The sequence below is a fragment of the Neopsephotus bourkii genome, unplaced genomic scaffold, assembly GCF_033783945.1.
Source record: "Neopsephotus bourkii isolate Nb327-2 ecotype Australia unplaced genomic scaffold, CSIRO-AGI_Nbou_v1 NB_245, whole genome shotgun sequence".
Classification (NCBI taxonomy): domain Eukaryota; kingdom Metazoa; phylum Chordata; class Aves; order Psittaciformes; family Psittacidae; genus Neopsephotus; species Neopsephotus bourkii.
The window spans coordinates 1,976,987-2,090,342 of NW_026900755.1; the positions used below are offsets into that span (position 1 = coordinate 1,976,987).

General features: G+C 40.5%; 4 protein-coding genes across 10 annotated transcripts; 3 read left to right on the plus strand and 1 right to left on the minus strand.

The window, feature by feature from the left end:
* Nucleotides 1-1,128: 1,128 nt before the first annotated feature.
* Nucleotides 1,129-13,947, minus strand: CA7 (carbonic anhydrase 7). 2 transcript variants are annotated; one of them, XM_061345948.1, is made up of 7 exons: nucleotides 13,706-13,944; nucleotides 11,607-11,804; nucleotides 8,988-9,106; nucleotides 7,300-7,395; nucleotides 6,992-7,054; nucleotides 1,747-1,902; nucleotides 1,129-1,453 (listed from the first exon to the last, which is right to left on the minus strand). In XM_061345948.1, the coding sequence occupies exons 1-7, from the start codon at nucleotides 13,743-13,745 to the stop codon at nucleotides 1,331-1,333; spliced, it is 795 nt and encodes a 264-aa protein (XP_061201932.1). In that variant the 5' UTR covers nucleotides 13,746-13,944; the 3' UTR covers nucleotides 1,129-1,330. The 2 variants fall into 2 exon arrangements, with proteins under 2 accessions (XP_061201932.1, XP_061201933.1); XM_061345949.1 differs by lacking the exon at nucleotides 6,992-7,054 and having other exon boundaries at nucleotides 13,706-13,947.
* Nucleotides 13,948-20,082: 6,135 nt separating this feature from the next.
* Nucleotides 20,083-36,169, plus strand: NAE1 (NEDD8 activating enzyme E1 subunit 1). Of its 2 annotated transcripts, XM_061345956.1 has the most exons (20): nucleotides 20,083-20,199; nucleotides 21,230-21,333; nucleotides 21,428-21,488; nucleotides 22,350-22,380; nucleotides 22,824-22,895; nucleotides 23,199-23,278; nucleotides 24,366-24,475; nucleotides 24,841-24,950; nucleotides 25,555-25,617; nucleotides 25,915-25,978; nucleotides 27,078-27,169; nucleotides 27,811-27,870; nucleotides 27,966-28,099; nucleotides 31,312-31,387; nucleotides 31,722-31,761; nucleotides 33,149-33,235; nucleotides 34,246-34,338; nucleotides 34,736-34,850; nucleotides 34,926-34,975; nucleotides 35,996-36,169. In XM_061345956.1, exons 1-20 carry the CDS (start codon nucleotides 20,144-20,146, stop codon nucleotides 36,103-36,105), a joined length of 1,608 nt encoding a protein of 535 aa, XP_061201940.1. In that variant the 5' UTR covers nucleotides 20,083-20,143; the 3' UTR covers nucleotides 36,106-36,169. The 2 variants fall into 2 exon arrangements, with proteins under 2 accessions (XP_061201940.1, XP_061201941.1); XM_061345957.1 differs by lacking the exon at nucleotides 33,149-33,235 and having other exon boundaries at nucleotides 20,110-20,199.
* Nucleotides 36,170-48,727: 12,558 nt separating this feature from the next.
* TERB1 (telomere repeat binding bouquet formation protein 1) lies at nucleotides 48,728-71,621 on the plus strand. Of its 5 annotated transcripts, XM_061345952.1 has the most exons (17): nucleotides 48,728-48,918; nucleotides 49,783-49,893; nucleotides 50,069-50,197; nucleotides 50,630-50,761; nucleotides 51,226-51,286; nucleotides 51,379-51,494; nucleotides 51,655-51,777; nucleotides 52,324-52,476; nucleotides 53,565-53,696; nucleotides 54,948-55,073; nucleotides 56,064-56,221; nucleotides 57,017-57,363; nucleotides 59,760-59,821; nucleotides 63,892-63,975; nucleotides 65,464-65,544; nucleotides 65,788-65,868; nucleotides 71,035-71,443. In XM_061345952.1, exons 1-17 carry the CDS (start codon nucleotides 48,885-48,887, stop codon nucleotides 71,190-71,192), a joined length of 2,088 nt encoding a protein of 695 aa, XP_061201936.1. In that variant the 5' UTR covers nucleotides 48,728-48,884; the 3' UTR covers nucleotides 71,193-71,443. The 5 variants fall into 5 exon arrangements, 4 of the variants coding, with proteins under 4 accessions (XP_061201936.1, XP_061201938.1, XP_061201937.1 ...); XR_009724299.1 differs by lacking the exons at nucleotides 59,760-59,821; nucleotides 71,035-71,443; XM_061345954.1 differs by lacking the exons at nucleotides 59,760-59,821; nucleotides 65,464-65,544; nucleotides 71,035-71,443 and adding an exon at nucleotides 71,542-71,621.
* Nucleotides 71,622-74,976: 3,355 nt separating this feature from the next.
* Nucleotides 74,977-102,153, plus strand: DYNC1LI2 (dynein cytoplasmic 1 light intermediate chain 2). Its single transcript, XM_061345950.1, has 13 exons — nucleotides 74,977-75,196; nucleotides 75,970-76,043; nucleotides 77,177-77,293; nucleotides 83,561-83,791; nucleotides 88,812-88,975; nucleotides 89,295-89,388; nucleotides 89,831-89,966; nucleotides 90,301-90,412; nucleotides 91,932-91,991; nucleotides 92,678-92,719; nucleotides 93,136-93,253; nucleotides 93,805-93,921; nucleotides 99,168-102,153. Exons 1-13 carry the CDS (start codon nucleotides 75,102-75,104, stop codon nucleotides 99,272-99,274), a joined length of 1,467 nt encoding a protein of 488 aa, XP_061201934.1. The 5' UTR covers nucleotides 74,977-75,101; the 3' UTR covers nucleotides 99,275-102,153.
* The last annotated feature ends 11,203 nt before the right edge of the window (nucleotides 102,154-113,356 follow it).

Consider the following 113,356-nt stretch of genomic DNA (forward strand, 5'->3'; position numbering starts at 1 on the left):
ATTTAAGTCAGTGTACCAGAGAAACTGTGTAAGAGTTAGGTCTAGAATTCTAGTTTTCCATTCCTTGTACTGTGCTTCACATCTAGTGTCTTTCTCCCTTTTTTGAGAAAGGGGAACAGCCCACAGTAGCTCTTGCTTTCATCCCTCTCCCTTTCTCCTTGCTTTGCTTTACACTGTACATCTTCAATGATTTCTCCATCTAAGCTGATAAGAATTGATAAATATCATCAATTTCTATCTAAACTATACAAATGAAGTAGAACATTTAAAGCTCAAAATTGAAGTACCTGAAATTAGACTGTGGGTAGTTACAGATAACATCACTGTATTTAGTACACAAGTCTGAATTTGTTACACAGCTGCAGAAGCAGCAACGCTAACACATAGCTTTTCTAAAGCAACTTTCTTTCTAAGAGGTAAAAGGATGTAAACCTCATATCTGCAGGGAGTATCCCTGACAGGACAGGTGGCCGTAGTGAAGGGGGGATTGTGCAGCAATGTACATTCAGTGCAGTCCTTACAGTAAACAAGATTTCAGTGAAGGAGGTCATATTGCAGAGCAAATCATGTAACTGAGGTAGAATATGAAAAACTGAGAACCAAAAAACATATACCTGAATTGCTAGAGATGTTATTTAAAACAAAACTGACAAGGGCATTTAGATATGTGTGCTGCATGGCTAAAAAAAAGTATTTGAGCAACACTGTGCAATAAAGTGGCCTGCTTTTAAACACAGCATTCATATTATTTTAAATTAGTTGTAAATATACGTATACTTAATATATATGTGGTTTTCATACCAGTGGCTACTTGAGGTGAGTAAAAACCATTTTGCCAGTGCTATTCACGTGCACTCTATAGGTTGACAGACACCAGGAACACAGTGAAAGCAATCTTGAAATTAAACAGAGCTCAGAAAATGCTAACAATCAGTAAGGAAAACTTCATTGCAATTTGCCCAAGATTGTTGACTATTTCATCATGTATTAAAGAAGACAATTAGAAGTTGTGACCACTGGTACTACGTCACCACATAATTTCCCATTTTATACAAAGTGGGATTTGAATTTCATCTTAATTTTTAGAGTTTCAGGTCTTGGAGACATGGTGGTTTATTCAACTATTCCTTTTATTAAAAATATGTCATTTCTGAAAAGAATGAGCAATTAGAATAAAATATAAAGTCAGAAGATTATCCCCCTCCAGGTTGAGTGTTCATGGAAATGATTATCTTGTGTGTTCCAGAAGTAATCTGAAGACAAGAGTTCCTGTTTATAGTATCTCAGATGCGGAAGCTCGTGGATATCTCAGTGCCATTATCAGTTTTTTTCAGGCCTTGAAGGAAGCTCGAACTACTCTCCCCTTAAGAGGCTGAGGGGGGCGAAAATTATTGACCATTTGGATCCTCTGGTCTTCCTCACTGGTGAAGAGGAGCATGCGAAATTTCTCCAGCTGTAAATTTGGGCAAAATAATTCACTGCTCAAGAGGGCAATTGATACTAAAGTTTTGTTATGTTTTTAACAACAAAAGGAAAGTATTCAGTACATTTTAATCTATTGATAGAACAGATTCAAGCAAAGATCCTATAGAGTATTAACAAAAATCAAAAGCTCTGGTTATTAAGCAGCCTGATTATTCACAGGTTAATGGTCTTTCAGCTTAGCCCCATTACAAATCTAATCAGTCACTGCCTGTTTATCCAGCCTTGAGTCCTACAAGAGCTAGGAGAGTATCAGAAGTTTACCTGTTTCTCAGAAATGCTGATTGCTTCTTTCAGCACTATCCATGTTACACTCTCATTAAGGGGTGGTGTTGTCAAAGAACCAAGGTATGTCCAATAATCTGGATTCAATGGCAGGAGACATTTAGGGTTGAAGCTACTAAATTGAGCTTTTGTTCCCTGGGGGAGGGGAAGGAACAAAAAAAAAAAAAAAAAAACCACAAACTTGAAATTTATCTTTTTACTCTTAAGTACAAACTAAATTTAATTATTATTTTAAAATAAGAAAGGCTACAGCAACATTAAAAACTAGCAGAAAGGAAAAGTCTACAAAGCTTTGGTTACCTAACAAGTTTTACAAGAGTAACATGGCAAGTCTTATTCCTGCTCCTGGCTTACCGGACTTTGAGTTCTTGCCCCATTGCCCCTACCAAAGTTCAGCTCTTGTCACAAAAGGTCTAAAAATAAGCAGGAAGCTTATTAAACATATAGTGTTCAGTGGGATCTCTAGATAATATCGTAACAGAATTCCTTGTGTCATTACCTGCTATTTTCTGTTCTTTCACATCTATTTTTGTAGAGAATATATACTATGGAAAACTTGGCCTCAAACAGTCATGTCTGCTAGGACAAATATGTGCTTTAAAAATCAAATGTTCAAGTCTAAAATTAGATGCGGGTTGGTGAACCGAAAGACCTGTAGAAATAGGAGGTGTCCCCTGAAGTCGTGATTGCCTTAACTACCATAGTCTAGGGCAAGATTTTTCAGCTTGTAGGAGTATATGAAAGGTACTTAGTTACTCAAAAAGCACTGTCCAATTGTCTGTAAAATCACTTATAAGAAGCAGAATGTGCAGCTTATTCCCAGTGACAAACCTGCAGAACTTCCACCACTACAGCTGAGGGATAACTATTTCTTTCCTACAAATGGAAGAAATAACTTAAACATCAAAATATCATTAGTGTGTCTGGAGCCTACACACTGCTGTGTTCTTGTCCTTCATAAGCATTATATGGAGGAGCAAGAAATAATATGCCCACTCAAGCATTAGATATAATTTTGCATAACACAACACATGCATGTTATAGAATGCATTAGCCTCATGTAAATCCAGAAAGGATAACATTTGTAGTGGTCTAATCAGTCTGATTAGAAAGCTGTCCTGGGTTTAGCAGTAGCAGTCATTTTTCTCTTTCTTGGTAGCTGGTGCAGTGCTGTGTTTTGACTTTCAGCTGGGAACAGAGCTGAAAAACAATGATGTTTTGGTTTGGTCAAGGACTTTGTGAGCCTCATGCTCTGCCAGAGAGGAGGGGAGCCGGGAGGAAGCAGAGACAGGGCACCTGACCCAAACTGACCAAAGAGGTATTCCATACCACAGCACGTCATGCCCAGGAGGTAACTGGGAGTTAGCCGGAAGGGCTGGGTTGACTGCAGGGTTGGAGGAGGTATCGGTCGGTGCTTAATCGGACTGGGGGTCAAGTTATCGGTCGGCTGGTGATGGGGTGTTGTATTCTCTTCCCTTGTTATTTCATTTATCATTACTATTATTGGTGTTAGCATTAGTGATTTGTGTTATACCTTAGGTACTAAACTGTTCTTATCTCAACCCGTGGGAGTTGCATTCTTTCTGATTCTCCTCTCCGTCCCTCCAGGAGTAGGGGGAGGGCAAGAAAGGGGGGGGAGTGGGTAACAAGCTGTCTGGCTGTGGGTTAAACCACGACAGTTCTTTTTGGCGCCCAACGTGGGGCACGAGGGGTTGAGATAACGACAGATCTGACCATCACAATGCTGATTTATTGGATCTCAGAGTTGTTCCTCTTGATCTCACAGTTTCAGAATGTTGTAACTTACTTAGAGCCGGTATTTGCTGTGTTAGTGTTTATCAAGTGTGGGGCTTGGGCTAAGGTTCTTGTCTCACTGTACTTTATGGCAATGACTTGTAATACGGGCGAGCTCCAGCAGCAGGGCGGGACGGACGTGGCCATGGACTGGTCCCTGGCCGTCCGGCTGCTCCTCACCGTCCTGGCCCTCGCCCTCGCCTCCGTCTGCGTGAGGCTCTGGGGAGCCGATCGGGGGCGGCCCCGGGAGCCGGCGGCTGCTGAAGCGGCCCGGGAGAGCGGCCCCGGGGACCAAGCGGGAGCGGGACCGGAGGCCGCGAGGGGACGGCTGCCGGTGGAGGAGGTCGGGGCGGTCGAGGAGCGGGAGAAGGCGGCGCAGGAGCCGAGCCCCGCAGAGGAGCCGAGCCCCGCGGCCGAGCCCAGCCCCGCAACGGCCGAGAGCATTCCCCGGAAGCCGCCCGCCGATCCCCAGGAGGACGCAGGAGACCCCGCAGCATTTCCCAGCAAGGCAGAGGAGGAAGAGCTGGACTCAGGAAAAGAGAAGCTGGTGGTGGGAGAGCCGGCAAGCACAGCAGCTACACCAGCCCCAGGGACAAGTACAGCAGCATCGTTTGAGAGTTCTGAAGGTTTTGAATGGCCTTTGGGTACCCTTGGGACCTGCCTGCTGATTGTGATGGTGTTCACTATGTTGGCACATACGCAGAGTGTGTTTTGCCCACCACCATTGCGTCTGATCCCAAAATTCAAGCAGAGTCGGGTTTGGGTCTTGTCTGGGGTTAGACAACAATATGGGAGGACCAAGAGGTTTTCCCCAAGGCTGGACAGCCATGAGTGGCAGGGCGTGTGGGACAGTATGGGCAAGTATCTAGTCCACTGGGCCCCTCCAGTGCTTTGGAAACATTGGAGATGGAAGGACAGTGAATTATTTTAAGCCTGGTGGGCCCATGACCCTTAAGGCCAACAGAGCAGAGATGCAACATCGAGATGGACTCATGATCGAGGGGTGGACTTAGCAATGGACACTATTGCCCAGGTTATTCATATGTGTGAACACTGCACACAGCCTCTCCTGCTCTGAAAGACTGTTACAAGAGATGGAGCCTGGCATCATGGACCAGATGGACTCAGCAGCTTTATAGGGACTGGTCCATGCGCTACGATGAAAGTGCACCTAGATAAGAGTGATGGTATATTGAAAATGTGGGATCTGAGCATGACGTGAATGGTATGGAATAAGGGGTGGATAATGTCCTGGGTTTAGCAGTGGCAGTCATTTTTCTCTTTCTTGGTAGCTGGTGCAGTGCTGTGTTTTGACTTTCAGCTGGGAACAGAGCTGAAAAACAATGATGTTTTGGTTTGGTCAAGGACTTTGTGAGCCTCATGCTCTGCCAGAGAGGAGGGGAGGCCGGGAGGAAGCAGAGACAGGACACCTGACCCAAACTGACCAAAGAGGTATTCCATACCACAGCACGTCATGCCCAGGATGTAACTGGGAGTTAGCCGGAAGGGCAGGTGGACTGCAGGGTTGGAGGAGGTATCGGTCGGTGCTTGGTCGGGCTGGGGGAGCAAGTTATCGGTCGCCTGGTGATGGGGTGTTGTATTCTCTTCCCTTGTTATTTCCTTTATCATTACTATTATTGATGGTAGCAGTAGTGATTTGTGTTATACCTTAGGTACTAAACTGTTCTTATCTCAACCCGTGGGAGTTGCATTCTTTCTGATTCTCCTCTCCGTCCCTCCAGGAGTAGGGGGAGGGCAAGAAAGGGGGGGGAGTGGGTAACAAGCTGTCTGGGTGGGGTAAAACCACGACAAAAGAGCACTTGAGAAAGCGCAGCAGGTATCTATCTTCAAAGCTCTCAGACACATGTGGTTAAAGAGCATATATCATATAGTGATATATCACATATCACTACAAGATTGGACTGCTCAGGACCTCTGTCCTGGGTTCAGCAGCAGCAGCCATTTTTTCTCCTTCTTAGTAGCTGATGCAGTGCTGTGATTTTTACTTTTGGCCTGGGAACAGCGCTGTGTCCTGGGTTTAGCAGTGGCAGTCATTTTTCTCTTTCTTGGTAGCTGGTGCAGTGCTGTGTTTTGACTTTCAGCTGGGAACAGAGCTGAAAAACAATGATGTTTTGGTTTGGCCAAGGACTTTGTGAGCCGCATGCTCTGCCAGGGAGGAGGGAAGCTGGGAGGAAGCAGAGACAGGACACCTGACCCAACCTGACCAAAGAGGTATTCCATACCACAGCACGTCATGCCCAGGAGGTAACTGGGAGTTACCTGGAAGGGATAGGACTGCGGGGTTGAGGAGGTATCGGTCGGTGCTTGGTTGGGCTGGGGGGGGCGAGTTATCAGTCGGCTGGTGGTGAGGTGTTGTATTCTCTTCCCTTGTTATTTCCTTTATCATTACTATTATTGGTGGTAGCAATAGTGATTTGTGTTATACCTTAGTTACTAAACTGTTCTTATCTCAACCCATGGGAGTTGCATTCTTTTTGATTCTCCTCTCCGTCCCTCCGAGAATAGGGAAGGGCAAGAAGGGGGGGTGGGGGGGGGAGTGGACAAGCTGTCTGGCTGGGGTTAAACCACAACATACTGATAACACCAATGCTTTCAGTTGCTGCTCAGTAACGTCTACTCTGACCAAGGACTTTCTGAGTCTCATGCTCTGTCAGGGAGGAGGGGAAGCCAGGAGGAAGCAGAGACAGGACACCTGACACAAACTAACAAAAAAAGGTATATTCCATACCACAGCACTTCATGCCCACTATATAAACTGGGGGCAGTTACCCAGAAGGGTTAGATCACTGCTTGGTCAGGCTGTGTATCGGTCAGCGGTTGTATTCTCTTTTGTTGTTATCTCCCTTATCATTATTATTATTGGTGGTAGCAGTAGTGGTTTGTGTTATACCTTAGTTACTGTACTGCTCTTATCTCAACCCGTGGGAGTTACATTCTTTCGATTCTCCTTCCCATCCCTCCAAGAGCGGGGGCAGCGCATAAGCAGCTGCATGGTTCTGAGTTACTGGCTAGGCTTAAACCCTGACAACCTCATAAAATTGTCCCCCAACAGAGCTTTATAGCAGAAGACAGACAGCCAACTTCAACTTGTTCAAGGTGAGGCTCAATGGAAGAGGATTATTTGGCCAAGTCTAAAAGCTGAGCCTGAAGAGTCATGGAGCTTTTGATTTTTAGACGCTCTGGGAAAGGTACAACCTCTGAATGACCAGTGGGGCCAGCACAGATTTGTGAAGCACTTGAGATTACGCAAGTGAGATGAACTTCGGAGGGGAAAAGGAGAATATAACTACAGTGATATTCTAATGATGGGAGATTTGTGGTGGGTGTTTTTCCATTTTTGTCTCAAACATGTACATGAGCCTGATTTTTAAAGGATATCCCCAAAACAAATAAAGAGCTTAAGACTTACTTTAAATTTTACCATGTAAAAAGCATCAGTGAGTCTGTTCATACTGGCATGTTCTTGCCCAATCTAAAATAATGGAATAGACAAATTAAATAAGAATGACTATAATTATGCTTTCAATAGGTGTTGTTTTCTTATCTGAATCTCAACATTCCTACTAACATAACTTTAACAGCAATTTGCAATGAGTTACTGCCTCCAATAAGTCATCTGTTTTCCTTAAGCACTTCTTAAATATGCAGCTTGGTTCTCAAACACTTGACAGCATAATGCTTTTCATCATCTAAACATGCTATTTTTGCAATTCTTACCTCCAAGAAAACAGCAACTACTGCCAAGCCATCTGGAGCTGCTGCTGCTTCTCCAAATGTTGCGTATTTTCTGGCATTCCAGTGAACTAAGTGGAGCTTTAAAGAAAAATAACAAACAGGAATTAAACAAATTAGTAATAGAAGTTGCTAACATAGTTTGTCTCATGCGAACAGACACTAATAGTCATTTATAACATAATGTAGTTTTTACTCCAAAGGCATCTTTGGAAGGATTAACAAGTTCAGACTTTTGAACCAGTCCATCAACATGGACAGACACTGGACAAAGTTGCTGTGTATCAACCTGTATTGGGCTTGCATGGCACAGTCTTCGTAGCAGGTGGGGTACAGGGGTGTTTTCTGTGAGAAGTTACTGGGAGCTCTGCCTGTGTGCAATAGAGCCAATGCCAGCCAACTCCAAGACAGACTCCACCACTGGCCAAGGCTGAGGCATCAGTGATGGTAGCACCTCTGGGACTACGTATTTAAGGGGAAAAAACAGTGCAGCTTCAGCTGGAAAGAGGAGTGAGAATATGTTAGAGGAACAGCTCTGCAGACACCAAGGTCAGTGCAGAAGGAGGCAAAGAGGCATTCCAGGCACTGGAGCAGAGATTCTCCTGCAGCCCATGGTGAGGCAGGCTATTCCCCTGCAACCCATGGAGGTCCATGGTGGAACAGATATCGACCTGCAGCCCAGAGAGGAACTCACACCAGAGCAGGGGGATGCCCAAAGACAGCTGTGACCCTGTGGGAAGCCCAGGCTGGAGCAGGTTTGCTATCAGGACTGGTGACCCCATGGGGGACCCATGCTGGGGCAGTCTGTTCCTGAAGGACTGCACCCTGTGGAGGGGACCCACGCTGGAGCCGTTCATGAAGAACTGCAGCCTGTGCAAAGGGCTCATGTTGTAGAAGTTCATGGAGGACTGTCTTCCATGGGAGAGACCCCACACTGAAGCAGGGGAAGAGCATGAAGAGTCCTCCCCTGAGGAGGAAGGAGCAGAAGAAAACTTGTAAGGTTGTGACCACAACCCTTATTCCCCATACCACTGTGCCAGGGGTGGAAGGAGGCAGAGGAAATCAGGAGTAAATTTAAACCTGGGAGAAAGGTGTTTATCAAGGATTTGGTTTTATTTCTCATTATCCTACCAATTTGTTTGGTAATAAATTAAACAGATTTTTCTCAAGTCAAGTTCTGTTTTGCCCATGACTAACTGGCGAGTGATCTCTTCCTGTCCTGATCACCTTCTTTCACCTGCCCAGCTGAGGAGGCAACTGATAGATCAGCATGGCTGGACACCAGGTGCCCACCAAGACTCACCCCACCACATAGCTTTAATTGGAACAAATCAGGCATTAACCTGTGACCTATCTTCCCTGGTATAGGCCTTCATCCCATAAAGCACTATGCTCTGCTGCTTACTGGTAAACTCCAGGATGCCATGCTGCCATACTTGGGATAGACTGAGCTGGGAAAGGTCTGTGCCTTGTCCTTGTTTTGCAGAACTTCAATAGCCCCCAAACAAAGACATTTCTAAGCTATGTATAGCACTGGCTCATTAACGTCTGTGCTGACCTAACCATGAGTAAGCAACCAGAATTTTAAAGGACATTCAGTCCCCACTGCAGACAAAGTCATTTGTCAACAGCATTTGCATGAATTAATCCAACTGTAAAACACACATTGTTACCTCACAGGGAAAAGGCTTGCCATCAATTGTGTGCTCCGATCCCTGGCTGGGATTTGTCCCCCAGTGAAAGTGAAACTGCTTTAGCCGAAATGGATTCTCAAGGGGACCACCACCGATGGCTAGGCAAAAAAAAAAACAACAAAGGAAAAAGCTTAAGCATTCTGCCTTTTTAGCTCCCGTTAGTAAAGACTAACTGTTGTTGGCACAATAGTAGAAAAAAAATTAGTAGCATTTCCTAATTGCCAAATTGAAGAGATACATCATCCAGACATTTAGAAGGGTTGCATTCCTTAAATGGAAAGCACCTGAATTCATGTAAAATTTTAAATTAAAAAGATGGAGTGGCTATTTGTACAGAATTTTGTAGCTTTTTTCAAAGGTGATGTATGAAGATGTGGCAGCCATAGTTATGGTTATGCCTTTCTTGTTAAACATAGTAAATACACGTTAAAAATTGGGGAAAAAAAACTGAAACAAAACAAAAAAAAATCAGCCATTTGAAATTTGTGTAGTTAAAGTATTTTTGACAGGGCTACTTGGGAGTTTGTGCAAAACACTGTAGATACCTTCACATCAGGTAAGTAATACAGCTAAGACTTTCCTTTTTAGAGTATCTTTACATCCAGTGGAGGTTATCTATATTCTGTTTCCTTTAAAAACCTGATCCCATAAAAGAGGTAATATAATAGGCTGTACTTCACACGACACCATTCAGAATCTCAAATTGCCTTATAAAAGTGAGGAAATGTTACAGAGAAACTTCATACATCATTTAGAAATAACACTTAAGAACTGATGAATGTTTAAGATGCCATCTATAGAAGATACTTTACCAACAGCATCAGTTATCCTCCTGTAATTTTATATGGCACTAAATCAAATGAATTTTGCTCAACACACATGAAAACCTGATCAAAGTCTTATTTCAACAAAATTAGAAAGACATTTAGTTTCTGTAAAACACTCATCTTTGATGTAGTCAGTAATATTTAATTTAAAATATTAAAGCAGGGGCTTGCACAGAGCTGCCACATGTTAATAGTTCCAGCTGGCCTTTATGCAGGAAACTGGTGTTGCCAAATCAAAGGATTTAGTATTAATTAGGAATCTAAGTCTGTTCTTGTACGTTATTCTGAACTTAGTAATAACATCCATCACCTGTCTTAAATATTATTTTAAGAAATCTAGCTATGATGGCGTACTGTCAAATGCTGTTGTGCCATTTATACAGAGGTGTGAGTCACCAGATCTATTTCAACACAACTAAAACCACTTTAAATCATGTCTTCCACTCCTAGCAGCCTTCTTCTTTAAAAGCATTATTGAAACAAGGCATGTGCTTAGTGCAGCAAGGACAGAGGTCTTGATTTCCATGTGCTCTGAGTCTGTATCGTTTAATCCAGCTTAACACATGTTCTCAAGCTGCATAAAGTTCACTGTTATGTAGATAAAGTTCAGGTTTGAATTGCATTAATGTAGTTAGCAAGCTAAGGTAATACTCCACACATATTTTACAAATTCTCTTTCATAGGGTGTCATTCTTAATGGATCTGTGTAGTAAGATTTTGGGGAAAATCAACATCCAGTCTTCTTTTCAAAGTCAGTGATGATGCTTGAAAACCTGATCATTTGGCTGGGTGGATTCATTCACAAAGAGAAATTTTATACCAGAATGGCTGGAATTTTAACCCCCAGCCCTTATTTCAAAGGGCTACCAGCACAGACAAGTCATGTAAAACATGTTACTTTCTGTTATGTAGGGTATCCTATTTAGTTAGAATCAATAAACATGCCCAAATGAAATCAGCTTATAGGTTTAAAAGTTATCATCCCCACTTGAATGCTCCTCTCCTACCCCACAGATGCAAAACCAAGTTCTACCATGGAAGTAGGATTAACAGAAGCAATCAATCACTTAAGCATTTATAATCTCTGGCAAGAGCTAAGAGACAAGAATAATACACAACTGCAGATAGTCCAACATCCACAAGCTGCTGCCAACTCAGAATTGGCTGAAGGTTTTATAATTTCCGAAGAAATTGAATTGCTATGAGTCAGGAAAGAAAAAAAGAAAAAAACACAAGGTAACAGCGATTGGTCCAGATACAACTTGGTGTAGTGACTATGATTATAATGACCCCATCTCTGCTAATGCTTTTCTCTTCCCCACCCCTGTCAATGGAAACTGGGCAGAGAGCCAGACAGGACTGGCATGTTGGTTAGCATCTTTGATTTGGATGATCATGGAAGGAGGGTAGTGAGGAGCTTAGATATTGCTCTGCATGCTGATGTGGTGTAGGAGCGATGAAGAGACGCATGGATTCCTTGTCTAACAAACTGACAACCCTCATTTAGAAGGTAAGCGCTGCAAACAATCTTCTGATTTCCCGCATGCAAGAGCTTTTCCAGACACAGAGTTCTGATGTGCAATATTGCATTGTAGGCATCTCAAGTGAAGGCAAGAAACACGGGGCTCAAGAAGACAAAATATAAAGGGCTCTGGCCGTATGCCCTGTTCTAAATTAAAATTATGTATCATAAATACACCACATAGAATATACTTACTTGTTTCCCTTCACTAAATCACAAAAGAGTTAGTTGGCTGTGTATTAGTCTCACCTGTCTTGTCATCGGTATCTTCAAACTGAACCATAACTGAATGGCCATTGTTGGAGATGTTAAGAGAGGTACATGATTCATAGGAGAAAATGAGTGGCTTCAGATTAGGGTCATAAACTGCTCTTGCAGAAACTATATCAATAGGTGACTGGCGGTTCCCTTGGGCAATAGGATAAGATCTGTGCCACTCTGAAGGTCCTTCAAAAAGAAAAGAAAGGAGAACCCCATTATTTTCTTCCTACTATACACAAAATAAAGATTACCGATTTTCATGAGGTTTGAAGTAAAGCTTGGTGAGCAGGAGTGACTCAAAAGTGTGGTCTCTGAGGAGTTAATTTGAATTCTAAGCTGCTGTGTTTTTATTAGCACAAACAGGCTGCAGCAAGATGGGGGATTCAACTATCTTGTACAAAACACACTGAGTCAGAACATCCACAGACTGCTGTATCTTCAGTTACTTGTGCCACTCATTCTCTCTGGAGTTTCTAATTACATTGCTGATGTATCTGAAGACCATCCAAGGCAGTGCAGGTGTAAACTCACTTGCATGCACACATGCACTCCTCAAAGAAACAGCATTTAATTCTTCCTGGGAAAGATAGTGTAAAAGCTCCGGTGATTCAAATTAGATGCAGATGACTCAATCTCTTAGCTACTGACTATGCAGTTATTTTTAAAGTAATTTTATGACTGCAGTAAATCTTTGAGGCAGCTTCATTCTTTACTCATGCCCATTATGGTATCTCTCTACCCTGAGTGAAGGGTACAGTGTGATAATTAACATTTTTGGACTTCCTGACCTCAATAGAGTTGTGAGAAAGACCAATTTAATAACAGCTCTCTGCCACCAGAGCTGGAACATTCTTAACTGTTTGAGATAATAAAAACCTTATCTGCATCAAAGAATTAGTTACGACTTTTTCTACTTCAGTATGGTAATGCAAGAAGCAGTTGAGATCTTCCATTGCTTATGTTCATAAAGTATTAAGAGTAAGAACTTAACTGTAAAACTCCCACATACCTTCATGAGCAGAAACTTTTTTAAGTCAAGCACATGTATTTACCCTCCTTGAGTTTACATAACAAAACAAGTAATCTATTATGATTTTATTTGTCTTTGGCATTTTCTGAAAAGCTAAGCTGATAAAATAGTATCTTTTCTCAGCCTGACTATGCAGCAGATTCAGATTTAAATGCTGTTACACAATCTTAGGCAATATAATTTGTCTCTTATAAGCTTTGTAAGACTGGCTTTGTTATTATAACCTATATGCCCAAACACATAACACTGTCTAATAGCACTAACCAGCTTCGCTTAGTATTCAAACTTGCTTTTGGACCCACAGAAACTAAAATAATGGCTGTTAAGAGAGACTGGTTCCTGAACATTACGCAAAAGACTGCCTTACTGGACATCAGCCAGTCATCCATCCTTCTCTCTAAAGGACACAGGTGCTATAAAACACTGCTGTAGGAATCGCTCAGTAGCTTCATGTATCCTCTCACTGTGACATACGTTCTTGGAGGTGGGAAGCAAAGGAGGATGACTAAATTAAAAGCTGTCAAATCAGAAAGTATAAACTGTTCTGTAGCGATCTCTGAAACTCATCTGTTCAATTTACTCATGTTCTAGAAATATAACATATACCTTACTTTGTCCACATCTGTGCTAGCATAGATACCACATTGCAACTGCTGTACTTGATCAGCAGATCTATTACTGCTCTACTAAATCTTCTTTACTTAAAAGAGTTGCTTTTAGAGACACAGACACAGTTAATCCTTTCCCTAACAGCTTTTTGGAAAGGGACCCATCTGTAATAACTGCAGCCTGAAAAAAGCCCACTCAGCACTGCTTCCCTCAGGTTAGGGACATTGATTCCAACAACGAAAGGCAGCAGTCACACATTTGTGCCTCTTTCGGGGCCACTTTCTGGATGCTATTTATTATCAAGAAAGTAATTAATTACCTGCTGTACATACTTGGTGCTTGCAGACATCAAAATGCAGAGGAGCTCTGCAGGGCTTAGGCAACAGCTCTAGAAAGAAAACGAGTGGGGGAAGAGAGAGAGATGCAGCACGGAAATGCTAAGACCTACCGTCATCCTTCCCATATCCCCAGATGCGGTGGCCAGTCATTATAGGTGAGCTGCGCCCCGCTCTGCTGCCAGCTCTCTGCTCGGGGCACCGCTTCTCTACCTGCCCTTATAACAGCTCACCGCGGGATAGGGTCAGCCCCTTAAAGGTACAGAGCACCAAAGCATCTCCTGCCCGACAGGGGAAGTACCTGCGCTCCTCCTGCTCACTGTGGTAACTCAGCACAGGAGGAGGACAATGTAAAAGTGAGATAACTGAAGTCCCAGGACGCAGAGAAGAACGAGACTGTCCGGCTGGCATTTAGGGAAAAATGGTAGTATTTTCCCATTCTGCACCAGGTGGGAGCAAGAGCCATAACCTGCTCTGAGCATGAGGGCACAGTAATGTGCTTTCATGTTCTGCAAGGAGAAACATCGTTGCCTCTCTTTTCTTCAACACTCCTTCCAGCTGCAAGAAAACCAACGATGTTTGCACCTGATTTGTAATTAAAACTTCAGAATCGGTGCTTAGGTGAAAAGAACATTCTCATATCAGAAAGATTACTAGTGCTACTTTTAAATAAGGTAGATCAAACCTGCATTTTTTTTCTTTTTCTTTGTAACTAAAGAAGCTTTTAAAAAAGACAAAAATAAAACCGGTTACATTAGAGAACAGAACTCTAGGCTAGAGAGCAGACTCTAGGCTAAGTAGCTGACCTGTGAAACCTCAGTTATCTGTATGACCCAGTAGCTGCCTGCGTCCTGCTAAACCAGTGAAGAGGCTACAATACAATACTCAATCTGTAGCTGTAAAATGTCTTAAGACATCTTTGTGGCAAGAAAACACCTCCTTGGTAGGGATTTTGTTAGATCTGAGGAAAAGCTGTCAGTTAAGGCTACATTTTATAAACATATTGATTTTCACAAAAACAGCAGCACACAGAAATAGGGATCCTTCCATTACACAATCAATGAAATAGAAGGAAAAAAAAATCAATGAAAGCATTTTATGCAACTTTTACATTGTGGTAGTGCATTGTAAGAATTAACTTCCTTTTCCATAGGAGCTTTCCATAGGAGTCAGCTATAAAACTTTTGAGATTTACTAAAGTAAGCTAAATCACTCAGGGATGTAAACTGCTGTAAAAGTGTCCACAGGATAATTTTACAGTCACTCACTGAGGTCAACTTCTTCATTTACTGCTGTTTAACTCCTGTGATCGACTCAGGTCCCTGTGGGCCTGGCACATGAACCAGGTGCTGACACTGCAGGTATGTTTGTAGCCAAATAGTCTGCACACACCTCAGGGAGACTCAGGAATAGGAAGGAGTACAGCAGTACTGCCATCAGGTTACCTTGTTGCTCAGCAGGACAAATCACAGAATCATAGAATCATAGAATAGTTAGGGTTGGAAAGGACCTTAAGATCATCAAGTTCCCACCCCCTGCCATGGGCAGGGACACCTCGCTCTAAACCATATTACCCAAGGCCTCGTCCAACCTGGCCTTGAACACTGCCAGGGATGAAGCATTCACAACCTCCCTGGGCAACCTATTCCAGTGCCTCACCACCCTAACAGGAAAGAATTTCCTCCTTATATCCAATCTAAACATCCCCTGTTCAAGTTTTAACCCATTACCCCTTGTCCTACCACTACAGTCCCTAATGAAGAGTCCACCCCCAGCATCCCTATAGGCCCCCTTCAGATACTGGAAGGCTGCTATGAGGTCTCCACGCAGCCTTCTCTTCTCCAGGCTGAACAGCCCCAACTTTCTCAGCCTGTCTTCATACGGGAGGTGCTCCAGTCCCCTGATCATCCTCGTGGCCCTCCTCTGGACTTGTTCCAACAGTTCCATGTCCTTTTTATGTTGAGGACACCAGAACTGCACACAATACTCCAAGTGAGGTCTCATGAGAGCAGAATAAAGGGGCAGGATCACCTCCTTCGACCTGCTGGTCACGCTCCTTTTGATGCAGCCCAGGATACGGTTGGCTTTCTGGGCTGCAAGCGCACACTGAAGCCGGCTCATGTTCATTTTCTCATCAACCAGCACCCCCAAGTCCTTCTCCTCAGGGCTGCTCTGAATCTCTTCTCTGCCCAACCTGCAGCTGTGCCTGGGATTGCTCCGACCCAGGTGTAGGACCTTGCACTTGGCATGGTTAAACTTCATGAGGTTGGCATCAGCCCACCTCACAAGCGTGTCAAGGTCCCTCTGGATGGCATTCCTCCCCTCCAGCGTATCAACTGAACCACACAGCTTGGTGTCATCAGCAAACTTGCTGAGGGCGCACTCAATCCCACTGTCCATGTCAGCGACAAAGATGTTGAACAAGACCGGTCCCAACACTGATCCCTGAGGGACACCACTCGTTACTGGTCTCCAGGTAGACATTGAGCCATTGACCACAACTCTTTGTGTGCGGCCATCCAGCCAGTTCTTTATCCACCGAGTGGTCCATTCATGAAATTGTTGTCTCTCCAATTTAGAGACAAGGATGTCGTGTGGGACAGTGTCGAACGCTTTACACAAATCCAGGTAGATGACATCAACTGCTCTACCGCTGTCCATCAGTTCTGTAGCCCCATCATAGAAGGCCATCAAATTGGTCAGGCAGGATTTCCCCTTAGTGAAGCCATGCTGGCTGTCACCAAGCACCTTGTTGTTTTTCATGTGCCTTAGCATGCCTTCCAGGAGAATCTGCTCCAAGATTTTGCCAGGCACAGAGGTGAGACTGACTGGTCTGTAATTGCCTGGGTCATCCATTTTCCCCTTCTTGAAAATGGGGGTTATATTTCCCTTTTTCCAGTTGCCGGGAACTTCACCTGACTGCCATGATTTTTCAAATATGATGGCCAGCGTCTTAGCAACTTCATTCGCCAGCTCAGAGAAGTTGTGATGCTTCAGTTCTTATTCTTGTGTGGCTCTGTGATTGTAGACAGGGAAGCAAGATGTAGACAGAGCCTGTCAGATGCATATAGTCAAGAAAGCTGTTCTAGATCATGGGAAATGATCAACTTGCCAGTGAAAAGATGAAATGGAAGAGGAATTTTGTAAGGAAAAAACCCCAAAGTATACTTTGGAAAAAAAAACCTATGCAAGATAGAGAATACTGAGCAACTGTTTTCAAGACAAACTTGAAAACTGAGGCTCAGCTCTGGCTCACAGGACACAGTTCCACTGAAGTGGCCCTACATGCATTTGATACCATTCCCCACTTCAGCTAAATGTTCAAAACCACACAGCTGTCTACATGTGACATACTATATGCTAAGGCAGGGCATAGGAAGAACTCTAAGACAAGGGAAAACATGCTGAATATATGGCAGGAAGTAGACTCCACAAAATGGATATATGATTGGTTTGATTTAGAAAAGTGAAAAGGGGGGAATGGCAATACTGGAGAGTGAAAAAATAGCTTAAATAGAATTTTATCTAAGAATGATAGTCAGTGTGTACATGATAGTTTAATGTACTCCCCCACCCATTTACTCTTCTTTGTTTTTAAGGAAAATATGAAGTTTTCCTTAAAGTGAGAGTAAAATGGCTGCTTATACAAGTATCTCATTATTCTGTAACCCTGATGCCTCTTGATAGTGACTTCCTCTAAGAAAGGATTTTTTCTGATTCTGTCCTCAAACTATCATTTATCACTACAAAGGTTGTGGTAGCAATCGAATTCTGATTTCAATTTTACTACCTTGAATCAAGGATAATTACATCACATTCATGTTCTTCTGGAATTGAGAAGAACAGAGTGTAAGTGCTTAAAGGCAAGATTTCTCCAGTGCTGAGCTAAAAGTGAAGTACTTCCAACATCCACAGATTTCTCACAGGCTTTGACTACACCTCAAAAGTGTCTGCTTGATGGTGAATGACAGGAAGATGTAATTCCACCCATTACAGTGTATCATTTCAATCCATCTTAAAGAATAATTCTGTCTTCCCCCGTCTTCATAATTACAGTTTAATTCCTCTTTGACAGTAATAATGAGTGGAGAGAACAGCAGCCTAGGACAAATACCTAGGTTCTTCTGGACCTGTCACAGTGTTATGATATGAACTAACAACAAATGCTCCAGTTCTCCCATCCCTATATATGGAATACTTTTATGATTTAATTTGGGCCCTCTTTATTAAAAATGTTGTATAGAAGTGAGTATTATAGTGACACAGCTCCAAGTAAGATTGGAATGCAGAATAGAAGTTAAACTTCGCAGGTTTCAGGAAATTGGATTTTTGAATTTTTAAGGCAAGTTATCTCTATAATGCATATCTGGAGTCATTGGGAGGTATTCACACAAAGACGTGATGTGTCTTGAGGACAATGCTGTTGGTATGTAATTGCATCACTATAGAGGGGCAGAGCATTTTAGGAGATGCAAAATGAAGGAGTAGTTGTTTGGTTTTGAGGTGAATGGCTAAATGGCGTTCAGTGTATTTGCTTAGGTAACTTGGCAATTATCTTTGATGAGCATTTGTATGTAACAGCAACATACATTTGAAAGAGGTGTCATGTGCCTTCTTTAATGCATATGAGTGTGTCTGATCTGTCATTGCCTATTAACAAAAATATGGCAGAAATACCACCAGTCCCATCAGGCTGCTCACTCTGGAGCCTTTGAAGTACAGTAAGTAGGAGCAGATTAAATGTTAAAACAGTCATCACTCCAGAGCTTGCCTACACCTCGGGTTCTTGAAAGAGTATCTTGTTTATCGAGGCAGCTCGTCTCTCTCCTTACATCGCTGTTATGAGTGCTGGCAGTTTCCAACTGGGAGTTGCAGTAAGGTGACATCTGTTCTTTATGTTCGCATTAAAGTAACATCTAACGAACCCACAAATGGCACAAAAAAATACTGCACAAGGTAAATACAAACAGGAGGGTGAACTGCCAATGTGGAACAGTAAAAAGCCGTATTGTTCCAGGTTTTTCTTATAACTTTTTTAGTATTTAAAAAGTGACTGCATACACTTGGTGATTGATGATAGAAATTTCCATATTATATTCTTGTTTTTCTTTGCAAACACAAACCCACCAGAAAAGGGGACTTATATTTTGGAACTAAGTCTGAAATACTAATTCTTACAATTATAGTATATCAATTTGAACTGTAATTGCAGCAGATAGTGAGAATCGAATGAGACAACTTTTGACTTAGGTAAGCAGAACATTCCCACAAATACTGCACCAGGGGTTGAGATTTCAAAAGAAGGAAGGATTTACTATGAGAAAAAGGAACTTTGGAGAAGATACCGTGTATGGGAAAGCAGAAGAGGAAGTGCTCTTTTGTATTACAATGTCATCTGCAAATTAGATTGCAATTCAGTGCAATCTGCACTGAATGGCACTGTTTTGTAAAGTTGGGGCTGCTCAGCCTGGAGAAGAGAAGGCTGCGTGGAGACCTCATAGCAGCCTTCCAGTATCTGAAGGGGGCCTATAGGGATGCTGGGGAGGGACTCTTCGTTAGGGACTGTAGTGATAGGACAAGGGGTAATGGGTTAAAACTTAAACAGAGGAAGTTTAAATTGGAGGAAATTCTTTCCTGTTAGGGTGGTGAGGCACTGGAATAGGTTGCCCAGGGAGGTTGTGAATGCTGCATCCCTGGCAGTGTTCAAGGCCAGGTTGGGCAGAGCTTTGGGTGACATAGTTTAGTGTGAGGTATCTGTGCCCATGGAAGAGGGCTTGGAACTTGATGATCTTAAGGTCCTTTCCAACCCTAACTATTCTATGATTCTATATATAACAAATCAAATTCATGCTAAAGAGAAGCAGATTACAAGGATGATTGAACATTGTCTCCCAGGCTGGAACCATGCACGTATTTCTCTTTTGCTGTTGCAACTTTGTGCCAGAGACACTCGTTGTGATTTTTAACGATATGGTTTCTTCTTTTTTTTTTTTTTTTTTTTTTTTGGTACACTTTCACAGGACAATCTGCATTGATCCTGTATGGGAAGCACACACCACCTGCAACACGCATCTAAGCCGATGTATTTTAGCACAGGTATCTGAAGGACTTCTGTGAAACGGTTCAAAACTCCGTACCAGCGATGTGAAGCGTACACGGACGTGAAGCGAACGCCACCCGAACACGAACTCTCGGAGCGGCACCACGCTTCAGAATCACTCTCCTGAAGGACACGGCATCCCGCACCCGTGCACGCCGTGAGCTCCACAGCCGCCGGGGGCCGCCTGCTCAGCACAGGGACTTTCTGCCACCTTCCCAGCCGCCGACCCACGTTCCAGCAGCACGATGGCGACACCTCCCGCCCCGTCCCGACCGGTGCAGGTGCCAGCTTACTGCCACCATGACGCTCCACACCCCGGGAACTAAGCCCCGCCCCTCCGTGAGCACAGCGCCCGGACCCGCCAGGACACCGTACACCAGCAATAAAATGCCCCGCGCATGCGTTGTCCCTCTCACGCTAGAGCAGTGCGTACGGTGAAGAGCGTGCGGCAATGGCGGAGCCGGGCAAGGCCACCATGAAGGAGCAGCGATACGACCGGCAGCTGAGGTAGTAGCATGGGCCGCGAGCTGCTGGGGATTGCCCTGGCTTTGCGGGGCTGCCGCAGTTGCGGCCGGGCGGCCAGCGGGCTGCTGTGGTAGGGGGTCTGCGTCTTGCCGCAGGCCGGGCCGCTACTGCCGGCTCTGGGTGCTGATTCTAGCACGGGCCTCCCCTGGGCCCGGTTGCGGGGAGAGGAGCCGCGCCGCTCTGTGCGGGCAGGGCCGCTTGGCGCCGCCCGCCGAGTCTCCGCGACGGCGGCTATGTCCCAGCCGGGTCGGGCGCTCTCGGGTTCGCCGAGCGGCTCTGTGAATGTCTGTGCTGGCAGGGGGAGAAAGGCAGAAAAGAGGTTAAATGGGAGAAGGGCTGCAGGGGAGAGCCCGGTGTGCCGCGTATGGCATGGGTTAATTCTCATAGGCTTGTATACGTCTGAAAATCTTAGTAGTGGTCATGATTTTCTGCATATTCAGTAATGTGCTTTTTTGCAGCTGAAGAGACTAAAGTTACTGCCCGTGTGAAATTAGTGGGATGTTTGTGGCAGAGTACTGTCAAGTCCGGATTTCAGCCTGAATACTGTTTTATAGGTGTCTTCAACACGTTGCTAAACTCATCGAGACTGATTTCCATTTGTTTGTGCTGTTTAGTGTTTCATAATATATACAAAACCAAAAATTGTTTGCAGTGAAACTTACAAAAAAGAAAGCATTCAGTTTCCATGCCAGAATTTGTTAAGGAATGTTTTGATCCATACTGGTTTTGAAGAAGTTAAAACAAAAAAAAGGTGTGAACGTTCACAGGGTGTAACAGTGGGAAAATGAAATGACAGAAATATTGGGTTGCTCTTTAGAAAGCTTCAGGTTTGTCACAGTGAGTTTTCTTAAGGAAAGCTTATTCTAGTTACTGCTGTTTAGCTTTTCTCATCAGTGAATGGAAAGTAGTATGCTAGCCTCCATTGGTGGCTGTTGACTTTTATTTCTTTATGTTGGCTTTAGAATCTGAAATGAAATAATTTCATACAGTTTTGGTTTCCATCCCAATATAGGCTGTGGGGTGACCATGGACAAGAAGCATTAGAATCTGCCCATGTTTGTGTGATAAATGCAACAGCAACAGGAACTGAAATACTCAAAAACTTGGTGCTACCAGGTAACTAGACAGCTCATCTGTAACTTCTTTCCAGTGCTTCTAGTAGCTTCATCATACCTAAATATTAATGGTAGTTATTTTTTTTCCCCCCAAGGTATTGGCTCTTTCACAATTGTCGATGGGAATCGGGTCTCGGGAGAAGATGTTGGAAATAAGTAGGTTTGTTACTGATTTCTATTACAAATAGAGAAGTAACAGGGTTCATAAGTAATTGCATCTCTATATTTGTTAATCCTGTAAAATGATTTTAAAAGCCTCTGTATTTCTCCAAGTCTTTTGTGGGTTTGGATGTTGGTAACATACAAAGCATGCACAATCACTTTGGTATTATTAGCTTCTGAATCTGACATACGTTTTTAGTTGCTGGTTTGTACTTTACAGGCCTATTTGCTTCACTTAATATAAAAATATTTTTTGAAAATATGCTTGCTGCAGTCTTGAGATGTGACAGTGCAAGATTTGCTTGTTTCAGCATAGCTAAATGTATTTTATTTTGGTGATGAAGATAACTTACTCTTCTTTAGTTTACCATTGTGAAACTGACTGAAAGCCATTTATTGGCTTTCACAGCTTTGAGAGAGTGTGTGCAGCAAGGGAAAGGATGACAAGCTCTTTAGACATCCTATAAAAATAAATTTGTTTACTAAGTCTAGATCACTTTCTCTTATGGCTCAGGTAGATACCTACAAAAGTATCTGCGCTTACAAGGGTTGTATGAGGGGGCAAGAATATTCCATCACATGATGAAATTAGTGCTTACAAGTCTGCAGTATGATTCTGGCTTTCAGAGGAGTTTGGCAGGTCTTATTTGCCCCATTTGTGGCTTGGGTATCAAAAAGTTTTCTTAAGAAGCTTTTCTTAGGAAAATATAACAGTGGTGGGGAGCAGAAAAAAAGATTTAAGGAACAGCTTGGTTTGTTGTGTATGGGTCAACAACATGTTCTGCACTACAAAATGTAGCTTTAATGTTGTTCTGCAGAGTAAAAATTCACATATAACTCTTTTTTCCTTTTCAGTTTCTTTCTACAGAAAAAACATATTGGTAAGGTAAGGAGATAATAAATGTCACTTCAGGTGTATTGAAAGCATGGAAGTATTAAGTAAATACTCAAATGTAGTATTATGAGTAATGCTTAAAAACATGTATGTGTAGGTTAAAGTCTAGTTGTTTTTTGACAAAATTCCGCATGCTTACTTTTTAGTTGCTTATAAGTGAAAAGATAAATTTCATTCTGGCTAGACTGAATGGAAAAAATTAACTGGCTATGGTTAAGAAAATCTTTGTAAGGATAAGGTGGAAGAGCATTGTGGTTTAAAGAGACATAAATGGGGGGGGGGGAATCACAGAAACTGCAGAGTACAAGAAACAGATTTTGGAGCTTTTTTTATTTGTTTTGGTTTTTTTTTAGCATGTAATATACGTATTACTGATGTACTGGATAAATCACATTTGAAGAGGCTAAACATTGTTTTTTGTTCTTGTGAAACAGAATCGTGGCCAGAGTGCCACTGAGCTCTTGCAAGAATTGAATAATGATGTTTCGGGAAACTATGTCGAAGAGGTTTGTTTTCCTAAATTAGTTGTATGTATCATTGTTACACAATGTGATAAAAGTATGAAATAATAGCTGTATGTTGTCTTTGTAACATTGCAATTTAAGTAGCTTCATGATAAAACAGCATTTGAGGAAGAACATCGTAATTTATTTGCAAAAAAGTCAATATATTTATTTTAAACGTTCTTTTGTAACTTCATCATCATTTTGTAACTTTAACATAACACTTCTGTTCACTGTTGAACAGTCTTGCTGTGTATTCAGAAATTCTCACAGTGTTTCCTGGCATACTTTTTCTCTATTTTTTAGAGTCCAGAAGTACTTTTAGACAATAACCCTTCCTTTTTCAATCGTTTTAACTTGGTGGTTGCAACGCAACTCTCAGAAAGGTATGTTTGTTTTCCTTCAGTTGTAAAAGCAGGTTTTAACTGTAGGCATTTTGTTGCAGGAAAACTGATGCAAAACAGAACTGTGCCATTGTGAAGGAATGTTGCAATAAATGATGGCATTTTCCCATGGACTTTTTTCTAGGTTAATATATAGTTTAAAATCCCCTTCAGATCCTGTCTACTAGATGCTGTCTCCAGGTGTATTTTTCTATGTCAAGTACTCCTCTCAAGTGAAAGATATTTCTGTTTTGAAATTACTATAACAAGTAGTATTCATATGTAAAAGCTAATAGATCGTATTTTCTGTGATACCTTTAGATTTTTGCAAATGCATTTTATCATTTGTATAACCCTTTCCAGTTTACCCAAGAATGTAATTATATGTCCTGTATGAACTCTGTCAATTCCAGAAGTTCTTAACTTTTTGTGGTTTTTTTATTTGACTGGCTAACCGTGCTGAGAGGCCTTTTGCATGCTGCTTTCTGGTAGAAAGTGCAAATAGAAAATGACAGCTCTCGGGGGAGAAGAGCATGTATTTGTTTCAGTAGTCCAACTGCCTCCACACAGGCAAGAGGTGCTGGATAAATCAATAGTTAGAACTTGCTCTGTAAGGAAGTGGCTGTTGTTCATACTTTATAAATTTTCTCCTTCCACGTACTTACAGAAGAGTTAAAAAGTACTCTGTATTATAGAAATAAGAGCCAACTTGCCTTTCTGAAGAGGTGATTCCCTAGTGAATAGCATATTTCTTATGTGCTTTTCAGAAGCCTCTGATAAGAGCTGCCTCTGCTGGAACTTACCTTTGGGCAGCACACAGATCTAATTTTTCTCTTCCTTTCACAATTCGTTTAAGGTTTTAGTTAGATATATGAAGCATTTGGGGGATGCAGTGAAATATAAGTAAGCTAATGGATAAACATATCCCTAACCTAGTAAATTTACAAATAAAATTACCTTATATGTGTTTAGAATCATAGTATTAGAGTTCTCTGAGGAGACCTTTCTTAAGTAACCTGTGTAAGAGTTGATTTTATAGGTAATTATTGTCCTGAAAGAAACCCAAATCAAAAAATGTTTTTCTTTACAGTACGTTGCTGCGCTTGGCTGAACTTCTCTGGAATTCTAACATTCCTCTGCTGGTCTGCAGGACTTACGGGCTGGTTGGTTACATGAGAGTCATTATTAAAGAACATACAGGTTAGAGGATCTTCTGGGATAAACTTTTCTAAAAGGTTTAAAGCTTCAATGTGTAATGTCCCTTTGATTGTTTTTTATCTTTTTTTTTTTTTTTTTGGTCTGGTGATGTATTTAGTATTTGTTAAGTTTTATGTAGTTTGCAGTTCATCACCGGGACCATTCTTTGAGAAATGTATAGAAATTACGGACTGCAACAAATAGTAAAATTAGAGCTTATCCTGACATTAAATGTAACTTACACAAAACACTCATATTGAGAATCAAGCAGTTGAACGAGCAGGTAATGCACTGTATTTGATGTATAGCTCTGTTCTGAAGCCGGACATAAAACTGAACAGTGTAGTGTAATTCTTTTTTTTTCACAGTTGTGGAATCTCATCCTGACAATAAGTTAGAAGATCTGAGACTGGACAAACAATTTCCCGAGCTGAGGGAACACATTCAGTCTTATGACTTGGATCGTATGGACAGAAAGGTTGGTATGTGGTTTGCACTATGTTTTTGAAGACAGATGAAGATAGAACAGGGATTCTGTGAAAATGACTCTTGGCAGATGACTTTTTTTGGTGCCTGAACACAGGCAACTGTAGAATCACTTATGAAGTACTATTTTTGGCCTGTGCCTGAAATGTTACAGTCTGCATTTAAATCTTGAGCAAATGGGGGTCTTGGGAAGTAAGGAACGTTCTTGAACAACTTGATTTTTTGTTAAGATTGATTCCCCTTAAGTCCCCTGTCTGTTTTGTTTGTTTCGGTGGTTTGTTTTTTTTTTCTTTTAATTTTTATGATTACCTGCTGCTGCAGAACTTTGCAGTGTAGGTATTTGTGCATAGCAGAAGTTCCACTCCAAAGAAAAATACGGGGGAGCTTGGCTCAGACACCCTTATTTGAAGTAAAGAAATAGTAATTTGATAATTTGTTTTATAGTAGAGAACATTATTTCTGAACTGAATCTGGAACATGTCCTGTGTCTTTAGAGTAGTGGAAGGGACGTTGTTTGCATTTCAAAGAGGTTTTTAATTTGTTTCTTGTTTTTTATATTTTCTCTTGACAAAGATTTCTCTGCTGTTCAATTACAGGACCATAGCCACACTCCATGGATTGTGATTGTAGCCAAGTATCTAACAAAATGGCTCAATGAGGTATATTGCAAAATTGGATAAGTCATCAGTCTTATCTTTATTATTATTACTATTACTTCAGTTATGTCTTTGCTAAACTAGGTTGTTGTTTTTGGTAATGTGTTACAAATACAGAAAATAAGGTGGAATGATTAAAAAACAGTTACAAATTGAAATACAAGTGAATGTATATGAAAAGTGGCAGACTCCTAGAGTTCATCAGTCTGGATGCTCATGAGGCCAGAAGTATAGATATTTTAAAGACAAAATCTGTTTAGTCTGGTTTTCTTTCTTTTTTTTTTTTTTTTTTTAATTTAGGAAAATGAACAGTTTCCTAGGAGTTACAAAGAAAAAGAAGCCTTCAGACAACTGATCCGGCAAGGTAAATATATGTCCTAGAATACACTTACTCATAGTGGCAGAAATGCATAAGGCAGTATGTGGGAAATAATCAGAAATTCTGTCAGGGTTAAGTTATTAAAATTCTGATGGCGTATGCAAAATGACTCATCCACTAAATTATTGTTTTATACAGGTGGGTCTTAAGATTCCAGACTTGCTTATAAATTCAGTTTGGCAGTGTTTCATACTGCTTGCTTTTTAAGATCAAGAGTATGTTTTCATTTGGGTGGGTAGGCATTAAGAGCAAACCTTGTGGAAAATGTTGATGTTTAACATGGAAAATGTGATAGAGAAGAAAGCAGATGGCTTTTGACTGCAAGTAGGTGGTTGGTCTGTTGACCCAACAAGACGTGCTGATCGTTGCATCTCAAAATGACCGGTTCAGAGGGAGAGAAAGATGGTGTAGCTATTGAAATAGGCTGTAATCAGTATGTGAACAGACTTAATTTTTGCAGACGCTTCAATCTAATACCTTTTGTGCATGCTAAAATTATTGAGGCATTTTTAAGATCTAGAAATACATTCTCTTGAAATGACCGTAGAATAAAAACATGAACTGAAATTTTGGTATTTGCTCTCTTAATGCTGGCCTGTGTACAAATTGCCAAGTAATTCATCTCCAGGTTGGACTAGGGAACTCACCCGAACTGTAGTAATTACCTCTGGTTAGATTAGGTTTTTAGTGGAGTCTATTTCTTGGTCTGGCTTGCTGTGTGTTTTCATATGTGTTTGCCAAAATTGAGCAAAAAACCCCAACAAAACACAAGTGGGAATGGGAAAGAAACTTGAATTGTCTCTTTACCATCATCTGTGCTAATTTAGTGATTATTAAGCTTTTTCTCATGCAAACTGGTATTTTTGTGGTAAGTAACTTCTATTTTACATCACAGGAAAATTAATCATATGCAGAATGTACATGTAGGTAGTTTTATCAGTACATCTTATTGGTAATTCAGTTCTTTGCTGATTAGCTGTTATGCCACAAATACATTCAAAGCCAGTCTGCTGTGTTGGTAAGACCTAAAGAAGGTGTTAAAGTCAGGGTATTATGTATTTTTAATTATATCTTTTTCAATAAGGTATCTTAAAGAATGAAAATGGGGTCCCAGAAGATGAGGAAAACTTTGAAGAAGCTATAAAAAATGTGAACACAGCATTAAATACTACAGAGGTAACATATGATAAAATCTTAACTGCTTTGTGTTTTTTCAAGACATACTATGCACGTATAGGGCAGGAATTCCATTTGCAACATTTGTATTTAGGTAAAACAGGATTAGTGCAATTTTTAGAGTTGAAATAATGTAAACCAGCCCTAGACTAGGTGGCACTGTAGTTTATGGAAATTCTTCTGTTTCCTTGCTCATGCAAGGAATCTACGTTTCCTTCCTGAAGGCTTGAATTCAAGTATAGAATGAGTCAATAATCAGAGTCCATTGCTATTGTGTTCCTGTTGTAGACTTTTACAGCTTACTTCTTAAAAGATTGGTGAAGTGCTTGGTACAATTGTGAAGAATTACCAGTCACTGGTGTGGGTGATGTCTGATGTAAATACATGGCTAGGAAAGAGACTCAGAAAGCATTTGTTGAAATTGTGCTATATTGAAGCAGGTTGCTATAGTATTTACCCTGTAGAAATGAAGAGCTTTAAGGGACGTCTGACTCAACAAACTCAGTAGCTTCCTCTTGAAGAAACATGAAATTCCTTCCTAAACTGATCAAGCTTAGAAACATTAAAAGTTAAGTCGTCATTGTTTTTCATTAATCCTGAAGTAGTAACTCATGGTTTCTTTTTTTTTTAATTCTTCATAGATTCCAGAAGGCATTGAAGAGATTTTTAATGATGATCGTTGTATCAAACTCACAGAGCAGGTAATGAGTACCTAAGGGTAAAGGGTAGGACTTAAATATAGACAAAGCATCATAAGTAACATCTCTGTACTTGATTGTCTCTTGCGCATTTGCAGTCACCTTCCTTCTGGATATTGGCTCGAGCTGTAAAGGAATTTGTGGCAAATGAGGGGCAAGGAAGCTTGCCTGTTCGAGGCAGTATTCCTGATATGATAGCAGACTCCAGTAAATTTATTGAATTGCAAAATGTGTAAGTATACCATTTTCTCTTTAATAGTTACTAGTGATTTTAAATGGTGATGACTTCAGACCTCACAAAATGTGTGAATTCCTGTATTTAAAATAAGAATGTGTGTGGGCCTGGGATGAGGAAGGGTCTGGGAAGCATGACAGCCTGAAACTGTGCTCCCTGTATAGATTGTCTGCTGTTTGGAACCAGGACAAAAGCCTTCAGTGTATCCTTATTTCCTAAGATTGTATAGTAAATGACCAGTTCCCTTACTTACAGATCTAGTAAAGACCTTGCTATAGGTGGTAGATACCATAGCCCAGCTACTGCTGTCCAAAGCAAACTGTTGCTTAAACACAGTCTGTTTTTTGTCTTCAGTGTGTATGTTTACTTGGCTGCAGAAATTCTATTTTCCTTGTGTCGTGGTTTAACCCAACCAGACAGCTTGTTACCCACTCCCCCCCCCTTTCTTGCCCTCCCCTTACTCCTGGAGGGACGGAGAGAAGAATCAGAAAGAATGCAACTCCCACGGGTTGAGATAAGAACAGTTTAGTAACTAAGGTATAACACAAATCACTACTGCTACCACCAATAATAGTAATGATAAAGGAAATAACAAGGGAAGAGAATACAACACCCCATCACCAGGCGACCGATAACTTGCCCCCCCCAGCCCGACCAAGCACCGACCGATACCTCCTCCAACCCTGCAGTCCACCTAGCCCTTCCGGCTAACTCCCAGTTACGTCCTGGGCATGACGTGCTGTGGTATGGAATACCTCTTTGGTCAGTTTGGGTCAGGTGTCCTGTCTCTGCTTCCTCCCGGCTCCCCTCCTCCCTGGCAGAGCATGAGGCCCACAAAGTCCTTGGCCAAACCAAAACATCATTGTTTTTCAGCTCTGTTCCCAGCTGAAAGTCAAAACACAGCACTGCACCAGCTACCAAGAAAGACAAAAATGACTGCTACTGCTGAACCCAGGACATTATCCACCCCTTATTCCATACCATTCACGTCATGCTCAGATCCCACATTTTCAATATACCATCACTCTTATCTAAGTGCACTCTCATCGTAGTGCATGGACCAGTCCCTATAAAGCTGCTGAGTCCATCTGGTCCATGATGCCAGGCTCCATCTCTTGTAACAGTCTTTCAGAGCAGGAGAGGCTGTGTGCGGTGTTCACACACATGAATAACCTGGGCAGTAGTGTCCATTGTTAGGTCCACCCCTCGATCATGAGTCCATCTCTATGTTGCATCTCTGCTCTGTTGGCCTTAAGGGTCATGGGCCCACCAGGCTCAAAATAATTCATTGTCCTTCCATCTCCAATGTTTCCAAAGCACTGGAGGGGCCCAGTGGACTAGATACTTGCCCATACTGTCCCTCATGCCCTGCCACTCATGGCTGTCCAGCCTTGGGGAAAACCTCTTGGTCCTCCCATATTGTTGTCTAACCCCAGACAAGACCCAAACCTGACTCTGCTTAAATTTTGGGATCAGACACAATGGTGGTGGGTAAAACACACTCTGCGTATGTGCCAACATAGTGAACACCATCACAATCAGCAGGCAGGTCCCAAGGATACCCAAAGGCCATTCAAAACCTTCAGAACTCTCAAACAATGCTGCTGTACTTGTCACTGGGGCTGGTGCAGCTGCTGTGCTCGCCGGCTCTTCCACCACCAGCTTCCCTTTTCCTGAGTCCAGCTCTTCCTTCTCTGCCTTGCTGGGAAATGCTGCGGGGTCTCCTGCGTGCTCCTGGGGCTCGGCGGGCGGCTTCCGGGGAATGCTCTCGGCCGTCGCGGGGCTGGGCTCGGCCGCGGGGCTCGGCTCCTCTGCGGTGCTCGGCAGCCGCCTCCTCCCACTCCTCGACCGCCCTGACCTCCTGCACCGGCAGCCGTCCCCTTGCGGCCTCCGGTCCCGCTCCCGCTTGGGCCCCGGGGCCGCTCTCCCAGGGCCGCCCCCCCTCGGCTTCCCAGAGCCTCACGCAGACGGAGGTGAGGGCGAGGGCCAGGACGGTGAGGAGCAGCCGGACGGCCAGGTACCAGTCCACGGCCACGTCCGTCCTGCCCTGCTGCTGGAGCCCGCCCGTATTACAAGTTATTGCCATAAAGTACAGTGAGACAAGAACCTTAGCCCAAGCCCCACACTTGATAAACACTAACACAGCAAATACCGGCTCTAAGTAAGTTACAACATTCTGAAGCTCTGAGATCCAATAAATCATCATTGTGATGGTCAGATCTGTCGTTATCTCAACCCCTCGTGCCCCACGTTGGGCGCCAAAAAGAACTGTCGTGGTTTAACCCACAGCCAGACAGCTTGTTACCCACTCCCCCCCTTCTTGCCCTCCCCCTACTCCTGGAGGGACGGAGAGGAGAATCAAAAAGAAATGCAACTCCCACGGGTTGAGATAAGAACAGTTTAGTAACTAAGGTATAACACAAATCACTACTGCTACCACCAATAATAGTAATGATAAAGGAAATAACAAGGGAAGAAAATACAACACCCCATCACCAGGCGACTGATAACTCGCCCACCCCCAGCCCCACCAAGCACCGACCCATACCTCCTCCAACCCTGCAGTCCACTCAGCCCTTCCGGCTAACCCCCAGTTACGTCCTGGGCATGACGTGCTGTGGTATGGAATACCTCTTTGGTCAGTTTGGGTCAGGTGTCCTGTCTCTGCTTCCTCCCGGCTCCCCTCCTCCCTGGCAGAGCATGAGGCCCACAAAGTCCTTGGCCAAACCAAAACATCATTGTTTTTCAGCTCTGTTCCCAGCTGAAAGTCAAAACACAGCACTGCACCAGCTACCAAGAAAGACAAAAATGACTGCTACTGCTGAACCCAGGACACCTTGATACTTAATTCTAAATACTAATGAATGCCCTTTCAAGGGACTGCCAGGTAGATCAGGAAGGGCAAAGACTTCGTGGAGGAACATTAACTACAAATTCTAAACAGCATCAGTGTAGATCAGTATTTTAGGAAGGTCATCTTCGAACACAGGTATCCGCAACATGAATTTAGGATTCCTGTGCATCCTGGACATGATGCAAATAGTTGGGCCCAAAAGTCTTTTTTACAGTATTACCAGATTTTCGTGGCAGCTTTTTTCCTCCTTTCTTTTTTTTAATCTCTAAAATGAAGCAGTATCGTGCAGAAGACTTAAATTTACTGTCTGTGCAGTTGTGCTGTTGAATTATTAAGACTTCTTTATTATTAACAGATACCGTGAAAAAGCAAAGAAGGATATTGCTGCTGTGAGTAACCATGCTGCTAAATTGCTACAGTCCCTAGGCAAGGTAATTACAGATGTGTGGCTGTTCACACAAGATACAAATATTTTTTCCCTGGCATTCTGTAGAGAAATAAGTCACAGGAGACAGAGCTGAGAAGGCTAAATTACAACATTCTCTTTAAAAGGCTTAAGTAAATTGTAATGAGATTTAGTATTTGTGGTCTGTTTTCCCACTTTTGGTTTGGTCATGTAAAAGGCATACAGTGATAGATTATTTACAATGTAAAAAGTACTTTTTTTACAATTTAGTTATTTCACAATAAACATATTAGTAACTTCGAAAATATAAATTCTCTGGTCATTGTATGTACTACAATTAAGGGTATGCTCTCTTTTAGGCACCTGAATCCATTTCAGAGAGAGAATTAAAATTGCTTTGTGAGTATACTTGGATTCTGTTGCTGCATTTATGCAAATGATAAAATAATTAAAAAATTTTGAATGATCCTGTAGTTATTAATCAGTAATTCAATATCTGAATTTTTCAAATAAGTTCTTAGCACTAGCATCCGTCATCTTGAATGGAAGTAGCAAATGTTCAGCACCTGTCAGGGACTTTATGTTGTCGCGATGCGGAGGGAACACAGCACAACCAATATGATTGATCAAAGTGATCTGTTTATTCTGCTTAAGCCTGGGGTTTATATAGAGCTAGGCTGTTATTCACACATATTCTTGGGAAACTTCTGTGGTTTTATTATTTACAGGCACATCCCATTTTCTAACCTCCTTATTCCTCCGTTCAAGATACTCGTTAACTATAAGGTCAGTTTACCCCCCTGCACAGCTGGTGTTTTTTTACCGAGCTGGGTTTCTTACTGACTTTTACAAAACTTGTCCCTGGCCAAGTTCAGCCATGGGAACGTAACCCTTGCCTGCCAACCACGCTTCCACAAGCACCTTTCAGTAGTGAGTCTATAAAGGTTAGCTTTTAATTATAATTTTTCAGGTCTAAGCAACAGGTAGCAGATATCCTCTACTTTCTGTGATTAGTACCTAATCACTTTTGCCTATTCTGTGTTACTGACTTTGGAGTGTGGGCCTTGTAAAGTGGTAGTCTGAAAAGGTAAAACAGTGATGCAGTGAGTATTACTGTTGGTGGCATTTTAGGTTATGTCTGTTCTGAATGTGTGTACATGTCTGAAGTGCAGCCTGGCTAAGTCTACTTGCAACTGGAAAACTTCTCTATAAGCATATAGAGAAGAGCATGTTGCCCCTGTGTTCATAGATCATTTGCTGGGGGTCTGAGAACCTTGCAGTTTGTCTTTTTTGAGTGGTAAGGCAGTAGCTGCGCTTCAGGTTGTTTCATAGCCATGACACTGGAGAAGAGCGTTTTCCCGCTCATAGCTGTGCTGTTAGAATATTGAGAGTATGGGAGGCAGCAGTAGGTATTTCAGGAGATTAAAAGAACCCATATTCAGTTACAGCATGGAAGGGGAAAACGTGAAGTTGCTGGCTGTGGCTTATGAATTGCTGTAGAAGAGCTACGCACTTTGTGAGCTGTTACATTAATGTGGCAGATATGTGTAGATCCTAGACATAAATAAGCACAATGTATTTCACTACCATATCTGTGATCATAGACCTAAATGTAGCTTAATAGATTTTATTATTGCAAGCTGCTGGAAGAAACAGAAAAGTGTTCAATAGAATTATCATGAGTTTGCCTTTCATGTTTAGGACATCAGAGATACAGACTTAAAAAGGTTTAGTAATTGGTGATGCTTTCAAGTGGGTAAAATTCTCCTTTCCGCACTCTACTTAGGCAGCAATGCCGCTTTCCTCCGGGTAGTGCGGTGTAGATCTCTGGCTGAGGAATACAGCTTAAACACTTTTAATAAGGATGAAATCAGTAAGTACGCCTTTTTGGTTCATACTTTTAATTGAATTTTCAAGTTGAAATGCTTTTGTGATCAGAAAGAATTGTATGTTGAACATTCTATTTCATCATGCAGTTTCAGAACTTGGCTTCAACTAGAAGTATGGGGTTTTTAAGTCTAGCGTGTTGAATTCAGTTTGATTTTTAAAGACTTTATTCTTGATAGAATATAAGTAAAACATTGTTTTCTGCAAGCTTTTCTGTACCTCAGTTATTTCTGACAGAGCTGTAAAGGTGCTTTGACCTGACTGAAGATATGAGAATAATTCTCTTGCCCACTCTCAGCTTACCTTTTTCAGTATGTGAACCAGCAAACTAGTTACTTAGTACTACATTTTATTTTTTAACCTTCATAAATTAATAAATGATACTAATAAAGCTGGAAACACTTTTAATCAAAAGTTTAAATTAAGCATATATAAGTTCCCTGAATGTTTTGGACAAAATGCATATGCAGAGTGTATACATTTTGTGCTTACATGCATTTTAGAATGTTTATAATTTAAAGTGAAAGCTCCTTGAATAAGTTGCTAATATGCAATGTGGTTTGAGTAGTAGTTACTGTTCAGAAAGACTTCTGAGCTGTATGTATGTTAAGGGAATTAAGACCTCCTTTATAGTTACAGTCATTACAGTTAAATGTATGAAACATGCGTTTCAAATCCCAAAATTATGACTAAGCATTATCCTGTTTAATCTTACAGCAGCTGTCAGAGTTGAAACATGACTGTCTTCACAGAACAGTATATCAGATACACACAGTATGGTTTGTCCTACGCTATGGAGTCAAAATCATCGTGTATCAGAGTTGACATACTGAAATTCTTAGTTGCAGGGTTTTTTTTGTCGTTGCAACTTCATTTTAGTGTGGATATTACAGTTTAAGTACATGGGAAATACTTGATTTAAAGTAATTAAAATAGTTTTCTTTCTCCCCCTACATTTCGTCTGTACCAGCTAATCCATTCTCTTGCTGTTTTCAGTTTCCCACATGGATAACCCAGACAGTGAAATAGTTCTGTACTTGATGCTGCGAGCTGTAGATAGATTTTATAAGCAGTATGGCAGATACCCAGGTATGTAAATACCAGAGTTACTTAACATCATCAAAAGAAATATAAACATCAGTTACTGTAATACTAGTTATAAACTATATTATTAGCTGAGGGTTTGTTTACATGTTAATGTAACTTTAAGAATGTGAAAATTAAAGTGAGAATTTTGTGTCTTTGGGAATTTAGAGGATGTATCTCAATTGATACTACTGAAATGGGTTGCATGGATTATGAATTGATTCAGCTGTGTAGTGATTTGTCATTATGGGTCACATCAACAGAATATTCAATTATTATTAGTCTCAATATATTAATTGGCTAAAAAACTTTTCAGAAAAATACTATGGTGCCATTTAAATTCATTAACTTTGAATATGGCATTGCAATTGTATGATGAAGCAGTTAACTTATTTTCTAGGTGTCTGCAACGATCGGATAGAAGATGATACTGGAAAGCTGAAATCATGCCTTGCTGGTTTCTTGCAAGAACATGGGCTGTCTGTAGTGGTGAAAGATGACTATTTTCAAGAGTTGTAAGTAGTCTATCTGAAGTGTCACTTTGTTGGTAAAACTGACCCCAAAATACTAACTGTTACTTTGCTATCCAGTTGTCGCTATGGAGCTGCTGAGCCACATGTTATTGCTGCCCTTGTGGGAGGTAAGAATGCCATGATATTTCTAAGGTACATAACAAACAAACCAGTCTGTTGCAGTACATGCTTGAGTCCAAATCTTCACTGTTTTAATTACTTTGTAACTGTTGTAATCATAGACTGTTGTCATGATAGCATTACAACAAAATCCTCCCATTAGGTTCTCAGGATGTGACCTCCTTTGATATACAGAAAAAGTGGAAACGGTGAGGGTTTAAATTCAGCAAAATAAACCAAATAAATAATCTTAGTATATCAATTCTAGTAACTTAAAATTGTCTTTAAAAATAAAATGTTTGAAAAAGCCTTTGAGTTAATACTACTACAATTATTACTTTAAAACAGTACAAATTTTTCTTTTAACATAATACACTTACTTAAGTGTCTGTTAAATGTAAATAGACTTGGTTGCTTACCTGCAGGTATTATCAAAACAAAATGTTTTGAATTCATGCTCAAAATTGATGTATCTTAGCTTCTTTATTTCATCTCATGTGGTGCTGGAGATAATTATATGTTAAATACTCAGTGGATGTAGGTAGGAACATTCTGATGAATTGAACTTGGTATTTGCAGTGCTTTAGAAACATGTAAAGATAACTTCTGAAGAAATGGCAGAGTACTTCATGCTACAGGAGAACACAGATCACAATTTATTTTACAGTTTAACTGTACATGGTTTTTTAATTGAACCTCTTAATTTGATGTAGCAAGGTCACAACTTGCATAGGTCTCACACATTTTTACTCTGTGTGTGTGCACATGGAGAGAAAGTATATACAGCAAAGTATATGTAAAGCTGACTTATGAAGGAAGTTGTCTGAGCCTCTTCTATATTGGAAGTACTGAATGGCATTCCCCCTCCCCCCCTCCCCCCTGGAGTTGTGTCAGGTGCTGCTGAAATAATTCAGTGTAACGAGTTGTAGATAAATAACATTATTTTACTGGCTTTTAAATGTAAAGCACTAACCACCTTTTGTTTTATCTGTTTTTCTTAGTTTTCCTTTCTTTTGCTTCTTTTACAGGAGCTGCTGCACAGGAGGTTATCAAAGTCATTACAGGGCAGTTTGTAATTTTTAATAACACTTACATTTACAGTGGTATGTCACAGACTTCAGCGACTTTCCAGCTGTAAGATAAGGCTCCTTCACTCCTTGCCACGAAGCAATGCTGCTGCAATGTTCTGTAAATACTGTGGTGTACTGTTCCATATTACCCACCAATCAAAGGTCCTTTATTTGTAACAATTTTCCCCATACACCCACCCACAGCCCCTCCTGGTGACAAAAAAAAATCGTACCAAAACCTAATTCAATAATGAGTTTTTTTTAAATCTGAAATTTTCAGATCCTTTGAAAGAAAACAGCAGCAGCTGTTCTGTTATGGTACATGGATTTACAAATTGGCTGACCTGATTTGCAGAGCTGATTTTTACAGGTTAATTTTCTTCTTGTAAAAGCTGTTCTTCAGGTTGAAGGGGGAGGACTCCCAAAAGGTTGAAAAAGGCCACTGTAACCATTATAGAGTGAGGATCCAGCTGTGAGAAGAGCTAGGGAAAGCTGCACTGATGCGCGGATTGACTCCACAACTCGTTAAAGTTGTAAAGTAGGTATGCTTTTTATTCAGCGCTGAGATGCACGGGGATAATTCCTCAAAGTCATGCGTACCTCAGTGTTGTTTCCCTCTACATTTATAAGGTTGCACCATACGCCTATACATATTCATGTCCTATCCCCACTTCGTATTACAGTGAGCTAGAAGGTCCTTTGCACCTGCGCAGTGCTCCCTCTGGTCATGGGCAGGGGTCTCAAGATGAAGTAAATGAGCCTTCCTCCTGTGGGTAGGGGTCTTCAAGATGAAGTAAATGAGTCTTCCTCTTCTTGAACTTTTCATCTTTTATTCTTCACATATGGCCTTAGGGTTTGGTCCCAGCCATCAACCATCTGCTTCTCCCCCTTAACAGTAGATTCAGGGGTCTGCTTTTCCGTATCAATAGGTGCTTATCAGTAGAATCAGGTGTCTGCTTTTCCTTGTCAATAGAACCAGGTGTCTGCTTTTCCTTATCAATAGCTAGTGCTTTTGTTCTGCTTAGTAGGCATGATAGGTACAGACAATACCTTTGCTTAAGGAATCGAATTCCTCCAACCCCCCTGTACAACCCCCCCTGTACATTGGTCAACCCTCTGCATCAATCCCCCCTTTTTCTGTAAAGTGAGTAAATTCTTTTACTCTATTATTTATGACAAAGCTATCCATGTTCCTTCTATCGATTTATGAAGTGATTTCAATACGCATTGTATTATGCAAGGTACAGTCATTAAAATGAGTAATCCTATAGCTAAGATTAGAAGGCCTTGTTTAAGTATTTCCCTGAACCATCCAGTAACTCCTAGGTTATTTAGCCATTCATCCAATCTGTCTCCAACAATTCTAAGCTCTTGCATATCTTCCTGCGATTTTCACAGCTTAGCATGAATTGATTCAGAATGGTCAGATAAATTTACGGAGCACATACCTTCGAAATCCTCACAACCACCCTGTAACAATATCTTTGTTACCTCCCTGGCTTGTGCGCTTCTAGTTGGAAAGGCTTCTGGCCAACCTGAAAAGGTGTCTATTAGTACCAACAAATGTCTATACCCCTTTTTCTGTCGTTTTGAAAATTCTGTTGCAACATGTTATATACTGCTATTACCATCCAGAGTCTTTTTGAAATAGTTTCCTGTTTCTACTTGATATGTACATTTCATTTATTTTTCAATCTTCATAATTTATCATAGATCATTTTATAATTCCAGGAAGAAAATTTTCTTATACCAGAAGTAATCAGTATTAAAACAATTAACATTAATATTCCTGCAACCAGTTGCCTTAACCAGGAGAGATCAGGTAACCATGAAGGTAACTTCTTCAAACCTCAGGAGGTATCATCCTTGGCCATTTTATTAAATATTTTTGTTTGTTTCCATAATCATACATCCAAAGTCTGAATCATCCAGTCACTCCCAGGAACATACGGAGCTTCTTGATGGTTGTTGACAAATGGCTTCTCTTCTAGCAGTTCGAAGTTCTCTCTGGCCTCCTGTTATTTCATATCCTAGGTAGGAAACTCGGGTTTGGATTAGTTGGGTCTTTGTCTGGTTACCCAATAACCATTCAGTCCCAGAAAATTCAATAATCCCACCGTTCACTGAACACATTCTTCCCTTGTTTCAGTAGCAACTGATAGGTCATCCACATATTGTAACAGAGTCCCCGTCTGAGTGGGTGATTTCCATGATTCTAGTTCCAGCGCTGATTTTGAAAGGACTGTTTTAAAACCCTTGAGATAATACTGTCCAAGTTAATTGGGTTTTCCTTACTGTGTCAGGATTTTCCCATTCAAAAGCAAATAAATTCTGGTTTTCTTTGGCCAGTGGTAAGCAAGAGTCCTTAAATCCAAGACGGCAAATCATTTCTGATTCGATTTAGTCAATAAGGAAAATGGATTAGCTATTACTGGATAAATATCCTCTATAAATTTGTTGATTCCTGAGATCTTGAACCAATCTGCAACTTTATTTCTTTACTGACAAGATAGGAGTATTATATTCCAATTCACATTCAATTAATAAATGCGGGTTGTGGTGGTTTTTTTTGTTTGTTGTTTTTTTTTTTTTAATTCCCTTTCCTGCAATTTTAGGGGATATTGTTTTATTCTAATTGGGCAGGTCCCCCTTTTTATTTCTACTTTGACAGGCAAAGCATTTTTCGCCTTACCTGGAACTTCAGATGCACATACTCCCACATATACCTGTTTAAGGATTTCTTCTATTTCAGGGAGGTCCTCCTGTTTGCTTTTTCTGTTGAATTAAAGATATACTCAAAACTGCAATTAATTGATTTTTAACTCTTAATTCCATTTTGCCTTCTTTAAATGTTGCTTCTTGCCCTAATGAAGATTTCGGAGAATTCAGCATGCATAAAAAATTTTATGCATTCCTATTTGTTATCCCAATGTGTACCTTAAGGGTTGCATCGTTTTGCACTTTTTTTTTTTCCTTGGTGGCCAGTAGCTCCCCCATCTGTAACAAATTCTTTTCCCTCTGATTTAACGCCGAATAAGTTGCTCCTGTAGCCACCTAAATTCCACTTTATTTCCTCTAGTCCATAGATTTAATGTAACCAGTGGATCTGCTAGGGTAGATTCCCCAGGTCCCTTGTCAGCCTAGTTCCAATTCAGCCACCGGAGCCACCCCATGGCGCTCCCTACCCCGCAGGGCAGTCTCACTTCCAACGTTCAAAACTCCCCACAGCACACACACACCGATCCGGTTCCACAGGGGAAGAATCCACTTCCCCCACCTTTGCCCGACATTCCTCCTCCATCAGTTTCAAAGCACTTCTGTCCACATTTATTCAACAACCCCTCAGTCCCGTCTGTCAACATGTCTGTTCCCACTTGTTTGTCCGCCCCAGCACCCATCCCGTGCTCAAACACAGGAGCTGCGCGAGCTCCCCTCCTTTCCACTTGGTTTCCCCCCCGTTTTTTTCCTCACAGTTGCTCCCCCTGCTCTGCAGAGGTTTCAGACCCTGCCGCTGCAACAGCACTTCTGGTTTAATGTGAATGCGCTGCTTGTTGCAGGTGACAGCAATCTCCTCCTCATCAATATCTGACAGGACAGATACAGAGGGTGCTCCTCTCGGAGGTGATACATAATTTTCCTGTTTGTAACTTTTAAACATCATTCCCCAATATCACAGGCCGAACAACATCTCTCCAGCTTAGCTTTCAGTTTTTCCTTGTCCTTTTCCAAAGCCAGAATTAGGGATCTGGCAGAGCTATATTAATTTCACATTCTGCCTGCCACTCTGGGTGGTTTCTTAAAGTGAAAAACGTATCTGTATATCGTACTGAATCCCATTTTCCTGGCCACCTCAAAACCAACATTCATTGTAACAATGCATTATAATTCAGAGTTCCATTTTTAGGCCATTTCTCCTGATCTTCCGAAGTATATAAAGGCCACCATTGGTTACAATATTTCATCAATGTTTTCTTGTTTACCGAGCCCCCAGAAGACCCTCCCAGTTCTTTCCAATGTGCCAAAATGTAACCCAATGGGCTTTTCTTCAGAATCCCCTTGTTTTAACCGGCTCCCATTTCAAACAATCTTTTACAAATCTCTATAGCTTCTTTCCCAGTGCTCTGCAAATGCACTTAAAAAATATGAGAGCACCTACACAGGAGTGTTATGATATTCTCAGGGGGTTCAGTAAAATAATATCTCTGGGTTCTGAAGATCAACTCCCCTGTTGTTGGATCATAGTTTCGGTTCCAACAAAATTTACACCGTCCTAGTATCCACGGCAGGTTCCACTGTTCAAAAGTTATTATGCACGCATATGTGAGGCTACAAGCCTCTGGTACTGAGTGTGAAGTCCAAGTCTCAAGAGTAGGACTACAGACATTATATTTCTGTTATACAGCCACCGGGGCGCAGAGGGAACTCTACTTAACACACACACCCCCCCCGCCCCCCAATAGCAGCAGTTTACTTTTGTCTACTGCTCCCCCACCGCTTTAACACTAACGACAGACTAATCTTTAACACTAACGACAGACATATACGCACAAAGCACAAAACAAAGACGTTTCGTCAGTCTCCGGCCGCTCTCCTCACGGAGAACACGGAACCGCAGATCAGGACTCCACACTCGCTTCGTAGCTATGCTAGGTCTCAGTCACACAGAAACACAAACACACACATGGGATCCCACACACCCACACTATAGTTCCTCTTACTCTTCTCCTGCTTCTTAAGGCAGCAGGTCTGTCCTGCTTCCCAAAACTTGGGATGCAGCGAAAACCCAGACTCACCCGACCCACCTCCAGGGTCGCTAGCGGCCGCTTATCGGTCAGCGAGCTCCCTGCTTGCAAGCCCTACCTGCCAAGGGGAACTTCGCTGTGCGCCAGACGTCTCTGCGCGCCTTACCGGCAGCCCCGGGCCACGCGTACGCCTTACAGGCCCCCTAAATTACCTCAATTCCAAGCACACCGTTTCTCCGCAGCCGGCACAGGTTGTTGTCTGTCCCTGCAGTGAGCGGACGAGAAGCGGAGCTCCTCTAGGCAAGCGGCCTGGGGCGCCTAGGACGTCCGCCCCTCAGCCGATCCTGCAGCCGAACAGAGGCCTCCTGCCTGGCTCGCCAAATTGATGCGCGGATTGACTCCACAACTCGTTAAAGTTGTAAAGTAGGTATGCTTTTATTCAGTGCTGAGACGCAAGGGGATAATTCCTCAAAGTCATGCGTGCCTCAGTGTTGTTTCCCTCTACATTTATAAGGTTGCTCCATACGCCTATACATATTCATGTCCTATCCCCGCTTCCTATTACAGTGAGCTAGAAGGTCCTTTGCGCCTGCGCAGTGCCCCCTCTGGTCATGGGCAGGGGTCTCAAGATGAAGTAAATGAGTCTTCCTCCTGTGGGGTAGGGGTCTTCAAGATGAAGTAAATGAGTCTTCCTCTTCTTGAACTTTTCACCTTTTAGTCTTCACTTATGGCCTTAGGGTTTGGTCCCAGCCATCAACCATCTGCTTCTCCCCCTTAACAGTAGATTCAGGGGTCTGCTTTTCCCTATCAATAGGTGCTTATCAGTAGAATCAGGTGTCTGCTTTTCCTTGTCAATAGAACCAAGTGTCTGCTTTTCCTTATCAATAGTTAGTGCCTTTTGTTCTGCTTAGTAGGCATGATAGGTACAGACAATACCTTTGCTTAAGCAAGAATAATTCCTAACCCCCTGTACAACCCCCCTGTACATTGGTCAACCCTCTGCATCAACCCTTTTTCTGTAAAGTGAGTAAATTCTTTTACTCTATTATTTATGACAAAGCTATCCATGTTCCTTCTATCGATTTATGAAGTGATTTCAATACGCATTGTATTATGCAAGGTACAGTCATTAAAATGAGTAATCCTATAGCTAAGATTAGAAGGCCTTGTTTAAGTATTTCCCTGAACCATCCAGTAACTCCTAGGTTATTTAGCCATTCATCCAATCTGTCTCCAACAATTCTAAGCTCTTGCATATCTTCCTGCGATTTTCACAGCTTAGCATGATTGATTCAGAATGGTCAGATAAATTTACGGAGCACATACCTTCGAAATCCTCACAACCACCCTGTAACAATATCTTTGTTACCTCCCTGGCTTGTGCGCTTCTAGTTGGAAAGGCTTCTGGCCAACCTGAAAGATATATAGTACCAACAAATGTCTATACCCCTTTTTCTGTCGTTTTGAAAATTCTGTTGCAACATGTTATATACTGCTATTACCATCCAGAGTCTTTTTGAAATAGTTTCCTGTTTCTACTTGATATGTACATTTCATTTATTTTTCAATCTTCATAATTTATCATAGATCATTTTATAATTCCAGGAAGAAAATTTTCTTATACCAGAAGTAATCAGTATTAAAACAATTAACATTAATATTCCTGCAACCAGTTGCCTTAACCAGGAGAGATCAGGTAACCATGAAGGTAACTTCTTCAAACCTAGGAGGTATCATCCTTGGCCATTTTATTAAATATTTTTGTTTGTTTCCAGTAATAGTACATCCAAAGTCTGAATCATCCAGTCACTCCCAGGAACATACGGAGCTTCTTGAGTTCTGGCAAATGGCTTCTCTTCTAGCAGCTCCAAGTTCTCTCTGGCCTCCTGTTATTTCATATCCTAGATAGGAAACTGAGGTTCGGATTAGTTGGGACTTGTTTGGATACCCGATAACCGTTCAGTCCCAAAAACTGTAATAATTCCATTGTCCACTGGATACATTCTTCCTGTTTCTGTAGCAGTGAACAGGTCATGCACATGTTGTAACAGAGTCCCCGTCTGAGCAGGTGGCTGCCATGATTCTAGTTCTCATGCCAGCTGATTTCCAGAAATTGCTGGACTGTTTTTAAACCCTTTAGGTAATACTGTCCAAGTTAATTGAGTTTCCCTTCCTGTGTCAGGATTTCCCCATTCAAAAGCAAATAACTTTGGCTTTCTTTGGCCAATGGTAAGCAAAAGAAAGTCCTTAAATCCAGGACGGCAAACCGTTTCTGATTCGATTTAGTCAATAAGTCATTGGATTAGCTACTACTGGACGAATATCCTCTGCAATTTTGTTGATTCCTGAGACCATGAACCAATCTGCAACTTTTCATATTTCTTTACTGCGGATAGGAGTATTATATTCCAATTCACATTCAACTAATAATCTATTTTTATTTTTTATCAATGATATTTTTTTATTCCCTTTGATCTCTAATTTTAAGGGATACTGTTTTATTCTATTGGGCAGGCCCCCTTTTTATTTCCACTTTAACAGGCAAAGCATTTTTCGCCTTACCTGGAACTTCAGATGCCCATACTCCCACATATACCTGATTAAGGATTTCTTCTATTTCAGGGAGGTCCTCCTGTTTGCTTTTTCTGTTGAATTAAACATAAACTCAAAACTGCAGTTAATTGATTTTTAACTCTTAATTCCATTTTGCCTTCTTTAAATGTTGCTTCTTGCCCTAATGAAGATTTCGGAGAATTCAGCATGCATAAAAATTTTATGCATTCCTATTTGTTATCCCAATTTGTACTTTAAGGGTTGCGTTGTTTTGCACTTTTTTTTCCTCAGGGTTTTTCCTTGGTGGCCAGTAGCTCCCACATCTGTAACAAATTCTTTTCCCTCTGATTTAATGCCGAATAAGTTGCTCCTGTATCCACTAAAATTCCATTTCCTCTAGTCCTTAGTTTTAATGTAACCAGTGGATCTGCTAGGGTAGATTCCCCAGGTCCCTTGTCAGCCTAGTTCCAATTCAGCCACCGGAGCCACCCCTTGGCCCTCTCTCCCCGCAGGGCAGTCTCACTTCCAACGTTCAAAACTCCCCACAGCACACACACACCGATCCGGTCCCATAGGAGAAGAACCCACTTCCCCCACCTTTGCCCGACATTCCTCCTCCATCAGTTTCAAAGCACTTCTGTCCACATTTATTCAACAACCCCTCAGTCCCGTCTGTCAACATGTCCCACTTGTTTGCCTGCCCCAGCACCCATCCCGTGCTCAAACACAGGCTGCGCGAGCTCCCCTCCTTTTCCACTTGGTTTCCCCCCCCCCCCCCTTTTTTCCTCAGTTGCTCCCCCTGCTCTGCAGAGGTTTCAGATGCCTGCCGCTTGCAACAGCACTTCTGGTTTAATGTGAATGTGCTGCTTGTTGCAGGTGACAGCAATCTCCTCCTCATCAATATCTGATAAGACAGAGATAGAGGATGCTCCTCTCAGAGGTATCTGTGATACATAATTTTCCTATTTATAACTCTTAAACATCATTCCCCAATATCACAGGCCAAACAACATCTCTCCAGCTTAGCTTTCAGTTTTTCCTTGTCCTTTTCCAAAGCCAAAATTAGGGATCTGGCAGAGCTATATTAATTTCACATTCTGCCTGCCACTCTGGGTGGTTTCTTAAAGTGAAAAACGTATCTGTATATCGTACTTAATCCCATTTTCCTGGCCACCTCAAAACCAACATTCATTGTAACAATGTATTATAATTCAGAGTTCCATTTTTAGGCCATTTCTCCTGATATTCCAAAGTATATAAAGGCCACCATTGGTTACAATATTTTATCAATGTTTTCTTGTTTACCGAGCCCCAGAAGACCCTCCCAGTTCTTTCCAATGTGCCAAAATGTAACCCAATGGGCTTTTCTTGAGAATCCCCTTGTTTTAACCGGCTCCCATTTCAAACAATCTTTTACAAATCTCTATAGCTTCTCTTTCCCAGTGCTCTGCAAATGCATTTAAAAAATATGAGATCACCTACACACGAGTGTTATGATATTCTCAGGGGGTTCAGTAAAATAGTATCTCTGGGTTCTGCAGATCAACTCCCCTGTTGTTGGATCATGATTTCGGTTCCATCAAAATTTACACCGTCCTAGTATCCACGGCAGGTTCCACTGTTCGAAAGTTACTATGCACTCATATGTGAGGCTACAAGCCTCTGGTACTGAGTGTAAAGTTCAGGTCTCAAGAGTAGGACTACAGACATATTTCTGTTACACAGCCACTGGGGCGCAGAGGGAACTCTTAACACTCCTCCCCCCCCCCCCCCAATAGCAACAGTTTACTTTTGTCTACTCCTCCCCCACCGCTTAAGCACTGTAATCTTTAACACTAACGACAGACATATACGCACACAAAGCACTTAGACACAACACAAAACAAAGACGCTTCCTCCGTCTCCGGCCGCTCGGAGAACACGGAACTCAGGATCAGGACTCCACACTCGCTTCGTTGCTACGTCTCAGTCACACAGAAACACAAACACACACGGGATCCCACACACCCACACTATAGTTCCGCTTACTCTTCTCCTGCTTCTTCTTAAGGTATCAGGTCTGTCCTGCTTCCCAAACCTTGGGATGGAGCGAAAACCCAGACTCAACCGATACACCCTCAGAGTCGCTAGCGGCCGCTCTATCGGCCGGCGAGCTCCCTACTTGCAAGCCCTACCTGCCAAGGGGAACTTCGCTGTGCGCCAGACGTCTCTGTGCGCCTTACCAGCAGCCCCGGGCCACGCGTACGCCTTACAGGCCCCCTAAATTACCTACATTTCAAGCATAGCGTTTCTCCGCAGCCGGCACAGGTTGTTGTCTGTCCCTGCAGTGAGCAGACGAGAAGCGGAGCTCCTCCAGGCAAGCGGCCTGGGGCGCCTAGGATGTCCACCCCTCAGCCGATCCTGCAGCCGAACAGAGGTCTACTGCCTGGCTCGCCAAATTGATGCGCGGATTGACTCCACAACTCGTTAAAGTTGTAAAGTAGGTATGCTTTTTATTCAGCGCTGAGACGCATGGGGATAATTCCTCAAAGTCATACGGTGCCCCAGTGTTGTTTTCCCTCTACATTTATAAGGTTGCACCATACGCCTATACATATTCATGTCCTATCCCCGCTTCGTATTACAGTGAGCTAGAAGGTCCTTTCCACCTGCGTAGTGCTCCCTCTGGTCATGGGCAGGGGTCTCAAGATGAAGTAAATGAGCCTTCCTCCTGTGGGTAGGGGTCTTCAAGGTGAAGTAAATGAGTCTACCTCTTCTTGAACTTTTCACCTTTTATTCTTCACGTATGGCCTTAGGGTTTGGTCCCAGCCATCAACCATCTGCTTCTCCCCCATAACAGTAGATTCAGGGGTCTGCTTTTCCGTATCAATAGGTGCTTATCAGTAGAATCAGGTGTCTGCTTTTCCTTGTCAACAGAACTAAGTGTCTGCTTTTCCTTGTCAATAGAACCAGGTGTCTGCTTTTCCTTACCAATAGCTAGTGCTTTTGTTCTGCTTAGTAGGCATGATAGGTACAGACAATACCTTTGCTTAAGCAATCGAATTCCTCCAACTCCTCTGTACAACCCCCCTGTACATTGGTCAACCCTCTGCATCAGCACCACCTTTTTAAAGAGTCCAGGGAGGTTGTGGAGAGGGACTGTGTTCCAGAAAGCTTGTTTTGCAGCTCTGCTCACCTACTAAAAGGTTCTTTTTCCTACACCGTTGGTGTCCGGCAAAGTCAGATGTGGCTCACTGCGGTTTGTGGTGTTGCTGTAGTTTCCAAGACTGCACTGAACACTGCACGGAAACTGAGTGATTGTGTCCCGGCCTGGGCCTGAAGCCGCGCTCCGGTTCGGGCGGCGGCGGAGCAGCCTGGAAGCGGCCGCCGTGCCCGAGAGGAGCCGCTCGCCCGTGCCTGAGGGGCCGCGCGCCGCGGCGGGGCGGGAAAGAAGCGCGGGCGGGCAGTCTCCTCAGGGGGGCGGCGGGAACGGCCCGGGGCGCCTTTTTGTGCGAGCAGGGTTACTGCTGTTGCCGGACGGACAGGTAGCGGTGCCCTGTTTCACATCCTCGTGATACTCCCCGCGCTTCCCGAAAGCTGGCGGAAGAATGTTGATTCATCTGTAGACAGTTAGCTCTTTAAAAAAATTTTTTTTTTCCTTTTTGTATTTGAGGTGATCTGGAGTACTTACTAAGACTTCAACGTGGAGCTCTGGTAGTTCAGAATCGTGTGTACGGGGATGGGGGTGGAATCATTGCTAAAATAGCAGTGGAGGACTTCAGAGGTTTGTCGTGCTGAGGCGTGTTTCACCAAAGGTAGCAGTGCAGCCTCAGCTGCTGGCGTACTTTTGGGTTTCAGCAGGACACCAGCTGCCCGGACTTCTCCCACTGCATGGACTTTGACCATAGGATTTTAAAAGGAAAACTCCCCCTGAGACTGGCTGTTCTTAGCCTGGCATGGCTGTGCAGGGGCTTGAATTTATCTGGGCTGCTTTAAGAGTGGGTTTTTTTGAGTTCCGAAGGGATGGCACAGATTATTTTCCATAAGTGATAGGGAAGAGGTAATCTATTTTCTTTTACACACAGCATTTGCCAGAAGTCTGCTGCAGCAAACTGTGTTACCTATCATCTTTGGCCTGTGATGCAACAGCAGAGTTTAGCTATTTGTATTTTAATGCAGACTGGCTTATATTTCATGTACCTTCTGCATGTTGCAAAAGATCCAGCTGAGGTCAAGACATCTTTCTATAGTGTTTAAAAAACCTCTTGTTTTTCTTGTAGTAAAAGCTTTTTAATTGTATGCATGTGTATTTAATTAAACTTTACAGAAATTAAATTAGCTCCAAAGTGAGCTTGTTTTTGCAGCCTTTCTTTTGTTGAGGAGTATTTGGGTAGTTTTTGTTTTAGGCCAGCAAGGTGGTAGCAGTAGGGGCAAAAGAGGTGAGGAAGACTTGCTAGCATTCCACTGTTGTGGCAGGGTTAGATTTGCAAGAAAATGAAATTATGTGTATTAGCACTTCTGAAAGGGCAAAGAAAGATGAACTCTTTAAACATTCCCTCTCAAAACACTTCACCAATGCCATTGTAAGGATGAATGCAGAGTATTTGAACTAATGGAAGCAGGGAAAGAATGGGAACAATCTGACTAAAGCAGACCTGTCTGTCTTCATTAAGATGGCACTGATATTTTCTTAAGGCCTTTGGTCTACTTGGAGAAGGATAACCAATCTGTTACTAAGCTGGATTTGTCACTCATACAAAGTGTCTACCTGGAGCTAGATAATTTTTGAGAGATTGAAATAGATTACTGTGGTGCTTGTATCAATCTTTTGTGTCTGGGGCCTGGGGAATGCTTAAGGGACCATCTTCCTGTTTCCTCAGTTTCACTCTGCTGTTCCAACAGTCTTTCATATGCTGGCATGTTAGGTTTATGTAGAATCCCTGTTGAGTTTTCTGGTTTGCATACTTAATGTAATGTGATTTCTTTGGTGAATTAAATTCTTAGTTTAAGAAATAATAGTTCATGCTTGTTGCCTTTGATTTTGATCAATACTGATGAAACAACACAATTATGGTTTAGTGGCTCACTGAGCAGCAGTAGGAGGCTGCAGGTTCTATAGTGGATATTAAACACAACTGACTGTCTCCATAACATTACTTGGTGATCTTACTGCTAGTTGTTGACTGATGATGAAGTTGGCAACCTATTGCAGGGAAAATTGGATCACACTGTGATAATGACATAGAACTAGGTATATTTTTAATGACAGGGACATATTTGGTGCCCACATGGAATCAGCTTAATCTCTGCGAAGTGCTGACTTTCAAAAGATAGTAACGTGATAGTTACAAATGCAGTGTTACTATAAAATACTGTATTTCCAAAGGAAATCTTTGCCATGCAAAAGCATATTAAACTGTGTGTCAGATGACAGAGTAAAACCATAAAACTGGAAAGAGTCTATTGAAGAAAAAATACTTCATCTGTACTGCATATGGTGTTACAAATGATGCTAATCTGAACAGAAGACACTTTCCTTGCTGTTGTAGAGCAAGAACAGAGATAAACCAAAAATGGAAACTCAAAAGAGGCAGAAAACACAGTGTGGTAAGATGCTCAACATAATTTGTCATTTATTACCTGCATCAATTTTACAAAGTTTTACTAGGCTGTGATAGATTCATCATGGGTGATGAGGTGTTGGGGAAATGTTTTTTTTCCGTATCAAATTTTATGTTGGAAAATCTAATGACAAACTTTCAGCCAGTAGACAATACCACAACAAAGTCACTTCTTGTTTTGCTAGTAGTAACCTACATTTTTACTGTATTTAAACTTCTTTAAGAAACCCCAAGTCTTAAAAATGTTTACAAATCTGTGGTTGCTATTGCAAGTAATTATCAAACAAATTTTTTTATTATATCCATACAACTAAGATTCTGAAACGTGTCTACCTACCTAGGCTTGTGTGTAGGTGCCCAAAAAATGTTTTGTTTTAACTTACTAACTAATATAACAACTCAATTTAAGATTCTAGCTGCTGTGGTAAGGGATGAAGTTTTCTGTAAATAAATACCACATAGTGAGCCTTGCTTTGTTGGATTCCTGCAATTCTATTTTCACTCTGAATATTTTCATGGTTCTATTTTACTCATTCAAATACCCTTAATGCACCTTGCAGTTGCATCTCATTTACTGAGATTGTTACTAGTAATTAAAGGCCAGAAATATGAAAAGGGGGCTGTAACTTTAGCAAAGGACATCATGCTCAAATAACAAACTATGGAAAGGAATATTTTCATATGTAAGTTTGTTATTTGTGGATAGAAAGAAATGGTGTAGGTCCATATTTGCTCACATTTTTTTACTTCAGAAACACATACTACATTTTGGGGCAGGTTGATTGTAATACTAAATAGATCATAAAGTAGAGCTGACAATTTTCATGAAGTTTTTTGTGTTTGCTCACAGATGTGAAAACAGATCTGAACTTATTGCTTGAATGCCTTAAATATCAGATGGACTGCCCTCTATCTCAGAAAGACACTTTGATCACTATTTACTCAATTTGTCAAGAAAACAGTAAGAAGAGTTTTTCCTCAGAAAAAAAATACAGTCATTATGTTAACAATATATGTTAAGAAGTTGTTGTCACTGTAAAAAAAAAAAAAACAACAAAACCTAAAGGATCTTGAAAGATTCTAAAGAGAAATAAAAGCAAAACATTTATTTTTGTTCTTTTTTTTTAATGTTGTAGGTGAAGCAAGTGAATATTTTCGAGAAATTGGTGGTTTGATGTTTGTAAATGATCTTGCAAAGTCAACTATTCATGGCATAGTAAAGGAAGCAGCTTTGTTTACGTTAGGAATTATAATGGAGAGTAATGGTAATAAGTAATATTATTCGTATTTCTGGGTAACTATTACCTCTGTTGTGCTTAGTCTGTGTTACATTTTTGTCTGAGAAAATCTCACAAGCATGTGGGAGTAGGAATGCCACTGTGTCACAGCCTTATCCCCAGATTTGGAGAAATACCTTGCTGAATTGTGTAAGCAGCATGCCTTGATATCAGACAGCTGTACTACTTATCTTCCTCAGCAGCATCAAATGACTTGTAAATTGTTCCAGAGTTTGCCTAGGTTCTGTCTGGTTTAGCACTGACTACAGGAGAAGCCCTCAGCCACTTTGTAGTCCTGGTTTGTCTCCACTTACCACATATGGGATGCAACTGAGACTCTAGTTAATAACGTTACAAATATAATTTAGGTTTATGAATGGCTTGTTTTAGGACTTAATGATTTTTATTTTCTGGTTTCAGTTTATTGTCAACAAACTTTGTGTACTGCTGCATTGTTTGAAGACCTTATTTCATGTTTAATTAATAAGGATTCTGGTGTGAACTTGAAAAGAATGTCTATTTATGTCATCTTAGCACTGGTTTCCAATAATAGTAAGTTCGTTTTATTTTGGGTTTTTTTTTCTGTGTTACACCATTTTTTTTTCTATTTGACAATCTGCAATACAGAAACTTGGAACTTTCAATAGGTAATGTTTAGGTAAAGTTAATTTCTAATGATGAATGATTGCAGGTAACTGAACCTAAATTGTGTAAATTGATCATCACTCACTGGGATTTCCTTAAATAGCAGAAAGTGGTTTAGTACTAAAAATGAAATTATAGTTTAAAAATAATCCAAACCAATAGTTACTGACAATGTATAATAAAAAACAGACATAGAAATTGAACATTTTTGCCAATCTGTTGGTGTTTGTTGCGATTTTGTATTTGTTTTTTTTGGGGGGTGGGATATATGCTTATGAAATGGGAAGAGAATGTATGTAAATTAAACTTGACATTAAGATTTTGTCTCAAGTTGCATATGTCTTAGGAGTCTTGCATGTGTTCTTTTTTAGTAAGTGGGCAAACCTATGTCAGAGATACAGGCTGCATTGGCCTACTGCTACAGTTATTCAGGTGGGCAGTTGCAATTCAAACATAAAATGATAGATTCTTCAACACTTAGGTTTGCTTGACTATTCGGGACTTGTTTGCATTGTTCTTAACAGAACAACTCTTTCCACATCTGAGATCAATCTGTCAGATGAAGATACTAATCAGTGCTATCAGCTGTGGTCCTCAGTCTGCAGTACTCTATGCGCCTGTGTTAACAATCCCCAGAACGGTAAAGTGTTGCTGTTAAAATTGTGACAAAAGTTTAAAGTATTTCTCCAAAGTGGTAACAGCTTAATTTTTGTTAATGATTGTTGGTTTTAGTTCTTTAATGTTCAACTGAAATTTAATAATACATTTTGATTGGGTGTTATTTGTTTTTACTTTTGTAGAATATAATCAAAACATTTGCTCTTCAGTTTTCCCATATGCCAAAGAGCGGCTGGAAAGTTGCACAAAGCCTGAGATAGTTCGTCCTGTTTGTTCATTTGTTGGTCTCACAGTTGCAAATAACTGTAAGTGCAGCTCGAGCTCTAAATAGTTTTTTATTTTTGGAAAAGGAAGTTTGATAGTTAAATGTTTGATTTTTTTTTTTTTTGGTCAATCTACAATTTTGCTGTTCTTCCAGCTTTAACTGAAAACTGTATTCCAGCATCTTAATTTACAGTGTATTCATTGTGCTTAAGTCCACAAATAGCCACAAACTGACTACATTTAGTGAGATTAGTAAAGAAGATTTGGAAGCTGTTTTGATTAAAAGTATTTTACAAATACAAGCCGTTACATATCTGAAAACAGTGACTTTCGTAGAACTCGGGCATAAGGTTTGCCATTTGTATGCAAGCATTAGGGCCATGTGTTCCTTGTAACTATTTTGTATGACAATTACTACATTTCTTGAGAGTAGCATATATTCAACTTCAGTTGCATTGGTGGAAATGTAATGGTTAATACATGCACAGAAAAAATTGTGATGAGCCTAATTGCTAAAATGCTAAAACAGTTTGCAACTCATATTATTTAAGACATTTTCAGTTTGTTTCTCGTTTTTTTTCACTCAGCATGTGTGCAGAAATATTTTGTTTCTGTTGGAGGACTGGATACATTAGCTAGAGTTTTCACCAGGCTTATGCATGATTCCAGTATGAGTCACTCCAGCATAAAACTTGCAATAGAAGTGACAAAGACACTGGATGCCTGCATTGCTAATGACTGTGAGTGAAAAGACCATTACCGTTTTTTATATATGCTAATTTTAAAACGAAATTTTTCAAGTCTGTTTTTCACTGAAAAGTGATAAGAATGGATGCTGGAGGGCATTAAGTCACATACATTGATATTGCAGATTTTTTTAAAATTCAAACAAGTATATGGGGAGCAATTCAATTCACCTGAGGTGGGTTACTTTCGCATTATTGCTAAAATAATGAAATTTAAACAAGACTGAAAATTAAAAATAAGATGCTAGTTTTGTGTAAGTAAAGCTGAGAACTGTGTGTGTGGCAGTCAGCTTGGATCCTGAAGTTAGAGATCTGTTTCTATAGGCCTGTGCCTAAACTAATAAGCTTTGTAAGCTTTGGGAGGCTTTAGTAACTCAGGCTGGAGCTGAACAGATGCGGTATTTTTGCATGACACATCTTCACTTTGATCTACTGTCTGGAGAGTGCTCTCCTAATGAGGTCTTTGTGTATTGCATCAGGTTTTGAGAACCCTGTGAGCCTGATCAATCTGTGCTGTTGGCCATGATTATTAAATTTGACACTTGTGCTCTAAGTGCTTCTGAATGGAAGTTAAAAAAAGTTTAAAAGCATATACCTGCACTAGTTTTGAGCTTAGTTTCAAAGAATTTGATCTGGGCCAGGATTAGGTGTCAGCATGTGTGTACTAGAGGTGGAGTTCCTGGTTTCAGGAAGAGGTTGACCTGTAGCAGAAACATTCTTAGCATTTTTGTGGCAGATAATCCATGTGTCAAACCTTATTCTACTCTTTTGCTCCATTTTGGTGTGGACAAACTGAGCAGAGGTCTACAAAACCTGCACATTGCAAAGGGCTTGTTTGTCAGGTATTTTTCCCCACCTCTATACCACACAACCTGGGAGAAAGTGCAGCATCGGCTATGGGACAGAACTGCTGCTCCAGGAGGGATGTAATGATTTGAAGTGTTAAAATGAAAGAGGACTGTGAAGGCCCAAGGCTTTTAGAGGGCTGCAGATTTACCTTGAAAAACAGCATTTATATTTGGATGATGCCTATATACTTACTATTCTGTTTATTTTTCTTCAAATTACTTTTTACATAATAGCTACCATAGGTGTTGTCTTGACAAAGTACCACACTGTGTCAGAGCTACTAAAGCTGCTGTCCAATGACACTCTGGATACAAGCGAAAAAATTTGTATTATTCTGACCATTGGACACTGTACTGAAGTTTGTGGTAAGATTTTTTTTTTCTTTCTATCATTTTCTATTGAATTGTTATAAACTAACAACTTCAATGGTATCATTTATCAAGACTGGAAAATGAAGGGAAATTCTTTTAAATAATATAATATTAATATTTAGAAAAAGCAGACTATTATGCAGGAATTCAGAGCTGGTCTTAGGTATCACAGGATAAAATTCATCCAGACGTGAAAGCTACTACACAAATAGTACACAAGTCTTTTTGAGCTTTGTTTTAATGGTCCTTGATACATACAGCTTCGGTCCACTGCTTACATAGCTGTTAATTTATTTTAAAAGCTATGTAAAAGTATTGGTGTTGAAGTAATGTAAGCACTAAGTAATCCTGAAGTATTTTTGCGAGGCTCCTCAGGGCTTTCCCAAGGATGGAAACATTTAACATTTCAGTTGGTATTTTATGGCAGTAAAAGCAACAGAATGGAAACTTGTGAAATACTGATCATTATTTATACTACTGGTTTTTCATATGTATTTCAGAGATGCAAGAAAAAAGGATTATGTTCAAAAATCCTCATTGATTATCATCCTTTCTCAACAAGAAGTTCAATAATAAGCTCAGTAGGTCATAAATCACTTTTAAAGATGCTTTCTCATGAAGAATTAATTAACATAGCTTAACGGAAAATGCCTTTCAAATAGAAATATGGTAAAACCAACAGAATGAAAGTTTCTCTTAAAATGTCACCACTGACAAAATAACCATATTTCATTTGTTTTTCTGACTCCCTTGTTTTATTTAGACAACAAAGAATTAGTTTTTAGGAAGTTGGCAGGTATATGAATGTATACAGCAAATGACAACACAGTAAAAAATATAGCTAATTACATAGTTAATGAGGAGGAACAGATTAGCTAGATTGGGGTTAAACTACTAATTTTATTTGAGTTTTTCCAGTTACAAACTTTTTGATGTTTCTGCATCTCAAGATCCACATAAATATAGTATATATACTTTAGGAGTATATACCAGAGGAAAAGAAATACAGAAGCCAGAATTCAGATTTTTAAGGCAACAGTTAAATGAGTTGGTATCTCTATCACAATTCATCTCAGTCCTCCTTCAATTTTCTTACAATAACTTTGAGCTATGGTCAAATCTGTGTGATTGAAAGTGCTTTTGCTGCAACCCAGAGAAGAAGTCATTACAGCACGCTTGGATCCACAATAAAACTGTGTATGAAGCTGAAAACAATCTATTTTCCTTTACAATATCGTGTTTTAGAAGAAAACCAGTGTGAGCTGCTCCAGAATAATGGTCTTCCACTTATGATTCAGTTATTAACGGAGTCTCAGGATGAGGAACTAAACAAAGTGGCTACTTTTGTCCTTCAAAACTGCAAACAAATGAGTAAGCTTACTGTTACTGCTTTAAAAATTACAGAGATTATTTCTGTTTTAAGTTCTGTTGACTTTCTGAGTGATTTTTACTGTGGAAACTTAGTAATTCTCCGTACTCCGAGTGATGTTTATTTTCTGCAGAAAAGTTGCATGTTTACTACCATTGACTCATGACAGACAGCATTTAGGCACAAAAAAAGTAAATATTCCAACAATGTTGCAATGATGCATTTGTGAAATCTGTATATGTAGGGCCAGTTCCTGAATCTATAAATTCTGTGCAAATATTAGCATTGTCCTCTAACACACAGTTGGTACTCTATTCCTTGGTATGTATGCTTCTTTATAAAGGCTAAGCTGATCGATAATCAAGCCCAAAATCACCATGACTACAATTATTTTGCAACACGAAAAAAATACTTTGATTTTTTTTTTAAATAAGGTGTATTTTGAAGTATCCTTTTTAATGTTTTTTGATGCTTTGTTTGTTTTTTAATTAGCTGTAGAATACAGAAAGACATGTCCTTTTATCTCTAAAGCGTGGAAGTATTATGCAGTTGATAATTAGTAAAAAGCATGTATCTACATTTTTGTGCTACAAACTTAACTAGGAGTTTTGTATAAGATTAAGGGGGTGTAGTGATTTTCAGTGCCCATTAATATGGAGTTGTTTCTTAAACAAAAACAGAGACATATACAGGTAAAAGACGTATAGAATGAGGATTAAGTCCATGATAACAGTTTTTTAAAGCAGAGCATTATTGTGTAAAAAGCTTATAGCAACTACAATTGCAAGCTCACCTCTTGTAACTGCACTTTATATTTGGATTTTATTAACATTTACATGTACCTTAAATTATATTAAAATTATTATTCAGAGGTTATATTTTGCATTAAATTATTGGGGCTGTTCCTCAGCATACTAAAATATAATGCTTATCGAAGTGTTCATTTAAAAAAGCTTGTAATATTAATATTTTTTTTTTTATGATTTATAAAGCGAAACAGTTGTTCCTGAAAATAAATTATAATTCATTAAATGTAACCAATACAGAGGAATTGGACATGCAAGTCAGAAAAAGAAGTCTAGAAGACTACTGGAAGGAAGCAAAAGGAATTTTACACGGAATAAACTTGCTTGAAAAGGAGTGTAATGAGGTTGGCCATTTACCGAAGTAGATCAAACTAAGCAATTTTTTCTGCAGTTTAGGGTTAAATAAAATGTGAACCCTTAAGGTTATTTCAGTGTAAGCTAGAAAAGTAGGGAAAACACTGGATGTGTGTGAAAATGCAACCTGCAACTTCTACCATTATATCATACAGATTTAAAAGTATGCAGGACAGTTGGAGAATATAGGCATCTGTGTTTTTATGAAGCATTTTAATTTATTGTAAAACCAGATTTTCTACAAATTTGAAATCATTTAGGTTGGAGAAAAAAGAGTTGGATTTATTTTTAATTGCCAAACATTTGAAGCAATAATGTGAATATTTGCAACTATGACATGCCCATGATTGTACAGCTATGAGACAGGTGATAATAGAAAATGAGGGCGTAAACTAAAATAAAGTTGTTGCATATTTTCCTTGTGCTATATAACTGCATGTTATCTCTGGGTGTGGAACTGCAATTTTTTTAGTTATTCAGCTGGATCTTACTTACATATTTTAATTTCTAGAAGTGCCTCGTATTAGTAGCAAATCCAGTGCTTCAGCCTGGAATTATCACTTAGTAACTACCCTTTCAACACCTTCAGCAGCACTGTCTTGTGGGCTCTTAACTCGGGGATTTCTGAAGCTTCTCTGGAATTTCTGTTACCTCCAGAGTTAGACTTGTATATCCTACTTAATCTTGTTACTAGAATTATTTAATATTTTTATAGAGCTTGTATTGACTACTTGTATTGTACTGACTAGTACTTGTATTGTACTGACTAGTATTTTTCAATACAGGAAAGTGTGAAAGGAGGAGTATTTGTAGAAAGATCCTCAGAAGCCAATACTGAAGCATCCAAATACTATGAGGTGAATCCTGCTGATCGAGAAACTTACATGGCAAGAACACATAAGGAAATACATTGTCCACAGTCAGATGATCAGGTTCTTTCTCCATCTGTAAATTCCTCTGCACTGAGAAATGAAATAGTTAACCCTGTGAATCTAGTAAATGCTTCTGTGAGACAAAGTGAACAGAGGAATAGTTTGTGTTCAGTTAATGAACTGCAAACAGACAGTGTACTACAAAGTCACACTATGAATGAAAGAACTACTTGTGTAAAAGATCAGTCTATTCAAGTAAGGTAGGTGTCTTAAACCTGAGCAGAAATACTAACTTGTTTTTCTTTAGTAATTTTCAAACTGAATGTTAGCCTTTTACATTAGCTTTTACTAAGTAGGGTTTTTTTCCTGCTAGTGGAAAGGCATAGCCTTTTGGTGGCTCACTAGAGAGTACTTTGTCAAAGTGTTTTTGAAGTCACAGATTAAAGACGATAGGCATGGTAGTAATAAAGTACCATCTTTTTCTCTGAATAATAGCTTCTGACATTTTATAGGGAGCCAAGTACAGGCCATGTTCTAATGTCTTCAACATAGTGATGAAAAATCATCCGTTGTTTTTGCCTCAAAATTCTCGCTGATTTAGTAAATCAAAATTTCAACAACTGATTTGAATGAAGCCACAAAGAATTCTGTTATATGCATTTCCTAGGAAAACAGCAGTTACAGATCTGCTCTGCAAAAAAATTGGAGTGCTTACGAACTACAGAAAAAAGCCTCCACTCCCTGCTTTTCTCCCCTCATATTCAATTGCTTCCCTCCATGGGAAGAGAAAGATGGAGCCTTATTTAGTCATTCATTGTTCTCTTGCTTGTTACTCTCACACAAATGTGGCTGGCTGGACCCTGCTCATGTGCAGCTTACTTGCATGCATTATATTGTAACTTTGCAACCACCACAGAAATTACCAAAAGCCTACGATATTTTCCATGATACTTTCAGATAAATTTTGCTTTGCTACTGATTAGCATAATTTGACATAGATTATTTGTTCTTCTGTACTCTGAAGCACAAAACTATTAAGACTTCTTTTGGGAGGAGGGGGGGAGGAGAAAAGCTCTCTCCTTGCATATGTATTCACAGTATCACAGTATGTTAGAGATTGGAAGGGACCTCAAAAGATCATCTAGTCCAATCCCCCTGCCGGAGCAGGAACACCTAGATAAGGTTACACAGGAACGTGTCCAGGCGGGTTTTGAATGTCTCCAAAGAAGGAGATTCCACAACCTCCCTGGGCAGCCTGTTCCAGTGTTCCGTCACCCTCACTGAGAAGAAGTTTCTTCTCAGGTTTAAGTGGAACCTCTTGTGCTCCAATTTGTACCCCTTGTCCTTTCATTGTTTGCCACTGAGAAGAGCCTGGCTCCATCCTCGTGACACTCCCCCTTTATATATTTATATACGCTAATAAGGTCACCCCTTAATCTCCTCTTCTCCAAACTATAGAGACCCAGCTCCCTCAGTCTCTCCTCATAAGGGAGATGCTCCACTCCCTTAATCATCTTAGTTGCCCTGCGCTGGACTCTCTCCAGCAGGTCCCTGTCCTTTTTAAACTGAGGGGCCCAGAACTGGACACAATATTCCAGATGAGGTCTCACCAGGGCAGAGTAGAGGGGAAGGAGGACCTCTCTCGACCTACTAACCACCCCCCTTCTAATACAACCCAGGATGCCATTGGCCTTCTTGGCCACAAGGGCACAGTGTCGGCTCATGGTCACCCTGTCGTCCACCAGGACCCCCAGGTCCCTCTCCCCTACACTGCTCTCTAACAGGTCGTTCCCCAGCCTATACTGGAACCTGGGGTTGTTCCTGCCCAGATGCAGGACTCTACACTTTCCCTTGTTATATTTCATCAAGTTATTCCCTGCCCAGCTCTCCAGCCTGTCCAGGTCCCTCTGGATGGCAGCACAGCCTTCTGGCGTGTCGGCCACCCCTCCCAGCTTAGTGTCATCAGCAAACTTGCTGATAGTACACTCAATTCCCTCATCTAAATCGTTGATGAATATATTAAATAATACTGCTCCCAGTACCGACCCTTGAGGCACTCCACTAGATACAGGCCTCCAACTAGACTCCGCCCCATAGACTACAATGTATTCATGTGACAAAAGGAGTTAACCAAGGATACCATGGATCAGGCTTCCTGCTCCTGCAGCATTTGGAGGTAGTCAATGACATAGAAAAATGTATGATCACCATATCACAGGAGCATATAAGTATCATGGAAGTTACTATAAGAAAAAATATCAATTGCCTTCTAGAGCAATTGCTACATCTATTGAAGGATACAGTATTTGGAAGAGCTTGTGAAAGTTTTATGTGCGCTAGGCAATCTTTATGTTAATCAGGATTGCAAATGAGCCAGCATCCCTTGAAGGCACTGCACTCCCAGTGCTAAACAGCACTGCAAGGAGTGCTTATCACAGGTCTCCGGTAAACTGAATTCCAACACAGTGATTACATGCTGGATACTACAACCCCAGTAGCATGGAATAATTAGGGGTTTTTTTAAGTTTAAACTTTTATATGTTTAATATGTGTTTTGTTTTGCCTTTGGAACGTATGTATTGATTTACAAGTAAATATATGTTTGAAAATGTGGTTTTTATTTTTTTCCCCACTGTTTACATTCTGATCTTCCCAGTGAACACTTATTTAAGAAACCAGCAATGACTGTTAAAAACGTGAAACAGACACGCACATCAGGTACAAATAGATAGGCATACTCCTTTCTTAACTATTCTTGTTCTTAATGAGATTTTATTAGGTTTGTGTGTTTTAATCACTTTTTTAAATCAAAATTTATGTATCATTAGATGATGGAGTACATTGTGTAATGTATCACTTAACTGTTTGCATAGTTTGGGAATTTTATAGTGTGTGCAATTTTACTAGGAGAATATTTATTTTCCTTCTAATACATATTTTAGCTTTCTTTTTTTTAGTTGATTTTACATATTCACATGAATGTATCACAGATAAATGTTTTTATTTTAGTCTGAATGCAGTCTATACTGAACAATGAAAGCCAGTAATAGAAAATGTGGAGCATGTCCAATAAAGAAGTGGAAGAGCAGTTTTGGTAGGAGGCTTGCCAGACTGGTCAAGGAGGCTTTAAACTAGATGTGTTGGGGGGGGGGAGGGCATCATTCCATCCCAACACACCCAGTCAGTTGCCAACACCTGTAATAAATGCTCAGAGCAATGCAGAGATATTCCGGCTGCTCCAGCCAATGAGCTGGCTTCATTTGGAGCTCGGCTGAGATGCCTCTATACAAAAGCCCGTAGGATGGGGAACAAACGAGGAATTAGAGATGTGTGCTCGTCTACGGGGGTATGATATAATAGGCATCACAGAAACATGGTGGGATGGCTCCTATGACTGGAGTGTTGGAATGGAAGGTTACAGGCTCTTTAGAAAAGAGAGGCCTGGCAGGAGGGGAGGGGGAGTTGCTATTTATGTTAGGGATAGGCTGGAGAGTATGGAACTCTGGGGGCTGGTGAGCTGTTAACAGAGAGCTTGTGGGTCAGGGTTAAAGGGAAAACAGCGATGGGAGACATTACTGTGGGGATCAGATATAGCCCGCCTGATTAAGAGGAATCTGTTGATGAAGCACTCTATAGGCAGATAGGAAAAGCCTCACGCTCGCAGGCCCTCATTCTCATGGGTGACTTCAACCGCCCTGACATCTGTTGGAATGACAGTACGGCCTGGCACAAGGAATCCAGGAGGTTCCTCGATTGTGTGGAAGACAGCTTCCTTCTGCAAGTAATAGAGGAGCTGACAAGGAGAGGTGCCATGCTTGACCTTGTGCTCACCAACAGGGAAGGGCTCGTTGGAAATGTGGCACTGCAGGGCAGCCTTGGATGCAGCGATCACGAGATGGTTGAATTTGAGATCCTTAGGACAGTGAGAAGAACCTTCCGCAAGCTCACTGCCCTAGCTTCAAAAGAGCAGACTTTGGCCTCCTCAGGAACCTGCTTAGTAAGGTTCCACGGGATATAGCCCTAGAGGGTAGGGGGACTCAAGACTCTTGGTTCGTCTTCAAGGATCACCTGCTACAAGCTCAGGAGTGTTGCATCCCAACCAGAAGGAAGTGCAGCAGGAGGGCCAGGAGACCTCCTTGGATGGATAAGGAGCTGCTGAGGAAAATTCAAATGAAAAAAGAGTTTTATAGAAAGTGGAAGCAAGGACAGGCGGCCTGGGAAGAGTACAGGGATGTTGTCCGGGAAGCTAGGGACCAGGTTAGGAAAGCTAAGGCCCAGTTAGAATTAAACTTGGCTAGGGATATTAAGGATAACAGGAAGGGATTCTACAGGTACATAGCAAATAAAAAACAGATTAGGGAGAACGTAGGCCCCCTCAGGAAGCTCTCAGGTGAACTAGCTACACAGGATTTGGAGAAGGCTGAGGTTCTGAATGATTTCTTTGCCTCCGTCTTCAGTGCCAAAGGCTGTGACCGCACCACCCAAGTCTTGGAAGCCAGATGCAGGGAGTATGAGAATGAAGACCTTGGGCCCACTGTAGAGAGGAATTGGTTCGAGACCATCTTAAAAATCTGAACGTGCACAAGTCCCTGGGTCCTGATGAAATCCATCCGCAGGTCCTGAAGGAGCTGGCGAATGAAGTTGCTATGCCGCTGGCTATCATATTTGAAAAATCATGGCAGTCAGGTGAAGTGCCTGATGACTGGAAAAAGGGAAATATAACCCCCATTTTCAAGAAGGGGAAAATGGATGACCCAGGCAATTACAGAGCAGTCAGTCTCACCTCTGTGCCTGGCAAAATCTTGCAGCAGATTCTCCTGAAAGGCATGCTAAGGCACATGAAAAACAACAAGGTGCTTGCTGACAGCCAGAATGGCTTCACAAAGGGGAAATCCCACCTGACCAATTTGGTGGCCTTTTATGATGGGGCTACAGAACTGATGGACAGCGGTAGAGCAGTTGATGTCATCTACCTGGATTTGTGTAAAGTGTTCGACACTGTCCCACACGACATCCTTGTCTCTAAATTGGAGAGACATCAATTTGATGGATGGACCACTCAGTGGATAAAGAACTGGCTGGATGGCCGCACACAAAGAGTTGTGGTCAATGGCTCAATGTCCGGCTGGAGACCAGTAACAAGTGGTGTCCCTCAGGGATCGGTGTTGGGACCGGTCTTGTTTAACATCTTTGTCGGTGACATGGACAGTGGGATTGAGTGCGCCCTCAGCAAGTTTGCCGATGACACCAAGCTGTGTGGTTCAGTTGATACGCTGGAGGGAAGGAATGCCATCCAGAGGGACCTTGACACGCTTGTGAGGTGGGCTGATGCCAACCTCATGAAGTTTAACCATGCCAAGTGCAAGGTCCTACACCTGGGTCGGAGCAATCCCAGGCACAGCTGCAGGTTGGGCAGAGAAGAGATTCAGAGCAGCCCTGCGGAGAAGGACTTGGGGGTGCTGGTTGATGAGAAAATGAACATGAGCCGGCTTCAGTGTGCGCTTGCAGCCCAGAAAGCCAACCGTATCCTGGGCTGCATCAAAAGGAGCGTGACCAGCAGGTTGAAGGAGGTGATCCTGCCCCTTTACTCTGCTCTTGTGAGACCTCACTTGGAGTACTGTGTGCAGTTCTGGTGTCCTCAACATAAAAAGGACATGGATCTGTTGGAACAAGTCCAGAGGAGGGCCACGAGAATGATCAGGGGACTGGAGCACCTCCCATATGAAGACAGGCTGAGAAAGTTGGGGCTGTTCAGCCTGGAGAATAGAAGGCTGCGTGGAGACCTCATAGCAGCCTTCCAGTATCTGAAGGGGGCCTATAGGGATGCTGGGGATGGACTCTTCATTAGGGACTGTAGAGATAGGACGAAGGGTAATGGGTTAAAACTTAAACAGGGGTAGTTTAGATTGGATATAAGAAGGAAATTCGTTCCTGTTAGGGTGGGGAGGCACTGGAATAGGTTGTCCAGGGAGGTTGTGAATGCTCCATCCCTGGCAGTGTTCAAGGCCAGGTTGGACGAGGCCTTGGGTGATACAGTTTAGAGCGAGGTGTCCCTGCCCGTGGCAGGGGGGTTGGAACTTGATGATCTTAAGGTCCTTTCCAACCCTAACTATTCTATGATTCTGTGATTCCATCTGTCATTGTAAGACCGGTGATAGAACCTGCCTGTGAGCATGACTTGCCTAAAGCTTTTCCTACATGTTCAAGATGTGTTTAAGGTAAATGTTTTTCAGATTTTCATTGATCTTTTTAGTCTGATACATTTACTTCAGAACTTTGACATGTCCGATTAAATCTTTATTCATAATTTAGCTTCCTGTTAATTTATAAAATTTATAATTATTCATTAGATTAGTATATGCCAGAATGGTAGCTTTTCAGGTGACCAAGCTTATCTCCAGGTTATACCTATTTAAACTGAGAATAAGTATTATTCCAGCACATCACATTTTTCAGCATCTGATTCCATATAGAAATAATGTTTATAGAGCTTTGTTAAGCAATGTAAGTTTACAGGGTTGTTTTGCTCTGTTCAAGCAGAAGCAATATGCTTTGGGAGAATGATGAAAAAGCACTGAATTAAGTGTAATTATTCTGGATTTGCAAAATTATAAATGTGATCCATTTAGCTTGAGGAATTTCATTTGGAGGTTTTGCTGTTATGTAAATTAAACTTTAATAACCTAGAGATAGAAAATACAGTTGAATATAGGTGTGCTGATGCATGATTGCCATGGAAAAAGATCAGTTGCATTTTCTTAGTGTTTTTTTTTTCCTTCCTAATTTAGATCAACACTCGGAGATAACCAAAGGAGAAAAATGTACTTTAGCTACATCTGCATCCCAGAAAATGGCAGAATTCAGGTGTTCAGGTAAATATTATCCTAGGTCTTTCTTTTCTGAGTCCATAAAAACTACTCTGCAGCCCTTCTGTTTTCTCTGCATTACTGCTATTAAGTACACTCAGTCAGTTCTACAGTAATCCATGATTGCAGCCTTCAGTTATCCCATCTTCTAATACCTAAACTCAGTTTATCAGTATGTTCTAAGAATGCTGCTGGCACTCAGGGTTTGTAAGTGTATTTTGTAATTAAGCCCGTGTCTCTTGATTTTAAAAGAAGAAAAAAGGGGGGGAGTATGAAGCACCGTAAGCCACCTTTGAACATGTAGGCATACAGCTGTCAAACTAAATTCAGCTTGATCGTTAGCACTGTTTTATTTTAGGCTAGAATATTATAGTTATGTTCCAGTGATGTTCTTGTAACTCCACACAGTGCAGAATTTCACCTTCAGCTGATGTAACTAACTATGAGAACATCCAAGAATAACTAAACCATACATTACCCTAGGAATGTCCCCCAAAAAAACAGGAAGGCTTACTGTGAGGAAACTCGTAAGATAGACATTGTTTATTCAGGTTAATACAGGTAACTGTTACAACACAGAGAAAGTTTCAAAGAATAGCAAAGACATCTTTTATATTTTGGTTCCTGGATAAATTTACAAAGGGAACTGAGGCACCTTTCTTCCAGTTCCACTAATATTTTCACTTCCCTAGAGGATCCATGCCTCATTTAGTGCTTCTGGAGTTGAAGTGCAGTGTAAAAGAGCAAGTACAAAACAAGAAGGCACACAAAAGTGTAACGTCTTTTGAGATGTGTATATGGAAAATGGAGGTTAAATTGTAGATTGTAGTGTCAAAATAACACACTGGATTTTGTGATGGCTTCTATAGTCTTCATGCTTGCTGTTTCTACAATGTCCTGGTGTTTTTCCAGGTTGTAAGGCGGGAGAACTGTCCTTCAATAGTAAAACCTTTATCAAGGTGTTGCAAAGTTGTCCATACCAGTGTGAGCATCACAAAGTCATTCTGGAAGCTGAAGAAAGACGTAAAAAGAGGCTTTGCAAATTGACTGTTTGTAACAGGAGATACGCAGCTTCTGAGAGTAATTATGATTGTCTTTTTGGTAATTGTAACTATTGTAAATAGTATTTAAAATTCTGAACTTATTTTAGTTTGATTCTGATTGTCCTGCTCCTGTAAATTCACTCATTTAATTTGATTTACCAATGATTTGTACTATGCAAGATGAGAACTAGGCAATTCTGTTTGAGGATCTTGTGTCTTTCTTATATGCTACTGTAATATCTTATATTATATAATCTTACATTGTTACATAATATCTATGTTCTAACAAGGTAATTTCATTCTAATATTACATATTTATGGATGTGAGAGGCTTATAATTCTTAAGGAATAAAATAAAAGTACATCCTGTATTTATTTGGTTTAAAAGAGGAGTTTTGAAAGTTAAAGTTATTAATGGCATTTGTACCGGTGTCCATCTTATATTTTGCAGAAATACTGCTGACCCCTGAGAAGAAACAAAGACTGCATGCAGAAATACCAACTCTTAGGAGAAGACTGGATAGTTCTCAAAGTAAGGGCTTATTCGGGTACTAATAAAGAGAATATATTAAGTTGAAGTAAGTGTGAATGAATGTATGACATTATAACAAGGTGATTTCATTCTAATATTGCATATTCATGGATATGAGAGGCTTATAGTTCTTAATGAATAAAATTAAAGCGTATCCTTTTTTTTTTTTTAAAGGAGCATTTTGAAAATTAAACAGTTATTACTTACTGTCATTTGTACTGGTGTCCATCTTATATTTTGCAGAAATACTGCTGACCCCAAAGAAGAAAGAAAGAGTACATGCAGAAATACCAATTTTGAAGAGTGAAATGGTTGATTTTCAAAGTAAGGGCTTGGTTTAGAAATTAATGCAAAAAGTCTTTACCAAGTAATTCTTTTGCAGGACTTTAACATGAGAGGCTGTGGATAAGGAATTACATTGTGGGCTTTTTCTGTAGATTCTGTGAAAAAAATCTGTATATCAATAGGCCAGAAAAATGCTATTTTGTAATCCTGATATTGTGTTATGCACATTAGTTCAGAATGAATTTGGCACTTCCTTTGAAGATACTTCTTCGAATCCTGCCAGGGCTGCTTCCTTGCCATCTGCTATTCTTCAGTTTTGCGGTGTTAATTTTTAAAATTGAGAGGTATAGTCAGGACCAGAGTACAGTACAGTTCCTGTTTCTGGATTCAGCATCACTCTATTATACATTTATAGCCATGTTATCCTGTCATACCTGTTTCTGTTCCAGCTTGGAGCTCTGATAAGGACTTGGGCCTCTGTGTCCTGAATAGCTAAAAAGGTAAACCTTAACATATACATCAATACTAGAGCAAGTAACTGAAAACAACCTGTCACAAAAATTAAGTACTGGAGATACATTTACCTGTCCTATATTATGAGGTGCTGAATAAGATATTACTAACAAGGTAAAGTTGTGAATATCGTTACTTTATTTAATTTCTGGTAATGGGTTAAAACTTAAACAGGGGAAGTTTAGATTGGATATAAGGAGGAAGTTCTTTACTGTAAGGGCGGTGAGGCACTGGATTGGGTTGCCCAGGGAAGTTGTGAATGCTCTGTCCCTGGTGGTGTTCAAGGCCAGGTTGAACAGAGCCTTGGGTGAGATGGTTTAGTGTGAGGTGTCCCTGTCCATGGCAGTGGGTTTGGATCTAGATGATCTTAAGGTCCTTTCCAACCCTAACTGGTCTGTGATTCTGTGATAGCTATGGAGGTCTCTTTAAGAGAAATAAATAAATTCTAACTGTATTTAATTTCAAGAGCCTACTACGCTAATATGTTATCTTTAGCAAGTAAGTATTTTCTGAAGTAAACTGATTTTTCCAGTCTTTCTTCAAAGACCAGATAGCAGTTTGGCTCAAAAAAAAATCAGTTCTCTCTTAAATTTTAATTCCTACAACATTACCTGTGTTTTGGTTTTTTTTTAAGAAAGATGCATGTCAGGGTTTAAACTCAGTCAGGATGTTGGGATGATGGTTGGAGGGAAGTCAGGGCCAGTTGCTGGTGACCTGAAGACATCTAATTGGTGGGCTATAAAAGTGCTACTTAGCAGGCAACAGCAGGCAATTGAGTTCATTGGCTGTTTTCCCCTAAAATCAAATCCACTTGAGATCCCATCTGGAGAACAAGTCTAGCTAGGTCTTCCATCCCACTTCGTCTTCTCTGTGATCCTGCAGGTAAAACCATAGGGTGGCCTGTGGCGTGTAGGTGGAGGGATGATGGTAGAGCAGTAGATGTAGTTTTTCTTGATTTCAGTAAGGCATTTGATACTGTCTCCCACAGCATTCTCATAGATAAGCTAAGGAAGTGTGGGCTTGATGATCAGGTAGTGAGGTGGATCAAGAACTGGTTGGAAGGAAGAAGGCAGAGAGTTGTGGTCAATGGTGCAGAATCTAGCTGGAGGTCTGTGACTGGTGGAGTCCCGCAGGGGTTGGTGCTGGGACCAGTGCTGTTTAATATTTTCATCAACGACCTGCATGAGGGAAACGAGTGTACTCTCAGCAAGTTCGCTGATGACACTAAACTGGGAGGAATGGCTGACACACCAGAAGGCTGTGTTGCCATTCAGTGAGACCTGGACAGGCTGGAGAGTTGGGTGGGGAGAAATTTGATGAAATTCAACAAGGGCAAGTGTAGAGTCTTGCATCTGGGGAAGAACAACCCCATGTACCAGTACAGGCTGGGGACTGACCTGCTGGAAAGTAGCGAAGGGGAAAGGGACCTGGGGGTCCTGGTGGGTAGGATGAACATGAGCCAGCAATGTGCCCTTGTGGCCAAGAAGGCAAATGGCATCCTGGGGTGCATTAGAAAGGGTGTGGTTAGTAGGTCAAGAGAGGTTCTCCTTCCCCTCTGTTCTGCCCTGGTTAGGCCACATCTGGAATATTGCGTCCAGTTCTGGGCCCCTCAGTTCAAGAAGGACAGGGAACTGCTTGAAAGAGTCCAGTGCAGAGCCACAAAGGTGATTAAGGGAGTGGAACACCTCCTTTATGAGGAGAGGCTGAAGGAGCTGGGTCTCTTCAGCTTGGAGAAGAGGAGACTGAGGGGTGACCTCATCAGTGTTTACAAATATGTAACGGGTGGGTGTCATGATGATGGAGCTAGGCTTTTTTCAGTGATATCCAGTGATAGGACAAGGGGCAATGGGTGTAAACTGGAGCATAGAAGGTTTCACGTTAACATCAGGAAGAACTTCTTTACTGTGAGAGTGACAGAGCACTGGAACAGGTTGCCCAGGGGGGTTGTGGAGTCTCCCACATTGGAGATACTCAAGGCCCGCCTGGACAAGTTCCTGTGTGATGTACTCTAGGTTACCCTGCTCTTGCAGGGGGCTTGGACCAGATGATCTCTTGAGGTCCCTTCCAACCCTTGGGATTCTGTGATTCTGTGATTCTCTCTCAAGCAGCAGGTCGCCTTTTGTTAATAGCTGAGACGTGTGTTGGTACATGTGGGGAGCTGAATAGATCTGATAGATCGTCTCTCAATTGTTTGAACTCGTGAAACAGTTTTTCCACAGCTGAGATGATGAAAGGGGTGAGATTGTCTTTGAACTCTCAGAGTTTATGAATCATTTAATCCACTGTTAGAGGTCATTCCAGTTTACTGTTGCCAATGAATGGGCATATGATGATGGTGTATTCCATGTAAATTTCTGCCACATGTTTCATGTACATTCGACTTCATCTATATCTATGAGTACATCCCCGTTATTTGGCTTGATATGGTAGACCATCTCTACAATGGCTGATCCCTTCAGAGACTGGATGCCTTTCTCTAGAGTAGTCCACTTGGCCAAGCAACTCATAACATCGTCCTTGTACGGAAACCTTTCTTTCACAGCTGCCAAGAGCTGCCTCCAAAGGCTGAGGGACTTTTTCTTTCTTGCAATTGCTTTGTCAATTCCCCCTTCCCTAGAAAGTGATCCCAGCTGCTTGGGTTCCCTACTTTCTAGTTCGCAACTGTAGGCCCCATTGTCCCAGCATCAGAGCAGCCAGGTGATGATGTGCTCCCCTGGTTGATGGGTAAAATCTTTTAGCATATTCTGTAACTCAGTTGAGGTCTGGGGTTGAGACATTGCCTCTTCTTCCTCTGATTCACATACTAATAAATCCTGGTCAGATACTGTCCTGGGTGATGAGTACATTGTTTCTTCATCTTGCTTCGTCTTTCTTGCCTCTTTTTGGCTTTTCCTCTTGTGTACAGGGGCAAATGATGTTGGCACAAATTGATCCTCTGGTGTAGCTTCTGTACTTGGAGTTGGATTAACTGTGCGGTTTGTTGCAGTCAAAGTTTGGGTAGCTACTGTACTTGTTGCTGGGACTGGTGTAGCTGGTGTGCTTGGAGCTGGAGTAACTGCACTGTCTGTTGTGGTCAGGGTTTGAGTAGCTGCTGTAATTGTCACTGGGGCTGGTGTAGCTGCTGTGCTTGGAGCTGGAGTAGCTGCGCTGTCTGTTGCTTTGCCATCAGATCCAGAGACATCTTTTTCCCTTTGAAGGTGCTGGATAGTGTTGAACAGGGCTCCGTAAGCATAGGCCAAGCCCCAGCATGTTGCCATCATTTGTCCCTCTCTAGTATGACCAGAATGACAACACACCTCATTTAAGTGTTTTACTAATTTTTCTGGATTTTGCACTTGTTCAGTGGTGAAATTCCAAAGCACTGGAGGGGCCCACTGGCCTAGATACTTGCCCATACTATCCCACACACCCTGCCACTCATGGCTGTCAGGCCTCAGGGGTAATCTCCAGGTCCTCCTATATTGTTGTCTAACCCTAGACAAGACCCAGACCCGACTCTGCTTAACTCAGATGAAGATCAGATGAACTGGTTGTGGGTAAAACACACTCTGTATGCATGCCAACATGGTGATCCCCATCACAATCAGCAGGCAGGTCTCAAGGGTACCTAAAGGCCATTCAAAACCTTCAGAACTCTCAAGTGATACTGTAAACGGCCGGGGGGGGGGCTGGGAGTGTAAGGGAATGTCTTCTTCAAGGGTTGACCACCTGAGAAGGAATAAAAGATGTGTAATTGTTAAACACTTCTATTATATACCTCCCAAAGTATATAGATGGTGACCACACTGGGAACGCAAGCCAGATCAGTTTCATGCTCAATGAGTCTATTGTATTACAAGTCAGTACCGTAAAATAGAATGAAACAAGAACCTTAGCCCAAGGCCCCCAGCCGATAAACACTAACACAACAAATATCTGCTCTGAGTAAGGTACAACATGCTGAAACTGTGAGATCAAGAGCAACAACTTTGAGAGCCAATAAATCAGCATTGTGATGAGTTACTATTAACCCGAAACAATGAATGCTTATCACACATATGACTAGACACACTCTGGTCAGATCTGTCGTTATCTCAACCCTTCATGCCCCATGTTGGGCACCAAAAAGAACTGTCGTGGTTTAAGCTCACTCAGCCTCGCAGTCTCTCTCTCACTCTCCCCTTTTGTCCCCCCAGCTCCCAGAGGGATAGGGAGGAGAACCGGAAGAATGTAAGTCCCACGGGTTGAGATAAGAACAGTCCAGTAACTAAAGTATAACACAAAACCACTGCTACCACCAATAATAATGTAAGGGAAAAAATGAAGGAAGATAATACAATTGCTCACCACCTGCTGACTGATACTCAGCCTGACCTGAGCAGTGATCTAGCCCTTCCAGGTAACTGCCCTCAGTTTATATACTGGGCATGATGTGCTGTGGTATGGAATACCTTTTTGGTTAGTGTCAGGTGTCCTGTTTCTGCTTCCTCCCAGTTTCCCCTCCTCCCTGGCAGAGCATGAGACTCAGAAAGTCCTTGGTCAGAGTAAACATTATTTAGCAGCAACTAAAAACATTGGTGTGTTATCAGTGTTGTTCCCAGGCTGAAAGTCAAAAACACAGCACTGCACCAGCTACTAAGAAGGAGAAAAAATGACTGTGGCTGCTGAACCCAGGACAATGCATAATGTTTTATTGTTTGGGGTTTTTTTAAGGTATTATTTTGACTCCAAATGGAAAAAAACAATCTAATACTTCGAATAGAGGAGGACATAGTAAAAATGTGAGTTTGGCTGATGACTGTAACTTGGTATCTACATATAAAAATGGTGAGTATTACCAGAAAATTAATTATGTAATAAGTGTAACTTAAAGATCAGACTTTGCATTTAGGCCAGGGTTTGAGAAATGCACCTGTGCTTGCTACTGGAGACGAAATGGCTAATAATTAAAATAGGTATGTTCTGGCACCTTCAGCCATAGTATTATTGATGTTGGAGTTAGTTCCTATAATTTGCTAGTTGCTAATGCACAAACAATCCTCATGTGTTAATGTCAATGATGAGAAAAAGAGCTAAGGAGATATTACTAATAAAACAACATGTACATATTCAAGTTCATTAGAATAAACTTTAGAATAAATATTTGCCACACTGTATTCAGTTTAGCAGTAGGTTTCAGTTTAATGTAACTAAGAGCTGGCCTTGTTCACAATTTCATAGCTTTACAAAAAAGCCAAGATGTTAACTTGAACAGGCAGAGAGTCAAAGAAATGTGCAACCAGGAATGTCTGTGCTTAAAATCATCTGTATTTAGTGGACAGAGATGAAGTTAGCTATGCACAGCCTAATAAAACACATATTTATAAATGTCCAAAGAAAATCTCTGTGAATTGCATAAATTCTTTTTAAGTCACCTTTAACAGGAGTCCCGTAGCAAAGTGGACTCCATTAGAGATATTCCTCTGTTGATTCTACTCCAGTCATATTGATTTACCCCTGAAATGAATTGTTTTCAACTGATAGTCCTTTCTGAATAATAGATATGGAGGTATGCTTTTTCCTGCATTATAATGCATGGAAATAACGGAAATATGCTAAAGATTTAAACTACGTAGGCATGACAGAAATGAAGGTATGAAAAAAATTGAAATGAAATACTGTATTTCAGTAAGTGGGTGACAGTGGAGAAACCTTGAATAACTATTGTTATCTTGGTGAAGTGATAATTTCTTTATAACTACTTCAGATTGTATTGCCAGTAATAATGTGTTATTTCCAAATGCAAAACAGTATGCAAATTTACGTAATTTTTAATTTTACCAAAATAAATATTCACAGAACAATGAAAAATGTTCCCTGCAGACAAACACAAAAGCTTTAAACAACAGAAGAACCTGAAAAGATTTCACAGCTGAAGAAATAAACTGTCTTTTGAGTGGAGTGAAAAAAATAGGTAACCACTGAAATATAATTTTGTTGTTTTATCCATTTCAGAAAGGACGGACAAACGTTGACCTTTCCAAGAAGTACTACAGGTTACAGTTGCAAGTAGTAATTTTTTTTTTTTCCTACTATCATATATGCATGTTGTCAGTTCTGTTTTCAGCTTTTGCCCCTGAACTGACCGGGGAAAAAAAAGAGAGGCTATCAGAATTTGCAGCCCATGGGATTGTGCTTGGTGTTAGTTCAGTGCATGCGCTTGAGCACTGGAACAGTATCCAATGTAATCCAACTGGGGCTGGTGCTTGGAGAGGGAGAACTGAACTAGGGAAATACTAGAGAGCATTTGAACCCTCCAGTGCCACCTGGCAGGATACAAAGGGTAAGATTTTCAGTTAAGGACTCTAAATTAATCCCTGTGCTTATTAGGAAGTTGATCTCTCTGTTCAGTCCCTTTTCTGAAGATGGTTTGTGAAAATCTCTCTGGCAATTTTCACCATCTTTGACATGCACACTCTGTACAGGGAGATGCTGCATACGGGTTGGGTGGGCACCATTTCTGCTGTGATTCAGATGTGTGGGGCAGTCTTCATTGGGATGCCTGTCCGTACTGCAGTATTTTGTGAAATTGTGCAGTGGTTTGTGCCAACATTTGCACTGACATTTTCACAGAATCACAGAATTCCAGGGTGGTTTGAGTTGGAAGATACCTCAAAGACAATCCAGCTCCAACCCCCTGCCACAGGCAGCAACACTTTCCACTAGAGCAGGTGGCTTCAAGCCCCATCCAACCTGACTTTGAACACTGCCAGGGATGGGGCAGCCACAGCTTCTCTGGGCACCCTGTGCCAGTGCTTCACAGGGAAGAATTTCTTCCTAATACCTACTCTAAATCTCCCCTCTGTCAGTTTAAAGTCGTTCCTCGTCCTATCACTACTTGCTCTTATAAAAATTTTATAAAAAATTTCTTTTATCTCCATTTTATGGAGGCAAGGAAAAAACAAAGATCAGTAACACCTTTCAAGAGTATTTTGGATCTTGTTGCAGAATACTGAAGAACGGCATTTTTAACAGTGATGTACTGTTGCAGCAATACAAACCCTTGGAGAATTTAGATTGGCTTGGACTCCTGTTTTCAGTGATAACATTCATTGACAAAGTTGTTGCACTTTGTAAATTGAAATTATATGTAATTGCCCAAGTTTGTTGTTTTGGTGCTTGTGGGGGGTTGTTTGTTTGTTTTTTTTTTTTTTTAATAGTGTTAAAGTAGCTATCAAAATACCAGTAGAATTTATGAGGTTCTCTGAACCATCTTGAACTTTTTATTTATGTAATATTTGAGCTGCCTTTTTGTTTGAAGCTGTCTATAGTTTGCTTTACACCATTTGTAAGAAAAGGCTCTATTGCTAAAATTAATATTTTATGTTAGAAACAGATGTTAAATGTTTTGTCTTAATTTGTTTCCTTTTAATCAGTGAAATGTTTAAAGTAGGTAAAATATTTTTCGTGGGTTTAATGTGCTGTATGTGCAGAAAAATGTATCTGTGACAGAAAACACCACATGTATGTAGTAGCATGTAGCAGGCATTTTTTTGTGTATTACTCAATTAAATAGGCAGAACTGCCATTTCTGCTAATTGCACAGTTTTCAGAGAAAGCTTTATTGAAACCCTTAAGCACGTGATTTTTCAGAGATAGCCTTAGTATTTCATTTGCATATTTTATCTATTCTGATAAAGGGGTGATTAATGAATAATTAATTTGTTACGGAAGAAGTTTAGTTGCCTTATTAGCACTAGGTTTTTACCTTTCAGGGAGCTATAGAGAAGAGATCAACAAGGCCCCCCCTGAGCTGCCTTCTCTCCAGACTAGACATCCCAGGTCCCTCAGCCGTTCCTCGTCATATTTGAGCTCCAGGAGCTTCACCAGCGGTCATTGCCCTTCTCTGGCCCCAGTCCGGCACCTCTGTCTCTCTCTCATAGTGAGGGGCCTAGTGAACAAGGATGCAAGGTGTGGCCCCTCCAGTGCCCACTACAGGGGGATGATCGCTGCCCTGACCCTCCTGGCTACACTACTGCTGATACAGGCCAGGATGCTGTTGGCCTTCTTGGCTTCCTGGGCACAAGCTGCTGATGTTCAGCTCCATCAGGTCCTTTCCAGTTATTCTTCCCCAAGCCTGGAGTCTTTCTTGGGTTTTTTGTGGCCCAGATGCAGGACCAGGCACTTTGCCTTGTTAAATTTCCACAACCGTTTCCAGTGTTTCAGCTTCTCTCGTCATGCAAGTTGCTGAAAACGGCATCATTAAAAAATTACTGTGTAATCAGAAGGGAAGAGTCCAGGATGAAAGTGAGCAGGAACCTGTTGTGTGCATCGGTGCAAGTCAATCTTTTTCTCTCTTTTTGATTGACTGTGCAATCTCGATACTTATTTTCTTTCATGAAGTGCTTTGGAATCCACACATAACGGGAATCATGAAAATACAACTGTATAAGAATAATTAATACCATTTTTAGTTGGCTTTAGCTACCCAGCACAGCAGGCTGCAAGGAGCGGCGGCGAGCACTCCTCCTCGGCGCCAGGGGGCGCTGCGGGACGTGGTCTCCCTCTCCGCCTTGCTAGCCGTGGAAGGCACCGCCCAGGGCGGGGCGCGCTTCAGGGGCTGGCCGCACTCCGCCTGATCGGAAACCAGCGGGGCCGCGGGGGCGGGGAGTGGCGGAGGGCTCGTGTGGGGCGGCGGCGGGTCCGGCAGCGCGGAGCGCCCCCGCGGGCGGGCGGGACAGGGCGGAGCGGGGTCCTCGTGGGCCCGGGTGAGGTCACTCTTTGTGGCTGCAGTTGGCAAGATGGCGCGGGTGGTGGTGGAGAAGAAGCTGCTGGGGCCGGATGGGCCCGGCGGCGCCGAGCTCCCCAGCGAAGAGGAGGAGGGGCAGAACCTCTGGTGAATGCCCTCGGGGGGAGGTATCCGGGGCCGTCGCCACCGCGACGGTGGAACTGAGCGGCTGCTCGGGCGTCACGGCGGGGTCTCTCTGGGCTGCCTCAGCTATCGCCCTGCCCGACAGGGTAGGGAGTCTGTGGGCGCCGGCTGCGGGCCGCGCTTGGGCCCTGCTGACAGGGGCTGCGCGGCAGCTGCCCACGGCGGAGGCCGGCCCAGGCGCCAGGGCCGGTGAGGAATGTTGCCCTTCCCGGTTGTGGAGGGAACCCCCTCCCGCGGGAATAAGACATCATCGCTGTCAGGGTGGGGAGGGCACGCGTGCGGAGTGCCTGAGGTGTGGGTCTGCGGGATAGGCTCCACAAGACTTGCTCTTTCCTATTCCTGTCGTTTGTCTCTGAGTAACACTTTTGAAAACACTAATAATGACAGAAAAAGCTGTGTGCAAAATACAGTAATGAATTGTGGGAGGAGTTAGTTATCAGTTGGAAAGTAATGTTTTGCAGTGATGTGGCCTTTTACAACCAGAGAAAAACGTTGCTGCATGCATTTTAGAAACGTAAAGCTTTCTTTTAAAAAGGTGGCTTACTTTTGTCTTTTAAAATGAACTTAAATCTCTAACTGTAACATCATTTCCAGTTTGTAAATAGTTTGAATGTAACTGGATTGGTCTGTGTGGATCTGATAAGCTCATTAGTGCTGTCAAATGGGCAATTGTGTGAGTTGTGTTTGGTTTTTCATGTGTATGCTTCAGCCTAGCAACAGTGATGCTGTTTTTCTAGGTCCTCAATACTGAGAGAAGTTTCTACTCGGTCAAGATCTAAGTTGCCATCAGGCAAGAATATTCTCGTTTTTGGTAAGTAACACGTGAGCAGGTTGGGTTTTTTGTTTTTTTTTTGTTTGTTTTTGTTTTGTTTTTGTAGAAATAAAGGTGTTTAAAATAGTGATATGAACAAACTGACATCTCAGTTTGTTAAAATTAGGTTATGCAATACGATCTATGCTATTATTGTCTTCAGACTGATAGAACTACTTTCTTTTTGGTTTGCACTGTGACATTTATAACATTCAGTTTGCATTCCATTTGTTTAAATTTATGTAATAATGGCTTTGAATTGACAGAGGGTAGGTTTAGATTAGCTATTAGGAAGAAGCTCTTCACTGTGAGGATGGTGAGGCACTGGCACATGTTGCCTAGAAAAGCTGTGGCTGCCCTATCCCTGACAGTGTTCAAGGCCAGACTGTTACCCTAAAAGTCGGTTGGAGAAACTCTCTTTAGGACTCAGTTTGGTGTTTTAGAAAGCAGCATTCTTTATTGCAGCACTGGGTGCACAGGTGAATAGTTTTGCAAAGGTAAGTGCACCCAATAGTTGATGACAGTGGCTGTACATTTAGCATACTCATGCATATTCATAGCTTTTCCAGAAACTAATTATAGTATTTGCATCCTGATTACACGTGCGCTTTTTTGCTGAGTGGGAGACTTTGGTGGTCCTCAATAATCTTCCTCACTGTGTTTACTGAATGACCTCAGTGCTTGCACATGCTTTCAAGGTGCAATATTGGCAGTTGGTATGTCTTTCCTTCTGTTCTGTTCCAGTCTCGCTCCACGGTGGGCGCCACTGTTATCTTGAAGGCTGGCATCCTTGATCTTTACTGTCTCCTTCCCCTATCTGCCGAGTATTCCTTTCTCTCTACATATCGCTAAGTTATAACAGTTTGGTTTATTCTGTTATGTTAAAGGCACACACGCTATCGTTAGTGTAAGACTTAAGGTTACAAGACCATTCTGTGATTCTGTAATATAAAATAATGGAGTCATGGTATAAGCCATTGGATTCAGCTGCAGTACTTAAAATAACAAGTAAGTATGGTCTGAAAACATACAAGGATACTTCTGGTTACTTAAAGATTTGAAAAATCTTTTCTTTTTAGAAGTTAAAAATTGTTCTGAAAGTGTCTTTTTTCCCTGTAAAAACTTGCTGGCAGGTGATGATGGTTCAGGGAAAACTACACTTATGACCAAAATACAGGGAGCAGAGCATGGCAAGAAAGGAAGAGGGCTGGAGTACTTGTATCTAAATATTCATGATGAAGACAGAGATGGTAAGTTCATTTTATGTGCAATCTCTTTACTGTAATTAAGTGGTTTCATTGGTGTATTTTGGGTTACACCTAAGTAACTTGTTCCAGAATTGCTCTGTATCTTTTAGGAGTTGTATCAGTCTCTTAAAAAGTGAAATGCATTTTACCTTCAGTGTGCATTCTTTTCTTGTCCTTCTTACAGCTTGACCTGTGTATAAGGGAAAAGTACATTTGAGAGGCTCTTGGGATTAATTTACTTTCAGGGTAGATGCATTTGCTGATTTTGACTTACTAGCAGATATATTGTCATTTAGTATGGCATCTTGTTGACTATACAAAGTAAGTGATACATCCATGAGAATTTAATTTTCAGTGTGGATTTCTGGGCAGGGAGCTTTTTTCCTTGTGGGTTTTGTGAGCAGAACTGTAACTGAAGTGTTTTGTATGAATGAATGAATGAGTGAAGAGCACTACTTGAAGTAAAAATTAGAATTTCCCTTTCTCAAATTGAAGCTTGTCTTTTTGTCCCTTGTTTTTCTGTTTGTTGATGATTGCTCTTTACTATATGGGAGGGGGATAAAGACAAGAGACTAAAAGCAGATCTGGTGATCAGAACACCTTTATTGTTAGGAAGGTCAGGGACAGGAAGAGATGGGGAGGGAGTCCTTGGCTCATAAATCTGCCTCTCTGCTGGTCTCATTTTGGGCAAACTGCTGGGACCTATTTTGTGATAGTTTGCGTCTTCAGAAACGGGGAATGACAGTCTTCCTGTTCATGACTTCTGAGTTTTCAGTTCAGAAAAGGGCAGCAATGGTGGCAGTTCATCCATGTTCCCGAAAATGTGTCAAACTATGAAGATCCTCTAATGATATTCTGGAAATGGAAATGTACTGAAGGCTTGCAGGAGTGATTAAGTACCATATGTAACTGGTTGTTATGGAGATTGGTCCTGTGCTCACATAATAGTAAACTGCCTTTGAATACTGACTTAGGCACAATGAAAAGATGAGTACATTGCCTGCGTCTTCAGTGGCCACCTGATCTTGCAGTTCCTAAAAATCTGTTGTGCTGTAACTTCAAGTGCTTGAGCCATTCTTGGCTCCTTGAGGTTCTTGGTCTAAGTGGTTTCTCACCATGTACAAGCTTCTTTAGTACTGCAGACTACTCAGGGGAAGAAACTGCTACGATTAGGAGTGTTAAGACAGCCTGTGACATGAGGCTTCTTGCAACATCAAAGGAGATGATATAAGAAGAAAAATGTTTGATGTGCTATTTTTCCTGGTGCTGTCTATCAGACCTCAAGTATGTCCCTTTGGAAAAAATTTGGGGCTGTTCCTGAGCATCTGGAGGCTATGAGTACTCTAGATGATTAGGAGAAGCCTGTCATAAGAGCTCAGGCAGCACTAGCAGGATAAAAAAGACCTTTTTGACTACCAGACTCAGCTGGCGAATTCAGGTCTTCATGCATCCCTTTAATGGATGTGTTAGGATCTGATAATACGTGCCTTATTCTTTTCTGTCTCATTAGTGTCATCTGCAAGCAAAAAAAAAAAAAGCCTCCCAGCAGGCAAAGATAGCACTCTTCCTTCTCTGGGGCAGGTTAGGGTTTGTTTCTTTAAACTCTTTGCATTCTTAATGTGTGTGTTTGCTTGGATACGTATTTGAGAACAAAACCTTTAGAACTGACCAACAATTCTTGTAAGCCATAAAGAAACTCAGGGTAAGCATTCAGGAGCTTACTGTCACGTGTTCATTTTTTTTAGGGCATCTGCTTCTCATCATACTCCAACCTGTTTAAGACCAGCAAATCACAAGGATTTTCAGGGGTGTCAAATCCATGCTGATAACTGAAACTCTGTAGTGGAGTGAGGTCTTTCCAGATTCTTTCCCAGGTGCTGGAAGACTTCTTTGCTCTCTTTGCCTTTATCTTTCTCATTTCAGAAGGGTTTATTCTGTCCAGGAAAAAGTTTTGGTCATAGGTCTGAAATACTGAGGAAAATCTTCTGTGTTATTTCTTATCCTACCCCTGCTTCCTCCTTAAAGGAGAATTGAATCTGGCTCCTACATTTAAAGTAGAATTAATTATTCTAGATTGCTAAGTGTTTATCTTAGTTTACAGCTACTTTTGTCTTTTTGCCTAAAGTGGTTAAATATTGTTTTGGTTTTGGGGGGTGGTTTTTTCTTTTCTTTCTTTTTCCTTTTCTTTTTCCTTTTTCCTTTTCTTTTTCCTTTTCTTTTTCCTTTTCCTTGTCCTTTTCCTTTTCCTTTTCCTTTTCCTTTTCCTTTTCCTTTTCCTTTTCCTTTTCCTCTCTCCTCTGCTCTCCTCTCTTCTCTTTTTTCTTTCTTTTCCTCTTTCTTCTTTCTTTTCCTCTTTCTTTTCCTCTCTTCCTTTCCTCTCTTCTTTTTTCCCTTTTCCCTTTTTTCTCCCTTCTCCATTCTCCATTATCCTCTGCCCTCCACTCCCCTCTTTTTGTTTCTTTCTTTTTGTTTTGTTTTTTTGGGGGAGGGGTGTGTTTTTGTTTGTTTGTTTGTTTTTAGGAAACTTAAACACATGGAAAGCACCTCTTTTATGAAGGATCCCTGTGGCTAATATAGGTGCCCACTAACATTTTAGTTTTCACTGGCATCTGCTTGTTTCTTGACAGTGGCTGATACGCAATTTAGATGGCAAGGTACACATCACCGCTGTGTTGGTAATTAGTTGGTTTAGTTCTATTAGATATTTGTTCACTGTAATGTGCAGTAGTTCCTTAAGTCTCAGGATAGCTTAAAATAAGTCCACTGCTGAATTTCTACCTGAAAAATCTTCTTTGTAGGATACTATCCCAAATTCTGCCTTGGGTAAGACATTGTTCAAGATGAGGTTTGGGGATGCCTGAGAAGCAATTCTGAGAGAGATGATTCTCCTAGATCATTAGCCCCAGGTACAATATCCTTGGAGCATATTTTTTTTTCTGCTTGCACGACACCATAGTTCATTTAACAGCAGTACCTGTAAGGTTAACTAGGAATGTTAAAAGTGACTGTGCAGCCGAGGTCCAAGAGTCTTCTGTTACTGGAACTTCCCAGGGAGTCTGGCCAGTTTTTAGGTTTTGCCTTTCTTTGTGATGAGCAGATGTTTTGTGTCTGTGCTGGTCAGTCTGCTTTTGGGAGATGAGAATCTTAATTTGTAGGAGGTAGAAGAGAATCTGTGCATAATTTTCTTAAAGGATATGTGTTTCTAGAGTAGCTTTTAGAGTCTCTTGCAGAGTAGTTAAAAATGAGGATGTACAGCAGGACAGTGAGACAGACATTGACTGGTTTTGCAGCAGTACTGTGTGGGGTTAGTTGCCAGTTATGTACACCACAGAGAACTTTGGGTTGAACTGCGTGAGATTACAGAAGCAGTACAGCTGTCCCAAATGTGGCACTGAAGCAGAGCCATTCTGTTGTGTTCTCACTTGTCACAAAGTCAAGTAGTCTTGGTTTTTACCTCAGGTTTGGACTGGCCTCAGTCGTATCATATGCGTATTCCAGTCGAACTGGTTGTTCCAGATTGAGCCAAGTGCTGGTACACTGGTTTCTAATGTGAAAATTATCTTTTTGTCAACATCTTAAAGTAGTTTTCTTGGAAATTATTTTTCCCTGGTTTGCTTCTCTTCACAGCTTACACAAGGGTTGTCTAATTACCACAATACCTTTTGAATAAACACGGAAGTTACAGTTGCAGTTCAGAGAATCAACCATCTACAGTAAAATTCATCAAAGGTGGAAATCTTTCGTGACTAAAGGGATAATGAAATATTGATAGTTTAGAAATGTAGTTTTAGCACCTATTGAAGTAGTCTTTAATAAGTGGCACCTGCCTTTCTGACAGGATCTGATAGTTGTTTGCTGTTTGGCATCTCTGTCATAGCCACTGTGAAAGGTTCAGTTACCGTTCAGATAATATGACTAACTGGGAGCTTAATATGGTGCTGACAAACTTGAGTTTTGACATCAAGTCCTTGCCAAATCCTGAACACCTAGTACTGCATGCGTAAGTGTAGCAAATGTAAATCACAAGCCATGCTACTTTACTGTGGGAAAGGAGCAAAACCTTTGGTTTTCATACAATTCTATATTATTCTTTTAAAGTATACTTAATGTGAGTGCTAGGCTTCCAGTCTTCCTAGCAGATTGTTTTCATTTGAGTGGTAGTTCCAACTGCATTCTAGTTCTACCTCTGTTCTAGCTGCAGTCTGTATTCTAGATGTTAAGCAGAAATGAAATCCTTAAGTAAGACAAACTCTATGATAGTGCTGATGAGAGTTATAAGCATACATAGCCTCTGGGTAGACTTAAGTTAGGTTTTGGAAATTTGCACGTTTGCTTCAAGGAGGCAGTTGTGCGTAGATGTAGTTAATGTCTATTAATAACCTGTAAGTCACAGCAAGCTCGCAGAGTTTCCGTTCGCTGGCACTGGTAGATTTCTGCTTCTGGGAATATACAAAGGATGCTTCTGGAATGTGGAGGATAACAGACTCCTGCAGAAGCGTTTCATTTACTATACAGTAATAATAAATATATGTGTGTTCACATTATGTCCTAGCTTCATTTCTGTTTTTTTTCCAGAGTTTTATCAGACTTCCTTTGCCCTTAGAGGTCTTCTAAAAGCTTTAGATTTGTATATCCAGTGCTGTGAGAATGCTGTGTGATACCAGTGAGACAGTTTCCTGAAGTGGGGTGGAGGGATGAGAAAAACAATTGACAGATATGCAGAGGTACATGTCTTAGATACACAAGCATTATTGTCACTTGTTTACTGCAAATGATAGATTGGAAATGTGCAGCTGGAAGTAAGGAGGTCTTTCAAGGCATAACTGTTGGCCTGTTTGTGTGATGACCGATGGTTGCATGTCTTATGACAACCTAACAGTACTTAAGTAGGAGCATGACAATGCTAAATGAAGACCGCCCATGTATAGCATCTTGATGTAATCTGTCTGTAACTTGGCTGCTCAGTAATTTTATCCAACACCTGATCTGCTACATGTATCTCGGTAGCCTTTCCTCCTTCCAGCTTAGTCAAGTTTTTGCCTTTTTCTAGAGTCAGTGTTTTTGATCTTGCTGGATTCTTTCCTAGAGTAAAGCTATGATAGCCACAGCAATTGGATTTACTTTGTGAAGTTGAAAGGCTCGGAGCACAAGGCAGAGCAATATAGTGAGTCAGAGTAATGACAAAGCTCAGTGGCTGGTTTGAAAATTTGGGCTCTGCAGTGATTGGTTTACTGAATTCACGTATCAGAATTCACGTATCTTGTATTTAATACCTATGGAGACTCATTGTTCTGTCTGGACAGCTGTAGTAGAATAGGGAATGTTTTGGAAGAGGTACTAGGAAAAGTTTAGACGAAAGAAACAAACTAAATTGTTCCTTTTAAGGAGGAAGTTCTGCAATACTGTAATTACTTTATTCATTTGGACAGAACTGGTTGTTCATTGTACCTGATACATCATTTATAGTTGATGCTTCGTTTTCAGTTACTTCTATTCTTGACAAAGTTCAGGTTTGGGGAAAAACTTCTTGCACCAGCTGTCTGTTCCAGCTGATTTTTCTCACCCACCACCTTGCATTTCAGCAAAAAGTGTCCAGTTGCTATCGAAACACGGGGAGGGGGGAGAAACACAGAATTCTAGATGGTTTGTCTGGTACACATTCTGTAAGGAGCCTGCAAGTAGAGGCCAATGTAAATTAAGAGCAGGCAGAACAACTGTAAGGTTTGGTCAGTTGTAAGTTTATCCTGTGTTTGCTCCTCCCACGTCTGTGCTAGAAATGTAAGCTGCTTATGGCTTGTATCTTGTTTGCAGCTTATTTCTGTTGTGAGATGTCTTTAGTATGTTAAACCAGCTTACGTGTCTGAGGGACATCTAGGGCTTCCCTGCTGGACTCGGCTATAACCACCCCTTTGGAACTTTTAGATGTGCACATGTATTCTGGTTTCACCTGTGATACATGTATCTTTCAAGAATACTGTGTAATGTCTAGAAGCTGTTGTGTCAGCTGTCCTTACTGAAAGCCAAAGAACAGAAATTACTGTTTTTTTTAACTCAAAGCTTCTGAATCAAGAAAAAAGTCCTGTTGAACAAAAGCATCTAACGAGTAACGTAGGCATGTACACATGCACCTGTCTTAATAAACAGGTAAGATCTGCTGGTAGCTGGGCTTTGGCCTTCCATTTAACACTAATGTATTTGTCTGTTCACTTGCAGACTAGCAAAGCAAAAAGTTGGCATCTGTTGAATTACAGCTGTACCTTTTTGTTTCAGATCATACTCGCTGTAACGTTTGGATTCTGGATGGAGACTTATATCATAAAGGGCTATTGAAGTTCGCAGTTTCTGCAGAATCCCTGCAAGACACCATTGTAGTCTTTGTTGCAGATATGTCTAGACCTTGGACTATTATGGAGACTTTACAGAAATGGGCCAGTGTCTTGCAAGAACATATTGATAAGATGAAAATTCCTCCAGAAGAGATGAGAGACATGGAACGGAAGTGTAAGTCTTTGTGCACCTATACAGTCTTTTGTAATGGTAAATTACTTCAGATTAGTGTTTTGAGAATGGGTTAGATAAGAATTACTTTGAAGTTGTGATTATAACTCTAATTCTGATAGACTCTGTTAGGCTTTAAAATAACTTTTCCAGTTTCACTGTGCTAACAAAACATCAGGAGAATTAATAGCCTACATCCCATGCAGTAATGAGATCTTGAATTTTTTTCTTTATAAAGGCCAATTTTTTGTAAAGTATGACTCCATACAGAATCACATTTTTAAAAATAGTGGAAAATTTCAGTAGCATAGTGAGTTGTCTGCTTTCCAGTGGTATCTAAGCCAGGTCCCATTCCCATACTGTGTGTGTTTTCCAGTTGATCTCTCTGCTCTTGTTTTTCATGAGGCTTAGACTGTGATCCTGGTACATCTAATTGTCTCTCACTACAGCCTCTCCTGTCCTGTGACTTTAGGAATGCTGTATAAACTAACTTTCTTTCCTGGCATATCTGTGGCAGGAAAGAATCTGGCACTGGCAAGCAAATGTAGCTTCAGTATTACTGTTTCCTACAGCTTCTGTTCTAAAATAGTTTTTAATGTTTCTTGAGAGTTTTTTCTGTTTGTTTTCATATTGAATGACTCCACAGTAAAGTCCTTCAGTGGAAAATACCTTAGCCCCATGGATTCCTCTTCAGTTGAAGTATAGATTCATACTGATTGTTGCTGGTTGCTGGTTTTGTTCAGGGCTGGTGGCTGGCTGTACTGGAGTGTTTTAACCTTGCAAATACTGTCCAGTAGCTTCCTTAGATTCAGTGTAGGGAACAGTTTGGTCTGTGAGCATTCAGATGTATTTGTGTTGCTGATATTCTTTCTGAATGTTAAATACTACTTTCCTGAAAGGCTTGTGCATACAGCATGCTAGCTGGAGTTTAAACTTCATGACCAAAACCACCAGGTTAGATAAAAACACAAAATCTGAAAATTTTAAGAGAAAAAGCACTCTTTTTTTTTTTTTTTTTTTTCCTTTTGTATGAGAGATTTGGGGGGAATGGGAGGTGGAAAGGCAGATCTAGTCTCACAATACAGCAGCTAACCTGATTTGCACTGTTTTGAGTTACACTAGATTTTATGGCAGTCTGAATAAATGTGTTTTCAGCCTTCATTAGGACTGTACTGTGTGAAGGAGCCAGTTACACCTATGGCAAAGCTAAACCACCATGTTTGGAGAACTTAGAAGACATTCCAATAGCGTTGTCTCAAAGATTTCTAAATTAAAATGTTGTGGAAATTGCTAGTTTCTCTTGTGCTTCGATAAAAGATGGGGAAAAGGAAATTTGAGAGCTAGTTCACACGCTTGCAGGACTCTGCTGCCATCCCATGACTGAGCAGTGAACTTTGGTCCAGTAGTAGCATCCAGATGAAACAGGGGCCTTAATGTCTTCACTCCCAAACTTCCATCTCGTTCCTTTTCTCAGTTACTGTGTAGTACACTTGTGTCATCTCAGATATTTGTCTTCTGACTTTTTGCAGACTTTCCCTAAAGCCAGATCTGTACTCAAAACTTCGGTCACCATAGCTTATAATTCTTCTAACAGCAAGCTATGCTAATAGAAGTTCCTATTGTGACTGTGATTGTATTAGTGTAACTGCTTAGATAATATACAGCACACATGCCTGAAGAATGCCTTGTTACCACAGTCCATCAGTAAAGCAACACCAGCAGAGTTTTTCTTACCAAAATCCTGCTTTATACACTGTCTGAGATCAGCTGCCATTTAGAAAATGAAGAATTACTGTGTTGCAATAGCCTGGATGTGAAAAAACAGGCAAAGCAGGCAGTCAAAACAGAGAAGCAGGCTGCAGAGTGGAGAAACGTCCTAAATTCACTCCAGTAAAGCCCGAGTGCAGCATAACATTGCATGGGTGCATGTTCAGCCTGCAGAACCGTGTTCCCTTTATGCTTATTTTTAGATACAAGTTGTGGTGGGTGGACCAAACTGAATGGCTATGGTGATTTCTGGTACCAGTACCCACTAGTTCTTGTTGACACTGAAGAAACATTTTTTGTTCCTTTAGCATCCATTTAAAGTGCTGCTAGCTTGTTCTTTGTTCATTACTGAGATGTTACTAACAGTTTCCAGAAGTCCTTTTGTTAGCTCACCATTCTCAATGGAATTGAACTTTGGAGTGCTTGTCTTTGCTTTCAAGGTTCTCATAGCCTTTCTCCACTTAGCCTTTTGTCTTGTGTTTGCTGTTTGAGATGTTTACTCTTGGCTTTGTTGGGTGGATGATGCTAGGCTCCATCTGATATAGGAGCAGCTTTCCTTTTGTGCTTAAAGAGCTTCCAGAGTGGGAGGCAGGACACACATGTGGAAGCAACAGGCTGCCTTGAAAAGAAACTGAATTATTTAGAGTATGCCAGCAGCATTGTTAATCTGCACTCACTCCTGTTACTGAGCTGCTCTGGAAATTCCTTGCTAAAAGCTTGACCAGTGTGAGTTCAGATAAATAATGTCAGTTTAAATGTTCTAATTTAATTCAGGCTCAACTATGATAAATCATTGTTTAAATAACACATGTTTGAATAACTGTTTCAGGGAAGATCTAAATTTTGCCATCCCATTTATGACAGCAAAGCAGAAGACTGACAAGAATCAAGAAATGCAGAAAAGAAAGTATATGGGTAAAATGGCTGTTATATTAACGTCCTCTGGAGCTCTGGAAGATAGATACATGAAACAGTAGCATATTTTCCTGGAAATTAAGTACTGTCCCATTCAAGCTGACTTAGTTATTAGTTTTGAGTTAGTTTTTCTCGTCTGTCTGACATACAGTTGGAAGAACTCTTAAGCTAAAGCGAAAAGAAACTTACTTGCCCACACATCTGCTGTCTAGGAGTTCTTTTCACAAGACTAAAACTTACGATCAGTACCGATAATGCAGAAAAAATAAAGCCAAAAGCTGCATCAATGTGAAACTAACAGAGTGTAAATATGGAATGATTGTCTCCGGAAAAGGATTCATCATTTTTCTTGCTCTGCTGCTCAGGCCTTTGTGAGCTGTCTAGTTCAGTAAGTTAAGAGTGTTTGCCGTTTCTGTACTGCAGTTATACAGTAATCCAAGACTGAGGATTTTATTGTTGCTAAAACAATTAAACCTAACAGTAATTGTGGATTGATTTCTTAGTGGTGCTTGGAGTCAATTGTTCTTGTGACATGAGTGATTCCTGTTATACTTAGCTTTCAGGAGCTTGTGTAAATAAGCAAGAACATAAGAACAAACCAGTTAATTGGAAATTTCCATTCATTTGCTGTCTTAACTGCAAAACTCTGAATAAAAGGCTTTTTCCTAGATAAGCTGCAAGTCTGGTAGATAAATGAGCACACTCATTCTTATGGCACATCATCGCGTGGTGATAATTTTTCAAGTTTGCTTCCTGCGAAATTATCAGTAAACATATTTAATGAGAACAATTGTATAATGGAATTTTGATTTCCAGTTGCTGAATATGCGACAGTACTAAAGGAAAGCATCTCTCTGCAAGCACTGTTGTTTCCACCAGAAGGCACTGCCTTCCAGAGTTAAAAAGCAGCTGCACTTGATTTTTTTAAATTTATATTTATTTCCTTGGGATATACTGAATTGGTGATCAGGGTCTTATAGTCTGTATTTAATGTAGGTTTTTAAGCTTTTCTCTGACTAAGGCACTTGTTTTCCCCAAGAATCACACAAATCTGTATTTCAAATAAAACTTGTGGATTGTGCAGCTTTGAACAGAAGTGTTTTTCTGCTTTGTTCTTCCTTCTACATGCCCATTCTGTTGCAGAAATGGTTTCCCTTTTGAAAAGGTACAGTGACTTCATTTTGCAAGATTTGTATTATAAACCTTTCAGAGGTTTTGCCACTTCTTATACCTGAGAAAGAACAGGTGACCTGCAGTACAGTTGCAGTTCCTTCCCTGTCGCATGGATAGATGTGCTGAACAACACTGTCTTTGTGACCATACTGGAGACTGGGAGCTTTTTTGGGGAGTTCTCTTTACTGTACATACAGTCAGACTGCTCCCACTGTTTCTAAAATAGATGCTTTCATGGGAGCAAATCATGGAGCTTTGCTTGCCTCTTTCGTTAGAGCTCCTCATGGCTGAACAGGAAGGGAGGGTTCAGGTGGGGTTGTCATGTGAGAGAAAGCCCTGGGACTTCGGGAAGTGCTGAGCTGGGAGCAGACACATTCAATAGGTAGATTGATCTGTGGCTTGCTCTCTGAAAAAAAGATATAAAGACTGTAAGTTGCAGCCCAGTTTTGATAAAGCATGTGTGGGGTCACAGTGCGCTTCCGAAATGGTGTTAATACTATTTCTGAGGCGGTTTAATATCCGATAATATTCAACAGGGGGAATGCTCATTGCCATGAAATTACAAAATTGGAAATGTAGAAAGTATCTAGTTTCCTCTGAACTCCACTGTAGTCTTCTAAAATGTAACTGAGTCCCTTCAGATAATATTTAGAAGTGTTTGAGTCTGTATGCAGTGTAATTTTTATATGCCTAGCATAGGACTCCTGCAACAGAAATGTAGAGTAATAGAAGCTTGAGTTACATATAGTTTATAAGAAAGAGTGGCTGTTTCAGGTTGGTGTTTTCTGGGTCCATTTACGTTTTCACCATGCTTTCTTCCCAAACCAGGTACAAATTGCACTGAGCGTGAACTGTGTTGCTAAACTACTATGTTTTCTGTTTTCAGCTCCCCAGTAATGAAATGCATTGACTTGTGGAATGTACATTTGTGTATACTATAGCTCTTGCAGCTACAAATGCACTTAATTTAGCTTGCTGCAAGTTCTGCTAGAGGAGAGTTGTTTTTGAAGGGGCCACAAGGCTTAAGTTTGTCTTCTGTTGTCATGGAGTGCCTCATTATGAAGGGAAAAAAAAAAATTAAAGTTGAGACTTCTAGTTAGTCATGGGTTAATTATGGTTTGAGAAGAAATAGTTCCTTTGTTGTGCCTTAAGATCTCTTTCTTAATAGTTATAAAGGAGTTTCAAGAGTATGTAGAACCTGAAGAAGGCTACCAAGGATCACCGCAGAGAAGAGGCCCTTCTAGCCAAGAGGATGAACATGTTTCTTTGCCACTGGGAGAAAATGTGCTGACTCACAACCTTGGTATTTCTGTGCTGGTAGTTTGTACAAAAGTGAGTTTCTAGTTCTGTTTGCTAGTACAGAAAATTTTAATTACTTTTCTTTAGAAGACATGCTTTATACAGATACGCAGAATGAATTCTGGATTAATAGTAAAGCAGTTTATTTTAAAAGTAAGTAAATTTTTAATTCTGCAAAAGGGTAGTAACCTTATCAGTTATATGTTAATTACTTTCTCTTTTGAGTTATTGATGGCATTTTAAAACCAAAGGCTCATGGTAAATGTGATATGTGTAATATTCAGGAAGATGTTTTAGGATGTGCTGGAATTAAATTACTGTTTTCTGGTTTTTCTCTCTTCCTTTCTGCTAGTGTGATGCAGTGAGTATACTAGAGAAGGAGCATGATTACAGAGAAGAACACTTTGACTTCATTCAGTCACACATTCGTAGATTCTGCTTACAGTGTATCCTTTCCTGTGCTAAAAAGATTTGCTGTAATCTGGAGGCAAGAAAGTATGTTTTAGTGTTGAATTGCATATAAAGTTAATCTGAGAAGTTGCACTTCAAGATTGCTTGGTATTTAATTATTTACTACGTAGCATTTGTTGTTTTGAAGTTGTTGATAAATGTTTTTAAATTGTGCATGGGATTTGACACTTAATGTTCCTTTACAACAGATTTGTCTTGCACTGTATGAACTTTTTCCTTGGTTTTCCCCTCAAATTGCAATTTCCATGCAAACATGAGATCTCAGCTGTCTCCTAATACTAAATGGCTTTGACTATTGCCTTGAAGTACTTCTCAAAATTAGGTCTGGTCCTTACATCTCCATTAGCTTCTGTTCTGAAATTCTTAGTATAATTTAAAAACCATATGTTATATAATTTTCCTTAAACAAATAATCAGATGGGGCTGCCTTGATTTATACATCAGTTAAGGAGGAGAAGAACCTTGATCTGTTGTATAAGTACATTGTACATAAAACATATGGTTTTCAGTTTGCCACACCTGCCTTAGTGGTAGAAAAGGATGCAGTTTTTATGTAAGTCAATTGTATGAGCAGCATGGTTTCAGATTGTTTTCTGTTAAGCAGTATACTTCATATAGCACATACGTAAAAATAACTTGAATGGTTTGTGTCATTCAAAAGCTCAGTATGTGAGTCTTCTGAAATTTTGAGTTAAGAGAAACAACTTAGTGCATGTTATGTTACTTAGGGTATACCATTCCAACTTTTTAGTGCCTTTGGAATTTAGCTGAGGAGTAGGACTGACCTGTAATAAAATTGCCTTATGGAAGTTGAGGACAGTAAATAAATGGTCTCTATAGAAGTGGGTTTTGTGACTGAAAAGACTAAACTTTCCTTCCTTTTATAGACCTGCTGGCTGGGACAACGAAAAGAAAATTGCCATTTTACATGAAAATTTCACAACAGTGAAACCAGAAGATGCGTATGAGGACTTCATTGTAAAACCTCCTGTAAGAAAGGTAAAAAGGAGTAAAGCTTTGCCTCTGCCCTGACAAATAAGTAAAGTTTGCTTGAGTGGCTGCTAATGCCTGTTAATATTGAAGAACGCTGAATTAAATATTGGGGGTTTTTGTATCCAAATTGGTTGAACATGAGGCTTTCATTTTCCAATTTTTTAAAATAGTGCAAGCACTAAGGAATATCTCTTTCATGTGTGTATGTATGTGTACATACATATATGCGTGTGTATATATATGAGATGAGTGATGGTATATTAAAAAATGTGGGATCTGAGCATGATGCGAATGTTATAGAGTAAGGGGTGGATACTGTCCTAGGTTCAGCAGTAGCAGTCATTCTTTCTCCTCCTTAGTAGCTGGTGCAGTGCTGTGTTTTTGACTTTCAGCCTGGGAACAGTGCTGGTAATGCCGATGTTTTTAGTTGCTGCTCAGTAATGTTTACTCTGACCAAGGATTTTCTGAGTCTCATGCTTTGCCCAGGGAGGAGGGGAAGCCGTGAGGAAGCAGAGACAGGACACGACCCAGACTGACCAAACGGGTATTCTAAACCACAAGTACTGCAAACACAGATATCATTCAGTTTAGTGAATGAAAGGCAGTCCAAAAATAACCATTTCACATGAACCTCTCTGCATGTGTGGGGCAAAATCACCTTTCTGAAAAGGGAGAATACCTTTGTGGGACTTCAGCAATTTACATATACACACATGCATGGCATTGAGGTTACCATGTAAAGGCAAGTTTTGTAAAACAAGATAGTCTGTCACTATTGCATTAATGTACTATTAATAACAGATTTCTTTATGTAAGACAAAAGCAGTAGATGATCCATATAAATTCTATTTATTGCTGATTTTCTGAGTGTAGGCATACAGGAGCAGGATACGTGTAAAATGGATAATATGAAAAATTGTAAATGAAATTTTCTGCTTTATACTGGAAAGCTTCTTTTACAACTTCTGTACACACCTAATGTTTCTAGATCAAGCCCTAGTCTTTGGAAAAGGGAAGAGCCATTTGAAGCTTTCATGGAAGGAAAAGGTTTAATCTTACTTGTAACTCATGGAACCTATAGGAAGTAATCATTACTTAATAGCAGTGTTAGGACTGATAAGAGCTTGTGTAATGCTTTTGGGGCTGAGGGATTGACTGTGAGGTTTTACAGAATCTTGGGTCTTCAAAGAAATACTGATGAGATTAATACTTAAAAAGATGAACAAGGCTACTTACCTCATGTAGATGAGGTAAGTATATAAGTATAAGATGAGAAGTACTCATCTTTCTAGGAGAATACTCACAGGCTGTCATCAATGCTAGCCTACCTATTCACTTAGAAAATTATTTTTTTTAATGACAACTTTAATGTTACTTGTTTTGAATGTGAAAAGTTTGGTTTTCTTGGGTTTTTTAAATGATATTAAATATTTGGCTCTTTTTCTTCCCTTTGAGTACTAAAACGCAAAAACAGTTGCAGTAGTTTCAGTTTTTACTTACAATAACAAGATATGTTGTTCCACAGTTAGTCCATGATAAAGAGCTGGTAGCAGAAGATGAACAAGTATTTCTTATGAAGCAGCAGGTAAGAATGGATGAATAAAATAGGTCCTTACTAAATAAGATTTGACTTTAAGCTCTTCATTGTTATTGCCTTCAGTTCGTCATGCCTCATTTAAACCACTAGAAAGTCACTTTTCAGCTTTGCAAATTCAGATATAATCGTGAAATAAGAAATACGGGTAGAAAATATGGTCATGTGCCCTGGCAAGTTGAAAAGAAAATATGCTGAGAACAGAAATATTTTACATTTTGAAGAAGAGCTAGAAGATAATTGAGATTTTGTAACACAGCTGTATTGATCTGTGGAATATAAATACTTTTAACATCTGAGGGTTGTGAGTTTCTTACAGCCAGACGCTTGAAAAGGTGTCAGATTTGCCTGTTCTGTATTGTGCCATTTTCTTTAATGCTCTGTTGTTTAAAAAAACCTGTTAACACTTTCCTGCACAGTTGATGATAAATGTTGTAGAAGTTACAAAACTTGGGTGTCTTACAGTTCAGGTTTATGGTCTGAAAAGGCTGTGTAAGACAAAGGACTGATTTACTGGTTTTAACTCTGTCCTCTAGTGGTGAAGTCTGGAAGTATATAAATGTCAAAGAGGAAGCCTGTAAATATTAAGTAAAAAATATCAAATAAATATCGCTGTATTTTATTCCTTTGTATTTTTTTAAATATATTTATTATTTTTAATATGGGTTTTTTTGCAGTCATTCCTTGCCAAACAGCCAGCAATGCCTACAAGAACAGCAGTAAGTAAATCTAAGAGAAGAGTAGGAGGTATATTGTTTTCTTCTAGGGAAGAGGGAATGATTCTAACCTGTAGAGGTTCATTTTGTAAACGTATGTGTAAAATACACAATCTGCCTAAAACTGCAGGAAATAAAAACAAAAAATATGTTAATATTTTAAAATGTTGCTTATGAATTTCTTCATTCTAATTCGCTGTAGAAATGTAGAAATATACGATGATTATTGAGCTGAAAACTTTCTGCAGTGGAGGAACAAGCCCAAAATAACTGTTGGGTTTCCGTATTCCCCCATGTGCATACACTACAGTGCTAATATAAAGGCTTAAAAAGTAGGTTTTAGGTAGTGTTACATTTGCATTATGTAATTAATCTATTTAATTTCTTCTCTGATTGTGTGATTTTTGACTTGTTTTAAGGAATCTCCTGCAAGAGGCCCTGCAGGATCCCCAAGAACTCAAGGCAGAGCTGGTCCTGCCAATGTACCCAGTGCCTCACCAATAGCATCAGTTAAGAAACCAGATCCAAATATTAAAAGTATGAATAATCAATGTACTGGTTTTATCATGTGTTATTTATATTAAAAAAAAACCTTTTTTGTAGAAAGATTTTGGAATTTATTCATGAATGGTTTAGTTTAATAACAGGAATGAGTTTATTACATAGCTTCAGTTTTGATTTTTTTTTCTCATTTTTGTCATTCATATGACTTGAAACATAGCAGGTTCAGAATACATAATTTTCTTAAGTTGTCTAAACATACTTAATACTTTGTTTCTTAGCTACTACATTTAGAAAAAACAAAAGCACACAAATAGGTTCAAGTTTTGTGACAGCCACCCATTCCAGAAGAGCACTAATATGCTTTCAGTCATCTTTGACTTTGACAAAGAATACAAAGGACTACTGTCTTTAAATTGAACAAGGAGAGACTCACATATTTGAGGTTTATTTCCTTGATTGGTAAGAGTTAAGTATGCATGTAAAGAGTAAGTTACATCATTTACCAGCAATAACTGGTTTAGTATTTTGTGGTACTATCTATCTATCTATTTATCTATTTACTTTTTTTTTATTTATTTATCCAGATAATGCTGCAAGTGAAGGTGTCTTGGCTAGCTTCTTTAACAGTCTCTTGAGCAAAAAGACTGGCTCTCCTGGAAGTTCTGGTGCGGGCGGAGTGCAAAGTACAGCCAAGAAACCAGGTATTGGACTTGTTATTGCAGGCTGTTTTGCACATTCTCAATAACTTATTAGGTCCACATTGGTCTAACTGCATCTAACCCTTGTCAGTGAAGTGACAGACCTTGACAGATGACAGTGCCAAATCATGCTGTCTTTAAAAAAAGAACTAAACTACTGCAATTTCTAAAATACTGCAACTGACAGCTCCGGGTCTTCTGTCAAGCCTGTTAGAACTTGATTCTTTGAAGAAGTTATACTGCTGGGATATAAATAACATCTGAGTCTTGATCATATTCAGAAAGTGCTCATTTCCCTTTTTACTTTAGAATTCCTTCCTTTCTTGACACTTAACTGTTGCTTGAAGGAAATGCAGTTTATTGGGTTTGGACTGCAGTTTCTAGTCAGACTATTGAGCTCTCTCCCGGGTTCAAGTTAAGTGAATTACTTCTTATCACTGCTTGAGGTTATTCTCTCATTAATTATTATTTTATTGTGATCCAACACAACTGGATTTGTTCTGTGTATGTGCGTATGACTGCACTGTATGAGGTATTTGCTGGTAAATAATTGCACTGGTCTAGGTTAAAATAAAAGAAGCCCATTGGAATACTCAGTACGTTTACAGAACTTTGTGTTGTAAAATATGTGGTTGTTCCATATATATTAGCAATTTAATACTTGGATTATTTAACTGTTTGTTGGTTGTTTTTTTTGTTTTGGCATTCCCATCACACTTAATGTTCAGGAGCTTAAAGAAAGCTCCAGAATTATTTCACTATGAAATTATTGATAGATAGCCTACTTCTGATCCCAGACTTGTGAAACCATGTAAAATGTAACGGTGACGCCAAACACACAGTCTCTGATGCTTAGAGGAGAGTGTAAGGCCCAGGCATTCTGAACTGGAAATGAAAAGTATTTGATGCCAGCTTCAGTGATGACATTGCCAGTAAGAAAAGCAGAGCAGCTGATGGAGTGTGGGAGTTTAAACTGAAACTATTCCTGGAGAGGGGAAGTAAGGATTTTTATTTCTTTTTAGGGGGAAAGGTTTTATATGACATTCTGTGCTTTGAAAGCTCAAAGCCGGCTAGAATTTGACTAATGGCAAGGCAGTGTTTTGTTGTTGGTTTCTTTTTTTGTTAGTTTATCATGATGAATTCTGTCATTTGTCTTTAAAAAAATATTTACTACAAAGATAACAAAGAATTATTTATGTTATTTACATAATACTACTGTATCTATATTATAAAAATACTTAATTCTGTCTTAATCCAGAATGACCTCTTAAGTTAAATACTGAAAGGTGTCCCCTGCTTCATCAAGTGCAACCTTGTGCTATTACTGACCACAGTGTCAAATTATTTATTTCATGCATGCTCTTTATCTAAAGCAGAATCAGTTATGAGTTCCTCGCTAGTGGTTAAAACCAAATGGAAATAAAAGATATCATCTCATCAAGAAGTCTGTTCTAATACTTAATTTCTTATTTTTTTTTCTCTTGTACAGTCAGTATTTCTTAATCCCAGTACTATTTGTCTTGTTCAAGTGGAGACAGAGATGAGTGTAGCCCCTTTGTCTTTGCAGCAGTCTTGCATATTTGAAAGCTGTTACCCTTTTGCCTGTGACTTTTGTCGGGACTATAAAAATATATTTCTGTTGGCCTTTCCTCATAGGACTTGTGTTTATGGCTCTTACAGTTCTTACGGGTTTTCTTTGGAATGTCTACTCACATAAGCTATTTCTTTTGGTACTCAGAAGTGAATGTACTCATCAGAAAAGGCTTTGTCTGCCCTTAATAAGGGTTACTTTATGTTATGCATTGTGCTTCTGTTTAGATGTCTCATTGTGATGCTAGTTTTTATCTGTATGATGTTAAACAGGATTTGTTATAATACAGCTGGTTTATTACAATTTCTGCCTCCTAGAAGGAGGTTTTCTAGTCTGTATCAAATTACCTTAGTATTTCAAAAGGTCGTACAGTTGTTTAATCATTGTTTTACATTCTATTATTATGGCCCATTTTGATAACACATATAAATAACTTTTACCTTTTAACCTGTCTTTCAAAATCCTTTGTATTGCCTTCATGCATGCTTGCCTACCTATCTGATATCTTCTGTAGCTGGACAGGGTAGATTGCTGACTAGTACTATGGATAACTAGTAGGTGATTTTTTGAATTACAATACATTCATTTTTCTGAAATCAAGACTGTTTTGTGTCTAGTTTATTTATACAAAGGTCATGTAAGACGTGATACCAACCACTTCTCCCTTCTCCACAGGACCTGTTATTCTGTCATAGAAATTTGGTTGGCTTGACACAACTTGTTGGTTACTGTGCTGGTAGGCTGTTTGTAAGCACCTAAAACATAATTGCCATTTCTGGAAGAAACACTACAGAAAACCTAACTGGTTTGTAATGGGCTTTACTCTTTCATCTCTGTCTCCTAGAACATCATATGCCTTTCAGGAGTTTTTCAAAGATAACAAATGGCTGTGTGTACTTTTTTTCCTCCTTGTGTCAGCATTAGCTTCTAATTTAAATAGATTGTTTTTCTCCTGAAACATCTAGACACAGCAGTCAATAGATCCTTCCTTAACTTTCTTGTTTTGTTAGACTAAATTAGAAACTTCTCTTTTAGTCTCCTCTTTGAGGTTGAGCTGTTTTCTCTACTAGTTTCTGCTTCATTAGTTCTTATCATTGGCTTATCTTTTCTTGAACATGAGTGATAAAATTGTGTGCAGCACTCCAGATATCTCATTGTAATGTCTGGTACAGCAGTTCTCTTTCTTTGCTGGAAGTACTTCTGAGTGATCTCAAGATTGCAGTTGCTTTTTCTTGGCTGCATCAAGTTGGCAGCTCACATTTATTCCCTGACTTTCAGAACAGAACAACTGTCTTTCACTTACAAGAGAATATGCCTGTTCCTTATCAGCTGATGTGCTCGTGACTTATATTCAGCCAATGTAACATTAAACTTTCCTGAGAAGGTAAGGGCTTCTAACATTAGTTTTTGAAAAGCTCTTGTTGAGATTATAAGGTAGCTGGTTCTGATGATAAGGGGAAAGATTGCTTGCTCTTTTGTGGAAGAGTTGAGGAGGATATCTTGGAGAAAGTCTTATTTATGGCAGCATCCTCTCTGCAAGTAAATGTGCTAAAATGATCTTTGTAGACATTTAAAATGTCTAAACTGTTTAAAGAGCCCTATGTTTTCAGAAGGTTGACACTAAAAATATTTAGCTCTAAAGAGACCATCTGTTTCTCCCACAGCTATGAATATCCTGTGGTTGAAATGTTGAGATTTTGTCACAGGATGAGAGAGACATTGTGGATCTTAACATCCTGGTCAGCCTTATTGATTGATTGGTTTCTGCTGTGTTAATTCTTACTTGAAAAAACTCTCATCTGTGCAGATGCTGCAATGTCATGTCCATTTTTCATGCTGTGTCATTCGTCGCCCATCTTATTTGCCTTTACGTTTCTGGGCTATCTTCCATGTGTAGACCATGATATTTCAAAGAACTTCAATTTGTGGTTTCTGTGAGGGACTGTTTTTCTTCACATAAACTTCTAGACTTGAAAAACTATGAGTTCTCGCAAATTCTAGGATTTGCCTTCACGCATCTATTCCTGTGCAATAGATAAAGAAGGAAGGTTCCTTGCTGTTACTTTGTTCTAGAAAGGAGAATGCATACAGTTGTATAGAACACACCTAGTTGACTAAGGTCATTACTGTCCTTGACAATATTTTGGTAGGAAAATTGAAAGCAAGGATCAATTCATAACAGAGGGAATTTTTTTTTTTTTTTTTTTTTTTTTTTTTAATAGCTCCTTATATTTCTTCTGCTTTGAAAAGCGCTCACCTGTGATGGTGGTAGAGGGCAGTATGTAAACCTACATCCCATTGAGCAGCTTGGCAATGTTTTTCTGTCCACACTGCAGTAGTTGCAGGAGACAGCTGCTTGGTATTATTTTGGAGGCTGAAGGGTCCACTTCATCTAGCATAAAAAAGCTACAGTTTTTCAATTTTTATTTAGATCTACTTTTGTTTGAGCAAGAACTTTGTGTGTTTTTTATCATTTTACAGTTTTTAACTGCAAGATAGGATCAGTCTACATGTGAAGTGTTTTGTATTGCAAGTTATAATATAGTTAACGGCCTAATCTTTTAATTTTGTTTAAATACTCATGCTTTGAATACATGCTATTAAGAGTACTATGGCTTACAACGTACTTAAATCTAAAACCTTTATAGTGATTAAAGGTAACCTTTTAACTTAGTTATGTCTTTGTACTTTGGAAAAAAACACTTAAAAATCTCTTAACAGTCAAATCTTGCCACCTTAATGTTTTCAGCATGTACCCTGGAAAAAATCCACCTAATATTTCACACACATTTGAGCTGGAAAACAGATGCTTGTTAAATTCTTTGGCTATGTAAGGAAGCTGTACATGGTTATATAATCTACTTTCTGTCTAAAAATACAGCTTTCTAATCTTAAATGTTTGTATGGTCTAAGCATTAGAATATATTGTTCCAATTCTAGTGATTAATTTTTCTGTGGGTTTATAATTTTCAGAATAAGAGAATTAAACTGATGGTTCAGTTACAGTATTGGTAAGAAGTTTTGAGTCTAATATAAAAATGTAAGATATCCCTTACCATGAAATACTTCAGTGTGTCTGTTTCCAATTGAAGAAGTCCTTTGAAATGACTGCTCTGAGATACTACATGAATATGTAATCATGTCCTCTTTTTTAAGGGAAACATTGTCTGCAGACATGAAAGAGTTCTTCCTTCTTAGTTGTTTAATATTAAACACAGCAAGTATAAGTGTGACCAAACAAATGTGATTTTTGTAACAGGTGTCCTACATACCTTGCAAAACTTGTGGCTAAAATCTGGGTTTAAATAAAGTCCTTGCTAATCAGTACCAGTAATAGAATGTAGTACTGTATAGATCATATACAGTTTATTTTTGTAGAAAATTCTAAATGTGGTAGTTGCTGTAAAATAGAGATATTTTTATGCTTTATGCTGCTGCATAATTCAGTATTTCATCTCTTTAAAGTTAATCAGACCTTAGTATTTATCAGTCTTTACCTTGCATAGTGTCAGGCCCTGCATTCTTGGGTAGATGGTGAAATAATGAGAAATTAAATAATATACTGCCATATAAAGGTGATTTTATGAATACTTGTGTTCAGTGATTAAACCATTCCATTGAAATAAGATTGCTTTAACCTTGTCCTCTTTCTTTTCAGGGCAAAAACCAGTTTTGACAAATGTTCAAGAGGAATTGGATAGGATGGCTCGCAAGCCAGACTCTATGGTAACAGCAAACTCTCCTCCAGCAGAGAATGAAGCTTGATAATGCATAAAAAATACATATGTAAATGACCAAATAACTATGTATATTGATCTGATAAGACCAGGAATTTTCTGCTATGGCAGATGCTATCAGTTTTCCTGGGGCAGGGGAAATGAGCTTACTACATCATTGCCTTGTCCCAGTAAAAAGTGCACATTCAGGAAGTTTGCATATAAAATCCCTCTGTATAAGATAACTATTTAGAGTTTATATAGGGCAGTTCTTTTGGTTTTGGAGGTAAGAAGGTGCAGCTGACATTTCCTGTCGTGAAGAACACAGAGAAGCAAAATGGAGAATTCTCATTGAAATATAACTACTGACTGCACGCAAGGCAAGAAAGAGAAATGAGATCTTCTTTGGGAGTTTCTGGAATTGGCTACTTGTACGTTTGCAAATGCATTATATTCTTGGAGTGGTGGTGGTGATATAACAGAGCATTAATTATGTGAAAGAAGCCTAGGTAGGGAATGGAGCCCTAAAAGGGGAAGCAGATTTGGGACAGTGAGAAACTAGTATGTTGGATTGGCTGGAGAGGAGCAATGTTGTTAAATCCTGTGTTTCACATAGGGTGAATAATCACTGTTTTATTAAAAGGACTACTTTACATTAGAGAATTCCAGGCCAAACACTAATCATTGTGGAAATTTATTATTGTTATAACTCTTGTTTTAGTTTTAAAAAACTCAAGAGTTGATGCCCTTTCTGGTGTAGCTGACAAAGGGAGAAACTACAACTTGTTTAGATCCAAGTGCCTGGCACAGTGTGTGGTGTGTCTTTAGAAGGTGCTTGAACTTGTGCACTGTAGTACAAACAGTCACTGTTTAGTTTAAAACAGTAGTTTGGCAATTTGTATTTAATTTAAAATCCTGTTTTCTGATAGCTTCTGCCTTGTTTTTTTAATGCCAAGAGGCTAGCCTATGAAGAATGGTGGGTGACGTTACCATTTTCCCATAATGAAATGTGCTACAGAACACTTTCTGTATTCTTTTTTCTTACTTTTTGTAGCTAAATATTAGCTATCAAACTAAAAATGATTCCTGCCTTAACGGCTATGGAGGTTTTTAAACAAAAACTTTCAAGGCCCTAGTTCCAGCCACATGTGCTGCAGGTGCAGCCAGCTCCAATTCTGAAGGTAACCTAAAAAAGCATGAATGTGTACATGATGAACATAGTCAATAACTTGTTTTGTATTTTCTTTAATGTAGCATTTCATTTGGAAACATGGGTTGTGATTGTCCCCGTTGCTCTAACAGAGCTCTGTCCATGGTCACATAAAACCATCATTGTGTAAGAAACAGAACTGCTATGGTTACTGAAATGGCACTTTGATCTTATATACAGTATGCTTGTTTTATATGTGCACACTACCAGAAGTTAAAAATACCAAGCATATTCTGTGCTCTTTAATGCTGAAGGGAAAACCACAATTTGAATTATACAGAGTTTACTTTTTATTGATACGAGCTTGTACTAAATCTGGTGTCTGGATATAACTTCCCTAATATATGCTGTTACTTAAATATACAGAATTAGATTGACCACTAACACAGTACTGGATGTTAATTTCAAATCCTATGTTACATCAAGAGGCTGTTCTTGTAAGTCTGTCTAAACATCTACAAAACTAAGAGTATTTACTTGCCTCTCTGACGAACATTAACATGAGTATGTTATTTGTGCCAGTTGTTGAAAATACTTTTTTTTTTTGTTGTTTTTTTTTTTTTCAATAAATGCTAGGACCTGAAGTTGGACCTACACTGTTGTCTAGATAACAGTTAGACTAAGACTGTGGATGGCTGATGGGAAACGTGGATGTACTTCCTGGTGTAATGGATACCAGAAGAAGTAATTACACACTGTGCTCCTGACACTGAGAATTGAGGTTAGAACCTAAACCATCAAAAACTCGGCAGGAAAATTGAACAAGTGTGTGATCATAATAGGTTATAGTTTGAAAACCTCTATCTGAAACTGCATTTTTTTGTCATCTAATGATAAGCACTTTCTCTAGCAACATGGCAAAAACGTACAATTGAAGTACTCTCCAGATCTATAAAAACGTTAAATATACTATGTTAAATATCAGTTGATCACAACTGATAATGTATGATAATTTACCAGCTTTGCAGAAAGATGCTTCTGACAAAACAGAAACGGATTTCCATTTCTTAATTGCAAGTGAATGCTCCTAGTTTATGGAAAGTAATGTAGCATCCATGGTTGCCAAAGTTTGTCAACTTTGGTGAGCTGCACAGTTATTCTGGTGTCTTTAAGCATAGGAACCAAAGGCCAAATTGCAAACAGCCTTTACATTTTCAAGTGAAACTTCAGTTTATTTGCAGATGCACTTGTATGGTAGACTGTTTAAACTATTATATGACTATATTTATATGCATTACAGTGACTGCATCAACTGTTCATGTTTAAACTAAGAAAACAAAAGATGAAAGCATTCAACTTGAAATAAATACGAACGTTTTAAGATTGGCCCTCCATAAAAATGCTGTGGTTATGCTGCTTGATTTTAAGTTTGCACTTTTTTCATTGGCATTAAAAAATAAAAATAAACCAACAAACTGTTTAAACTGAACAGAATTTCATATTTTATTTAATTTAACTGGGTTGAAAGTGACTGCTCTGTACATCATTAACTTAACAATATACATGCTGTAAATGAACGTTCACTGTCCTGTATACTAAGTTTATTGGGGTTTTTTTCCAACTTACAATTAGGACTGCAAATGTATCAAACAAACCTAAGTCCAGTTGTATGGCTTTAACCAGGTGCAGTATGCAGTCATGTGGAATCTTGCTTTCTAGTGCTGGCAAAATGAGGACGTCTTTACTGGCTTCAATAAACATGAATCCAGACTGCTTTATGCTGTGCTTTTTTCTGGTTTTTAAGATCCCCCTTCAGACCTGTTTCTGTGGGAGCAGAGTATTAGTGAGTTGTCTGAATAGGAGGAGTAAGTTGGCTTGCATAATTGCGTACCTCAGTGAAAACCTCCTTCTTCAGAGTTTTTGTACCGGCCTTTGCTAATGCAACTCATGTCTGGACTTCAGAGCATACACCTTGTATAGGTAAAGGCAAGTTGGTGTAGCAGAGAGAGGTGTTCTCATGATAGCTTACAAATAAACAGTTATGTCAGAAGAACTGCTTTTGATGTAATACATTTCATGAGAATGGGGAAACAGCTGTATGGTTTTCCCAGGCTAAGATACACACTTTCTAATATATTTTGCGGAATGCTGTATCCAAGCAGAGCACTCGTCCCAGATTTGCAGCATTAAATTCCAAGTTATGAGAAGTTCAAGGAGTAAATTGCTTTAGTGGTGCAAATGCGGCTTCTCTGCCAATAGCAGAGCTAAGTTTTCTCCCTTTGTGTGTATAACAAGTTCATCCTAGTAATCATAGAAAGAGTAGCCTGATTTAATCAGGATTCTGCTCATTTAATTCATTGTTACTTTAACTGGATGTGCCTATATCTTCCTATGCACAGACTGAAGTTCTAGTTATTAATGTTTCTTGAGTCCCCCTGCTTTTGAAGTATAAATCAACTAAGCTTTTGGTTTCTAAAATATCTAGTTTCTCTAGAAGTGAATCATTATGAGGCCACAAAACAATTATCATTTTAGAATTGCCGTAATGCTTTATGTAATAAGTTTGTTAATTTAAAGAATTAATTGAAGTCCTTTTAGATGGGATTTAGAAAATATATTTTGAATATATGAAGAGAATTATCTATTATGTTAATCTGGGAGGAAACTAAATGAAGACTTCAGACATACTGAAGTTCAGAGTGTCTTTCTTCAGGAAGACCGTAACAGTGGATGACATGGAAGAACACCCCTGGAACTCTTAGGTTTACTTTGCTGTTGTTCATTTGTAATTTGGGAGGGGGGGGGGGGGCCGTTTAAGCAAAATATCTCCAAATCTAAATTAGAAAAAGTGGGATAATAAAGTTTTGGTGTGGAAAACATCTTGCTGGAAGCTCTAAGCTGCTCTTACAAGATGAATCTTTCACTGCTGTACTGTTCCAGATGGTGATGTTAACCTTTCCGGTGCTTCAGCTATGGCAGTGTTTTGTTAGGGAAGCTTCTCAGATATGAACCTTTGCTTGAATATAATCATTGATTTCTGAGTCTTTGTAGGTCAAACACATACAAGGGAAAGGATATAGATTACTAGGTTGCTATTCATGACCTAAACCTGACTGTTATATGGGTCTGTATGTAGAGCAGCATGGAATATCTGAATTGAGTATATAACACTAAAAGCTTAACTTGTCTGTTACTCAGCCTTTTTAATTAAAAAATAATATATCTGTAGGATAGAGGCAGGTTAATTCCAAAAGCATGCTTTTGCTGGAATTCAGTTTCCCCTTCAAGGAAGCATTGACATAAAATTTCCAGACTCTGGAGAAGATAATATAAACACAAATAATGAAGGGCAATAGCCTGAACTAATGCTTTGGGACACCATGTGGGTCTGGGCTCACAGACATCTGAGGTTTCTGCAGTCAAATATTACTGTAGCTTACAAACAGCTGTTCCATATAATGGGAGTTGCAGTAGCGCAGGTGAGTGCAGAATCTGATCTAGCATGCCGCCTTTTCTCTGGAAAAGTGAAATGAGCCAAGCTCTGACTTGCACATGTACAACATCAATGCCTCTTGAAAGACAAATGCTTTAAAACAGCCAAGGAAATTAATTTTTGTAAATGAAGCACTTTACAAGTGGTAGTATAAATGTGGTGTCACAATGCTTCAAAATCATGCATGTCTTCATAAATCGTAAGTATAGGGCACCTAATTCTGCCTTTAAAAAAAAGTTACTCTTTTGCCAAATACAACAATGTACCCAAGAGCGTGGTGCTGATGCTGTTTAAAAGTTAACGATGCAAAAGCCTTGACTTGTCAGTGTAAGTTGATATGTAGCACTGCTGGCCTCTGAAACAGCAATGTAATCACTTTGTGTGCCAGTTGGAGACTTCAGGTTACTTAAGGGGTCATGCTGAAACCACACTAATAGTCTCATGGAAGAGGTCTGTAAGATAATGTCATACACAAGAGAAGCAATTAATTTTCTCTGCTGCCTTTCTTTGCAGACTTTCAATGTGTCAGAATCAACGTTGTTAGTTATAACTATTTATCTAAAGAAAAAGCACCTTGACTCCCCTTTCCCTGACAAATAATTACGTTTTGGTGAAGGTCTCTGGAGTTCTAATGTTCCAGCTCCAGAAGGTAGCAGGATTGGGATCCATGACTGTAGGTAATGCTGCTTAGCATGCCATTGAAGGTGCTATATGCATTACTTGTGATATTCCCGTAATAATACCATAATTAATTATATTAATTATATAATATTAATAAATATTATTGTTTATTATTTTTATAGGCCAAGTATCTTTTAAAGAGCTAATTGCTGAATTTTTGCCTAGCCAAGAGCAGTTTCATTCAGATGTCAGAATTGTATTAGTATGGGTCAAGTTTTTTTCTTTCCAGTTTTGAGTTGTCTTAATTATGATGTTCCTTCCTTTCGGAACAAAAGCTGGAATAGCAATGTCCAGCCCTGAAAGAACACAGTTGTATTTGTACACAAGAAAGCTGAATTGGGTTGCACAAAGCTACCTTTGTAAAGTGTTTGATTTTCAGTTATGAATATTCACTAATGAAACTGTTGGTACATGTTTGTATAACACTTGGTGTAGCTTTATGATGCATGTAAAATGTCATCCTTGTTCAAGGCTTGCCAAAAGCTTAAAAACAAACAAAAATATCCTTCAAAATGTCCCAGAAAGGTGATTGCAACTAAAAGGTGTTAGGAATAGTCTTGCATGGATATTTGCAAGAATGCGCAGTAAAATACTTTTCTTGAGAAAAGGGAAAATGCAATTGTAAATCTCTGGCACTCAGTTTGCCAGGTAGACAGCGTTCCAAAAAAGAGGGACTTTCCTTTTAGAGAGGGAATGAAATGAAGGCGTTAGATTTGTGTTGACAGAATAGAGTGAATAAGACCCCTGAAAAGATAATGGATGGAGGTGACTACGGAGGCTTGGATGAGGTCAACTCTATGTATAGTTTACTGGACTGACAGCCTGAGGGACTAGAGGACAGAGCACTCTGTGACTTTCATTCATTGGCCCAGGTGACTGGCTACAGTTTTTGTCTTTGCCTTTTGCCTGCTTCTTTCTGTGAAAGAGCCCAGACAAGTTTTTCATCACACACCAGCCTTTTGACTGTCCTACGAGACAGGCTGGGACAGGTATGGTGAATTCCCAGCACGGTCACAGTGCAGACAGGAATGGTGGACACGTGTGGTAGGAGGACCAGTGTATGCTCCAGTCATTAAAGTGAGGCCCAGTCATTAAAGTCTGTATCTGAACACAGACTTAACATGCACTTTGGTTGCAGAGTAAACTTAGATGTTGCACTCAAGTTTAAATGATCATATTGATCATGTATGTCTTAAATGGTACGATGAAGGCGGGAATGAATGTTACTTGCTGTAGTTGGTTAGTAAAAACTGTTTCACATTGACATAAATCATCATGTACTATCAAATTAAAACCTCTCACTTCCAGATGAATCTAATGATTACCCTTGAGGGGCTCACTATACTGACTATGTATTAGAAAGTGAGGATGTTCATCTCTAAATTGGAGAGACGTCAATTTGATAGGTGGACCACTCGATGGATAAAGAACTGGCTGGATGGCCACACAGAAAGAGTTGTGGTCAATGGCTCGATGTCCACCTGGAGACCAGTAACGAGTGGTGTCCCTCAGGGATCGGTGTTGGGACCGGTCTTGTTCCACATCTTTGTCAATGACATGGACAGGGGGATTGAGTGCGCCCTCGGCAACTTTGCCGATGACACCAAGCTGTGTGGTTCAGTTGATACGCTGGAGGGAAGGAATGCCATCCAGAGGGACCTTGACACGCTTGTGAGGTGGGCTGATGCCAACCTCATGAAGTTTAACCATGCCAAGTGCAAGGTCCTACACCTGGGTCGGAGCAATCCCAGACACAGCTACAGGCTGGGCAGAGAAGAGATTCAGAGCAGCCCTGCGGAGAAGGACTTGGGGGTGCTGGTTGATGAGAAAATGAACATGAGCCGACTTCAGTGTGCACTTGCAGCCCAGAAAGCCAACCGTATCCTGGGCTGCATCAAAAGGAGTGTGACCAGCAGGTTGAAGGAGGTGTTCCTGCCCCTTTATTCTGCTCTTGTGAGACCTCACTTGGAGTATTGCGTGCAGTTCTGCTGTCCTCAACACAAAAAGGACATGGAACTGTTGGAACAAGTCCAAAGGAGGGCCACGAGGATGATCAGGGGACTGGAGCACCTCCCGTATGAAGATCGGCTGAGAAAGTTGGGGCTGTTCAGCCCGGAGAAGAGAAGGCTGTGTGGAGACCTCATAGGAGCCTTCTAGTATCTGAAGGGGGCCTATAGGGATGCTGGGGAGGGACTCTTCATTAGGGACTGTAGTGATAGGACAAGGGGTAATGGGTTAAAACTTAAACAGGGGAAGTTTAGATTGGATATAAGGAGGAAGTTCTTTACTGTGAGGGTGGTGAGGCACTGGAATGGGTTTCCCAGGGAAGTTGTAAATGCTCCATCCCTTGCGATGTTCAAGGCGAGGTTGGACAGAGCTTTGGGTGGCATGGTTTAGTGTGAGGTGTCCCTGCCCATGGCAGAGTGGTTGGAACTTGATGATCTTAAGATCCTTTCCAACCGTAACTATTCTACGATTCTATGATTCTATGTTCAGTATTTTCAGATGGTCTGAAAGACTTTAAGTTATTGTGCAAATAAGCAGAGAGGGAGAAGTAGGAAAAAAACTTTATTCAGATCAGTCACTGCACAGAAGATCTCTTAAATCCAGAGGCACAAAGAGATAAGGCTGGGGAGAGCTCTTGGCACCTCCAGCCAAATCCAGAGCTGGATTTATCTAGTTTAGGTGTGGAGCCTGGTGAGGAGAGTGAGAAAAGACTTTTATAATCTGTGCAGTAATCTCACTGCATGACCCAGCTTACAAATACTCAACAGCTGTCAGCTGGCAATATCTGGTGGTAATAATTGTTAGTTCCTGTTGTAATGGGCTGGTTTTGAAACAAGTGGTATATTATTAGCCTTTGGTGTATGTTAGCGATTGGGGTTACTGAATTAATACTGAGATATGTGTTTGTTATAGACCTGGATTGTTACACACAGGTTTATTTTCCTGGGAAAAGCACTCATGCCCCAGAAAAATACTGCATCTGTCAATAGGCAGCTGTAATTAGCAGTTGTTTACCTGTATTAGGATGTTTTAGCTGACGAATGAAGTTCCTATGCCGCTGGCCATCATATTTGAAAAATCATGGCAGTCAGGTGAAGTTCCCGGCAACTGGAAAAAGGGAAATATAACCCCCATTTTCAAGAAGGGGAAAATGGCTGACCCAGGGAATTACAGACCAGTCAGTCTCACCTCTGTGCCTGGCAAAATCTTGGAGCAGATTCTCCTGGAAGGCATGCTAAGGCACATGAAAAACAACAAGGTGCTTGGTGACAGCCAGCATGGCTTCACTAAGGGGAAATCCTGCCTGACCAATTTGGTGGCCTTCTATGATGGGGCTACAGAACTGATGGACAGTGGTAGAGCAGTTGATGCCATCTACCTGGACTTGTGTAAAGCGTTCAACACTGTCCCACACGACATTCTTGTCTCTAAATTGGAGAGACATCAATTTGATGGACGGACCACTCAGTGGATAAAGAACTGGCTGGATGGCCACACACAAAGAGTTGTGGTCAATGGCTCGATGTCCACCTGGAGACCAGTAACGAGTGGTGTCCCTCAGGGATCGGTGTTGGGACCGGTCTTGTTCAACATCTTCATCGCTGACATGGACAGTGGGATTGAGTGCGCCCTCAGCAAGTTTGCTGACGACACCAAGCTGTGTGGTTCGGTTGATACGCTGGAGGGAAGGAATGCCATCCAGAGGGACCTTGACACGCTTGTGAGGTGGGCTGATGCCAACCTCATGAAGTTTAACCATGCCAAGTGCAAGGTCCTACACCTGGGTCGGAGCAATCCCAGGCACAGCTACAGGCTAGGCAGAGAAGAGATTCAGAGCAGCCCTGTGGAGAAGGACTTGGAGGTGCTGGTTGATGAGAAAATGAACATGAGCCGGCTTCAGTGTGCGCTTGCAGCCCAGAAAGCCAACGGTATCCTGGGCTGCATCAAAAGGAGCGTGACCAGCAGGTCAAAGGAGGTGATCCTGCCCCTTTATTCTGCTCTTGTGAGACCTCACTTGGAGTTTTGTGTGCAGTTCTGGTGTCGTCAACACAAAAAGGACATGGAACTGTTGGAACAAGTCCAAAGGAGGGCCACAAGGATGATCAGGGGACTGGAGCACCTCCTATATGAAGATAGGCTGAGAAAGTTGGGGCTGTTCAGCCTGGAGAAGAGAAGGCTGCGTGGAGACCTCATAGCAGCCTTCCAGTATTTGAAGGGGGCCTATAGGGATGCTGGGGATGGACTCTTCATTAGGGACTGTAGTGGTAGGACAAGCGGTAATGGGTTAAAACTTAAACGGGGGAAGTTTAGATTGGGTATAAGGAGGAAATTCTTTCCTGTTAGGGTGGTGAGGCACTGGAATAGGTTGTCCAGGGAGGTTGTGAATGCTCCATCCCTGGCAGTGTTCAAGGCCAGGTTGGACGAGGCCTTGGGTGAGATGGTTTAGTGCAAGGTGTCCCTGCCCATGGCAGAGGGGTTGGAACTTGATGATCTTAAGGTTCTTTCCAACCCTAACTATTCTGTGATTCTATTCTGTGATTCTATGTTTTTACCCATACCTTGCAATGTGGGGCTGAGAAGGTGCCAGTGAAATCAGCACAATCTGACGGTTTCAGACCTGGCAAAAGTCTTGTCTAAATCTCTCCAAGTCAACTTCTAGCTGAACAGAAGTGCAGCACCACTATTAAGAGAATGCTGTCCTATTTAAAATATTTTTAGCATGGTTTCCTCTGGTTTTGCATTTGTGCTCTGTCCTGTTCTCTTCCCTCCTCAAAAATAACGTAAATCTTTTGGCCAACTTCAGTAACAAGAGCGAGCTCTCAGATAGCTGACTTAATACCAGTTGCATGAAAATTAGTGCCTTGGTGGAGACAATAAATACAAAGACTTCCTCTGCTTTAGGTAGGGATTGCCAAGTAAGTTTGGCTAGTTCATAGGCGAGACAAGCCAAACAACAATCTGTCGGTCTGCACACATGGAACCTGGTGTAGCGTTTGCTTCCTTTTGCTCAAGCAGTAGTTCGAGGACATAAATAGGAGCTAAGCCTGCTGTGTGCGAAAAGGGACCCTTGGGAGGGAGCTGGGTTATTGGGCTCAGTGGGAGGGGTGAGGTGGGGAAGGTAGTAAGAGAAGACATAGTTCTGCAAGGAATCGGGATTTATTAGTTCCGCTGTGTATGGCTTTGTAGAGTTGGGGCCATATGCCTGCCTTGAGTTTATAGCCAGTGATGGAAGACTTGAAATTATTTTGCCTGTTAAAAAAAAAAAAAAAGAGAAAGAAAAAAAACCCCAAACAAACCCAAACCTAAAAGGCAAAACTTTCCCTTACATGTTGAAGACCCACAGAACTGAAGAAATACTCTGCAAGGGAACAAGCCAAATTAGCTGAGTATAAAGCTCTGCTGCATGGAGGAATTAAGTGCTGTTGAAAAAAAGGCATATTCTTTGAACTGTTGTCATGCTAGCTGATGTTAGCAATAAACTGCAGTTTAGCTGCAAGTGAAACAGATTCAGAAGGATAATTAAAAAATTAACTTGTTGAAGGCTTGCAGCTCCCCACCAGGAGTGTGGGGCACGGATTGGATTGGTTAGGTAACAGCACACACGGTATTAAACCAGTTGAGGTCAGTTGTTTTCACTGGCCCATTTCATCGGTGGAAGGAAAGAATGTAGTGAGTGTACTTCATCTTTTTCTTTATATATTTCTTTCATTTAAGCCTGCTAAGGGACCTTTAAAACTTTGCTTATAAAACATGGTTTATACAATTTTTTCATCCTCCCCTTCAGCTTCCCACCTCTTCAACAAATAAAAATGGGCCTTTTCCCTCCAAAGGCCTGCTGTACCCTTTACACTTTATCTCTTGCTGTAAAAACATGGGATATCGCAGGGGCCATGCATGACCATGCCCACAGAGTCAGAGGGAGCTAGTGAATTCTGACGTTTGGTTCTAGGCATGTATGTTTTTATGGTACTGTTGGAAGAAGACCATCTTTTTCTCAGAGCCAGGTGGGTTTTTTTTTCCTCTGTTCCCTGAATAAATGTAGTGCCATGAATAAAATAAACACTGCTGTCAGTCTCTCTGCGTATTTTTCAGTGTGCTTCATTATACAAGATTCTTTCAAAAGAAACATAAGTCTCAGTCTTGGCTGGTTCCCAGCACCGTTAAAGGGTCTGCTGGCACTTTTCTTAAAAATATAAGGGTTTGCCTCTGTTTTTTATAGAAATTATTTTCACCTCCTGACTATGCAGAATGTCTGCTGGACACCTCTACTTGTCCTCTTAAGGGTGAAGCCAACCCCATACAGGGACAGGTCCTGTGGTGACCTCCAGCCAGTGCTGTCAGACCTGATGGCTGTCTGTGGTGCTCATACTGTATGGAATTTGTAACTGAAGCACACAAAGCCAGTAGGGTCTTCCAAGGCAGCTCTATTCATTTTTCAAAGCATAAGGGCTGGAATACTTGTAAAGATGTTGAAACAGCACTATGGGGTAATGTTAGAGTGCAGGACAGGAATAGGATTCACCAACACTCTCTGTTACTGAAGCTGCACTTTTCTAACCGGACAAGAAGCCAAGAGACTCCCTTGCTGTGCTTTGTCGGTACATGCCTGAAGCACCCTGACCAAACCCTCTAATTTGAGAGGCAGGTGCTGTGCTGTCAGAATATTCTCTGGATATTAAGTGGAAGAAACTTCTACAGATTGCTGTTCAAATCAGTTTCTTTCTGTCCTCTCTGCTTCTCTTTGTACTTTCCTCAGTTGGTGTGACCGAGGTCGGGCACTGGCACAGGTTGCCCAGAGAAGCTGTGGCTGCCCCATCCCTGGTACTGTTCAGGGCCAGGTTGGATGGGGCCTGGAGCAACCTGCTCTAGTGGAAGGTGTCCCTGCCCACAGCAGGGGTTGGAACTGGATGAGCTTTAAGATCCCTTATAACCCAAACCAGTATGGGATGATATGAATTCAGCTTGTTAGAATTAGATGTCTTTATGCTGAGTGGTCTTACCATGTGCGGTTGCAATGTGCTCCTTCAGTTGTGGCTGGATGTGGGGAAGTAGGAATCGGCACTGCTATTCTGCTGTACTGTTCAGCCTCAGTTATCCTCTATCAGTTATAGATAGCTGGCTGCATGATGCCCCATCATTCTGTCCAGTTTTCTTTCTGCTTGAAGTCCATGTCAGAACTTACAGCTTATTCCTCTTGCATTAATTCCTAACTCTGACTCAGCAGAATTATTTGTCTGCTTCCCATGTTGCTCATGGCTACAGAATCAAAGTGTGCATGCCACACTGTGAAAATGGAGAGTTTACTCAAGCCACTTGAAGATACCAGATGTTTTCCTAAAGCGAGTTCTTTATTAGCTTCTTAGGGTGGGGTTTAGTAGGGTTTGGGTTTTTTTCATCCCAAATGAAAAGTTGAGAAAAAGCTTCAGCGTTTTTTACAGTGAGAAATTCAAGGGGGAAAAAACCTCCTCTCTGATGCCAGAGTTAAATTCTAATCACTGCTCAGCTCTCTTGGAATTTGGCAGCATACCAGTGCTCCTTCCCCTTGGTAGGTCATGTGGAAATACTGGAGCATTTTCTTAAAGAACCTCTGAGCAATTTTCAGGTACTTGCACAGATGTAACTTTCCTGTTAGGATTCTAATTCCTTTCATGCTCTTAACTACACTTAAGCACCGTCTGTAATAAGCTCCATTCAGGATGACAAAATTTTATGTATAAACGTTAGATTATTTTAAGTGTGTTGAAACAACATTAATGCAGCTCTAAAAATCTGCTTTTAAGTGAGTATTCCTATCCAGTTGCAATAGAATCACACACTTTAATCTTGAAAATAAAACTTAAATGTGCTTAATGAAATGAACCCACAAGGAGTTCACAAGTTTATTAAAGGCTCTGTAAGTGGCTGAGATTAAACATGAGAGATGAGGGTGATTTTGTTCACTTTGATGAGTGATAATATTGAAGATTCTCTTTCTACTGCTTTTTACAACTACATCACCAGTTGGTTTTCATTTATCACCAGTGGAGATAAACGGAGATTCTTTCATTATAAATGAAGATTCTTTCTGATGGGGCACTTTCAATTCTGTCAAAGCTCAATTGGCCATTCTGTAAAAAATACTGATTTTGGATCATGTAATTATAGTGTTTATGAATAGCATATTTGGATTTCCTTGGATTTCCTCCCCCTCTGTGCTGTTTCTTCCTTGCTTTCACTGTTCAGTCATACTGGATATGAAGCCCACTCTGATGACTTCAATAATCTGATTAGCTTGAAACTGTGGCGGTGTTTTCAGTGCTGATCGTTGACTGGTTCCCCACTGTCCTAGTCTGCAGTGGCAGGCTGTGCTTGAAAAGTTTATGAACTTCTAAAAACAAAGTTATCTGAAAACAGTGTGATTTGTGTTGGATGAACACAATGACCTTTTTACTGGATCAATACTTTTATTTACATACTAAACTTGGAAATTGCTTTTCTTCCAGTGCTACAGAGCAGGCTCAAAAGGTGCTGTTCCAGGCAAGAATGTGTGTAGGGATTCCTTTGTTAAATGCTGGCAGCAACCTCACGAGCCATTGCCAAGTCTCTCCAGCCCACCCACCCATCCAGGAGGACACCAGAAACCCCTCACTATGGCTCGGGGTTGGCGCGGTGCTGTTTGGAGTGAGGGGGATGCTGGCAGTTCTGTGCTGGAAGGGGCACAGTGGCCATGGGTGCTGATGCCCGTGTCCTGTTGCCCTGGAACGGCTGTGAAACCACTGTCTGTGACGCTGGGCAAACAGGCATCACAATTGTTCAGGTGA

Coding starts and splice junctions, on each gene's coding strand:
- CA7 (XM_061345948.1), bottom strand. CDS start 13,745: ATGACTGGCCACCGCATCTGGGGATATGGGAAGGATGACG. Junction 11,805..13,705: donor GGGATATGGGAAGGATGACG/GTAGGTCTTAGC, acceptor TTCTTTTTGAAG/GACCTTCAGAGTGGCACAGA. Junction 7,055..7,299: donor TAGTTGCTGTTTTCTTGGAG/GTAAGAATTGCA, acceptor CCATTATTTTAG/ATTGGGCAAGAACATGCCAG.
- TERB1 (XM_061345952.1), top strand. CDS start 48,885: ATGGAAACTCAAAAGAGGCAGAAAACACAGTGTG. Junction 51,495..51,654: donor TGTTAACAATCCCCAGAACG/GTAAAGTGTTGC, acceptor TTACTTTTGTAG/AATATAATCAAAACATTTGC. Junction 65,545..65,787: donor AAGACTGGATAGTTCTCAAA/GTAAGGGCTTAT, acceptor TATATTTTGCAG/AAATACTGCTGACCCCAAAG.
- DYNC1LI2 (XM_061345950.1), top strand. CDS start 75,102: ATGGCGCGGGTGGTGGTGGAGAAGAAGCTGCTGGGGCCGGATGGGCCC. Junction 89,389..89,830: donor TCGTAGATTCTGCTTACAGT/GTATCCTTTCCT, acceptor ACAAATAATCAG/ATGGGGCTGCCTTGATTTAT. Junction 92,720..93,135: donor CAATGCCTACAAGAACAGCA/GTAAGTAAATCT, acceptor ACTTGTTTTAAG/GAATCTCCTGCAAGAGGCCC.
- NAE1 (XM_061345956.1), top strand. CDS start 20,144: ATGGCGGAGCCGGGCAAGGCCACCATGAAGGAGCAGCGATACGACCGG. Junction 27,170..27,810: donor CAGCATTAAATACTACAGAG/GTAACATATGAT, acceptor AATTCTTCATAG/ATTCCAGAAGGCATTGAAGA. Junction 33,236..34,245: donor TTTTAATAAGGATGAAATCA/GTAAGTACGCCT, acceptor TGCTGTTTTCAG/TTTCCCACATGGATAACCCA.